The 118233-nt window shown below is 39.0% G+C and overlaps 2 protein-coding genes across 5 annotated transcripts; one reads left to right on the top strand and one right to left on the bottom strand.

The window, feature by feature from the left end:
• Positions 1-978: 978 nt before the first annotated feature.
• Positions 979-61484, bottom strand: atp2b2 (ATPase plasma membrane Ca2+ transporting 2). 4 transcript variants are annotated; one of them, XM_026307869.1, is made up of 24 exons: positions 61064-61484; positions 40707-40907; positions 37702-37959; positions 36287-36412; positions 34929-35054; positions 34483-34515; positions 32761-32853; positions 30394-30435; positions 27799-27963; positions 26091-26305; positions 25364-25606; positions 16918-17159; positions 15180-15414; positions 10580-10759; positions 10317-10404; positions 9986-10092; positions 9072-9263; positions 8058-8271; positions 7739-7950; positions 7505-7612; positions 7184-7366; positions 5376-5468; positions 4902-4951; positions 2560-2675 (listed from the first exon to the last, which is right to left on the bottom strand). In XM_026307869.1, exons 1-23 carry the CDS (start codon positions 61260-61262, stop codon positions 4910-4912), a joined length of 3597 nt encoding a protein of 1198 aa, XP_026163654.1. In that variant the 5' UTR covers positions 61263-61484; the 3' UTR covers positions 2560-2675; positions 4902-4909. The 4 variants fall into 4 exon arrangements, with proteins under 4 accessions (XP_026163656.1, XP_026163655.1, XP_026163654.1 ...); XM_026307868.1 differs by having other exon boundaries at positions 2614-2675; positions 5279-5468; XM_026307871.1 differs by lacking the exon at positions 4902-4951 and having other exon boundaries at positions 979-2675.
• A 43098-nt stretch (positions 61485-104582) lies between these two features.
• Positions 104583-106793, top strand: LOC113130015 (extensin-like). Its single transcript, XM_026306301.1, has 3 exons — positions 104583-105611; positions 105709-106105; positions 106237-106793. Exons 1-3 carry the CDS (start codon positions 104583-104585, stop codon positions 106791-106793), a joined length of 1983 nt encoding a protein of 660 aa, XP_026162086.1.
• Positions 106794-118233: the final 11440 nt, after the last annotated feature.

The raw sequence follows: 118233 nt of genomic DNA, 5'->3' as shown, positions 1-118233 counted from the left end.
AGAAAAGATAGAAATGCTCAGATAAATGATTGTATATATTGTAGGACTGTATAGGATTGATTTTTAAGTAGAAAACTTGTTAATTTTTTTTTCAAGTTGCATAATGAGCCTATCACGTCATGCTTGCCAATGACTTCGGTTAGTAATAGAAATAACAATAGTAGAGGCTAGTTAAGTGGCCTTGTCCTTCGGAGTGCAATAAGACTGGGTAAATGTGCCTTCTTGTATGTAACTTCTCTCTGGTAATGTCTGATTGGTCAAAGCACAATAAATAGTTTACAACTAGTGAGTACAGTTGAGATGCTAGAGTATCGTATATTCTGTGACGGCAGGAAGACAAGCTTGGTTAAAACACACAAAAGCACATCTAGAATTACACCACAGAAGTTTTCATTCATAACCAGATAGTGCAGAAAAGGATCGTCATTTTTTTTTATATATAGAAAAAGAGTCAAAGCAACATTCCGTTTTTGTTGTAATTTGCTTTTTTTTTTGTTTTGTTTTGTTTTTTGTTTAGTTTTTCTTTTTTTTGAGATTAAAAATGCCAACAGCTTAATGGGGCTGCGTGTGTCTCTCTGCTAGAGGAAAGAAACCCTTTTGAACTGAAGAGTAAATCAAAATTAAATAAAAAATAAAAAGCACAATATCTTCAAAGTTTTTGACAAAAACAAACAGAAAAGTTAGTCTGATTTCCATGCTGCACAGATAAGCCAAATATAACTGCAAATTTCTAATATGACTTGACTGCAACCGTTTGATGGTCACACATATATTTAAAACATCAAGTCCTCTGAACAGACAGGTTTATCTAGAGGAAAGTTCAGTGTAGAGATCCTGATATCAGCCTTTGACTTGAGCCCTGACCCCAGGCCAGCGGTGAAGCACATAAAATAAAACACAATAAAAAATAAAAAGAGAGAGAGAAGTAGTAGTAGTAGTAGTAGTAGAAGTGGAAAAAAATGAAATATTCCCCCTCTGTCAAAAAAAGGAGGCCTCTGTCTAGAAAAGCCAAAGGCAAGCCACTCCAACTTGATCCCAACAATCATACAGAGTAATACTAAGATTCCACATTTACTACGTATCCCGTTATATTTTGGTTTCTTTTTGCTCATTAATCCTCTAAAAATATCTACAATATTTGACAAGATAGCAGGCAAATACCAGCACATGGTTTTTCAGTAATAACAAACCCACACAGGTCTGGTCCTTCTGAGCTTCAGCTCCACCTCTCTCCTTGTAGAAACCAGGACGTTTATCTCTACGAGGTTGTAAACAAATTACATTCTCTTTAAGACATAAATAAGTCAAAGTATTTTGAGCCATTGAAGCAGGAACAAGGCAACATGCCAACAAACAAAGATAAACTCTCTCTAAATATATTTATAAGTATTTATATTTATAGAATATATCCCATAAATGCTATTATCATCATCATTATTTTGCGTTCCTCTTTTCCGACAGGTGCAAAACTACTGTGCAAGTTGAGCCCTACCACCTCGTTACACATTTCTGTTTATGGATGAAATTCATTTTTACAGTCGGGTATATGTTCATGCCACACAGAAGAGGGAACTTTGCAGGCCAGGAACTCAGAGAATCTGTCTTTGAAATAGTAGTCTGTTGTGAGGTCTAGCCCATCAGAACGAAAGAACTCCAATAAAATTAAAACCCTTTTAAATAAAACTTGGGTAATGTACATTCATGCAGGAGCAACAATAATAATAACAATAATAATCAGAATAATAATGTTTTTCAATTTAATTTAAACTATTATCAGTATTGACAATGTTAATGTTGAGGAAAGGGAGTGTAAGGTGAGTTTTAAAGTCTGTCCTGTTCTGTGGATTTTACTCCTCATCAATGTCTCCCTCCTCATCGTCCTCCCGGTGCCACTGAAGACACAGTTCATACATATGTGCAGTCAGTGGCACGCTTAGACAATGCATGATAACATGCCTATAGTCATACACACCACCACTACCGCCACCTTACACATACAACCACAAAAGCAGGATGGCTGTGTAGGTTTTGTGGCTTTGTTGCGCTTTTTTGATTGTATGTTAGTTTGTTTTTCTATTCACCTTGTCGTACCACTTTAGATTTTCTCCATTTAGAGATGAGTGGAGAGCTTTAAGAGCTCAAAGTGGGGGTGGGGGTCGGGGGAAAGATGGATATTTTGACACAGGACCTGTCCTGTGAATGTGATAAACTGGGGGTTTGAGGGAGTGGAAGATGAGAATTGAGCTGGATTGAAAATGACAAGGTGCATGGTTGCAGTTAAAGGTCTGGAGGAACTGGAACCCCCCCCCCCCCAGACTGCAAGGGACCGATGTTAGAGGTTAGCACTGAGGTTAGGATCAAGGTTAGAGGCTGGTCTCCAAGCTGTGCAGAGGGCTAGCGGGGCTGGAGGAGGCAGCTGATTTACTGGTGTCGATGGTGAGATTGATGCCACTGTCAATGGCGTTGTTGTTCTTGTTAGGGGACGAGGGCTGGCTGGAGTACTTCCTCCTCCTACGTGCAGAATCATCGTCCGTGTCATCGATAAGGGGGATGTTGGGCGTGGAGTCTTCTATTCTAAACTCAGGGTGTGTCATAAAGTTGTGGATGGATGTTCTGGAGTCTGGTTTTTCCAGGCCTTCATAGAGGGAGCTACGGAATGCATTCACAACCCGGATCTGTTGTAAAAAGGGAGGAAAGAGAAGAAAACTGATGAGAAATGGCACCAGAAATGAAACAAAGGGGTTGGAGGGACCCTCTGGATAAAAGAGAGGAGGAGAGAAGAGAGAAGGGAAGGAGGGAACCTCTCATTTGAGGATAAAGAGGTAGAGGAATGGCAGAAGGTAAAAGAGCAGCAAGAGAGAAGGCAACTGCAGTCTGTATTCTGCTTTCACAAGATGACTACAGTTCACAAGTCACTCAATTTTGACGTGCACTAAGGAAAACTGTGAGGAACACAATCATAAAAAACACAATAAAATCATACATTTCAAGAAAAATAAAGACCCAAGCAACACAAATGCTCGTTGTAAGTATACGCTTTAGTCCAATGTGCTGTATACCTAGAAACAAGCCACGTTAATAAATGGAATGCTCACAGAAAAAATTAAAGGAGAATATCACATGCAAGTTGGAAGAAATCTGGTGGACGAGGTCAGTAAGGAGGAAGGAGGTTAGATCTGAGAGATCCAATCAGGTGGTTTAAAACTTTCTGGAGGTACCAGAGCACTGTCTGGGACAGTATCCACACAGACTCTAAATGAGACACACAAACACACAAAGATAGCACAGAGTGGGTAAAGCGTGGTCCCAAACCGGGCGATGGAGAGAGCCAAGTCTGCACAATGAGGTTGGTTCAACACAAGCATTGCGGTGTAAAACTCAAAGAAAACAACAGGTACAAGAAAAAAAAAAATGAAAAAGTGGCATTTAGACAACGAGCAAATGCAGCCGCTTAACATATTATGTTTACACAGGTAAACAAGTGGTAAACACAAATTACATGCAACAACACAAGACAGTGACAAAATGACAAAAAACTGGCACACAGGCTGCTGACACGAAACACATGAAAGTGAAAAGTATCACTATGAGAAGTCTGACAGTCAAAGCATGTTCTTAACTCCATGCACATCTAAGTAAACACTCAAGTATAAGCCCAAAATGACTGTGTGTGTGTGTGCGTGTGTGTGCGTGTGTGTGAGGGTGTGTGTGTGTGTGTGTTTGTGTATCTGTTTTTTCAGTAGCAGATTATAGCAGGGTTTAATTTTAATCAAACTGTCATCAAACTTATAATCAAACTGTCTGTATGTGCAGTATCATCTACTATACAGGTTTACAGTTGAGAATGTTGGTGAATCATAAATTTAAAAAAAATATATTTTATGTTTTATCAGGAAACAGATCTGCAGTATATATAAAATATATAAAGTGGGTATCACATCATCATGTTGACATCACAGAATGATGATATGTGGAAAATGTCTCAAAGATATTACATGGGAGTACTGTATAAACTGTGTATATTGTCATAGTGTGTTAGAGTGGGGTATATAAAACATAAACACATAAAAAAAAATATAAGAGGGGCCTGCCTGGATGAGTGCATGTGACAGGATGTCCGACAAGTAACACTGATGGCGTGTCAGAAAAGGGTGGGAGGTTGAATTTACGTTGCTGGAACTGCAGAGGATCTATGTCTGTAACTATGGCAACATGACAGTCAACTGCACTGACAGTATGAAGCGACAAGACGGGATGAAGTTATCGGTACAGCACCTGCTTTGTGGTGTTAATCCTGCTCCCTCCATTCCTTTCCACACAACCAAATTTATTTTCATTAGGTACATAGAGATTAAATCGAGACAGGAAAAGCCTGAAAGTGTGTGTGTGTGTGTGTGTGTGAGGGTGTGTGTGTGTGTGTGTGTGTGTGTGTGAAAGATAGACTGGGGAAAGAAGATGAAGGTGAACAAAAGCATTATAGAGAGACAGTGCCCACTTGTGGGTAGATTTTAGTTGCACCCTTTGCGGTTCCCATTTAAACTGACACTTGAACACTTGGTTCAAGATTTACCAGATGACGTGGAGTTTTTATAAAGATGTCAGTGCCACACATACCGTAGCTTCCTTTATGTTTTCTAGTCAATGCAGATGATGTGGGAGCAGAAAATACATAAAATATCCTGTACATGTTTCTTTAGGTCAATTCAGTGTGATCTGACTCATCTGCAGCAAACTCACAGATGAAATAAGTCAATAATGGAACTTATACTTGAATGTTTACCCAGTCTCTTGATGAGCTGATTGGAATTAGTTCACATTAATGTCTGTCAAGACATAAAAATGGGAGAATTGTGGGATGGGATGATGGATGGGGGATGAGCAGAGGGAGACAAACTCACAACCTGAAATGTCACGCCGTGGGTATCACCCTTAGTCCTGCGCTCCTAGCACTCTGGGGAAACAAACACACATTCACCAATGAGAGGACAGTACAACAAGCATGGGAGGAGATATCAAGATGAATTTGAAATCCAGTATGAACAGCAAAAAGACAGAAGAAAGAGAGGAAATGAAAAAAAGCACAAAGCAAGAAAGAAAAACAAAGAAAGAAGACAAATCTTCAGAGATGCCAACCCCCTAAATGGAAACTGTCCATATAACTTGTTTTAGGAATAATAAGCCAAAGAATGTATAGAGAAAACAAACATTTTGTCCAAGATGGGATGGCATCCCTGAAGGATAGAGAGCAGAAAAGCAGACTGACAGAGTTCTGACTCACGGCCAGTAGTGGGAGGAGCAGTAGCAGCAGTAGTGCTTGTAGGAGAGGAAAGGGCATTGGACAAGGACACGTGACTAGGACTAGAAACATTGGTTACATCCTGGGTCTGGCTGGTGGTGGATGATTGGCGTCTCAGAGCTCCTGCCCCCTGAAAGGAGGTGCCACTCTTGAAGGTGTTGACTACTTCAATCTGTGGAAGGAGAGTAGGACAGGAGAGGACAAATGGCTGCTCAGAGTGACACAAACCAAATGGCAACACAGGTTGACTGGCAGGGTGACTTTGGTGATAAAGGGAGGACAAAGTGTCTCAAACATGACATGATGGGAGAAGAGCAAGGGTCAGGATGTAGTGTCCCCTCAGTGAAATGACAAATTTCTCTTAAAGCTTTGGTTCACCCAAATTACAAAAACATCCACGCTATTATCTGTAGTAGTGTCTAGTTTTTAGATTAATTTTTTCAAATATCTGCTCTCACCCTAATATGATTGAGGCACATGAAAACTGATTGGAGGTATCCACAGTACTGAAAATTTTACATTTTATTTTAAAATATGAACAGCAACATTTCTATCATCAAACATGTCTTGCTTATTTTGAATGATCAAAAAGCCCAATCATTAGAACCACTTTCTACTAAGTCCCCAGGGGGACTGCTTGCATTGCATTTGGTGGATTACACAGCGTAACAGAGACACTGTTTATGGAAAGAGATGTAGCTGTTGAATTATTTTAGTGTTATTTCTCAATAAGCAGAATTCTATTAACCTCAATTTGTCCTGAGTGTCCAGAGGTAGGAAACCCAGATACATACTGTATATCTTAAAACCTAAATGAGTATAACCAAAAATACTGTATCTAGCCATAAACTACTAGAGGTGAAATCAGCTTTTTGGTAATTTGGGTGATCTGATCCTTTTAACATCTGACATCTGGCTAGTTGATGTATGATTTTAGAATTTACAGATGCAGCCATGGGTTCTATTGTTTATGAAGTCAATATTGTCATTAAAACAAGTCTGAAGATATTGCAATTCAGTGACACTGCCCCCAAAAAAATGAATCAATGAAACAACTTGATTACTGCAAGTTCTAATCATCTAGCTAGCTAAAAATATTATAAAAATGTTTTCACACTGTAGCTTTAAAAGTAACACTGAGTGCAGCTAATGTATACTAGGATCTTCACAGTGTTAACAGACTTTGCTGTAAAAGTTGAAATTAAACACCTTTATTTTAACAAACAAAATATGTATTTCAACTCTCAACCCTGTTTGGCTGCCTCTGTAGGTCCCTCCATCATATAGTGGGATAGCTTCACCCTGGACCAGAAGTGACATATCAGTGAGATGAATATTAAACACTAAAATCCAACACATAGCAAAAACTATCTTGAATATCACAGTGAGAACGGTCTGCAGAGTCCATCATCACAGTGAGAACAGATAAGTGACCAGTTGTATTTAGCTCCGAAGTTGGATCATCATTCTCCTATGGGTCCACAGATGTATTTACCTCCACGGGGTCCACTGAGAGAAATCCATATCCTCATGCACCTAAATAAGTCATCTCAAAATCAAACAACCTTATGGTTGGTATGGTAAAAGACTAAGATAAGTCTATTATTTCTTCTTGGTGGTAACCTTCTAAGGTAATGGGTAAGGTGGTGTGACTTCTGGCTAGAAACTGATTATATGACACAAGCAGTAAAACAAAAAGGCATGTCAGAAAACATTACAGGCAAATATTTAATAACTTGGTTTATTTATCTTTAACTGGACAAATAAAATCATGAATGTTATTATAAAGTAATGATATGAGGGTCTTTTATAGAATCATCCTGTTTAAATAATTTTTTAAAAATTGCAGCATGGGGACTGAACATGTTTTCTTTTTTGTGTTCTCACCTGAGTCTGAATGCGGTTTAGTCCTCTAAACCAAAGAATCTGTCCTCTCCTCAACTCCCTCTCTGCATGGTCGATCTCCTCATTTTCTTCATTTACGTCCTCTTCTGGTAACTCATCTTTCTGGGTTAACTGGCCTGCCCTCCGCAGGAAGCGCAACCTGCTATTGGGGATGGTGGCTATCACCTAACCACAGAGAAGAAGGCGCATTTGGTCAAAAGAAAAAGTGACAAACTAATGTTAAACTAGAAGGGAAGAGAGTAATGAGGCAGAAAGTAAAGAAAACAATAAAAACACAAAGAAATAAAGGAGTTTGGATGTTACCTGTCCCCAGACAAGCTCTCCCAGCCCGAGGAAAACACACCACATCCACTTCTCCAGGTCCAGAGGTTGACAGCTGAATGGTTTCCCTCCGAACTGCACAATCACAATCTACACATAGCAAAGCACAAGTCAAACTCAAACACCATGAAATATATAGACAGAAAAAGTATAAATTCATAAATAATTACCTTTCAATTGCTTTGATATACAATCACAGACTTTGCATCAGCTTACCTGAACAGCAAAGGTGCCAAAAACAATAGAGCAGAAGATGGGGTTCCTGAATATACCGTCGAAGACGTTCCTCTCTCCGTGGATTTTTCGAGCATTTATCTCATTAAAGAGCTGCATCATGACAAAGGTGTTGAAGATGATGGTGTAGTGCTCAGATGGGGGGGAGTGGAGAGGTGCGTTACGGCCGCTATCAATGTCAAAGATCTGTTCACCTACAGGGGAAAAAAAATCAGCAATTAGTGTGTTTATTTTTGTCCTTAACTTTTAACCCATATGGTGTCCCCACTGGTATGATGGGGAGCAAAACTACAGTGCGTACCAACAAAGAGAAGTGTGAAGATGATGATGAGCTGATAGGCTCCATGTCCCAAGATGTTCTTTGTCATAGTGCTGGAGATGAGAGGCTTGTTGCGACCATATGGCTTTCTCTTCAGCAGAGACTCTGTAGGAGGCTCTGTCGCCAGAGCCAGGGAAGCAAACGTATCCATTATCAGGTTCACCCACAACATCTGCACTGCCTTCAGTGGAGAGTCCTGGGGAAATGCAGTGGAAATTGCAATTAAGAACCAGTGACTTCAACACAATCTGGGGTAGAAAGTAACTAATAAAACAGCCCTAAAACAGCTATGCTAATACAACCCAATGTAGTATCAGGTGGTGAAGTTCTTGCAGAGGTCAGCTTTTGATTTATATGAGCCACTGGAAAAACTTCAAAAATATGCAGGGAAGTGAAGCCTGATCCTTTGGTCATGTGGATAATTGTGATGCATGAAAATATGTCCCTAAATATATCACACTGCTTCTGTTAGCAAAAGGACCTCTGTGGCTCTGTCAGCAAAAACATGTGCAACACAACACACAAAGACTGCTTGTACTGCAGACCAGAAAGAGAGTCTAGCCCTGGGAAATTTCACAGATGAATATGTTGATGGTTTATAAATAAAAAAAAAAAAAAATTCTAATAATTACATTGTTTTAAGACACTGTTCTTTCCCTGGTTACACAATTGCTCAGAAGGCTTATGAGTAGAGGATCTCTTTACTTGCACCTGTGTAGATTTTTAGCAAAATCAATTTAATTTTACTTTTTTACTTTCTGATACAATACTATTACTATTACTTGCTGATTGAAATAAAACATCACATTATCTTAGGAAATATCAAACATTAGCTAAAGCATCCATATGTATTTGTGATTATGCGCTTCCATGACTTGCCATAGTGTTTACATATTCACCTACAGGAATGTGATGTTGCATAATTGTTAATGTAAAGTTGTTCATCTCCCCCATCCCAACATGTAGATACAATCATATGTCCACACACTCGCACACCTGTGTGATGCAAGCGCCGGTGAATGCCACTATGACGGCCACAACATTGACAGTCAGCTGGAACTGAAGAAATTTGGAGATGCTGTCATAGACGTTTCGGCCCCACATCACTGCTTTGACAATGCTGCTGAAGTTATCGTCGGTCAGAATGATATCCGACGCCTCCTTGGCCACATCAGTACCAGCAATACCCTGGAAGAACACAGACAAGGTGCAGTCAGAAGGAAAACATGGTTCCCTAACAGTGCTACGCAGTTAGGATGATTCCTTAATGCTTATCACCTATGTCACTATAGTGTATTACTCCACAATGGAATAAACAAAAAGTCAAAAATCTGTCATAATCAGTTCTGCTATCACTTCTACCGCATCTAGCTGCTGTTACATTTATTGAAACAATAACCAATTAGCTTCAACCACACAGGACACAGAGTCATTTGTAACATCACATGCAATGATTTCTATGCATTCAAAGTGTGCTTAAGTCAAAATAGCTAAAAGTTCAAGTGCTTCTGCCACTTTAGGCAGTAGCAGCTGTACAAATGTAAACTTGATCAAACCTCTTGAAACAAAGAAAAGAAACCTTGCCCAACCATCAACAATTCCAGGACCCATATGTCCCACAGAGAAAATATTGTAGCAATGTCTACATTTATAAGCTGATAGTCTTAAATTACATTTAAATCTTCATAAAGTTGCAAGTAATCGACTGCAGGGAAACTATTATGAGCTCAGAAATCCACTAGGGGGAGCTCCTAATCTACACAGCCAGAGGCAGAGTGCTTGTGAAGAAACCCATAAATATTTCTGTGGTGAAGAAGACATCTGCAGATGTTGACTGAGCTCAGGCTCATAAGAAAGCAATCGAGAAAGAAAAATACACAGCAGAAATAAACAAAAGAGGAGCTGTTTACCATGGCGAAGCCGACATCAGCTTTCTTCAGAGCAGGTCCATCATTGGTCCCATCTCCTGTCACAGCCACCACCTGCCTCTGGTCTGCCATTGTGCTGTCAATAATTCCTGTCAAAAACACAGACACACATACAACAATGCATATACACTGAATACAGAATTTGAAATGAGAAAAGGCAACACAATAAATGTGATGTTTGTATGTGCTGTATGTATGACAGACTTGATCATAATTATATCAGTTTTGTATCGCTTTTGCAAACATTTAATGGTTAAAAAAAGAAAGTGTGTTTGGCACTAAATCAGAATATGAAATAGTGCTCCCAGTTCACCTTTGACAAGTGTGTGTTTATCGGTTGGGGAGGATCTGGCTAGAACTCGGAGTTTAGGCCAAACCTTGTCAATACGCTCCTGCTCCACCTGGACAAGCACACGTGTCCACCCACACACAAGCACACCAATAAACAAATGGAAAAAGAAGGACAAGTGGTTGCAGTTTAGGTTTTTTTTCTCTTTCTCATTTCTTTTCTCCTGTCTCCTCCTTCTGTGTCTGTCACGCTCTGCCTCAGTCTAACTCTGACAGCAGTTACTGTACCTCTCCTTTCTCGTTACGGATCCTCCTGTTGAACTCCTTGCCGTCAATGCAGAGAAAGTCCTCTCCAGGGTGGATGATACCACACTTGATGGCTATGGCCCGGGCTGTGTTTATATTGTCTCCTGTCACCATGCGCACAGTGATACCTGCACGCTGGCACTTCTGGATGGCATCAGGCACCTAAAAAGTGAACAACATACATTTTTGGACACTTGCGGACAGAACAAACAAGCTATGATTACACCGACATACAGTACTAGCATTTCTGAATTGCATATAGCAAATTTTAAGCACTTAAACACTTTAAACACACCCTGTTTATTTCCCTTTGGGGATTAGTGAAATTTATTATATCATATCTTATCTCCACACCAAGCAGATACAGTATAGAGTTTTATTTGTGGTTTTGTGGTCTTCACTAACTCTTAAGGTTAATGTGCGGCTCTTTAGCTGCAAAATGCTCCATTTTTTTCACCAGACACCAGAACTGGACAATAACGATAGTTGTCTTCGTCACCTTGAGCAAGCGCTTCCATGTAAATGTAGTTATGTGATCCGCTTATCACAGGCACATACTATCCGGTCTTGACACACACATATACTGTACACATATAGAAAAAATGTAGGTTCATTATACTTTATATCTGCGCTCTCTTCCCTTCAGACAGCAGTGTAGTAGATTAACAGGGAGATATAACTGCGTCGAGGCCGATCTGTGGTAGAACCAGCTAGCGAAAGCAGAGCATTAATTCAGATCACACCTTCTACCCGACAAAGGTCAGTGTGGGCAAGCACTGCTCTCCAAACCCACACAAAAACAAACAAGCACATACAGTAACAGCAACTCTCATCGATGTGCACATACTGTATATGGCTGGAATGTGCACACTTTCCACTTCACATGCACAAACACTTGTTACATATACACAAAGAAGCATGTTTATGCTTACAGTACAAAGTACAGGATAGGATGGGAGACCAGATAAATCATCTGTACAGTATGTGTATGCATCATAACAATGCATACACATACTGTGCTGCACATGAAACTGTCCATTCATGTACATGCAAAAGATTTAGCCATAAGTAAAGCCATAAGAAAAAGCTTGAGATTAAACAAATGGAAGCAGATATGACTTCATCCTTTTTGTAAATACATACTTTATAGTGTTAAAGCAAAACTGTGAACCTCCTCAACAGCAGCCATAGGTGAAAATTTGCAATACAAGACTAAATAATAAAACCTACTATCTAAAACATTAAAATAGCTTTTTATTTGATCTCTTACACAAAAATAAAATGTCTTTAATTTCCAACTGACAAAAAGGTCAAGAAGGTTCAAATGACAATAATATTATTCACAAATGTGCACTAAGAAGTTTATTAGCATCACTATCCATACATATGCTGAGTTAGTTCTGTATTACAGTAAACTGACAGATGGAATAAAAAAAATGCACAAACCAAATTAATTCATCAGTAATGTATGAACAGCAGGATCTGACAAGGTAAAGAAGCTCATACTGTAAATACTGTGGCAAGTTATTAAGCTCTGCTGTCTCTGCTCCGACCTAACCATTGTTATCAAGATATCAAGTTCCCGTCTGCCTATATGTCATGCCTGCTGTCTGTTTTACTCTCCACTTCCTTTAAATTTCCACTGTTGCAGCTGACTGGTCACCCGAAAGAGGAGGTGGAGAGAAGAGGAGAGGAGAAGAGTGGATGCTTATTAAAAATACAATCTGACCCGCCAGAGTAAAAGGTTAGGAGGCTAGTAGTTGAGACTGAAAAACAAGCCTCTCATATGGGTCTGGTTACGTTCTCGTTTTTCTCTGTTTCTCTCCTTACCTGCCTTCCTTCCCCTACAATTCGTCATCTCTCTGGCATGAATCTGATTTTGAACCTGTCTATCTTTTAAACTCGCTGGGTGTCTTGATCTTTTCCTTTTTTCTCTTTCGTTCCCTCCTCTCTTCTGTCCTGTTTCTCTGGGGGCAAGCCTGCAGAGCAGTCAGTTATTAAAAGAACATCACATTCTGGAGGAAGAAATTAGAGACTAATAAACAAACCAAAAACATGTTTATCACTCTGTGTGACCTTTTTAGCAGAGGGGAAAGTCACCACAGTTCCAGTATTAGCCAGTCTTACCAAAAGGCCTGGAGAGATGTTACTGGAATGCAATAATGCACTACTTGTTCACATCGGTTACTGAAAAATATCAGATATTAAGAGACTTCTTTGGTGAAAGAAAGGGGAACTAGCAATTTAAGGGAACATACTGATATCTAAAGTCTCAAATATTACAGAATAGCTGTCATAGTATCCGCAGAAACTGCCTTTATTGCATGTGTATTATGTAATATTTGTCATTTTTTTCCAGCACATTTCTTGCTATTTGGAAGTTACCTTTCAGTTTTGTTAGAATAACTCTGCAGTTTGCTTTAAAAAGTGTTAACTTTAAATAACATTTTGATATGACACTGGATTCTCTTTACCGCTTCTGGTTCTTTAAAAGATTGTTTGCTTATTCATTTTGAGTATGATAGTTTCCCTTTTGGCTTTTTCTCTCCAGATTTTTTTTTTTCCAGGTCGGTTGAGATGCTTACATAACTCGGATTGAGATGAAAAATGTGAGAGAGACGAAGAAAGATCGAGTTCGAGAAAGGTAAACTTGAAACCTTGCAATATAGGAAGTGATGGAAAGGAGAAAATGTGATAGGGAGAGGTTGACCTTGTTAGTGTGAGGAGGGGGCTGGAAAAAATGATGAAAGAAGGCAGTTAAATAATGTAGTAGTAAGTTAGTTTCCTGCTTACTAGCACCTGCATCAACTCAGGTCAGTTTTCCTATTGTATACAGACGCTTTTTTTATCCCTACTACAACCCTGCTTTCCTTTAACCAAAAGCTTTCCAGCACGAATAAATAATTTGCTGATAAATAACCTAGTGCATCATTCACTTCATTGTTTTGCCTTCAGCAATAAATATGAAATGAGACAAGGGAAGATGCAACCAAAAGTTACTAAAAATGCTGCAATCAATAAATTGTTTCAAGATTTCAGCAGATACATACGCCTGTTAAAAATACTAGCAATGCATGAAAACTGAGCAGTCAGATATCCCTAGCAGGTTAAAGCTTTCTGTCCCAGTCTGAAGTGTGCATTTCATGAATCAATAATCATTTTGTGAAGCACTCATCAGTGAAGCAACTGATCACACACACCCTAATGTCAAGCCTTTGAAATGACATGCGATCCCTTTCTGTCAGCTCATTGTACGGGCCGCTGCTGTCACCAGGGTCCTGCAGCTTTATTCACTCTCTCTGCTCCACGTGCTTAGATCTGACATCGTAATCAATACAGAAATATTGTGCTTCCTCAAGCAAATCAACAGAAAAGAACAAGTAATAAATGGCTGACCATAAAAGAGTGAGCATTCCTCACTCAAATAACATCATACTCAAATATTTCAGTTCCATCTGATGTTAATAAAAGTGGTTTTATGCGACTGAAGAAAGGAGCAAGTCTGGTGTAACTGAAATCCATAGAAATGTGCCTGGACAAGAACAGAAGCTTAATAACAACCGCAGGCTTTGAAATCCAAGAAAACATCAGGGAAACAGCACAGGGGTAGAAGTAAATAATAAATAAATAAATCTCCAAAATCACATACAGAATTTTTCAAGAAGCTTGCATAATTAGGGGTCTACATTACTCCCCTTTTAAAAATACTTCTATCAAACCGAACTGTAATAAAAAAGCTGAAGTGCACTCTTCTTCCAGCCTCATGCCTTCTCTGAATTCATTTTTGTTCATGTTTACTTATTTCCATAAATCTGTCACCCTATGAAAACATGTCATTAATACACTTAATTAATAAGCAAGAAAATATTCTTTTTAACTACAATGTTCCTATAAGCTGTCTCTATACCTATTCTATGACCCAGAATTCTTTATGTAATATTGGACAACTGTACATTGTCCTTTAGCAACAGGACATCTTTTATGCCCTTAAACAAAACCTATGAGTCCATATGAAAACATATGCTGTTTCCAAGCTTTACACTGGCTTCCACCATCATTTCTCAGCATTGGACAAGGAATACACATGTGATCGGGCTGGACAGTGTACATTACAGAACCTTAGTAACCCTAACATTAACCCAAAGCTGTTTCTTCTGTCTTTTTTTTTTTTTTGCACATGGTGTTGACATACACTATGTGACTGACTGACTATCATTTCTAGGGTGTCTCTTGATCAGCTGTGTCAGATTTTGCACAGCTGTATGCAGAAAAGTACCGAGTACCGACACAAAAATAGCTATGACAACTGTACGTGTAGAACAGATAGCTCATAATTCCTGAGGGAGATTACATTGTTACAGCAGCCTACACAGGTAGCACCGAAGAGATAGTCACAAGGTAGACAAGGTCGAAGATATTAAAAAATGCCATACTGTATCTAAAAAAAAATAGCAAGAGGCACTGCTTCAACGTTGTGGCCAGGACACACATGTGACAAAGCTGCTGATAGCTGGTAAAGCAGACTATTTGCTCAACATCCACTTCTCTCAGTGTATCACCAAAATAGCTCACACTCTCCTACCTCTGGCCTGACAGGGTCCTCTATCCCGACGACACAGATGGCCGTGAGGTCACTGAGGATGTTGTTCTCATCTTCCCAATTAGGCTCAGGATTGCTGGAGAAGTCACGGTATGCCACACAGATGGTTCTCAGGCCATCACACGCCATGGGCTCAATCACCTTCTTCACCATCTCGTCCTTGTCCCGTGGACGGAAAACCCTTGCTTCACCCACTTCGCTCAGAATATGGCTGCATCTGCAGTTAAAGATGGGTTGCAGAGAGATGGGAATCAGTGTTTTCTGTGCTATGCCAGTTTGACCCAAACTGAAAATCACAAAACACAAATTCTGGACTCTGGATCACAATTTTGTGTAAATAAATATTAATATTAAATAATAAGTAATAATTGCCAAACTATTAGCAAATAAGGATTATGTGATATGACCAAAAGCCCCAAAACAACAACAAAATGAACTCTAGTGAAACTGTTTTATCAGCTATTTACAACTGATTTTGTAATACACAACAACATACTGCAATCTCCCTGGGCATTAAATGCTATTAAAAAAAAAAGAAAATTTCTTTTCTAATATCACTTTTCCAAGCATGGGGGAGAATGCATTCAAGTTCATTGCCACCACAGTGTCAACACATGTAAGCGTTTACGGATGCGTGACCTTTCACGCTGTGGTCAAAAGGCTCATGTGTACCTGGTGAACCCAGAACATGAGAGTGCTGCTGCCACCTTATTACTGCAGCCAAAAGATGTTAATGTGAGCTACAGTACGTAGATTTCTCATTAGCAGAATAGATGAACATTGAAATGGAAAACAAATAGGTGTGCTGGTATACAGCTGAATACAGCTACTGAAAAGTATATCAATTAAAAATGCAGAACAAAGAGTAATTGTTGCAAGTGTCATTTCAGGACCTTTATCAGTTTGGACAAAAATGTATATTTTACCTTAAAATTACCCTCAAATTAAGTAATTAGTAGGTTCATGTGTATTAATATTAAATGTGTTTAATCAAACACAAAGTGTAGTAGTCAAGAAATCTCCATGCAGTGCCAACATGCTGTCACTGTCTTATTATAAATGTTCGATTTAAATATAATTCATTCACAACATCTTGTCATGTTTTTCTCAGTTAGCCGTATATTCCTGTACTATTATTTTTATGTCTCAGGTGTGAGACCTTCTAAGTGAACACTCAGCCCATTTTCTCCACCTTGAAGGTTAGGATTAGGGGGTTAGGGTTATGGTTAGTGTTGAGAATATCCAACAGGTTATGCTCTTGCATAAATATGGCTTGGATATACTAAATGGCTTTGATATAGTAATTTAGGGTGGCGGGGGTGAGGCTGGAACCAATCCCAGCGGACATTGGGTGAGAGGCGGGGTACACCCTGGACAGATCTTCAGTCTATCACAGGGCTGAAACTCAGCCCCAGAGAAACACTCACATTTACATTCACACCTACAGAAAATTTAGAGTCACCACTTAGCCTAACCCCAACCTCTATGTCTTTGGACTGTGGGAGGAAACCAGAGTATCTAGAGAAAACCCACAGATATGGGGGGAACATGCAAAGTCCACACAGAAAGACACCAGGATCAAACAGGATTTGAAACCGGTACCCTTTTGCTGTGAGCCAACATTGCTAACCACTATAATGCCCTGATTATATCATATGCCTGTTAAACAAACTACATTATTATCAGAATGATCTTATTTTAATCACAAAATCAGACTCACTTTTTGAGGACAATCTCAGAGGCTCCTTTGCTGTACATGCGGAAGCTCCCATCAGGCAATTTGATGACAGTGCTCATGGACTTCCTGACAGAGTTGAAGGTGTAGACTTTGTAAAGCTTCTCCTCTGGGATCTGGTTTCTTATTGGCTGGTAATCCCGCTTCAGGTCCAACACTAATCCCAGCAGGCCACACTCCGTCTTGTTGCCCACCTGCTTCGGCAGACCGCCTTCCTTATCTGGGGGCTGGGGAGAGCCAGAAGAAGAGATTGTTGGATGAGTTCACATCAATATATGGACCAAAATTTTCAGCAATAGTGATGAATTTGTGCCTCTTCTATCTAACTATCATTATTTCAACTTTGATATTATTATCACCTATGCATCATCATCAATCTCTATAATGTTTTTCTACCATCTGTATAGCTGTTTTCTCATACTGAAAGTAAAAATCAACAATCAACAATCCTTAAATCCTTGAACTTGAGTCTTCTATTGGGCTCATTCAAGGAACAGTCATTACTGTTTGTTCGGAGAAACATTTCATTGAATGACACTTTCTTTTCATGAGTGCAATGTGACAAATGCACGGCTTGAAATAGTTGCTAGTGATAATTAACCAGCTAGCCGGTGAAAGGGTTGCTCTGTGTGGGAGATGAAATAGATGGAATCACATTTAGACGTTCTTATTTCAGGCATGCAGCTCAAACCTCAATCTGTAATTGTGCATTTGGGACTGTGTTTTTCTCTGGCTCAGTAAACATCTTAGTATCCACATCTCTACATGGCTATATGCACTGTGAACGATAAAGACAGCATGCGATGTGTTTTCAAAGAAAGCGTATGTGTGATGTAAAATGTAGTGCTGGGCATTAGTGCTTTGTGTTCTAGGGCAGAATATTTTCTGCATTAAGTGATTATTTAGTTTGAGAAATTAGAAGCTTGTTCTTTCATTAAAGCCCAAAACTCAAAGTTATTAAATCAGGAAACAAAAACATTGACTCTTTGCTTTTGAAACGCTGGACCCAGAGTATATTTATCATTTTTGCTTGAAAAACAATCACTGGGTTATAAAAACCATTGCTGATCAATTGGAAAAAACAATCAATTTATGTAGTGACTAGCAGAGACGATGTCAGAGGAGCGATTTCTCTGGCTCTCAGAGCTGGAGTGTGTTTATCAGTAGCCAACAGTAGAGCCTTTTATTGTAGGTTAGGTGTGAGTGTGATATCTGCTCAAATCTGTGCATGTGCCTGCTCAGTATGTGTGTGCAGTTGCGTACACACATACTGTATGGTGCAAGTGCGTGCATGTGGTCAGCTTGTGGAAGACTAAGTGTTGCCATGGCAACGTTGGGCAAAGCACACTTGAAAGGAGAGACTTGGGAAAAGAGAGGGTGCACTTCCCACCACTTGGGGATTCTCACTCTTTGGCTCTGATTCTCTTACAGGACTCTCACTCATCTCACTTCACACATGTCCTCAAATCTTTCTGTGTATCCATTTTCATCTTTTTCCAGTTCACATTTATTAGTATTTACCAAGCCACACTCCATTTACTCACTCTCACCCCTCTAATGTCAAAAAGAAATACAAGCAGCATACAGCATGACTGTCCAGCTTTATTTGAAAATTTGTTTTCTTTTTCATTCATTGTGACCGAACAAATCTCCTTTTTGTCAATATCCTATGCACACACACACACACACGCACACACACACACACCGTCACACACACATATACTGAACAGTGTAGCGACACTGATGCTCATGAGTCTGGACACATCTGAGAGTGTGCAATCCTTACTGTCATTATTCATAACATGCCTCCTCATATAATCACACATTCTTGAGTTGGTATTCATTTGAGCTTTACAAGAGGTGAGTGCAGTTAAAAAGAAGGAAATGGCAATCAAGGAAATTACAGCAGCGAATGATTATTTTCATTATTTGTTAATCCGCCAATTACTTTCTTAATGAATGAATTGAAAATATCAGAAATGAACAAAAATGCACAGTATAATTTCCCAGAGTCCAAGGTAGCTGCATCAAATTCTTTATCATGTCCAAGCATCAGTCCATAGCCTACACATACTCTAAGTACCTTCATACAGTATGTACAATCCTAGGTCATATGTATATTACAATTATAGGGGAAAAAATGGATTTAAACTAAAGTGAGTGCTCTATTTTGATCACTATAAAAAAAACACATACCACATGTTAAATGTGGTTCATCTGGAGCCCTATTAGCTACCACTGCAGTGACAGCTAATCTCCCTGGGGTCTTGCTATATAGTACCTACTGTACGCTTGACACCTACACTCAGCGGCTTGTCAGGTACATTCTCTTTCTCTAACACACACACATACACACACATACACAAAACAACACAGTATGTCAAAAGCACACTGAACATAATACCTCTGACTTGCTGCTAAGCAGACACCTTCAGTTTGTGCTATTTGCCCCTAAAATAGACTGACTGCAGGTTCGCTGCTCTGTGTCTAAACAAGCCTCCAACCAAGATTAGATGTAAAAGAACAGCTTTACATTTCAAGGCTCTGAAATTTACGTTCTTGCTGTTGTTCTTTTTCCACTCAGTACTTGCTGCAGCGTGGTGAGAAAGATTCGGGCTCGGCAGTGTAGTTAATCACATTAATGACTTGTTGGAATTGGTGCACTCACATTCTCCATCTAATGACCGCTCCACCTGCTAACGAGGCTTTGATAGAGAATGCCATTAAACTGTGCTAACATATGCAATCTATTTATTCAATATTGCCATTTTACTGCATATCTCCATAGTTACCCTTTCCCTATTGGACTTAAGTTGACTGAACAACAGTATTAAGGTTAGACTTTTCCCTGTGATTTATGCAAATCCTACATCAAATGAAGCAGAGGCAGAATACCCAGGAATCATTTCTGTGGATCATCCATCTAGTGAGTCATATACACGCTTTCAATGTTTGCTCGTGTAGCTCAATATTTTTAAAAATCACAATTTCTTAAGAAACAATGAATATTGATTCATTTAGGCTCAGTCATTTTGTACATGTCCCCTTAGCTGACACTGCTGTGAGCCAGAGGTTCCAGCTCACAGGGTTAGAGAGAAAACCCGTCTGAAATCTCATTAATCATTAAAACTCAATCAGAATACCAGCCCATGTTCACCTAGTAATTGGACATATCTGCTTTATGTTAGCTGTGTGTTTCACAGACACAGACAAGAGTATAAATACTTTATACCTAGTTTGTGGTAAATAACAGAATTAATGCCTTTTCCTAATGACCGATGATTACATCAGGAAGACACTGCCTGTCATTGGCTAATGAGGGCATTGGAACAAATGGCTTCATCTGCTAAGTGCCTGGGACAATAGGCTCCCAGCAACAGAACAACATGAAGCTACACCAGGATGAATGGCTGCCTAAAAAAAAACAAACAGAATGTGCTGTATTTTAAGTGATCATTTCTACATAAAGTTTAAATTTCTGCCTTTATTAAATAGTTTTGATGTTAACTGATGTTTATTATAAGTTAATTTCATGGTATAGTCAAGGGGAAGGCAATATCTGCAATGATTAAAGGAAAACACATGTAAATATGCAAAATGCATTTGATACATTTGAAGATTTGATCCTGCTGTGAAAATGAAACCTTTGTTTAGACATGAATACTCTCTGTGATGACAGGGTTGTGCTAATAGCTCGGCTGAAGGATGCAAGGCTAAATGGAAATAAATACAGAGCTAAAATATTTGGGGAATGAAAATTATTTTGTAGATGTTTCATATATTTTCACCCACTGTTTTTGACACTACATGAAACCTCAAAAATTTTGTCTTGATGATCAGATCTTAGAAATTACATTTCGCAAAACCTGCACACACTATCCCAGTGTGAAAGAGCAATGCATAAACAGAAAAAAAACAAAAGGCAAATAGCAACACCACTGCCTTTTATTTTCTGAGATTCCTCAGACGATCAACTTGACATAGGTTTCTACATGCAAAGACAGTTTGCTGGCATGGGATGCCCAACATTGGCATGACTCGGCTACTGTTGGCATGTCCTGGCCTGGATGTGGCTAAGGACCAGCTGCCCTCTCCCTGGTCCTTGGGTGCACCCACAGGCAAGGACATATGCCAGAGGGAGAGTTGGCAATTTTACTTCCTATTCCACCTGGGGCTCTCCTTAATCCTTACCTCCTGTTCCTTCCCTTTCTCTTCTCTGACAATTCATATTCTTTCATTTTCACGCTCCACCTCACCCTTTCACCACTATTGTTCCTCATTTTACATTTTACTCCTGATTTACACTCTCTCTCATTCTACTCTTTTCATATCCTTTGCCTTCCTCACTCTGGATGAATTTCTCCTCTTCCTCACTGTCCATTTCCCTGGTCTCTTACATGGCGTCCCACCCCCTTGCCTCCTCCCTCTTTGCATGTAGGAGTGGATGATATTCTAGCTCTCCACATGACTGTACCAGCCAACTGGGCTAAAGCCTGGAGGCGTGCTGGAGGACAGTAATACAGTCTTTCAGTCCCTGATGAGGACACTTGTCACGCGAGTGTGGTTTCTCTCTCCCCTTCTTATATAATTTTCCCATTTTCTCTCATCCTTTTTTTTTTGTGCAAATCCTTGCTTTCCTTCCCTCTACCCCATTTTGCCCTTCTATTGCAGACATTAGATTATTCCCAAAACAATATTACAAAATGTATCTGAAGTTTCCACCAAATCTTAGGTCAAAGCCTGTAGTATCCAATCTTTGAATGCTTGTGTCTTGAGAAGGTCAAGTGTCTGTGTTTCTTCCGTTTCTCTATTTTCTCCTTTTTCTTCACACTCCACTTCACCCCAAATCAATTAAAACACTGTCAATGAAAGCATGAAATCCTTAATGTCATGTGCCTTTGAAACATCAAAGCAGTGTCACTGTAATGTGACGCACTTTTTAACTGCTATCTCAGCAACACTGTCAACACGATAAGCAAGTGCAGAATACAGAGGAGAGGAGAGGAGAGGAGAGGAGAGGAGAGGAGAGAGGAAGCACACAACATCCAGATGATAAAAGTGCTAGTTAGCCAAAGCCAATTATAAACATTTCGACTCACTGCTGAATAAAAATTCAATTTAAATACAAACCATGAACTGCTCAGTGTGGAGCAAAAAATCTTTTCGTATTTAACAATAAAAGAATCTTGTTTTTCTATTGTCTATATTCTGATGTTACTTTTATTATATTGATTAGATTATTAGATTTTTTTTTTTTGAACGCTCACGTACTTCCTAAGTGTAGCCATTTACTTAAGTGTGTGTATGGATGTGTTTGTTATGTGTTTGTTATCTACCTCTCTTGTCCCCGACCGGAATAATGACCTGAGCAGGTGGTTGAAGCAACATGAGAGTGAGCTCCCAGGACACTCACACAGCCATGCTAAACACACACTGTGCTGCGAGAACACGCACCTGTGATCTGAATACCTCCTATAGAGTCATCAGGCCGAATGTGACAGATGTGATAACATTTATCTGCATCTGCACTTTTCACACTACACAAGCACACACACGTGCACACACACGCACACACACACACACAGACATATGCACACACATATGCACACACATGCACACCCAGGGTTCTTTGGACTTTTAATAGCTGACAAAGAAATAACTAACAATGTGAAGTGAAAGCTGAAAGAAAAGAAGAGAAGAGAACTGCTAATGTGATTCTGTGAGGCTGCTGTATGTTACGGAGCACTTGCCACTGGGTATGACGCACATTCCTATGAAATGACAGCAGTATTCTGACATCACTGAATGGTCTTTAGAAATTGCTATGTAGCATACATGATTTGCCTGCAAGTGATATCCAATGCAACCCTTCCAGTTTTTTTTTTTCCAGTATATGAATGTCTTACAGCAAGTATGCATATACTGTCGAATAACTGTGCGTGGTTTTACTGTGTAAAAATGTTTGAATGCAGTATGCTACCTGGTGTGTTCTTATACAAAGGTTTCCCCTCTATATAGTCTGCATGTGCTGACAGAAGAAGGTGAGCTATACTAGTGGCTGTATTATGAAGCCAGAGGGGGACTGATATACGTATCAAAGGCTGCCTCTTTGCTTTTGTGCCTTTGTGTGGCAGTCATCAAAGACTTCCATAGCCATCCTGGCATCCCACAGGATTGGCCGCTTATATAAGAACACACCAGCTAGCATACTGCAGGGCTGGAGTGGCGCTGAGACAGTGGGGGTGGCTGAGATGGAGAAAGGGATATACTAAACCTTTCTGAGAAATGTCCTTTTTGCCTTCTGCTTTCTCAGTTCACTTCATTCCTTATCTGTCCTTCTCCATCTTGTTTTCCCTTCGCTTCTTTCCTTTATTCTAATAAGAGCCCTCAGTAAATAAATACATTCATGTGTTGAACTATTTCTGTTCTAGATTTTATATTTATTCATGTAATGTGCCTTTATGCATATACGCCCACTGAACTAATGTATGTACCGGTATATGAAAGCCAGTGGGTTAGCTACCAGAAATGGTTAGCAGGTATCGTTGATGCTGCAGGTAATTACTGTAAATGGTATTATAAGCCATAGTAAAAGTATGTAAGCTGATATCATTTGATGTTTACCCTAAGTTTAACTTCTACTCTTGTATGAATGAAGAGATTAAAGAACACACTAAATGTGCCATTTAATCCACCAACTCTAAGCTGCACTCTGTTGGTGCTTAATTCCGTTGAGCTAAGCAGCTATGATGGTACAATCGGCTGACGTAATGTTGCAGAGCATTCCTCCAGGTTTTTCAAAAAGGGATAACAGTGGTAAGTTTTGGTAAAGAAATGTAGGAAAGGGGAACTGAGGAGGCATCAGTTGCAACAACAGAAGGGATTGAAATTTTTTAACTATGAGAAAATAAAGATATGAAAGACATTTTAAACTGAGACAGGAGATCTTTTTCCATCACATTTTCATTCTGAATGTTCCACTTTGTGCACAGATATGTGAAACTGAAAAAGCATGCAACAATATGTCATAAATGTCATAAATCATGCATCTTTTCAGAGTGGGAATCACAAAATTATGCAAAGTTTGGATTCTTGGACCAGAATAAATACACCATGCACATTGTTGAGGAATGAAAATGAATTTATAACTGAACTTAAAAAATAAAAAGCACTGCACTGACTGGAATAAAGCCTGGGAGACACACAGTTATGCCACCAGCATGTCAGAAGTAACTGCACTGTGCATATCAAAGGAACCAGAGTTAAAACTACAGAGGACTTAAATCGGAAGCGCTCCATCTTAGAAACCCAGTGACCAACCCTGTTTTTATCAAGATTGCAATCGTACCCTAAGGGGTAGGAAGTGAAATCTGTGGGATCCTTCTATCACAGATGTCCTGCCTGCTGAACTCATTTCCCATGCAAGTTCCATAAGGCCATTTGTCAGTTGGTCAGCCATCAATGAATAGGCTCTACAGGGGTTTACAAGATAGTGACACACAGACAGCCACAAATGGTGTTTGTGTGTGTGTGTGTGTGTGTGTGTGTACAGGTGAGAAAACATGGTCATGCCAGAAAAAAAGATTACTCAGGCATGTTGCTCTAACAGTCTGAAGCTTGCTGATTTTGGCAAGCTTTGCTTTTAGAATATGATTGCCAAATGCTTTATTAGGAGAAGTGTTTCAGACCTTTGGCCTGAAGGAATATCCATGCAAACAGGTTTCAGAGTCTGTGATTCCAACATATAACAAAATAATATGGCATTTTGGAGTTCCCCACAGGAACTTGAGTGTACCTTGGCATTGATTGGTAAGTCTGCTGGAGCAATTAGCACCATTATCCAAAAAAAATATCATTTTTATTTTATAATATAAAAGTATGGGTCTAAAGGTCAGGCATGTTGTTTCTCCACTCCACTAAAGGTTTTTCCATTAATTTTGTCACCTTTCAGTGTATGTACATACTGTATATGTCTATATGGGTGTATGTACACACAGTATGTATATATGTATATTTATTTATCTAGAGTTATTATTCATATTATACATTTTATGTTGCATGCAGGTCTACAGTAATCCGCTCAAGGAAAATCTCTCTACGCTGCATTCACTGTAAACAAGAGACCTTCTTGAGCACTTAGACAGATTGGATTCAATTACAGTCTGCCACACTCTGAATATCAGATAAAACAAAATTACACAACTGTTCTCAAGGTGATAAGTTGAGTGAGTGCCTGATGAATCTAAAGCAGAAGCCAAGGACGCCAACATTCTGCTGTGCCAAGTAGAAAGCACTGCAGAACTGTGTCACCGCTCTCATCATATGGCTTCACCATTCACACGGTGGGAGCTGACATCTTAGTCTTTACTAAAAGGCTTTAGTACTGTAAAATATCTTAAATAAATATTGTGACCCATTATATGTGGCTTACCAGTATCTTGGTGGTATAGGCACTGTTGATGGCGATTGCGTTGACCACTAACTCCAGTGATTTGGGTGGCAGAACTCCGGGGTCTGGGATTTCTTTGTAGTGCACATCTCCAATATAACACTGCACAGCCGTCATGCGGTTGGTGGTTAACGTGCCTGTCTTGTCAGAGCAGATGGCTGTAGCGTTGCCCATTGTTTCACATGCATCCAGGTGACGCACCAAATTGTTGTCTTTCATCATTTTCTGTTGGTAGGGAACAATATGATAAGAATAAAATCCCCATTTGAAAATGCTTAAGAATTTAATTTATTATATTATACTATAATATGTGTATTCCTGAATTATTCTCACACACTTACACTGCTTAAACATCAGTGGTTATAATGACAAAAAAGGTATGCAGGTATATGTTTATTTTACATGTTTAAAGGCTTACTTTATTCCCAGCATTGGTAATAAACAAAAAACAAAAAACAACTGCTTTCTGTACTTAGCCTTCATCAGAAACCGTTTTTCTGTTTTTAGCTGTATATCATATACGCTTAGTGTGTTAGTACAGTGCAGAAACTAAGGTGCATCTTTCAGTAGCAGGTGATAGTTAAGCTATGCTTTATATTGTACAGTAGGTCAGAAAATCAACTTTCAATGTAAACATAAACTAACTAAATACAATGTTTAAATGGACAGTAGATACAGCAGTATATTTTTGTATATACAGTATGTTCACCTTGACAGAATAAGCCAGGGAGATGGTGACAGCCAGCGGCAGCCCCTCCGGCACAGCCACTACCAACACAGTCACACCGATGATGAAGAACTTGACGAAGTACTGGATGTAGATGGGAGTGCACTCTGGCATCCATGGGCGCTTCTGCATCACAAAGTTGTCAATGGCAAAGTATAGGACCAAGATGATGACTGTGATGGCTGACATGAGCAAACCTGAAAGAGTTACAGAGGGTATCGGTTGAGCAAAGGAATAAGATTAAAGTCAAACTTTAATTTATAAAACTAAATGTTCTCTGTGAAATTGCCAAGGAGATAGAGGGGTAGTGTACGATACACGAGAGACAGAGTCTGAGTGGGGTGTCACTTTTTGTTACACTTCACTCTTCCAAGTGGGAAAATGTGTCTGCAGATTTGCCCCATCAGTGTAGCACCTGAGGAGCAATTCTAGTTGTTTCCAGTGCTTTAGCCCAGGGCCATGGCAGATGATTGCCAACCCCTACAGCAACATGAATGTGCTTTAGTATGGGAGAAAACCAGAGCACCTAAAGAAAACAAGTGCAAAAAAAGTCACTGACCCAGTATGATCACCATGGTGCTCATCTTGTCAGTGTGTCCAGAATTTAAAAAATAATCATGGTTGCTTTACCATACAGGCAGATTTGGAAGGCCTAAATTAAAACCTAAATTAAACACGGACAGTTATTATCTTATTGATTACACTGTGGCTATACTGTACGGTTATTTATTTATAATGTATATAATGTGAAATTAAACAGGTGAAAGGAGCATGGTCTGCATAGTTTCATGTCAGCTTTGTTTTTATAAAAAAATGTTCCATGAGAAGTGTATATGCATGTTCCAAGCAGCGGTTTGTGCATACATAACAGTTATAAATGAGACCCTAGGTGTGGCTTATTGGGAGTGTATAGAAATCAGCCAAGACACGTTCAAATATGCTCTGCCAGATCTGCAGTAAGACCATATGATCTTACAGTGCCGCTTGTATGCTAATCCATCCACAGTATTTCATTGTTCTGACACCATGTCCTCATTCCATCAGTCAGGCCAACAGTGTAGTGTAAAAATGAGGTCTACTTTTAAGAGAGTCTCTTAAAAATGAGAAAACTTCCAACTCCATATCTAGAAAAACTTTAAAAGAATTCTGGGACTTCTTCTTTTAAGAATCCTAAATTCTCCAGACTGATCCAGAAACCTTAGCTTTTAATGGGTATCATTTGCTCAAAGTAATCCTAATATGTTGATATATGAGGACACCCACTATGTGGGCACAATGGCATGTGGGCATTTGTTACTAAATATGCTTGCTGGTACAGACTGACTGCACTGTGTTAGACATCAGCTTCTTGGTGCCATATATTGCTTTAAATGAAATTATAAACAACTGATTATAATACGGGTGGTAAAATTGCAAAAGTGAAGAAGCTGCATAGTGGGGTCTCAGTTGTTCCCAGACTCAACAAGTCCAAAGGGGACAGGACATTTAGAAAAATAAAGTACTTAAGCCCTTCTACAGCTCCATAATTCAGATGTGCCCAATCTGCCTCAATTGCTCTAAGCAACAAAGACATGAGTCTTATCAGTGCAACATCTTGCTGCGCTGGACAGGATGATGATTCAGTACCTTGTTGTTCCTGATTTAACTGTCTGACTGAGTGATGGACTTGACCACAAGCAATTTGCTGTACCTGCTTTGCCAATCTGGACGGCCAATTTGGTCAGTTTCCCTTGAAGCACAGACTTCTCTTTTTTTGGAACGGACACCTTCTTCCTCTCTTTCTCATCAGCCTCTCCGCCTTCAGCACTCTTTAGAGGCTGCATCTCCATGGCAGCTGCTCCATCCTGCTTCTTTACTGTAAACACCACAGAGAAAAAAAAACAAAAAAAAAAAAACAGACAACAGTGGTGTTAGAAATGGAGATTAGACCAAGGAAACGAGAGGGAATGGTGAGCCAGGCTTTAACACCAACGTGTTGCACTAGTTCCAGGACAGAACCAGAACAGGTCATAAGGACACCCCATGACAAAATGCAAATTAATAGGTATGTCAAAACCTTTCATAGAAAAAAAACAGGATTGTTTATGTGTGTTTCTGCATAGTCTCTAACTTATTGGGAGAATAAAAGGGACTGTGAATTTTACAGTGAGTCATGAATAATTCAATGGGCCTACAACCAAAGTCCAAGCCATGTTCATAGATGATTAAGAAGACTTCAAAGTATTTGCAGAAAGTGAGAAAAAGGAAACCTATGCACATTTCAAACACAAAACACGGACTGTGTTTCACATAAAAAATACAAAACAGGTAGAAAAAACCCCCCAAAATATTAAGAGGAGGTAGTGGTTCTGGTGTTTTTGCCCTGAGAGAACAGAAATATATCATAGCCAAGCTGCTACCTTTACATGATGTATAACAGTTTTACACTATTCTGGAAGACAGTCGGAGATCTCAGTTAAAGATGATGATACAGTATCTCAACATATAGTGGCAGTAAGATGCTAATTTTAATACATAAAAAATTTGAATGTTGATGAAAAATGGTTGAAGCCATTTCTCTTATCAGTAAAGTAATCCCCATATTGTAAAACCACATATATGAAAGTGATCACATATTTGGCTGAAATAAACCATCTCATTAGGGACTGGATTCAAACACACACAACACAATTACCCTATAGACTGTTACTATGCATTTGAGATGACTTCAACTCAATAAAATACAACAGAATATAATTGATTTTACTAATCAAAAAGTAAAAATCAATATTCTAGATAAATATCATTTTCAAAAACACATATACATTGCATACATCTGATTGCTCCTGTCAGAGAGTCACAGATTTTATCTACTTTATACTCTTGGAAGTGTAGAAACAAAGTTTTCTGTAAAAAAAAAATACTGTTCAGTCGATAAAACCAGTCCTCAGTGACATTGCTCTGTCTCCAGCTCCCCCTCACACACACTCACTCTCACACACATGCACACACACACGCACACACGGTGCAATGCTTCACTGTAAATATAAGCTATTACCACGAATAACTTCTTCCCGACTTTCACAATGAGGCATGTTTGATGCTTACATAAAACATGTTAAATGTTAAACATCTGTCATACTCTCTGATGGTGCATTCTGTTTTTCCACCCCCATAGCCACCAGATAGGACAGGAGCAAGATCACTTGAAATTGAATAGACTCAAGACAAAAGGTTCATCTTCTGGAATCTGTATTTACTCTATATTCTAAGCAATGCTGAGCTAGACTGTAATCATTATCTTGCACAACTAGTACGGACAAATGTACATGATGCTAAAGAACGTCCTCATTTACCCTTTTGACCCTTTGCTTTGGGGGATACTTTGACTTTTTTTAGTTTGTGTCTGTTACTCCATTGCAACATGCTTTTGTTTTAAGAAAGGAAACATATTGTGACATGACATGACCCTTGTGGATAGCCCTGCAGTCTAGGTAATTAAACCAAATTAGGAGTGGTAAGTATATCAATGATTTTGAAATGTACACTTTTAGATGACTGAGAAAAATAATGGTGTCGTCATGTACATTAACAAGGGGCTGTTATTAAAGCGTGAGTCAATTAATTAATTTGTTGATTTAAAGAAAATGTTGTTTATATTATTGAGAATTTAATTGCCTTAGACTTAACTTATCCCTTAAATCTTAAGCCATATTGAATTTACAATGTGTGGACAAGAATTCATGAAACAGTGGAAACCAGATGTGATATATGACTTGGGTTTTGGGTGTTTTTGGTTGATAACAATAGCCCAGGTGAGGCACATCCACTAGTTGTGGGACAGGTTGCTGTATTCTCATAGAGAGCAAGACAAGTCAACAACACAAGAATAACAACAAAACAACAGACCAAGGACAAAACATCAAGACACAGAGTGGAGAGGAGGGATTTTCTAACTAATATGACTGTGGGTAAAACCTGGGTCAAATAAAAGGTCTAATCCCTTCCAACACTTACAGTATCTGGGATAGACTTAGTCAGTGACTGGCTGACTAGATTATCAGAGTCCGCTGGAATCCTTTCTGAATTCTGCACATAATATGTTGAAAGACTTTTAACGTGCACTTTTTAAAACCTAGGCTGAAATAAGTAAAGTATTAGAGAATTTTCCAGTTGCATTTGACCCAGAGCTTCACTACGCTCCACAGAAAAGTAAAGATGAGAAGAAAAAGGAGGAGGAGGAGGAGGAGGAGGAGGGAGGAAAAAAATGCAGGGAAGGAGAGAGTGAAAGATATGGTTTGGTTACCTTTAATCTGGTTGCTCTCCATATTGCCATCTTGCATTTTACCTATGATGGAGACATACAAGACAATAACAACAAAAATAACCAAGGCAGACAAGTAAACAAATTATCATCACAGAGACAACACAAACAGTGAGAACCAGAAATTACAAACAGAGAGACAGGAAAATGACTTTTAATACAACGTCTCTGTGAAAGTCACATAGAAAGGCTTGTGATATGTATGTGATGCACTGTGACTAGCAGCTACACCAACTGGCATGGGGTTAATAAAACAAAATTTAATTGAGTTATTTTAACACTAATCAGAGACACGTGTGCAGATTCTTGTGTAATGAAGTAGGAGAACATTAGATTTTAATAGACTATCTTATTATAAACAGCGTGATGTGATGCTGAACATAAGAAAAACTGCACATTTTCTGCTGAATTTTTCTGTCTTTAAGTATTTTTTTGAGCGACATATTCACACTGTGAGCTCAAGTAAATCCACACACATTATCAAATATATGAGTCACATTGTCAGGGTATCAAATGAGATATCAAGACATACGATAGATACGGCATTTACATTGAACGCACGCACCACACACATGTACGATACACACAAACAAGAAAGCATGCATTAGGGGAAAATTCAGACAGCACATGCAAGATCACACACTTGGAGGGAAGCAGACTAGAGATGTGAACAGTACAGAGTAAGGGAAAGATTGAGAGAGAGAGCCTGAAGAAAAAGCCTCCCACATGGTGAAGTTATGTAAGTACAACTGGAGGAAAATCGAAATCTAAGTTCGGGGACTGTGAATTTATTATGCCGTTTGGATTTTGCTTACGCAAGGAGTGAACTTAAATGTGTGTTTCAATCAGACAACGCTGTTTTAAAATACTGAAGCAACAGAACTGCTAAGACACTTCTATTAAGGACACATAGAGTATACATCATTCACCAAGCTGATAAAACAAAATTAAAAGATAGAGGTCCTCTTTCAAAATAAATCTAAGACAATATAATTAAGTAAGCATGTATTACCTTCTGCAGTGTTGATCCCATTATCTGCCCAGGCCATAATTATAAAGATATACACTGTTTGTGTCAGTGGTTATTAGGGTAGAAACTGCACAAAATTTGACTTTCACTGCTTTATACCAATATGTCAGCGCAATCAGAGCCAGAAGTCCATATTTTCTCAAAATAATCGTCAGGTTCAGAACAAATGGCTCATTTCACCTTAACGTCCACATTAGCCAGCTCCCTGAAGTTACATAAATGACGATGACAAATTGCTCTGTTGCAGCCCAAAACAGCACAAGGTCACCATTACAGCCCTTCCTGCCCTGAGTACAAATATTTTTCCTCTCCGAGGAAGTGGAGATAGGAGAGAACCCAATGCAACAAGTAATGAAGTTAATCTTTTTGCATCTTGTCCAGCCTACACAAGATTTTCGCTAAGCTATCTCAGAGGACCCCTAATTAAAAGGAGATGCCCCCTCAGAAGAATTGAGCTACCACATTTCAACTGGTGTCTTGTTTCCTGTCAGAAATCTGAATTAATTAAACAAACCATTTATTAAAAGGCAAAAAAAAAAATCCCACAAAAAAACAAAGAAATAGCCCAACAGTAGAATTTAAAAGAACAGATCTACAGCATATTTTGGGAAATACACTTATTCACTTTCTTGCCAAGGTAAATCAGAAAATCAATACCACTCTTGTATTTATTTTTTCAGTATGAAGCAGCCAGTTAGCTTAGCTTAACATAAAGAGTTGAAACAGGGGGAAACAGTTAGTCTGAATGTTCAGCAGTAACAAAATCCATCTACCACCACCTCTAAAGCTTGTTAATTAGCTCATTATATCTCATTTGTTCTGGTTTGATTTTAGGAAAAACAGCACATGGGCGTTTCTTGGTGGTACTAATATTCTCATCTCTGACGATGAAAGAAAATAAGTTTATTTCCCCAAAACATTTTAAAGACACCTTAATTCAAATCTTTATGCTTCACAATTTTTATTATGAATGAAAAATAAATAGGCTCAAAGGGTTCTTAGCACTGTAGAGCCTTAATGGAGGAGGCATTTTACATTTAAAGTCATTAAAGATTTTTCTCGCACATTATAAGCATTAGAAGACAAAAGATACCGTAAAGAGAAGAAAAGGAAAGATGAGATCCATTTCTATGACTAAAGAGCACATGCACTGACAGTATGGATACAAAGGTGAAAGGTGTCCAACACAACTGAGAGAGAAAGTAGAGCAGAACAGAAAGTGAGCACCCATGGCAGGAGCACTTGGAGAATGGAGGAGTTAGATGGAGCCGAAAGTCACAATGGAGAGAGGTCAGAGATCAGAGGTTTTGTCAACCTACCATTAATTAGGCTGGCACTGCCAGGGGCATTAATGCTTGCAGCCCCATCCGTGGCTATTGTTGCGATGGGGTGGATAGGGGGATGGGAGCAGTCTAGCCAGTAACAATGAGGGCCAAACATGAATGAACAAAAACACACACACACACGCACCCACAAACAAACACACACGCGCGTACACAAGACAGTGAACAGAAATAACATGGTTATAGCACATTAAAGAGATTCAGCATATGCAGGCTATATGTGAAAACTGAAGTGTATAATTCCATTGATTAATTAAATAATTAATTATTATTATATGTGTCTAACTACTGTGATTTAAGATAGAAGATATTCAGGAAAATGCCAGTAAACAAACAAGTGTAACATTGGACATACATGAAACATGAAGTCTGAACATAATGTGGAAAACAATATAACAAAAGTGAAACCAGAACTAAATAAAGATAAACCTACTCTGCGATGATTTTACAAAGCACCTATTTATTTCAAAATACTATATGCGTTGTATGTAATCTTGTAAAAAATATTGTATTTTACTGCTGTCATATTAGGTTTTGACTGCATATGTAATAGTTTTTATTTCATTTCAGGTAGTGTGAAGCTCATTCAAACTGTGTTATTCATGTAATATCTTTTAGGATCTAAATAACCCTGAAACAAATAAGCTAAAAAGGAGTTGTATAACTAGCCTGAAATTAATGCAAACTCAGCAAAAATGTGGCCTTAATTTAATTTAAGTAAGGTGACAAGTTGCGTCCAATATTTTGTGCACGATGTGTTTTTTTTGTTTTTTTTTTGTAAGATATTAATAATAATTTCTGCCTGAGAAAGTTTAAATTTAAACACAGTTAAACTTTAAATTAGGGATCTAGAATGGTCAGGAATAATAAAACACTCAGAGTTTTACAGTGTAAAGTGAATTTAATGACAGCTTCCTTGGGCCTAGTTTGAATGTTACACTGCAAAATTAGCTGTTGGTTATTCCCTAAACTAATTAATTGTATCAAATTGATGAAACAATGGGACAATATCAATCTTACCATTATATGATATGTTTACAGTTTCCTTAAATAATGTGGCAACTCTGAGACAGCACTGGAACAAAATACTTCAAAACATAGAGTATGCTAGCCATGCAAGATACCGGGCTTCCTGCTTATTGAAACTACAGAGCTGTCCAAAGAGGCAATGATAATCACTAGTGATGTAAAATATGGATATATGCATATGTAAAATGTAAAAATATCTCAGAAAAGTCCAAAATAAATAAACACAAATTTATTCTAGAAAAGCTTTCACTTTACTCTTTACTGCTGGTACATCAGCTGTACACCAGAAGGCTCTCACTCTCATGTCATTGTTGTGTAACACAGCAATGAGATGAGTCCGACAGCCATTTTTATCCATTGGCATTAAACATGTCTTTGAAACAGGACTGATGCTGAATGGTAGCTAGTTAGTTCAATGAGTACAGAGCCTGTTATAGGAGGAGAGAATTATACATTATGAAATGTGTCATCGGTCAGCACTTAAAAAGATGCAGTGTTGTAACGATGAGGCTTCTCTTTTTAAGTGACAAATTAAACGAAGGCAAATGTGCTTAGCTACAGAAAAGGGGTAAAAATTATCACTGGTTTAATAGGGGAGGGGTCATTAGGGGTTAAGGGTCAAAAGGATCAAGTGCCACTCCCAGGGGTCAGAGAAAGGTGATACTCTACCTGTGTTCTGGTGTCCGTCTTCCACTGCACCTCCTTTAAGGCAAATTTGGAACGATAAGAAAGTAAGCACAATAATGCACCTGAACCCACACAACCTGGTTGCTGCCACTTACAGCACTCATTTCATACAGTTTCTTTACAGATTCATCTTACTGTCAGGTACTACACTACAAATACCTACAAAAGTTAATACAGTTCTCACGAGTTAAACAGGCGCTTTTTATTGGGAGTTTATTGTTTATAACCCCTCTGATACCGAGGACTGTTAAAAACACTAGCACACATAGACTTTCAGCATATAAGTACATGAAAGAAGCTTTTTCAAGAGTCCTTTGCTGAACAACACTGACAAAAAAAAAAAAAAAAATTACCTCAGTACTCCCGAAGCAACTGCAGAAAAATCTTAATAGACATGTAGACATAAATTATCAAACTAATGATTTTACCTTTCTTTTCTTTCTTCTCTTCTTCCTCTGTGCCGGCCCCCAGCAGGGTGAAGATAATTCCAGTCTGAGAATTGACACCAACGGCAGTCACCACCATGCGCCCTGACCCCTCCATCACATGGGTCCCTGGAGAAGGGGCAGCAGGATATTAAATTACAGTTAGATTAGAAATATTGCGTAAAAGGTGGTACTTTTGTATTCCTGCCATAATTGTTTGCATTTGTGGTAATGAAAGAGACTCTTAGATAGATTAGAATAGCACCATATTCTATATTCACACTGCAGGTTCAACATTACAAATTTAATATTGAGAATTTCTGTAACTGAACATTATTAAAGTTGAAGGTCAGCACTTTAACCTCATTGACTTTTATATTTTAAAACCAATGTGCTGTTGTTAGAGAACCAGAATCAGTGCAAACTGTACCAGCGTGCACATACTGCACATGTGTATAAGTATAGTACACAGACAAAAAAAAAAAAAAAACGATTAACCTTTCAAGAAAATAAGTCATTGTGAATGAATATAAGGTTAATTGAAGAAGGCAGCAAAAGGGCACATAGCTAATTATCCACAGGAATAAAACACCAAGATGTGAGAACAAACTGACCCATGTTTCTTCTGATGTTCTTCAATTCAAAAATCTTTCAGCTCTAAATGTTGGTGTCTCTACTGTAGCAAATGCTAAACCAATAATGAGAAAAAACAGTGTCCTCCAGGCTTTTGCCAATGATTTCTGCATTGACATTCAGAAATGAACAACCTTTTGTCTTTTGTCTGAGTTAATGAATAAGACTGTGACTTCAAATTCATTTAAGTGTATCCACAATAGCTTGTGTAAATGAAGCATTGCAGACCAAACCAAAGCATGATAAATAATGGAAGGCAAAACTCACAATACTGTAGGCAATAAAAATACATCTCTGACTTGATTGTCAGCCAAAATTATTATACCATAGTCATGAAAATGATGTACTATGAAAAACAATTAGAACTTTTTATTTCTGTACTTTATCTGAAGGCAGTGAATGGATATAAAAGTAGGTGTAGGCTAGAAGGAGTAAAAATCAACCCATTTTATTTACTAATTCAGTTCCGTTCTGGTGGAGGACAACAAATATGCACCAGCCCACTGGGTGAGAATTGGTAATAATGTAACTGTAGGCTTGTTTTAGAAATTAATTAATTTAAAAATATGTTTTGTAAAGATGAAAAAAAAAACTAATAACATTTATTACTGAAGATTTTAAAAAAAGTCCCTTTCTGCTTTACACAGCAACATCACATGCAGAAAAACATGACTGTGACATACAGTATATGCCCATCCATCCTCAGAGTGCACCAGCTGGCAACATACCAGACAATAGCATGGGGTCTTTGTCTGCAGACTTCCTGACGTGGTCTGACTCTCCAGTCAGCGATGATTCATCAATCTTCAGGTCGTTTCCCTGGATCAACACTCCATCAGCAGGAAGCAGATCACCTGCAGCAACAGACAAGCCAATGATGCTATCTGACGTGCTATCAGACTGATGAAGCTACTTGGGTGAGTAGTGAAACGTTTCAACCTAAAAACTAGAAGTCCAGTTGCCATTATCAAACTCTAGATATCTGCCATGGCTATATTTACATTGCAGGAATTGATAAAGAATTTGCTTACACAAAAAAATATTTCAGAAACTCCAATATAATCTGATGCAGGGCAGATCGTAACCACTGTAGCATATTTATAGTAATCAAAATGATGGCATTGGGAAAGGATGTGGGCATGTCACTCAGTGCATGGGTCTATCTGAAGCTAATTAATTGCTCAACTGTATCTTAAATTTATTTAATTGCTTATAGTGAACCTCATAACTTTAATCCCCTCCTGGAAATGAGGTGAACTCTATTTTCAGCTGCTGAACCATGAAAATGACTTTAGACAAAACCATCGAGAAGCCAGTCGAGGCAGTCAGTGGGCATGTCAGAGCACACCAAACTTATTAACGTGCTGGGAAGTTTGGTCAGTTTTGGTCCCACTGTTTTAATCAAGGCAATAAATGAATGAGTTGACACATTAGTTTATGATGAATAAAAAATAAGAAATATATCCAATGAACAATATGAACAGATAACATAAAACAAGCATGAATGAATACTTTGCACATTGCTTTAAATATCCATTTTCCATTTAAGCTGCCACATAAAATCTTATATCAACTGTAAAATGTAGGTAAAATGTTGGAAAAATTACTGAACCTTACTTCATTGCCTGTGTTTGGAGGGATATCTTCCAAAACCAAGAGGCCACAAAAATGTAGGCCCTTAAAAGGTAGGCCCACAATGTTTTAAATCTATTGTAAAACAATAGTTGGCCCATGTGAAAAGTGAAATTGATTAGACTTGCTGTAAACATTCACACTGTTCATAATGGACATTAAAAGTTCTGTCCCTAGAGGATGTCCACAAAGTAAGTGATTCGGGACAAAATCCATAGTCATTGTTCTGTACAAAAATGCATTAAGAAGATTATCTAAAGCTTAAATGTGTCTGAGGTGGTCAAATCAAGAGGATATACTGTGTTGCTATAGTTTTCCTTAATGTAAAATTCCCTAGCTTCGTCCTGCTGCAACAGCTCAACAACCCTATCTGCTTTTGGCGTTATTGTATAATTGTGCAAAAACAATTGCGAACTTGTCCTTAAAAGCTCATATCTGAACAATGTACTTTGCATCACACATCCCCCGTGTCATAAAGTGAGTAAAGTTAGTGAAATCTCTGCACACCTACCGTATTTGATCTGTGCAATATCCCCCACCACTATGTCTGCCACAGGCAGCTGTATGACCTGGCTTCCGCGGACCACTTGGAATTTCTGCTCCTGCTCGATTCGGCTTTGCAGCCCACGGAACTGCTTCTCCTTCGACCAGTCATTGAAGGCTGTAACCAGCACCACGCACACCACAGACAACAGGATGGCAGCTCCCTCGATCCAGCCAGCGTCTGCCTCGCCTTCATCTTCTGCCCCACCTGCCGCTGAGCCACAGGCTGACAAGAAGGAGAAGAGAAAAATTATATGGAGGGACATTTACAGGAGATATCAGTTTACTACTTTTATATACATGAGTCTGCATTATCACTTTTGTAGACTATAAACACTGTAGTCAAACCTCACACTCGCACTGGACTAAAAAGCTGTTAGACGAAAGACAGCTGTCACTGTGTAATATGATAGAGTATGTACAGTGTAAATAAATGCATATATGTGATTTCTCTGTCCCTGTGGTCCACTGACTGTGCAGCAACAGACTGAGGGATGTTTAGAAATGAAACAATGCCTGTTCCCAGTCTTCCTATTGCTGCATCATGTTATACTCTGGGACCCATTGTGCTCTACAATCGTGACTAGCTGACTTCAAAAACCCTCACTGGAGTGATTTGCTTTAGACAAAGTAACTACTGCACAGCCTAAATTACATACATTAAACATGCAGGGTCTAATTTAACCCAGAACTAAACTCCAATTTGCATGTATTGGTACAGTACAGAAGAATTCCAATAAATATGATGCCAATTTAGAGGATATACTGCATACTGAATGTTAACAAAACATATTCTACCATTGCCATCATACTGTAGGTAGTCACACATTTCTGGAGATTTTGTCAAAAAAGAGAAATATTTTGAAATAAAGCTTCACATTTCATGATTTATTTCAGTTTTTTTTTTTTTTACATTGTCCCTTGCTGACATTCTCTTCACTTAATTGTGTGAGGAGTTCCTCATTTCAAGAAGTGACAGTGCAGTCAGAGATTCTGAACTAGATACTAAATTTACTAAATAATGCATTCAGACCGATAAAGGCTCTTAAAAAAATAATGGAAAATAAATAATTATTTATTTTGCTGAAGGAAGTGAAAACTGGTAAACACAATAAAATACTGCCAGTGGATTCTTTAAAAAAAAAAAAAAAAAAGCTGAACGAGTTCGACCTATTCTGCTCTGTCAACGCAGGACAGTAACAGTGGTGTGAGTGAGTACAGTGAGTACAGTAGCTGTCCATGGTTCTGATTGTACAGCTCTTAGTACCCAGATACACAAATTCAACCTGTACAAAATGTGACCCTGTTTCTGTCATAGAAAGCCACTCACACACTATCATGTTGCTAACTAAAACTATTTCAGCTGACTTGGAGACATGAATGGAAGTCCATCACTCAATAAATAAAAGTCTGTAAGCTTCAAATGCAGTTTGGATACATTGTTGATACAATGTTGGTATTGTCTACTGCTGGTATTTTTCAGTGCTGTTCCCGTGCATTTAGTGTGTTTTATACAGACGCAATTAAGAACCTCCTCATTCAACTGCAGCCAAGCTGTTTCATACGTAAATGAGAATTAAGTCGTCCCACCACCTTCTATTCCTGGACTTTTAAGTGTTTTTTTGTCCTATTAATAGACACAATGGTAAACCAGCAGTGAGAGATGTGTGCATGTGTGTGTGGAGGGTCAATGAGTTTATTGTGTTAAGCCAATATTTGCTCAACACATCTGTACATCCCCACAGCCTTAGACCCATTAATCTGTAACTTTTTTGTCAACAGTTAAAGAGAAGTTTGATTATGTATCTGCAGTTAATATCATAATGTATCTTTTGGCATTTCTCTGCTTTATTTGGATGGGGTGAGAGCTCATTCAGAAAGTTACGCAGCTCAAAAGATGTAGAGAAAAAAGCAGGGCTGCCAACACAACGTTAATGAGTCCATGCATTGGGAGATTAGACATCAAGTCAACACACATTTTGTCAGTCAACCCACTAAAAGGGAGGGCACCTTAACTGTTGGAGGCATTGGAGATTAACCTGTGTGTCTGCTGGACAACCTCTTCTGCTGCTGAGTCAGTGCAGTCAGCTCGCCTACTGGCAGGAGCACTAGGATTTTATAACTGAGCACTGAACATCGATGTTTTCACATAACATATGTTGAACAAAGACATTGAAATGTGGCTCATGTGCAGGAGGTTAGCAGTTGGCAGGGAAGTGAACTGACACAGACTGGGCAGAGGAGTGTATTTGGCCAAATGATTTATTTATTTGCTCAATTGTTAATCCCCTCTTAATCATAACACACCAACTATAAAATGAATTTACACAAAAATTATTGGATGAACTAATCCCTAGAAGTAAAACTCTGGTAACTATTTTCATCTCTTTCTGATATTTCTACCCCTAAAAGAGTTTTTAAACCTCTCAAAATGATGACTGGTCTCTTTGGCAGGGTAACTGAATTCCATTACTGTGATAATGCTGGGGGTGGGCAATGACTGATGTTGCTGACTCAGCACCTCGTTATGGGCTCTGTCTTCATTTCCTGTTTCACGGCTCACAGGGCTGATGTATGGGCACCGGGAGCTCAAGGTTATTTCTCTAACTCAACACTTCATTAACCTTCTTGGTACCTATCGTATGAACATCTAACACATTCATAATGTGCATGCAGGCCTGCACACATACACACACACGCGCGCACACACACACACACGTACCCTGTGCTCATTGGTGTCTGTTGACCTCCCAGACACAGTGTGACCTGCCTCACCAATTAAAAGGTGTGTGTGTCGGTGCCAGTGATGTCAGACGAAGTGAAGTCAGTTGGCCAGCGCTATTATGAGCCTTTGTTCTCATGTGCAATAATGGCAATACCAGAGATAATTGTGTGTTTTGGTTTTCGTTCTAATCTTGAATGACAAAGACAAAATTCTTTTAGAAGTGATGTCACTGGGGCTGTTTCACTTACACTCTCCACCGCTCTCTCCGGGAGGTTTGTAGAAGGAGAGGCCCAAGGAGATTAGGGCAGCGATCTCCAGGATGATGAGGGTGACATCCTGCAAGGCCTCCCATACCAGCTGCAGGAAGGTTTTTGGCTTCTTTGGAGGTATCAGGTTTCTCCCAAATACTTCTTTTCTCTTGTCCAGGTCAGTTTGGGCACCTGCAAGACCTGAGAGAGGAAGACACAGAAAGAGAAGGAGAGGGAGGAAAACAATGAGAAACATGTACGGTACATCACTGTGCAATCAATGATGTACATTAGTATTTCAGATGTATTACAGTTTTATATTGCATATACTCCAGTGACAAACACAAAACACAAATGGTTTTTCATAAATATTATTTTTATCCTCGCACACAACAATCGGCAGTTCTAATAACATTTTTACAGTCAGAAGCACCGATCTGAAGCCAGCATTGTAATCAGTCTTTCTTTGTGCTTTCTTTTTATTTCTGCCTTTATTCTCTCACTCTCAGACCACAAAAAACCATCTCTAATTACCAGTTTGAGTCATGGTGGGGCATGGCTGTGCGTTCCTTATATAATTCTGTTCAAGAGATGAGAGCCCTGTGCTTTGACCTCATCCACCTCCTCATAGAGTGAACTACTGTACTGTATATAAATATCTTTTGCTCTTTTAACTGAAGAACTTCATGCTGGCTTGAGGTACAATTTAATTTTAGAATAATGTTCAGAACATTATTCTTACACAGCTGAAATGGCAGAAGGGTCCATTACATCACGTGCAGAGCTTTGGCGAGAGCAGCACCTCAACTTCATAATCCACGAATAATTAACAGAATTGTGTAGTTTTTGTGTGCCAGTGTATTTTTATCCGCTCAGATGCATTATGTATGCATTTCTTTTGCTCTACAAGATGTTACTGTGTGATTTAAAAGCATTAAAGAAAGCTACAGAAAGTTATCTTCTGAAATCTATCTATCTGAAATCTATAGAATATATATAAATATAGTGCATTATATTTAACATTATGTTCAAGTGAAACAACTTGTGCTTCATCCTATAATTTATCTGCATTACAGTCTTGTCTGGATTCAAATCAAATACTACAATAAGAACCTGCACCACTGGTGCATCAAAAACTGGAGGATGACCAGAAATGCCAATTATATTTACATCAAACCTTTACCGAACTATTTAGGCATTAGATGTTCTAACTGCAAATCTGCAAAACTGGAAATTTATTATGTTAAAATAATTTTGTGTGCATTATTTTACAATTATTTACAAAATATTTCTATGCAGTTACATTATTGTTTGTATTTGACTGTTTTTCTGTGTAGTTCCATTATCCGGTTGCTGAGCACAGACACAGGCACAGTGTGTATTCACCGTCTCTCTCTGTGTCTCTCTTTCCCTCACAACCACAGACATTACCACAGCATTATGTCATGCATGGTGCGTCACTGGGTCTCCCAGGAGTGGCCCTGGATTGCACCTGATAACATCACTGCTGCATGACACCGTTTTACATGTGAATGCATTTTACTGTGAGATGACTTATTGACATCTGCAGAAATTAACTGATCATCCATCCGCAACTGACTCCAGAGAAAAAGGCACAAAAATACATGATAACAAAGTTGTTGTGTGGAAAAACAAATTTTTACACACCGAAAAAAATGGGAGAAAAAAAAGATCACTTGCTTGAAAAAGAACAGGGGAAGAGGGAGAGGACAGACTGGAAAGAGAACAATTCCCAGTTCCTACACAGGAGAATGCCCTGGTTACAAATAGATCAGTCTATAAATAGCCGCATTACCCATTCTCTTTTTATTGTCTATGTGTGAAGACCTAGCATGCTCTGCCATTGATCTCCACAGCACCCTGTCTCACAACACACATGTACACACATGCCTGTGCTCGTGTGTGTGTGTGTGTGTGTGTGTGTGTGTGTGTGTGTGTGCATGACTCTCTGAGTCGTGACCGCCTTTTCACGTGCTTGTGTGTGTGTAATAGGGTTGGCCAAGCATGGGTTGCACTTGCTTGCAGTATCACATAATAAAACTAGAGCTCAAATAATCAGGGTTTAGAGAGTTCCAGTATGGAAGATACACAAACCCATGTACATACATGCAAGCGGAGATACATCCAACCATCCAAGCTCAAATATTACATTTACTCATATTTCTTACATCAATGCTGCATTTACATGATTGTATGATTTTTTTTCTATTGTGGTACATGTGCTAATCCACCTACTCCACATTTCTTGCATCACTCCAGACAATGTACACCCATCCTGATGAGAACAAGAGCTTGTTAAAGCAAGCACCTGCATAAGAGCAGCAATCACTTCTCATTAAAATACAACATACTGCATATTCTTAGTTATTTCTGCTACACGACAGGTACTACTGCATGAGATGTTGTATTAGTTCAGAGTGACATTTAACCTTGTTAAATATTTTAACCGTGTTCTCCTTAAATGCCCTTGAGATGTGATCGATGCTGTAACCAGTCTCCCTAATCATTAAATACTCATTGCTTCCTGGAAAACCCTCTTCTACATTATCATTCCTTCCTGGACTGCTGATTGCATTGCTGCTTACTGCAAAAGCTTCAATTGCCTGATTATGAAATATTGCAAGCTAAATACTGTCAGCCCACCAAACTGCTCTGGCAGTAGATTTTGAGGAGGCAGTGAGAGGGCAGAAAAATGTGGCGATACACAGATGAGTCACAACATTCTCAGAAAGGATTAAAGCTGATTACAAAGGAGTATCTGTGCTAGAGTTTATTATCAAGCACTGAAACATGAATGCATGATAATATACTAACAAGACTGCTGCATATACATTAAATATACATGAAGAATCAATGGCAAAAGATAACAAACCCCTGGTATAAAGAGTAATTTATCTAACTAAAGGTTCAAACAGAGAGGGTCTTTAAGAAAGGAAGTCTGGATCCAGGCATGAAAAAAAGGGTGAGGAAAAATACTTATAGGTTAATAAAACCGATTTATCATTAGCACTAGATGGGAGTGGCTTTTCAGATTGTCAACTGGTGAACCTTAAAAAAAAAAACCAGTGAGCATCTGCGACACTCAGCAGATTGAGGAAAAAAGCAATTTACTGGATCCTGTGTTTTATTCTTATTTATGAATCTGCTTCCATGCCATCAAATCACTCTCCCATCAGTCACTGAATAGTTGCTAATTAACCAGTCATTCCTAATAATAAACCACATTTAGCCATACTTGATTGTATGCATTAGAGGACTACTGTTGCAATTTTTTAACACTGATGGGAAAACATTTGAATATGGCAGTAATTATGAAAATTACTGCTCCATAATTTCAGTATGGCCTTGTTTGAGGCTCTGGGTTCAGGGCCAGGAAAAACAACCCATGTTTCTGTAATTTAAGTTTCTTTCCGCATTTAAGAAATACTGAGCATGAAGTTTGGCACAGCGACAGAGCTAATGTGTTATTAATAATAAAATAACTACATGTGGGCCATAATTTATAATTGTTTTTGTGATTTGTAAGCCGAATGATTTACAGTATTATATTGTCATAAAATGTAAAAAAAAAAAAAAAAAAAAAAAAAAAAGACACCTTTAAATTCTTTGTGTTGTATGACTGTAAAGGTGGACTGTATGAAAAACTGTAATGCATGATGATATAAAAGCAATCAAAAGCTGTAATCTAGCTGTAATCTACTAATAGATTACAACTGCTGATATAATCTGCTGACAAATTGATTCAGTAGATTACACAACTATTATTTAGCACTAAGACAATAGACCTAATTCAATAAAGATGAAATTAGAACACTCTTCTTCACTTATCTTAGTCTGTAATTTATGGCCAACAATGTGCTGATCTGTCAAATGCAGCAGGAATCAAATCCACTTTGACAAATGGCATCTTCATATCATCCTGTTTCCAAATCGATGACAGGGAAGTGAAAAAAAAACAAACAAAAAAAACACTATCCTTTCTGCATGAGAGGTAATGGAATTTTTTGCAGTCAGAGGGAACATGATGGCATATTTTAACAGTTGGCCCTTTTTTGTCAATGGCTAAAAATAGATCTCCATGGAAACACTATGCATCCCACTCGTTCTGTGGTAATACCCGCAACTCTGAACCTTGAAGAATCTGTGAGTATGTAAGTAAGCGCATGTATGTAAGTATGTGTGTGTGTTTTGTGTCTATCAGCATGCATGAGTGGGCGTGTGTTTCCACAGGGGTGTTCAAACAAAAAGAACACAGTAAAAAAATGAAGAAAAAATGTGATGACCTCCAAATGACCTTGTAAAGTAAGCACGTCACAGGAGAGCACCAAACAAAAAAAAGTATTAAAAACATAAATGAACATCTATACATGATGGTTTGGCCAACATCATATCTAATTTGTAATGCAATGCAGCATACATGTTTTTATCCAGTTCTATGTGTTTTATGCCTTCCTGCCTGTCTGTCTCAACTTTTTCCCCCTTCACAATACTCTGTGCCAAAACAAATCACCATGGCAACAGGGTTCTACAATGATAATGATCATCATCGTAACAACGAGAAATATTGATGCTTTTTCTTCTGCAGCAAATCAGCAGCTCAGCTTTCCTGATTTTAAAAAGCGCGAGAGGGGAGCGAAGAGGAGAGACGGAGAGTGCTAGAGTGTGACTCACGGAGCACAAGAGAGTGAGGAGGAAGAGACAGAGACGGGGACTGAAACAGAGAATGAGAGAGAGTAGGCTGCATGTAGAGTAACTCTATGAATAATAACCCATCAGTGGCTAAAAGGTGCATAATTATCATGCTCTTATTAGAAGATGGAGTGCTGCAGAAATGTGTCACAGTGTCCTTGAGAATGACCTCTATAAAAGTGACACCATTTTATGCTAAAAAAGAGGGGAGGTTTGTCACTGGGCAGAATACAGCAGAGACGTCAAAGGGCATTCTTAATTTCATCTAAAGGATGACATTAGAAAAACAAAGTAGCATGCCACGGTATGTGTTAGTAAATTACATAGGAAGACGGAACAGAAAAGAAACTGAGAAGATTCATATATACAGAAGCAAAATGAAACAACATAAACTTTGGTCATATTAGGAAGGTGGTGGGGTTGCGTGCCTTATGCAGGACAAGCAGGAAGATATTACAGCATTGCATATACATTATAATTGTTGTAGTTCAGATGAGTATTGATGCTTCTGCTTCTTGTCCTTTTGTGCATTTTGTCTCTGTATATCTTCCCCATGATTTTTCTTGCCAGTTTAAATTCACGATGTACAATAAGACCTTTTGAAAACTAGAGTAAAATTCCTTGTATTCTTAAAAATGCTTAGCAAATAACAGTCATTGTGATTCTTTCTCTAAAAATACTGTAGATGTTATGTTTGTTTAATATATACTTCCATAAAATGTGGTTTCCATTTCCCATAGCATATACAAAGCTTTTTAGAAATACAGAAATCAAAGTAACAATGCAACAAATTCTAACCAATTACTGTAAAGAGCACAGCAAAAATAATATGAGAAGCTTAATCGTACCTGAGTATGCACAATCTTGTAAACTGCAAAAAATCTTGGCAAGACACCAGGCATTTCATCTAAATAATGTGTTTGGCTGAAGACTAAAGTGGGGAATATAACTGAATTAAACTAATTATTCACTAGTCATTAATAGCACAGCAGGTCCACCCACTGTTAAATGAAGACACAATTTAAAAAAGGAAACTTACTTAAACGTGATAGGGCTGGATGTTTTTGGAGAAACATCAGGGGACTGATGTTAGTGCGTCATTTGAAACAGCAGGAAAGGGGTATCTCTACCCACTGTTTCTCTACTTTGAAGAACTATTTTATCTTAGTTTTGACTTGTTAGGGGTCTACTAAGCTTCGCAGACTGGCGTCATTGCTCAACACAAATGTGGTTTTGTGTGCACTGATTCTCTGAACACACAATCCTGTCAGGATTGAGAGCGCATGAGGGCACGGCAGGAGGCGAGCTCTCTCTGTGAGGATGAGTTGATGTGACAGGTCTTCAGTGTAGCAACACACATGCAATCTTGAACTTTTATGCACAGACCATTGAGCAGGCATATTCTCACAAGCCAAACATGCAAGAAGACATACTACACTCTATATGTCAACAAACAGCTGAGAAAATACATTCTCTCTTTTCATGCAGAGTCACAGGGTTACATGAACACACACATACACACACACACACACACACATAGATCTATCATCCATTCCCTACGGACAGCCTCATCTAAAAGGTAATGTACTGGAAAGTTACAGTGAGCAATTTCTGACACCATGCCTTTCCCGTCATGACTGTATTCTAAGTACGTGTGCCTATTTTCAAAGCTGTGTGGGTCTTAAGACGCAATACTATAAGCTATTGTTGTGTTTCTGCTTGTGTGGACAAATTGTTGCATCGGTCTAACATGGTGGATTTCCTGTGCTACAACTAACTTCAAATAGGATCAGTGCCAAAACAGATCATGTTTATCAGACAGGAGAGAACTCAAAGGACTGGTCAAACTACTGATTTGAGACTTTTTTAAACTGTACCTCCACACAGCATATGTTTGTTTGATTATGACAACTAAAACTAAAAACACATTTTTGGAGTGGTTATAGGATTTAATGAGACATCTGTACATATTCTTTAATGCCACATTTATTTGTCTTGTCTAAAACAAAAAGAGGGAGGCTCAAATAGCAGACTAAATAGATACCAAACAACCCAAATTAAATTTATGTTGCAATACTGAAAATAAAATATGCAACTGTGAGTGTGTGTGAGTGTCTGTGGGGGCAGCTGTACAAGTGGGTGAGTTTTGCTGTCAGGCACTGTGCTCCATGAGTCTGACTCATGCGAGAGATGGCAGAGTGGAGTGAGAGGACACAGCTCACAGCCCTCTCTCTCTCTCTCTCTCAAACACGCACACAAATATACACAACCCTTTTTCTACAAGATAAGTAATTATTAATTAGCATGAGTATTATAAAGACACTTGTATAGTAGCAATTAAATGTTGACAGAACCAAATCTTCAGGTCTTAAAGACTGAATAATGTATTTTACAGTTATCTGACCCAAAGAGCACGAGCTCCTTTGTTTCTATGACAATACTTTTTTTTTCCCATTTTAAAATGTTTTCTAAAATTATGTAATGTTATGCAAGAAAATCAGGCGTAGAAAAAAAAAACAGACTGCAATTTAAAATCAACAGCAAAAACTGATATGGTTGGTGTATGCTGCTCATACGACAGTATTTGAATACCCAGTGGTTTAATTTACACCTCTTAGAAAATCTTTTTTGCAGATAAATAAATAGCACATCAAGAGCAGCACTGAGGGGAAAGAAAACAGAAACAAGCAGATAGTGCCTCATGCGGGATCAAGGTTTTAGTGAATATGGTCATTTTTAAAATTCTGAAACACAAAATTATCACGGTGTGAAAATTCTGTGCATGGGTGAGGTCCCATCCGTATCATAGATGTGTGGGGTCTGTGTGAACCCATCGTGCATGTAACCCACGTAAAAAAAAAAATATGTACACAGCACTGCACAAGTAGTTGCATTAAGATCACACCTCTTTGCAACCTTGTTCTTATGTGGCTACAAGTCTGCATCAACTACATCAAATTATGTGCTTCTAATTTCTCTTGACACTTTACCAACAAATGATATTTTATTATATTTTTTAAATACAAATGGTGTTCCTAAAAAAAACTGTGAGAATCGTGACGTCAATTCTAAGTGGAAAACATTGGGAGTCATACTTTAACTAATGCGCAGACCTAGTGTGTATGTACCGTATGGATGTGTGTGTGAACAAACATCCTTATTTTAAAAACTGCAAAAACTGAAAAACTATAAACATAAAAAACTGAGTCTCCTACTGAATTTATCTGTCACTGACTGTATGTGTTCCCCTATTTACGTGTGAAACACAGCAATGTTAGCTGGCTTGACTGCCCAAGATGTTGACACAACATTAATGAGACATCTGCTTACAGCCTCTGTGTGTGTGGGGAGGTATATGTGTGTGTGTTTGTCTGTGGGGGTTGGGGATGGAAGGGAAAGAGATACTGAGAGTGTGCAAGCGTGTTAAGACACTGCTTAGTGATAAAGGCAAAGTGTAATGGGGTCAGTAACTTCATCCTGTAATTCCAGACTGTTCAACCAGGCAGTGAATCTACCTATCCATCCCTGAATTGTTCCTTCCATCCATCCATATTTTTCAGCTGTCATCAAAACATTAATTCAGTAAGTTTCCAGATTTCCTTTTTTTAAAGTCAGTCCCCCTGTCTATTGACAAAATACCATTGAATTCTTATTTCTATTAGAGATACTGTAATGAATAATAATTGCTGTCCAGTAGTTTCAACAACCGAGGCTCTATTGTGTACATCTGTCTCTCACTACCCATTTGCACACACAGACATACACACACTCACACAGATGGAAGTGACACATTTGTCATTAGTCCTCTCATGTGTGACCAGGTTGCCAGTGCAGTTATATACAGTAGGAGGTGCTGTATGCATGATTACAGATTTGACGGCATTAATAATATGAAAGATTCAGAGCTTATAGATTACTGCGCATTCTCATTTACAAATAATGCAGTCTGAATCTTTAAATCATTTTAGACTATTTCCCAGTTAACTAAGAAGATGGTAATGGTTTTCTATTGCACTACATTGAAAAAAATTAAGAGTTGAAGATTGCTATTTAAAATTACCCTGGCTCTGTAATTCCAACTCTGTGGCTTTATCCAACCATGCTGATTAGGAGCTGTTTATATCCCCTTATGCCACCGCCACTAACCCCCGCTCCGACACACACGCCAACCTTTCCAGCTGCACACAAACAGTGCATGCACACCGACACAAATAAGCAACCCTCCCCCCCTTAGGAGTGAAAAGGGAGAGCATCCAGGGCCAAGAGACTGAAAGGCAGAGTGACAGTTTTCTATCTGCTGTCTCCCATCTGGGTGTCAGTCTCTGGTTTCGCCCAAGGGCTCAGATAAGCTTCGGACACAATAAGGACAGCTATTAAAATTCAAACTACCAGAGAAAGTCATGAAATAGTCATGACAGGTAAGGTAAAATCTACACACTTTAATGCGCCCCTATTGTCTGTCTGCTTGGAACTACAGGGAAAACACACAAATGCCAAATGAATATTATATTGTAATTCAATAATTAAAATAAAAATAATCTGGTAGTATTTGGTATAATATATCAGCATATATACAACATATTTAAAAATATTTGAATGGAAATGAAATAAAATAATATAATTCAACACACTTGTAACAGAAGTTTACAAACACTGCAGCAACATTAAAGAGAGGAGCTGGAAGAGAATTGATCTTTGCTTGCGCTTTGCTGTGATGTGTTCAATCAAAAACATTCTGATTGAACCGTAATGTGACTGAGGCCATGAAACCCCATCGAAAAGGTTCCATCTGATGCACAAATGAATGCATCACCCTTAATATTCCTGATATGAAAGAGATGTACTTACACTGTATTCAACACAATTGATTTTTCCATAAGCCACTAATGTAAGGGAAGTAATCTGGTGTTGGCATAGCTGTATTTTATGTAATGTAAAGAAGTGCTACAGCTGTAGTGCTAATTGTAACAGCTGAATATTTGTCAAAAGCTCTGCAACTTCTGTTGATCATTTCTAAATAGCAAGAAATGCTCAACACAAGTTCCCCAAGTTCAATGTTAATTAAATTATTTTGTGTCCTACCAAAAGTCCAAAATGTAAAGGTATTTTAAGGTGATATTAACAAACAAAAGCAATACTTTTTTTTACAATTTGAGAAGGTAGAACCAATAAACATTTGGACTTTCATTTGATTAATGACCTAGATAGTTCCTCAATAATCAAACTGATTGACAGTTTGCAAAATTGTTATAACTGTTATATGTCTCTATATATTCAGAAGTATTTGCATTCAAAAATATAGGGCTTGGAGTGGTGGAAAGTGAGTGTAAACAGTATATTTACTCTTTATACATGACTATTTTCCATGCTACACAGCTTTATATTTTCGAATGTACTACACTTCAGAGGCAAAAATATACTTTTTTTTAGTTCCCACCATTTATATGATAATGTCATTACTCCACTTTGCAGTTTAGGATTTTAAATATATGCACTGGTATAGATAAAACTACTAGTAGTAAAAAAAATGTATATTCTGACTCAGCTTAACCAGCTCCAGCAATAAAATGCAACTGATTGAATCTATACAGTATTAACAATTAAACGTCATATATGCTGTAACAATAAATCTCTCACAGGAAACATTTCTCTGTACAATCAGTAGTTTTATTTTGATATGTCAGACTGGTAATGAAATATTTCACATGTTGTATTGTTATTTTTTTACTAAATAAATAAAGGATCTGGATATATAAGTTTCTATATCTATAAGTTTCTTATAGAATTAAACAAACAAGTATTCCTTCAAAGCCTAACCTTCAGTACAATGTGCAGTATACAGTATATTGGATAAAACTGCAATAGCAGAATATCACTCACAGGAAAAGGGGCAGATTAGTACACTGTGGAAGCTGAAATGATGCGTTGATGCATATTACTCAGTGTCTGATTTTGTTGCTTTGAGCATGTGCCTTTGGGTAAGTGTGACTATCTGTGCAGCAGTATCCCTGTGTCCCTGGGCAGGACTAAACAGGCTTAGGTTCTGCCTTTCTTTATGCCAATGGGCAGGGCACAGAAGGATAAACTTAAAGGTTCAAAAAATTTTTAACTTACTACAAGTTAAAATCTCTGCTTCCATTACTCTTTTCTGCTGCTGGGATGTTATGGATTATTCTCCACTACAGTAGGAGTGAACTCAAAGTTGAGAGACAGCAGCTCTGTGCCCTTGAGCAAGGCAGAGCTGGATGTGGTCCAAGACTGTATTAGTTCATGTGTCCTTGAGAAGAAAATGCTGTCTGTCTGTGTTGGCAGCAGTGGTACCACCCTTGTTCTGCCCCACAGCGGGGGAAGAGAGAGGAGAGAGGTCAGCTCAGGAAAAGAGCTGACATGGAGAGAAACAAGCCTGTTATAGCCCGAGACGTTGCATATCCAGCTAAAGGCAGCGCCATGCCTGTCAACTCAGTATTCCCACTCAGTTCGGATTCAGGACACTTCAGAGGACAAGAAATGGATCTATGACAGCAGCCTAAGACAGAGAAGCATTTGGCGATGTCAGTTTTTGACATTTTATGTATACTCACTGAAACTTTGGGGGTCAAAGGTTCAACATTTATAATTAAATCACTTTACAATTATAGACCAGTGTTAACCCAATTTTACAATGTGTAGACATGATAATCTGTTGTCTTATGAGGTGTTAACTGGTTTATAGAATAACTTTCATGTTGAGGTGCACTGTGCTGCACCGGTTAGCACTGCTGACTCACAGCGAGAAGGTTCCAGATATGAGATGTGTTCGACCTTGTCACTTTTTGTGTGGAGTTTGCATGTCCTCCCTGTGTCTGTGTGGGTTTTCTCTGGATACTCCAGCTTCCTCCCACAGTCCAAAGACATGCTGGTTAGATTAACTGGTGACTCTAAATTGCCCATAGGTGTGAATGTGAGTGTGAGTGCTTGTGTGTCTGTTTCAGCCCTGTGACAGACTGGAGATCTGTCCAGTGCTTTTGCTAGGAACAGCTCCAGCCTCCGCCTTGTGACTCTTGATAGTCATATAGATAACTGATGGATAATTTCCACATAAAGTATTAGAGAAAACTTAAATTTTAAGAATAGCCTAAAGACATATACAGTTCACAGGAATTCAAATGAATTTGGGATAGCTACTTCTTTAAAATTTGTTTCTCACTGAAATATATTGTTTTTTCTGCCTTGGAATGTTTCACAGTAAGTTTCATCTTCACAATTTACCAACATAACCACACTTCCCTCCTGTAAACCAATCGGTATACTACAGTATAGACAGCGAGTCATACTGTATACTGTTGTAAGCCAGCACCAGACTCCATGAGAGGAGGCCAATAGAGTCTGGTTATTGGCATCTGTCCTCTTAATTTAGTCAGTCCTCTCTTGGGACAGCTAACTTCACTGCTGGCCTTGTCCAGCATCTGTGTGTGTGTCCACATATCTGTATGTCTTACAATCCCTCTGACAAGCTGGGATATAATAGGAAAGAAAGTTTTTACTACCTTACTAACTCCTTTAAATGGTATACAGTATATAGGCAGTATGTATATAAGCATATACAAATTATTATTACATGTAAGTCTGAGCATTTACAAAGTGATTGCCCTTCACAACAAGTCCCTGAAGAAATTAGAACAAGCCATATTTTTCTCCCAGACCTGCTCATCTTTTTGCCTTATGACACCGAAAAAAAACTTGGCTCCACTTTGCAACTAGGCATCTTTTAAATAAAGCATGCAAATTTTTATTAAAGCCTAACAGATGAAAACAGAACAACAACAAAATCACTTTTTGGTTTCTCGGGTTGGAAAAACTTTCATAGCTTCCTGTATTAGGTCAACCCATTTGCAGTTATAATTGTTAGTGAGTGCAGGATGAAAGGTAAGGGGCTTTTGAGTACATTATAGTAAATTATTCTTGTAAAGGTTATTGGCCCTGACTTTTGTTTGGCAATTTTCAGCACGGTAACAAGTACAAGCAGTTTGGCGGTTGGGTCCTTCTTAATTAGTTACAACAGAAATCTGTAATGCATATAGTGCAGATCAAATTTTAAGCAGGTTCTGTGTGACTTTCATTTCTTTTCATTAACTGCAAGTAACATGTCACTAATACTAATGTGGCACTTCGTGCTTTGTTGGCTTTGCTATAGTTTGGACCTGCAGAAAGTTTGGGTTTGCATCTGTAAAATAGATAAAAATACATTTGGCAGAGGATATATAGCCATCAGAGATGATTATTTTACATTACAGTGTACAGAATGTATTGATCGAGTAAAAACTAATAAAACATAACCATAAATAAAAAAATCTAATTTTTTAAAAGACGAAATTAGATGAAACACTCCCGTGGGCCTGCAGCACATTCCTTTCCCTGGTAAATCTTCTTAGTATAGCACATACAGTAGAGTGCTAATGAAGAGTGACTGACCACTGTGCCACCTTACTGCTTCAGCCTACCTCAAGGTCAGTACTACTACACTGCAAAAGAACACCTGTGTGAGTTGTGGTGTGTCTTTGTGTGTCTGCCTACAACAAGAGCAAAATGGCCATGTATCATTTAAAATCTGTCCTCTGAGAGCTATCTCTTTCTCTTCTCTCTTCACTGCCTCCTATTTTTCTCTTTCTACCTCTTCTATCCTTTTTACAGAGCCACTAGAGGATGGGAGGGCACGAAGGGGAGGGGAGGAGAACGGAGAGTTGCAGAGCAGGAGAAATTGTCCTTATTAAAGAGACGACGGCTCCATGTGAGAGATCCCTTGTGGGATAGAGATTAAATAGACTGCGTCAGAGGGGAACATGCTCATGGTGCTTGGATTGGAGTACGCAATTAGTATGATCATGAGGGAGGAACGGATGGAGGGAGGGTGGAAAAGAAAAATAATAAGGAGAAGAGGTGGGATGAGGGACAAACAGATAGGAAGATGGAAGACAAAGAACAACAGGGTTAAGAATAGAAGGAGGAGAACATGATGAAGTGTAGAAGCAGGGGACAAGAAAACAGGGGAGAAATGGGTGTGAATGATGGAAAATAAAGCCAGAAGGAAAAATGGGAGAGGAGAAAAAACTGTAGTCAGACGGAAAAGAGGGTGAAGCAAAAGACAGAGAAAACAAACGGAAAGAGGCAGGTGAGAGATCGGTGGGGAAAATAGTTTCCTGAGTTACATACAAACGTCATAAGGGCCTTGTCATAGGAACAGAGCATAGTGGGTGAGATACAGTACAGTATGTACTATAGCATGAATAAAAAGGGTAACAGAAACACAGCACAGTTTTGATATTACACAGAGAAACTATACTTGTAGAAGTATGCATGACACTAGATGAACAACTTGTGACTGTGACAGAAGACATCAGGTAACAGCAGAACTAAGAAAAGGGAAAGATAGTTACAGTAGAAAAATTACTGTTAGTATTTTGTTGTACACCTAACTCCTGGCAGTGTCAAATGATCATAGAGAAGAATGTTTCTTGACTACTCTCCCTCTATTTCGTTACCTTCCTGTATTTCATCTTTTGTTGGTTACACCTCCAATTTTTCTTTTTTAATCTCTCTCCACATTTTCTGTCAATCACAAGCATCATTATATCTGTCTTCTGACACCAAGGCAATGTCATTTAAGGAAAACAGATGCAAATATAAAAATGATTGATTGAAGAACAAGTCGACAAGTCAAGTTCTGTGGATGAACTGTCTACACGAGAACCAGCGACAACCTCCTATACAGGTATCCTGTATGATGTATCATCTGGCAGCGAGCCACTACCGTCATTACAGCCACAAAAAAGGGGGAGAGACAATACAAACAACTGTCCTCAATCAGCTGGTAGTCATCTGCATTTACAAGCCTTTTTTTTTTCTATGTCAAAACTGAGGGCGTTCCATGACTCAAGAATGCAAAATCCTCGTCCTGCAAAAATTTCACATCAAAACTGTTCATAATGGCTGCATGCAAATTTGTGACAGGTGCTCAGAAATGAATTTGCTCTTGCTCACGCTTCACTCTAGACAACTGAGAACAGCAGTTGGAGTGGGTGCATGCAGAAAATGCTACACCGTGTCTCCCACATTTGATTAGCTGAACATGCTATGACGCTGGTGCTTTGGTACTCTAAATCTAAAACTAAACTCCACAAGCTACTCACTGTGCTAACAGCTTGGTTGTGCCAGCAAAAACTCTCCACACAATGTCCTTCTTTATAGTCTTTGTGTCTTTTGTAACATACGGTGGTGAGAAACACAAACAGGTCTGCCATTATAATTATGATGTTGTTGTGACGTGATGTCTGTTGTGATGTGACGTCTGTTCTGCACAATCTTACAGTCAATGCATTTATTCCCAAAACATTCACCTTGTTATGAAAAAAAAAAAAGTTGCTTTATCGCAGTACAATATTCACATTTGGTGTAATTCATTACAAAGATCATCATGAAACAATATATTGACATGCAAAATGATTGCACAAAAAGAAAAGAAAAAACACCCCTGGTGTGTAAAGGCTCTATCTTATTAAAAGTGTAGCAGCTCAAACACATCTTTAAAATCATTTAAGATTTTCCAGTACATCAGGTGCAAATTCAAGTTTAAACTAGCTTCAGAATGGTGTGCTACTTTTCCAGTACTAACAAAATGTTACCAATTCAGTTGAAGAAGTGAGAGTGGAAGAGAGTAATGATGAAGGTTAGAGATGTAGAGCAGGTCTATTTAGGCTACGCTGTACACTGGCCCACTGGGATTCCAACAACCAACCAGCACATCAAAATAGAAATGGGAGCAGAGAAGAGAGAGAAAGGAGGAGAGGTAAGGTCTGGTAAAACAGAGTAAAGGGAAGAAGAGACAAAGGCCAGGTGGAATGGGCTGAAGTAAGAAGCTGTTTTAATTATGACATCCACCACAGAGCTGCGAAGTGGCCAGAAATATTTGGTGGATCAGTCTGAAATATTTTTCTACCCATGTTTATTTTTAAAGGAAGCTACCAGCCAGTTAACTTAGCTTAGCATAAGGACTGGATGCTGCAGGATACAGTTAGCATAGCTCTGTCCAATGGTACTGAAATCCACATGTTAGCCTATGTAAAACTTATTAGTTAACACCTTATATCTTATTTATTAACCCCCTACAAAATGTGAAAAAAACCCCAATAATTTTGCATTATTTATTTTCCAAGAGCAACTGGGCAACAAGTGAAGACTCCAAAAAAAGACAGGAAATAGTGTCTGTCTCCTCATATATGAAATAAATCAATAAATACAAAGTGTACAAATACTTCAGTCATGACCAACCACTTCCATTTTAGTCAAGTTGGAATCATTTTGCGTATAATCTTTGTGTGGTTATTGAAGAGGGGAAAAAAAAAAATCTGCAATTGAGAGCTCTTGGTTGGTTGGAAATAAAATGGCTTATTCCCACGTTAGTTATATTCTGAGTTATTAAAAAGGAAAATTATTGAATTTTATTCGTAGATTGAATTTCATTTTCCCATTCAAGGCATCTGGTACATTAATTGGTATTTAATACTATCTCCCCTCAGCATACATCAGCCAGCACCGCATCCCATCACCTTGGTCTGCAAGTAAGTCATACTAATGTAGAGCTCTGCAGACAGTGAACTAGAGGTTATGAAAAAAGTAGCAGTTAGAATCAACTACAACAGTGAGGTAGCATTCCTCAAAGATTTCCACTAAAATGTTATTTCATGCATCTTTTCAGTCATATCCAATTTGCTTGAAATGCTTACCACTGTAGTTTCATGAGATGGACAGACTCCTTGTATCTCCACAAGTATCTATTTTTACTTTTCCTTTCCCGCAAGGCCTGGCTAAGTACAGTACAGTCTTATCCTGTCTTGCACACATCAAAGGCTATCACTGCCCTGAACACCTCTTCATCCTTCCAACCCTTGAGGTACATCTACACCCTTAGCACTCATAGAATTCCCTGCTCCCCACTCAAAAGGGTCTAGTGATGTGCTGCAGCTCTCTAGAATCTCTTGAGAAAATAGTTGTACTGTGAGCACACAGCAATTGTCTTTTTTTCTGTCTCATAAAAAACAGGTCGTGCCCTGAGCAGCTTCCTGCCATCCCTTCTCGGAAACTAAGCTGCAGCCTGACGTCCCATCTGGCCCCTGAATGACTCATGTTGGCAGCCTGAGGGAAATGCTAGCTACTGCACATAGGTAACTACATCCTGGTTGCAGGTATACAGTACATGGAAGCAGGCTTCTGAAAACACTAAAGGATAAGAACCATAGCAGCCAAGCAATTAGACATCCTACTGTATTAGCAGTCATTTAATCACCATCGACATCATTATGTATCAAGGTACTGTATCTTACACAATTTTGTGTTTTAACAGAAATTATATAACAATATTCCTCTGTGGGTTCAGGAATTTATATATGCATTGGAATTATTAAACCTTTAAAACAAAATAATGAGTAAAAATAGCCATGGTTTGCTGATCCCATACCTTGGCCATTGTGTTATATGTTTTTAGCTGTTTTCTTAATACATCTCCTAAGAAATGCAGTGAACCCTGTGTACTCTAACCAAAAGACATACAAAACTTAAAATTCCTTATTCTGATAAATACAATAAATAAATAGTTCTCCCTATTTTTTGGCTGGACCTATATTTGTGCCTTTTTTCTAGATATCATAGCCTCATGGACTGTGACAACAATGCAGCAGTAGCTTAGTGCCTGTTCTGTCTAAACACATGTGGTTAAGAGTCCAAACCTCAACTGTTGCATTTCTATACTTGCAAACACATTATGCATTCATGCCACATACAGGACAATAGTTACTCAAGACCTGTTAATGTCATGAAATGACTAGTATAGGCTACAGCATGTGGGGCTAACAGTTCAACTGCGCTCAGGGCCTCTTACCATTAAAAGCAAAGAATACCAAATACCATCAAGGATAATTACCATGATCATATTTCTGAGGTAACATATGTTCTGTGGAGCAACCAGACAGTACACAAGTCGGCCCACACAGCATATACACAGACACAACTGGGATCACTAATGCAAATAGCACCAGATACTGTTATTCAGTTTCCAGTCAGTGAATGTTCCAACAAGAGATTAAATATATAATCATAATAGGTAATGATAACCAGGGATCATCAAAGATCTATCTTGTTAGCGATTGGACAATATTTTAACCAAAGCATACAGACTTGTTCAATGGAATTAGGCACTGCAAATGAAAAATATGATATTGAAATACCTCATTTATCAAACGGGATACTGCACAAGATGTATTTCTTGTAAATCCAATAAACACAACATTCTAAAACAATTAAAAGGCACATACACATTTGAGATTATAGTGTTTGAATAATTCAGATGACAGAGCACTTCATTTATGTATGGTTTGAACAGCTCTTTAAACAAATTTTATTTATTTTTTTATGATTAATATTGCACCAATTACAACATTTACACAAGGAAAAACTAAAATTTTACACTGCTCCAAAGTGATATGAGCATTGAAGTCTTAAACATTTCATAAGATCATTTTCAATTTGCAAAATTAAATTGTATCATCAATGACTCAGACTTCTTGAAAAACCTGGGATAAAGATTATTGTTAGACTCTTGCTTTTGTATCATTTTTCCCCATTGGTGGCAGAAGTATGCCAATCTTTGAAGTAAAAGTACCAGTGTCACAGTGTAAAAATACTCTATTACAAGTAAATGTCATGAATTCAAAGTTTCAAGTGAAGGTAAAATACAAAGGTATAAGCATCAAAATATACTTCAAGTACCAAAGTAAAACCACTCATTATACAGAATGGAATATTTCACAATTATTATATTATTAGATATATTATTAGATTATATTTATTTTTATAGCTGCATTGAACATCACTTTAATGTAAATTTTGACAAAGTTGTGTATTGCTTTGATAATCATATATTTTGAGTTGAATACTTACAAGTTGGATGACTAAAGTCTGCATATTACATATTTTGTAATCTTAATCTGATTCTGGTATCAAATGTTGTAGAGAAAAAATACGATATCTGCCTTGGACAAGTAGTCAAGTTGAAGTATGAAGTAGCCCAAAACAGAAATAAAATAACTTTACTTTAGTAAATGTATTTAGTTTCTTTCCACCACTTTTCCCTGTCAGTGTCTGTGATAGTGTTTTAGACAGCACTACTGAAATGTTAGGTTCAACAAATCAGATTACTTTTAACAGCATGCATGTTGATAATTACAATATTCCTCTTTCTGTTTGAGAAGTTTAATTACATTTGGTTTTATTGGTATTAGTATTAGCTGTTACCCTGGTTAGCATTTAATCTAACTAATCAGAATACTGATGTGAATGGAAAATTGAAATTATAATTTTATGTCTTATAATGATTTTATTTCTAGTTCAAATTCAGTTTAATTTCACTAATGTGTTACCACTGCAGGCATTATTTCACTAATGATGTAAATATGGTGATGAACAGTAAAACACAGTTTTCCTTATCTAAGTCTGTTCATCAGCACCTTTATTCAACTATGTCTTGCTGCAGATATTACCACCAGCCAACCTCGAAGCGGTGCTATTGGATGAGCAGACCAGGAAACACTAGCCTCTCTGACTCTCAGCCTATAAGGTTGCAGATTTTCTCTGATGTCACACAAGTGACACTACATGAATACTGATCAATGATCCTGGTGTCAGAGGAGCTGGATGATTTTGATACTATGTTATATACTAGATAGATATTTGTGTATTCTTGGTGCACTTCTGATTTCACTTCAAGCCAAGGATCAAAGAGCAAAAATTCCTACTTTAGTGCAAGATGTATACAGTGATACATAGACAGTACAGATATTGTATAATATTGCATAATATTTGAATAGCTCTGTAATGTGAAAGCGAAACTAAAGGGATTCTGCGGTTTTTGAATGGGCTTACATCACCACATACTATGGTGTAATTCATTTCTTGTATCTTTCTTACAGTCTCAAAAAAACCTGCACCCATCAAAAAAAAAAAAAAGTAAATATAAGTATTTGGGATTTATAAGAAGGAAGAAATTAATAAATTCTGCAGTTACTAATTAGAAAATGAGTACACAGAAAAAAAACATATGGAGCTGGGGGTTTTTGCATTCTCACTCCACTTATGTCAAGTCCATATCTCTCATAGTGCATCCCACATGGCCAAAACCTCTACCGTGTTGCTCCACACACCTGCTGACAGGATCGGAGAATGACAAGGGAAGGTGGGCAAGGGAAAGGGAAGGGAAGGCATACTAAATAGGTCTAACACTAGCTGTCTGACAACAACTCATTTTCATTAGTCCCTTGAAATGGGACTCCCTCTGTTTGCTATTTTGATGCTGTGCTTACGCATTTCTCTAGTTGCTTTATGAGATTTCTGTGTCTGTGCTTATACCAGTAATCTTTAGAGGAGATAAAGCAGTAGTCCAGAGTAAAAGACGATCAATATCCCAGTAACAGTAAATCTACTGTTAATCGCATGACTGGCTCAATATATTGTACAGTAGTAGAACACATTCCTCAAGATAAGGTCCTTCGTATAATACATAACCGTGCACACATATTCTCTTGCACACCCACACATATAGACAGACAAGCACTGGGACTCACCTTCTGTGGGTGAGGTTTTCAGTCGTTTGCACAGTCCCTCTACACCCCCGTAGTCCTCCTGGAGCTTGACCACCGCCTCTGTGCCACGCAGCTCCATCAACAAGCGCAGATCCATGAGCGAACAGCCGAAGCCCGCTGCATGGTTGCCCTCGTTTCTTTGGTTCTTGGCATAAAAATCGCTGTTGGACATGTCCCCCATGATGTCAGCTAGTCAAGTCAGTTAGATTAGTGTTTGTTATTGCTTATAGATCAATCAAAAAGCTTGCACAACAGAGAGATGAGGTCACTCTCATCCAAAAAAAAAAAAAATCCAAAATAGATTTCAAGCAGGCAACAAGAACCAAAAAGGGAAAAAAAGAATGCCCCTTGTAAGTGAAGTAGGCAATAGAGCGATTAAAAACAAGGGGATAATTTGATGAGCAACTCGTCTTGGGGAGAGACTGTCAGATGTCTGCAGACAAAAAAAAAACGTCAAAGAGAAGAAACAGAAGAAGAGGAGAAAGAGCAGCAGAGAACAAGGAGAGGAGGGGATGACGAAACACAAGTTGGGAGCATCCAGGTGAGCGTTGGACAGCCCCAGTGGTCAGGTCCTGAGAAGGGCAATGATGGTGGTCACAAGTCCTGTAGGTCTCAGGCTCACCACGGCTGCAGTCCAGACCCGCTCCATGTGTGGCTTCCCATTGCTGCTATTCTGCTGTTGCCTCCGCTGCCTCTCTGTCTCTACATGGTGGTCTTCCCCATCACTGCTACAGAGAGAGAGAGAGTGAAGGAGAAAGAGGGAGGGAGGGAAGGAAGGAAGGAGAGAGAGAGAGAGAGTTGAATTTGAGAGATGAATTCAAAGAGAACAGAAGGTGAGGGAGGAGGAGAGAGAGACACCGAAATAGAGCACAAGTGTGAGCGTTCTGTTCTCAGGGTAGGGGTGAATGCAGCGGTAGATGGTGTATGGCTGAAGGACAGCCTCTCCTGGCTGCTGCAGTAACTGTGGCTCTGCTGTATCTATACACTGCTGTTGCTGCTGCTGCTGCTGCTACTGGTGCTGCTAACCTCATTCTGAGGACACACCGACCGACAGACAGAGAGAAAGAGAGAGGGAGAGAGGATATGAAAGAGAGGGAGGGCGGAGAGAAGAGGATGCTCCTTTCTGGTGCAGAGTGGAGAGGAGCTGTGCACGGGTGGGAGGCTGGGGCTGCTCTGACGACAAAGCGGAGAGGCAGCACGTAACGCTGCGTTGTCACAGGGAGGATGGGCTGAGCTGTGAAGCTGCTGCTGCTGTCTCACCACTAGTTTTCTCTCAGTCTACAGTAAGTGACCTGTCCTATGCAGTTGCTCTATAGTGATACTCTCCTCTGCCTGTTGTCTTCTAAAGCCTTGCAATAATGTTTTCACTCCTCGTCTTCTGCGCTCTTTCCTTAAAACTACTGCGCAGTTTAGTAAAGTAATTAAAGTTTGTAACTAGGTCACATATGCACATATCTATTGGTGTTGGGCAGATGTTATTTGCATTTTTTATTATATAAGTTCCATGAAAAGAATAAAAACCGAGGGTTGGTTTGGCTATCTTTTAAGTCCTTACAGGTGTGGCCACAAGCACGTTTGTCCCTACTGAAATGTAAATATTATTTTAAAAAAAAAAATTTAAAAATCAATAGATCACATATATGGTGTCATTCAGAAAAGTTGAGATCATTTCCTAAAACCACTGGGCACTCTATTTACTAGAGCAGTTATTCTTTAACAGACATTTGCTCCTCTGGTGTGTACTTAAAATAAACACCAGTGACCAGGTGTATTGCAATGACAAGTAACACATCACTTAGCGCAATGGTGTGGGTCTCCGTTGTGTTTAAATGGTGTCTGGACAACATTAGAGATCTATGGCACAGAGGAATAAGTAAGTTACAGCCGCTAAAAGCATCTATTACTAGTTTTAGTCTTTCCATGAGATTTGTTAAAGATAGGGCAGAACACAGCATTGGCAGCCTTATGCTCACCCACATTTCTCACAGTCTATCGACCTTCATGCAATCACATAATACCCCAACAATGCACAAAACACTATTGATCTCTCAACAGTGATTTACATGTGCCTACATTTGTAATCAATGCCATCTTCTCACTAGATGGAACAAAGCTCACCATTAATATTATTATCCAAAAGTAAATCTCTGGCTTCAGGAAAAATCAGACAAATGAGCAAAGTCAGCCAAAACGACTACACTTATAGCATGGCTGATCGCTCCACTTATTCATAAACTACAAAATTATAGAGTGAGTGACTTTGTCAGTCACTCTTTTAAGGTCATTAGAGTTTGAGTGTACAGTCTGCCTGAGAGGAGGAGAGGAGATGAGATGAGATAAACTTTATTAATGCCCAAAATTCAAGTGGTTCCCTTATGCTTTACATCACACGTCGAACTCATATCTGCCTTACAGACCAAAAATAACCAAAACCGAGCAATATTCAATTCATCTACATGGTGTGAGGTGTAGTAAATCACCATTGAACTCAGCCAAGCGCAAGCAGCTACACTGTTGTACATTGTTTAAGTTAAATTAAAACATGTTGCATGACTGCTAGTGTGACTGTTAGTCCAATCCACACCTTTCTACACATTGAAACCATGGAAAAGAAAATAGAGTTGACTAAAGTCTCAGATTTCTCAAGTTGTTTCACTTTGTTGTTGGTATGCAGTAAAAATCCTCAATCATAGAACAGCCAGGTAATGAACATGAATACATTATTCATGCTTTTCGAGACTAGTAGGCATTTCATTCTAAACCCATTCCAAGAACTTAAAAGACACCTTGACTTTTGAACAGTTGGCCTGACTGAAAGATGCATTAACAATACAGGGTAGCATGTTACAAGTTGCAGTTTGTCTATTTGTTGCCTGTTTGAAAGTAGCACTAGGAATTAACAATAAGTTGACTGGTTAATAATAAACTCAACAACACAAAGGGTAGTGAGCACATTTAGATGCTTAGTACTGGTTGCATATACTGCAGCATAATGCTGCAGATGAGAGTTGTACCAGACACAGCTGTGCACTCGGGAACAGCGGGGCAGTGACTTGTCACAGCAGGGTAGTGAGAAACCCTGCCAACTGCCAACATATGAATACACATCTGTAAATCCACAGGAACACATCCTGTCTGTTAATGAGTGCCAGCCTTTACTGACACGACAAAGTTAGACCAAATTTGCAATGTCACCTGTACCGACGTGTTCTAACAAAGCTGATAAACATTTCAAAATAAAGCAAATGCTCAGATTTTTCCACACCTACAGATGTATATACTGGTACTGGTACATTAAATAAGATGAAAATTGTGTAATTCAGCTTGGACAGTCAACTAGGTTTTGGAAAGTGTTTCCATTTCTTAAATAAAAATCATCAGGCAGGACTACACCTTCAACTCCTTTTTTTCTCCACCCTTTATTTGCTCTTCTCTTCCTTCATCCAATTAATGTTGGCGGTACTCTCTGCATGCCAAGGCAGACATCTGTGCTGGCCAGATCCTCCAAAACAGTCAAATGAAAGCAAACAAATGCTCTACCAGGAAATTATATGTGTATTTGTTTGTGTATTTGTGTGCCTGAATGGTTAATCAAGTGACTGGCTGAGGAGAGAAACTACATCACACAGGTAATTCTCTTTTGCACCAGATGGACCACCTGCAAGATAGAGACACAGCCACCATAACTCACTCCCACTGTACCTGTAGTATACTTCAGAGCAATGCTGGTTTCTGTCCTGCTAGCTTATCTTTTGCAGCTCATCAGTTAATGAGTGGGATAACTAGGAGGAATGGAAATGAACAGGGCTTGCAGGTACTAGACTGAAAAAAAAAAAAACACTGACCAGATATTTGTGGCTGTTGTTTGAAAATGTGAGCTAGCATGACGGAGAAGCACCGTCAGCATACCTGCAAACCTATAAAGATGATGATCACAAAGACAAAATCAAATAGATGGATTACTTGATAAAGACTCCTTAACTGTGTATTCATCACCATCATTCTAAACACAGGGAAAGCTAAATCTGCCCATTCCTTAGCTATGCATGCTTACATGCTCCTTTGTAGCATTGCCGGGGGCATGCTGAAACAGTCGACAATGGGCAGGAAGAAGGACATAACCTGAACAGATGTGTCAGTCTGTCACAGGGTTGACACACAAATACAAACATTCACGCTCACTTTACCACCTATGGGCAACTTAGAGTCACCAATTAAACCTAATTTGCATGTCTTGTGACGGTGGGAGGAAGGTGGAGTACCCAGAGAAAACCTAAATAGACTTGGTAAGAACACTTAAACTCCACAAAGAAAGCCTCCAGCTGCCCTGGGCTCAAACAGAGCAACCGGTGACAGGAAGACTTCTGATCAGTCACAATACAGTTGTTGGAACATTACTTAAAAACATGGTGGACCATCTTATTACCATTGTTTCAACTAATAGAGTTCTTATGGTAAAAAGGACAGAACTCATAGTTGCATATTCGCCTCACATTTGATGTGAATATCTGTGGTGCTTTTAATATGCCTCAGAATTTTTCACTTTTTTGTGACATTTATTTGTGTCGTTCCTGGTGTGTAAAGGCCCTAATTCAACACAAAATGTCACTAAAGGTCCCTCCGTAACATCTGGGTATCATCCGTCATGCAAGGTGTGTATTCCCAGGTTCTCATTATCACATTAGTGATGTAAGTGACTGGTAGTGGCAGGGCGATATTCTGCTGGCATGCAACTTCCTGTCTTTAAATTAGGATGGCATGTGCAGGAGTGTGACAAATTGAGATGTGAGAGGGAGGGAAATGAGGAGAAAATAGAAAGGAAGGATGAAACTTACAAAAAAGGCATAATAAGAGCAATGGAGAGGGAAAGATGGAGGTGAAGTACACTGCTAATGTCAAAGTAATTTCAAAGAAATGTTCTCCTTTCTAAAAAATGTAGACACGAACACACACAGTTACACTACTGGCTTTCTTGGAAAAAAAGGGCAGCTGTAATTTGAGCAATTGTTGGTCTTTTTTATGCATCCAGAAATGAAACCACAACGAAGGCAACGTGTCAAACTTCTTCTTCACTGTCAAATTCTTTCAAAGGGTGCTACAGATGTGGAGATTTTCATAATTTTGTTAGCACCTTTCAAAAATCTTCTATTCTTTCCACCACTACTGCCAATTCTGTCTGTCTATAAACTGTCCTGCTTATCTCTATGATGGATTTTTTTTCTACTGGACTAGACACTTTAATATTCTTCGATCTAAAGTACAAGAACATTTCATTGGACCACAAATGGGTCACATGAAAACGTGAACCTCCACTACCAGATGCATAGTTAACTACTGAAATATCACTTAAGTTAGCCTTTAAATTGACGTATTTAACAATCTGTTACTTTGTCAGATTTCCAAATTAGTGCCTCTTTTCATATAAATGTCATATATTTAATAAAACAAAAAAAATATGCTAAAGTCCCATTACAGTACTTATTGTTTTACAGTGTTGTTGAAGAGGAAATGTATTTTCTTAAGTGCATCACAAACTGGCAAACATAAGAATATAAACTAATCTGTGACAAAATGATCTTGTGCTATCCAATCAATGGCATCTGAGGCTTTAAAGACTTGTTTTTTTTTTTAATTGAACTTACTGTAAGAGTCACCTCTGGATACGTTTTATAATGATGTTAAGCAAATCAAGTCTTGATCATCATCACAGTCACACGTGCAGTGTAAAACTGGGCGTTCTATTTTGGAATTTGGTATTGTGTCTAGCAATGTGTCTGCTGAGACTTTGTTATGCTCTGTGACATGAAGATCAAATGTTAATCATACAGTGGTGTGCTAGAATTATCACTGCTTTATCTTTAATCTTTAAAACTTCCTAGTGGGACAAGCAGTGGTTTAGTTTGTGATTCTCCACAGTAAAGCCATGTGCATTCTCAGTGTGTCTGTGTCAAAATGTCCTTGAGCACAGTGAGACATAGCTGAGGAATGAGCTGCACCATCCCCAGCAGCCAGCAACACTGGCATACAGCCCCCCCTGCCTGTGACAAAAAATAGTGCAGGAGATGGTGACACAGCTGCTCTGCACATTTGTAAAGATAATAGAATTTCAGATGACAGAATTAACATTCTCATGGATTTGTACCAAGACCTATGTTGGAAAGCAGTGGTCAGATTCTTTATGTTTGGGAGGGACCAAATTACATAAACATCTTACGACGTGATGCCGTCACTATAATACCACCAGCAAACCGCGGCCACAGAATGAACTACACCAATAGCTCAATGCCACGGTTTATGTTTATGCTTTAAGAAGGTGGTATTTATTGGATTATACTGCATTAGATTTCAGAAGTGTGTGATGGTGTTTCAGCTTCCTGAAAATGAAAACAAAGATAGTATAGAGGAAGAGAGTTTCTGATTGAGTTTGCTTATTGATTCTTGGTCTCAATGCAAAAGGTTTTGTAGCTGACAGCATGAAACTGCAGGTACTTGTAACAGTCCTACTTGAGTAGTCAAACAATGAACTCTATACAAAGTAGATTCACTGTGTAAACATACAGTGTGTATGATTTGAAACACACTGACAGTATTTGCTGTCAGTCATTTTTGATGTTGTTCAGGGAATCTCCACATACACGTACCTGTGCACATTAGATAGCAGCTGTGCTGCAATCTGCAAAGTCCAAGCTCACCCACACACACATAAATATACCAACCATAGAAAGAAAGACACATTAACTGACACTGTTTCTGTGGTGAACTGTTATATAACAACGGAACAGAAAGCCTCCTTTCTGCCACCATCAGTGCTCTCTAATTGGGTTGAAAGCAGCTGTCATGCTAACTAAGCTCTGCAAAGTCTGATGAACAAGGTAATTTTGGAAACCAAGGCAGGAGCTTGAAAATGACTGCGGCTCTAACTTATATCAGAAGAGATGATACTGCAGGGGGGAAAAAAAAAACAGGAAGGACATGTTCAGTGTCAAGGAAAAGCACATGAATCCTTTTATTCCACAGAATCTATTGGTTTATAATCTGGCTCCAACTTGGCCCCTCCAAGAGGTGAATTTCTGTTTAGCACTGTTTAGGATCATATTCCTGCTGTATAACCTAGCCTCTACTTTGCTTCAGCTGAGGAACTGACACCAAGATATTATCCAGTAAGAAACCTTGATGACCTTGGTAATAAGTATTCCCCTAATGTTTCATCAGCCCACAAAATACTTTGCGTTATGGAGTGTCAAGGGCCTCTTTAGCAAGCTTGGAAAGCTTGCTTTTTGCAGAGCAGTGGCTTCATACATGGTGTTCCGCCACTGACACCATACACCATGATTTCTGCATGGTAGGTTAACCGGCTCCAATGATTTAAGCCTTTACCTATTACTCTGGAGTCTTTTTATTACTCTGTGCTGTGCCTTTGGAGCCATTTCAGCTGAACATCCACTTCTAGCGTGACTAGCCACAAAACAAAATCATCTGCATTTATTTGGAATTTGTCTAACTGTGCACTATGACTATCTAAGCTCTTTGCACACACCACACCACCTATCTGAGTTAAACTGACTGGACTACAGGTTTGCTAACTGTTGATGCCAATTAACTTTTGCTGATGTATTTAACCAATTGGTTCACTTTGTTTTTCCAACCTATACTAAATGCTTGAGCCTATGTCTGCTTATACACGGTGAGAGGGATTTGAAGAAAAGTAGTTGGCCAGACAACCCTGAAAACTGAAAAGGTTGATGTGAGTCACTGCAGAGTGAGAATGCAAGAAAGAGTAAGATGGTGATGATATGCTGAAGCTGTGACATGACTGGTGAGAGGACAGAGGATGAGGCATTGAATAAAACAACAACGGACCCAGTCATTAAGGATCTATAAGGAAAAGGAAAAGGCACATTCAATAATATGTAAACGTGTACCAATGTAGACGAAATCTCCACCTGACTCATTTTGCACACACCATTTCTGACTGATGTACAGATGTCACCTTTCCTCTTGCCTTGATCCCATGCTTTTATATATAAATGCCTGCTCACTGTCTTATTTCACTGGAACATCATTTCATTAACACTAATTCATTCTTTGAGTAATTTCCTTTTTCCTGTCCTTGCTTCTGTTTTAAAGGGGTTCTGCTGTAATTTTCATGGCCACCTGAATACGTTGTCTTGAGTGTACCTAATAGTGCAAGGGATTATACAATGTCAGCAAATTTGTCAGGCTGTAGAGGGGGATACAAACAAGTGTTGATGGACAGTAACAACTGTAACCAAATCAATAATTGCATTATATTGCATGGCAAACTGAAATATGACAAGCAAATGTAGTATAAAAAGTTATTACTTATATTTTTTTTGAAAATTATATAACCTAAATGTTATCAGTATACAATGATTTAATAATAAAAAGTGGTACTGTATGGTGTCACCCTCATGTTACGGTTTTGCCTCCGTAGGAGATCATCCAGAGCATGACATCTAGTTATCAATCACCTTGTACAGGAAGTGGGACCCTGGTACACTATAAGATAGAGGATATGAAGTGAACACTGACTTTTTAATAGTTATCTCTAATGCTTTGCTAACATTATTTTGAAATTATTCTGAAACCTCACAGAGCCTATGGCTGTAGACTGCAAGTCTTAATTACAGTTTAAATTAAGATGTGTCTACAATACCTGTGGTACATTTTTATCATATTAGACAGCTTTCATGAACTTCCCAAGAAAAACATGTTATCAACTCAATCTCAATCAACACAAAGAACATTGAAAAAAAATATATGCTAGAGTTAAACTTCTCACTTAATGTCATTTATGATTACAGCTTCCATGCCCTTTGATATTATAACCTTCCCCAGCTGAACCTAGTCAAAACTAGAATGACTCTGTTTTAATCTGTCTCACCACCACATTTCACTACCTTCAGAGAATAATGCATCAAACAGTGGATAACAAATGTGCTCATGGGGATTTAACTAATCCACACACAGCATGACACATGGTGCAGTCCACATGTAATATGTCTCACAGACCAGCAATGGCTCTGAGTCTGACACTTGCTTCAGAGGGTTTCTAACCAAGAATCATCCTGCTAAACATACTGAGTCATTGACATTTTGAGGGTTGAATGCTTAAAGCTTGTGTGTAATGAGGCATAAACTGTGAATTGAAACTTGTGCGATTTCTGGTTAAATCTTTCAAAATGGTACCTAAGGCTCTGACTACTCATATGAGCATGTGCAAATGCAGAAATATTCTTAATAGTTTAACAATTTCTTAATTTCTTAATCATTTATACCACCAGTATGTAGGTATTTGTTTATATGAAATGTGGTGTATGCCAGAATTCTTTTTTTTTTTTCTGTATTGCTGGATTGGCCATTTGCTGTGCACCTGAAAAAAGCAGCAGTATTTCAGGAATTTTTCATAGCACTTTTTGACAAAAGGAGATGTATCAACGCCTATGTTCTTGTCTCTGTAAATATCACGGAAAATGAAATCTGCACAGTCATATGTAGTAGCATCAGTATCAAAAAACAATACCCAGTTGCTAAAAACTAAATGAGTTTAACCCTGCCTCCTTCCATTTGTTTTCCTGTGGACCAGGAGCCTGACCTCAGATTATTCATTTGTTCCTAGATTTTTTTAAGCCTTTTTCACGGAAGCACTCTTGCTCTTCAGTATGACAAGCCGCTTAGTCCTAACCGCAAAACACCCAGGGATCAAAAAGCATGATACAGCTTCTTACAGGAGTCCTTTCTGAGCAACTACATAGGACGCATGGTTCAACAGCATCTGAGGTAAACAGGAAGGCACGGGACTGTTTTCAAGGAATAAAATATGTTTGAGATTTTCTTTGTTTCAAAGTACCAGTAGATGACACGCTTAGAATTTCACACTTTTTGACTGGCACTGACAAACCATTTCAGCTGTCACACAGCTGAACAGATACTGCACACACTTGAGAATAAGTTTGATGTGCGGAGCATGCATGTGATGGCAGTGTGAAGATGGAGATCGCACACTCTTTGAGTTCTAATACCTTCAACATCTACTAACGCTCAAAAGAAAAAAAAAAAAGCTGTGGTGCAGCTACAAAACGTATTAAAGTGACATCTGTTATATTCATCTTCACCTGTCTCACAATCAACTCTCCTCGACTATTACCAGTCTGTCTCCATTTGGATTGGATCATCATTATATCATTATATACTTGAATACTTTCTCAGAGTCAAGTTGTAAAATGCAAATTTACTAAGATTAATTTGTTCTAGCAGTTCATCAATGCAGGCAGGGTTTGATGCTGAGCATAACCAAAATGTGGTTAGCGTTGCTTGTACAAGTCAGATTTACATTATCTGCTTTGTGTTTTATTGTCAATCCCTTTAAAGGGAAGGCCACTAAATCAGCAAGAAATTTTCATTATTTTTGCTTCATGCTTTTGAAGCATTTTGCCCACTGATCTGTTTATTTCTCCCTCTCGCTTAATATCCGTCTACAACTGCTCTACAAATGTTTATTTCTAACACCCGCTCTACATGCATTTAAATAGACCCTGCTTGTCTGCCTAATCTCCTCTTCTTGCTTGCCTTTGTGCCCACCATTATGTAATTCTGGAGTCTTCCTAGAGGGGGACATTTAGAGTCTGCTTGGATTCTATGCGGCATGTGCTTGTGAGGAATAGGTATCAGTAAGCATCTGGTTTTATGGTGTCACTGAGCATGCAGGGCTAATATCTACAACAAATCAAAATGTATTATGTCATTATTTAAAGAGAACTGCTATTGGTTCGGGTAAAAAAGAAAAGTACTAATACATGTGTTCCAGGTTTCACTAAATATAGCACAAGAGAAATAGGACCTACAAATATAGACTAGAAACAGGAGGATGTAGAGGGATGTTATTCTAGCGTTAAACTCAGCGGTCCTCAGGAAAAAAAGAAGAGAGTGAACTAGTCTTTTATTGGCTGCAGTATGCATGCAGTAGAGCATGTCTATCTGTTAATAGAACAAAGGAGAAGGCTTACAAAAGATTTACCAGCAGCTATTTTAGACAACAAGAATACATTTATCTAATTTTTCTCTCAAAATAGCACCAGTTGCACTCAGATCAGAAATGAATAAGCATATTACAATGTGACACACATCATATGTAGATCATCATCAAGATCACATCTTATGCATTCTGAAGACTGAAAGACAGAAAAACTTTTCTTTTTCTTTTTGGGGAAAATGAGATATATGGATGAAGAATATAAATTACAGTATAGTGACAATTTTAGCCATACATGCAATCATGCACTTACGTGTATGTATATTCATGCATTCACTAAATGAGATCACATACCTCATGCCTTACAATACACACTGTATGCACATTTCTATGCATGCAACACACACACATCCTGTTGCAAGGTCACTGAAAGACAGACTCCTGTGGTCGTCTCCTTTCTCTAGATAAGTCTGTAGAAATCATGAGGGAGTTATTGGTCTAATTAAATTCAACACATGCAGTCTAGGTGTGCTATAAGAGGACAGAGGGAGTTAAAGGAGAGAGGAAAGGCAGAAAAAAAATAAAAGAAACGGAATAACAGAAATAATTCAAATCTATACATAGACTGAAGCCAATTGTATTTCAAGTGAAAATATTTCTATTTCTCACAATATACTAAAGTCTAACAAATAACTAAAAAGAAAAGGTCTAACAAATAACTAAAAAGAAAAGGTCTAACAAATAACTAAAAAGAACAAACATTTGTTAAAAGATTTGTGTTTTCATATTGCCACTCAGTAGCATGAGAAGTACTAAGATGGGCACAGTTTAACTGACCTGTATAACTGTGGCATTACAAGTGTGGCTATAAAGCGTTTAATGTGATTTGTCAGTGTGAGCTGGTGATGATACATGCTGATATCACCACTTTTACTGGATTTATCACTTTACTATAGCTACCTGCACCTTTATTAAATCATCTAAACAGTGAGGAAAAGGGACGAGAGTGAAACAGGCTCATAGTAGCAAAGTCAAATACAAATAATTACAATACCACACATTAGATATACACAAATTATGCTGTAGATGTAAACACACAGCCTTGGCAATTAAAATCCACTAAGGAAAGTGGTTAAACATTTTTGACTATGGTGTCTTCAGTGGTAGGCTTGTAAAACACTGAAGCAAAAAACAGGGGCTGCTTCTAATTCCCAAACCATTAATCTAATTAAAACTGTATTCTGATGTGCATTTAAAGCTTTGGAGATGGGGAAAAAATGAATATGTGAACCTTCAACCACTAAGTAAAGCCAAGAAAACCAAGATGAGATGTTGTCTAAGCCAGCACAACCACAAGTGCATTTTCATAATGAAGGAGTATCATTGTTATTTGAGCTATATAAACATGACCATAGCTGTACTGTTCCCCAGACACTTGAGTGAGTTTATCTAATGAAATAAAATTGTCACACATGCCAAATGGCACCTCCCTACAAAATAGCATGTCTCCAGTTACTTTTCAGCAACACGTGACCAAAAAGGTTAACATGATTTTTCACCATACTGATGTAAAAAAAAAAAAAAAAAAAAAAGAAGCTAAATTTCTCAATTATCAGCACAACCTGAATAGTTTGTAAAAAAAACAAAAAAAAAAACAAACAAAACAAAAAAAAACAACTTTGTCATCCAATCAACATGCAATACACCAAAACATTAACAAGCAACACGTCAGGAATAAAGACAAGATAAAAGCCATTATTCACAGTCTCACTATGCTATACACATGTACAAGCACAAGCGCAGTCTGTGCTGTCAAATTCTCAAACAACAGGTGACTAGAATGCCAAGTGTTCTTCTTCGTCTGGATAAGATCATTTATAAAAAAGCATGATATGATACCAGACACTATATTCTATGGAGTGAAATACTTTTATATTATTTTTATAATATTTTTAGTTTTTCAGAAAAAGTTGAAACTTGAAACTTGGTTATCTCTTTTTTCACCAAATGGCTTAAGAGTTAGCTGATAATTACTTAAAGTTTTAATTAATATAACTCTACACATATAGCCCAGTAAAATTAACATTGTCACAATTGGCTGAACAAAGCATAGCAATCCATTGTAGCTGACTGGTGAGATATTTACATAATACTGCAATGTAATGAAAAGCAATTTAAAAAATAAAAATCAGGTTTTAAAGCAAATAATTTTATTTCCAACATCTAAAATTAATTTTTTTTTCCTCAAAGAGCATTACGATGGAAACAGTGTAAAACACTGTAATACAGCGTACTGTAGGACCTCTCTCTAGATCCTCAGTTATTACAAAATGAAGGCAGCTTTTCATTCACTCACTCAGGCTGAATTAGGAGTAAGAACTGAATTTATTCTGTCCTTAAATCATCTGACAGCCTTCTCCCTCTCATGTGCTACACTCACCCCACCTTTCCTTTTCTCTCCTCTGTACTGACAGAAAGCCTTCCAAACTCAAAATGAGCTATTTATAAAAAAACATATCAAGCGTCATCTATTATTCCCTGTCATTTCTTATTACCAACAAGACAAGAACAACTAAATGCAATACTTACAGTACTTGTCCTTGGCTCAAATGTCCTATTAAAGATTGTTTTGTTTTGTTTTTTTCGTAGAAAAATGGCTGTGAAGTCAGCTTCACCACTGTGTTTGTTGCAACACAGAGGTGATGATGACACAGCAAAATTTAATGCACTGCAACGCAGATTCGCTCCTGACTACATGAGATGTGACAGAGCAGAGCAAGGTATGTATTTTCTGGCTGTTTGTTTTTCTTGTACTTGTGCTGTCAATGATTAGATAGATAGATAGATAGATAGATAGATAGATAGATAGATAGATAGATAGATAGATAGATAGATAGATAGATAGATAGATAGATAGATAGATAGATAGATAGATAGATAGATAGATAGATAGGTGCCTTAAAACTGAAAAGTGAGCCTTGGTGAGGATTTGAGGTTCATTATACAGTATATTTTCAGATTCAGACAACTTTGTTGATCCCAGAGGGAAACTTAGCTTTTACAGTTGCTCTTAAATAATGGAAAAAAGAAAAAGCAATTCAGAGTTTATTCCTACACTGATGTTGAAATGGAAACCACACATGGTGACTACTTGACATCTTTCTAGATTTGTTCTACCTAGTTAAAAAAATTCTTTACCATCATCAGTTGTGTTTGAGACAGCCGGTATGTAAGTGATTCATTTCTTATTTGTTCTTCTATTTTCAGTCTGGTTGTACGTACATGTATGCTGTCATGTGAATTTCACATCACTACTGTGTTTTGTATGTTTCAGAAGGTTTAAATACAGAGAGAGAGAAAAAGACTAGGGGTAGACAAAGAACTGATACCGCTTCTGCGCTAATAACTGTCTTGGTGCAATAGAGCTGATGGCTAATGTCACACATTCATACCAGCCCCAACAGAGGGACAGTCATTGTCCTATGATAACATGTCTAACAACACGGCTGACTAACTGAATGACTGAACAATGAACTTGCTGGCTGAATGAATGCATGAAAAACTGAATGAGGTAGCTAGGCAACTGGCTGGTTGTTAGACAGCATTAAATGACCACCTAGCTGTCCTGTTCTTTAAGTCTTCACTCACTAAGGTCAGCCAACTGGACATTAAGTTGACCACCAATTGCTTGGTGGACTAATCAAATGAATAAAAAGTATGAAAACTGAACTCCAAATAACCAGCCAGTGAATCTGCTCATTCATTGGCCAATGACAATAGTCAGCAACAGAGCCAACCAGACAATCGATCAGCCAGAAAAAGAAGACAGCCAACAGGTCAAGGAGCAGAGGTGATAATGTCCCATATTAATTCAGTCACCATGCCAAAACAGTCAGTTAGCTAATGCAGAGAAGACAGCTAGCCAGCCAACACACATGATCAGTTACGGCAGCAAAGCCTGCTGCTATGACAAAACCAGTAAGTAAGTGTGACAGAGAAGAGCGACTACAGACTTCATGCTGCCAACAGATGGCTTGGCTAAGAGAAGAGGAGAGCAAGACCTGTACAGTAAATATGTACATACAAATATATATGTACACAAATGTGTATATATATATATGTGTGTGCGTATATATATATATATATATATATATATATATAAACACATACAGATAGATCAGATACATACATAACTACATACATGATTGCCAAATATGACTGCTTTTGCAGAATTACTTCTACCACAGAGCACCCGTCATTCTTCTCCTCTCCATCTCTTACAGATCACCTGCTATAGAGCACAGTATTGTCCATGTTCTGCATGCCCACAGATTGACATTGAACAACATGTGCAGATTTGTTTCACAGCCACCCCACATGCAGATGATCTAGCAATTAATTAAACTAGCAGACACATATAAGCTGTTCTTCCATTCACATTTTACACTAGGACAATGTATACTTACATTGCAGCAAGGTAATCACCATCACCATGACATGAAAATCCTCCCACCTAAATATGTTTTTGCAACAGCACATGCAGCACCAGACTAATCACCACAACAATGTGCAGTATGTGTGTGTGAATGTGTGTGTGGGTGAGTGTAGGTGTGCGTGTGTGTGTGGAGATTCGCTAAGCTGCATTCTCACTGCTACAGCCTCAGCTGGGGCTGTCTCAATGCACAGCCTGTACCATGTCGGCAGGCGGCGGGGGTGGGCGTGTGTGTGTGTCCAAATGCGTCTGTGTGTGTAGCAGAGAGGCTCTTCACTTGATAAGGCTTTTCTCTGACTGGATAGAGGGATCAAGATACATAGATGCATCTACGATCCCTTATGAGCAGAAGGAGAGGGAGAAGGGGGGATAGAGAGACAGAGCAGGAAGTTTTGAAGAAGGCAATAAATATGACAGCCCTTCCTCTACATGTCTTATTCTCCGTAACTCCCTCTTACTCCCTCTTTTAAAATTTTGCCCCCAGAGCAAAACAGGAGGTCCACTGTAGACATACATGCCAGCTCGTTACAGAAATGACTGGAGAAGATATTAATAAAATGATGGAGAGAGGGGTGGAGGAATAGAGGAATATCATTGATGTAGAAGGGGAGAACAGGATGAGAAGCACTCAAGCAAAAGAAAAATGAAAGAATGACAAAAGAAAACTAGGAAGGCAATGTAAAGAAGAAAGTGCATGAACAGCTAAGGGGGAGGAAACAGGAACAGGGGAGGGTAATGTTCAAGGACATACATCGTTAGCCGGCTCATTCTTGTAGTCTATAGATGGGGAATCCCATACAACACCCACACATTTGCATAGATTTTACCCAAATAGACTTGATGGCTGCAGGACATAATGCTTGTGTCTGCCTATCCACATGTGTATGTGTCTGGCTCATTCTCCACTTACACATACAAACACACCTGTTCTGCCCCAGCCAGTCATCTGGCTGTCCAACAATCCAGGCACGACATGAGAGGATAACAGCTTTGTGTCATGTTGCCATCACGTCACTATCCCACATTTCATCCTGTCACAGCTTGGAGGGTGAGAAAGGGAGGAGGGTGTTAGCGAGAGCCTTGCTGTTTCAAATTCAAACTAACCCCGTCCCCCCCATCTCTCTTATTTGTCTACATCTGTTCTTTTTTTCTCATTTTTATCAGTGTCCATCTATTCATCTCTCTCTCTCTCACACTGTGTAACACACTCTCCCCCTGTTTTATTATGTAAACACCTGATGTTGCCAACGTCGGCAACACTAGCAGCACTCACCCACTTTAGGTTTTTCCCACTAGGATGATTACATGTTAAACTGAATACATATTGTGTACTGACATACCTACAGTTACAGTACATTAAATTGTGTTTTTGTTTTGATGTGGTTTACTGTACAGTAATGCTACTGCTGCACAATTGTGCCACTTGAGGAGAAGTGTGTCAGTTAACTGACGGGTTTTGTTTCAAAAAACAAATCTCTCAGCACAATGTTTGCCACACAGAGAAAAGGGGACTACTGAGGCAGTTCAATAGCTGGATTTCAGTCATTCTCAATGTCAGAGTACACTATTGGGTTTTGCTTGCTTTGCAAGCCTTAACTACTGCAAACGTCACACTATGGCTGGCACTGATCTGAGACAACTGGTGTCCACTGTGAAAAAACCTGCCCTTCCAACACACTAACTACAGGCTATTTAGATAATCAAGCTCTGAAAGAGCCTATACATGTTACTTACTGTGGGGACTCAATAGATTTTATTCTTAGTTTTAATGATTAGAAGTATTAGTTGCTAGGACCATTTGTCTTAAACAAGGGGAAAACAGAAGACTTTCTGAAGGAGAGAGTAAGAAAGAGAGAGAGAAAGAGAGAGAGAGAGAGAGAGAGAGAGACAGATCAGAAACAGTCCCTGAATATCAATGCAGCACATCTCAGAGAATTCAGGGCTGCAGTGCACCAAAACCTGGGAGAGAAAAGAACAGGACAAAAGCATCACAGACTGTCACAGCTGAAAGTAGGAGTCCTACTTAGCAGGACCACCCATACAAACTCTCATCACTCTACTCCAGGCACATGAACCAAGAAAATGATAAAAATCCACTCATTTGGATTTCCTCCTAGGCTTCACTTTTGAATTTGTGTGATAAAGTTTAAATAAAAAATAGGAACTCAGATATTCAGAGAGACACTGCTTACAACTTAAAAATACAATGCCACACCTCTTTATTTTGAGGAAACTATAGCACTTGCCTTATTAATATGAAAACCATCTTCTTCCTATTCAAATTCTGCAGGTGTACCAATTTTGAATAGATGCTGCAAGCACGCCTTGTCACTAAAAAGGCTCCTAGATGAATTTAGCTTAAGCTAAATTTATGTCATCGATCTCAATTAAATGACCGCCATTCAAAAACCCTACTAGACATATTAGTATATTGCTCCTCATGCTCTTTGTCCCTTGCATAAATGGTCTCTCTCTGCCTCTAAAATAAAAAGGTCAATTTCCTTCCAGGAAGAATCTGTAACCCATAAAGTACCATGGGTATCTCTGGTCAATCACATATCTCAAATCCTTATTAACTGTGAAAGCCTTAGACCATTGCCTGAGTGCTGTAGTAAAATAAGGCCATGCACTGTCTGTGTGTGGGCACGCACATGAGCATGTGGTTAATGAGCTGACTCCCAGAGGTCTGTAACCTTTCTCTATGAGAGGTCACCATCTCACACACACGTCCTCTTATCTAATATAGTACTCGCATGCTGCATGTCTGCACTTCCTTCTAGCAATAATTTCCAACAGTTACGAAAAGTCTAGTGCCAGTTCTACGACTGTGCTAAGAGTCTGGGATCTCTTTCTGCAATTTTTGCATGAACCTGCAAAAGCCCTTAAGAATACATACAGTATTTATTGTCAGACCCTACAACACAATAATATAGCAACAAAAATATGACAACCTAAAAATCAAAACAGGTATTTTTGAAAGAGGACCAAAATTATGTGAGCCTTACAGAGATTTAAAAAATCTTTAAATACCGTCCTCTTATGATGGAAAAGCCACCAATTAGCATATTCCCACAAAACATAAAGCTGATCATTATCTTCATCGCAAAGACTTTCCACCACCTAAAGTTCAAGATGTAAACTACACACTATATGTTTGTGATTGCATCTCCACTATTTTAATCATTTATGCAATCATAGTTCTAATGACATTAGTTTGATTTGTTCTCCACATTACCCACTTAAACTGGATTGAGCTTAGAGATGGGCCCGATCTGATCCTACATAGGTATCGGGTCCGGTAATGACGTCATTTGCTCATCAGATATCGGAAGGACAAAGCCAATCCCCTCCTTACTGATCCATATTTACAGTCCGTAGCTTACATTGGACCATAAACCCACTGTAACCTAATGTAACTTCACATTTGACGGGTCACTGAGCCAGGTTCCATTCCATATCTTACCAGCAGCAACCTCAGTCTGTAACCGAGTGAGCAAATCAGTGGAGGAGCTAGTATTTTTAGTATGGGATGGAAAAGGTGCGGCAAAAGGTTTCAGTAGGGTGGCATAGGAAGGTGGGAACTGTGAGTGCTTATACACAGTAATAATACAATTTTACTACCATAAATACATGGAACAAAAGTTTGACAAATATACTTTTACAATATATTTATTCCTACATTATATTCATTATATTAATAAACACCAAAGAAACAAAACCTGTGTGGGGGATGATATGGGGTTGGGCAACAGCTGAGGGGCAAAACCTACATCTGCCCCCATTGCCCCCCCTGTCGATCCACTCCTGGAGCAAATGTTGGTTTGACTGAAATGTCATTTGTTTGGAGGTATTTTAGTCTCAATACACTGACAAGATTACTGATTAATCTGCCAATTATTCACTTGATCTATAAACTATGAGAAAATAATGAAAAATGCTCATCAAAAGATCCCAAATCCCAAGAAGACCTCAGAAAATTGCTTGTTTTGCCGACCACAGCCAAATCCAATCACTTTACTGTAACTGTAATAAAATAAAAGCAGCGAATCCTCACATTAGAAACTGAGGCCTGAACTATATAAATGATTAGTCAGTTATCTCTAGAATGGCCAAATGAATTGCTTTTGATTGACTAAACTATGACACCCAGAGATTCATGATAAGACTCCTGTGTCTTACCATTGTTACAATTCAGACAAAACATCAGGGTATTTAAGATGTGGGTAATCATGCTGTTATAACAATTACAACCAGCATGGGAGGCAATAGGGCCTCATCATCCTACCCAGTACCAAGTTTTCCTCTTATACCTCTCTCAATATTGCTGTGTCCTTTTCTCTCCTTTAAGTCCTTGTTCCAAGAGTGATGGAGAGCTTCAGCTAGCTCCTCAAGGACAGCCATAAGCCATAAGTCTAATGGAAATACACACACACACACACACACACACACACCTGATAGTCACACAAAAACTGAAGACACCTCCATCCATGTACACATACCCACATACAGAGCCTACAGATACTGTAATGAGACATTGACTGACAATTAGGGTGAATTCAGTTAAATTCTCTTATGTCAAGCTTCCAACATACCAATCCCAGAGAGTAAAGGGTACACAGAGAGGAAAGGTGCTTTGCTAAATAACAGATAGTGCAGTATATAAAAGATCAGCAAACACTCAAACAACTGGGGTGCTATCCTTGATGTCAAATATAGAAGCTTTGTCAGAATGACAAAGTTGGAAATTGTCTCTACATGTGAGCTAGCACTCAGTGACTTCTGCCATGTAAGCACCGCATCTCTGCTTCAAGTCCCATTATTTTCTCTTCACATTTCTGGTTTTTCTCTTTTGTAATAGTATCTAAATCATCATCCTCACAAATGGTCAGGAAATAGGGAAGACAGAAATAAATAAGGGGAACACCTAAACCAAATGTCGGCAGCTTGCGTCATGCATGCCCCAATTCAATTCAAATTTAATTGTATAGTGTGACGTAACGAAGCTTGAAATTCTGAATGACAGTGAGTTAAACGTCACAGGTTAGATTGTTCAGGAATAATCTTTGCAGTTTATTTTATTACACATGCATTCTTATCTGTTACTGACTACTTATTACTTTTGCTATAAGACTAGTTAAATTTCCCTTCAGGGATTAATAAAGTTTATCTGATCTTATTTTATCTCATTCCCAGCGCAAACATGCCGCAATGCCAGAAATGAAAGCCATCACAACTCAGATATTTGGCAACTGGGAAAACTCAACAATACAGCAATGATGGCTCGGGTCCATAGCAATCTTCTATCAGCAGATTGATCATTCAAACAATTAATACAGCAAACCCAGAGCCTCATATCATCACAGGCTCACAAAAAGCCATTGACTTTCCTGTTATTGTTGGAATAATTAATAGATTGTACCATCAGAAAATTAAGAGGTTTATGCAAATAGAAAGAGGTCCCAGATAATCAATGCTCAAGATTATAGAGACTATAAACAGCAGGACCATTTTTCTCAAGTAACTTTTAAAAAGATTAAGTGTGTGTGTGTGTGTGTGTGTGTGTGTGTCTGTTTGATTTATTCAAGTATAGAAAAACCGTGCTGTTTTTTTAAAGTAAACTCATTCTTTTTGACAACCAATCCCAATTTTGGGATTTAGGTTACCTAGCAAGAGGGGTCAGCCCCACCTCCTCACTGAGATAAGAGGTTTTTTTTTCTTTTCCTTGCTCAGAGTTGCTCTAAGATCAGTCCTAAATCACTCTTTAGTTAAGACTCCTGGCTAAAAGTTTGTAAGCTGGATAGAAGCTCTCTGAGAGGATTCTTAGAATTTTTATTAACACAGCCCCTGATCTTTAGTTCACTAGATTTAGTGAGGGTACTTTATCTTGCCTTGCCAGTATGTCCCTTGTTTAATCTAAACAATTCATTCACAGGGTGAATTGCAGAGCAGTAACCTGTGCAGACTGCTTGGTGGCTCAGCATGTGTGATGGTGCTGAAATATTAATGAATGGCTGCCCGGCTCATTCTTAACACATAAGTGCAAACACAGAGTTTTGAGAAAGCTGTAGAGTCTCTGAGAGGTCTAAGGCTCACTGTTGAGACATTCACATCAACAAGGATCGTTACTTTTCCTTGTCCCATGTTGTTAACTGCCTTTCTACAAAGAGTGCAGTAACGTCTTGGTTGCACTTAGATATTGTGACTGGATTAGGTAGCTCTCTATGTACACCTAGCATTTAAATCCAAAAAGTGTAAAAAAAAAAAAAGAAAAGACTGACAGAAAAACACAACACTATTTCCTAGCTTCTGGACTGGTTAAGCACACACAACACTGCACTGATAACCTAACAAAGCTGCCTCATTCTAAAATCTCTTCAGCTGGTATGCAATTCAGTGAGGTACAGATGAGAAAAGCTGGGTGTCCAAAGCCATTAATCTACCCTAGCTCCTTCATTTTTTCTTTCTTCATTTATCTCTTCTTCCTCATTGACTCTCACTCACTGTCTGAACAGTTATACTCCCTCCTAAATAGCCATATATTAAGTTCATATTCTCCCATTTCCAGGGGAAATTAATGCCTGGTTCAAGTGAGGTCTTAGCATTAAGATGTGGTAGAGGATTAATCCGTCTTGCATGTCTGTATGGACAAGTCCAGATAATTAATAAAGAGAATGGAACATAAACAGATTCAGTCAATTGTCATGAAATACGCTTCAACAGTCTTCCAGCAGTATTTATCAAAACGCATTAGACTTGTTTTTAGCTATTTTTGTTGCAGGCTTTTGTCCCAGGCTTTTTTTCCATAAGAACATTAAATACATAAATAAATTATTTATTTTCTTGAATTCATATTAAATGAATATGGCAGCTAAGCATATCAACACTCTCACTTTTTTAAGTAAAAGAGATTATAACTCTCTTAAAAAACCTTAATGCTGCTTTTTCTTATAAATAAACAATAATTCCTCTATAATTCCTCTGATTTCTCTAAAATGTGGTCAAAGGTACTACATATCCATGTACATCACGTAAAACAGCTCTGTTCTGTTGAGGTCAGCAGTAAGAGGTTTTCTGAGCCAGTGCAGAAGGGCAAATGAGTCGTGTCCAATCACACCGCGGCTAAGAGCCAGTATAGTTAGTCAGTTTAATCGGCAAAAAGGGAGATTCAATTAAAAAAATTAGCAAATTGTAAGCAGCAAATTGATCATAGGAGAAATAAGCCCATGCTAACATAACGTAACTCACTAAAAATAAAACAAACACTGGTGTTGAGTGAGAGCAGCCTACACAATACAACATTCTTAGAGCTTTACATTCATCTTTCATCTTTTGGAAAACGCTATAGGGTCTTTCAACTGCCAACCAGGATTCAACCCCTATAATTACATTATAACTGCCTTAAATATCCGGCGTCTCCTGTGAGACAACCAATGTGACTTCCTTTATCTGAGAAAGGACAAAAAACACCATTTCCTACAAAGAAACATTTTTTTCTATTATGATACCACATCTAGGCTGGATTACTAGGATATACTGTAAGCAACCATGTACTTTGTGAACATTAGGAAAGACTTTCAGTGAACTGTTTTTATTAACTTATAATTCTCTCTGCCACTTTGTTCCAGACTGAAACAGTTGCAATGAAATTTAGTTTAGATAACAATGGATACAGCCTAGAGACATTGGTGATCTTCTGACTTTTGAAATGTCTCAACATCAAGTAGACTGACTGGCACAAACATGTGCACTGATATTTATAGTTCCCAGACAATGTGTCCTAATGACTTCCCTTACTCACCAACAGGCAATAAACATGTAGTGATTTGATACTACTGGTGTTATGACATTTGGAGAAAACATTCATGGACACGCATGTGATGATTTGTAATTCATCTAGTACTATCATCAGGTCAAATTGTCCAATACTTTGGATTATGAAAAAAACTAACCACAAAACTATAAAATCAGTAGGCTAAGTTGAGCTGAGCAATCACATGAAAAGTACATAGAAAAGTACAACCTGGACACTACTGGCATTAAAATGCAAAGATAGATGAATCTGCTTGCCAGTGTTAAATGCTGAATGCATGTCTATTCTGTCTGTGGAGAAGAGTACCTTGTTAACCTTGAGGTGCTTGAGGTTTGTTAAAATAGGGAACAGCATTCGTTAACTAGAGAGTTCTAGTTCAAACACTGCACACAGCTGCTTTCAATAGAGAACTTTTCTTTTCTTTTTTTAACAGCCAACTACTCAGAGCTATATAGTTATATATTTAATGAATGCCAGCTCTCTTCTTTGCAGGACAGGACAACATAAACAGGGAGAAGGAGGGAAAGGAGAGAAGAGAAAACAAGAGAAGAGTGCTGACAAGTCAACACTCTCCTTCTAAAGAGCATCTCTGACCTTGAATGGGGAAAGAAGCTGGGGACAGATTATCAGACTGCATGGAGAAGACAAGCCCCACAGATTCAATGTCTGTCTGTGCTGCCTACAGTATCATCCATTCACTATTAGATTAGATTTTTAAATTAATTAATTAAGTAATTAAAATTCCCTGGGTTTTTATTGGACCTATTTAAAAACTTTTTTTTCAAAAAAGTGACTAGAGACAAATCTGCCAGCTTTTTTGGATAGAGCTACCTACTTTCTCCAAAGCAGAGTTGCCAAGGCTGGCTGTGAAGGCGCAGACTTACTGTCCAGACCTAACACCCCTCTTTGCTTTTACTGCAGCCAGTGAGTGGGGAGAGAGGAGCAGCACATTCAGTTGACTGCACCGCCACTGGCAAAGACATGAATGAACCAGCAAAATACTCACTGTAAAAAGTTCTCTAAAATTTCACTTTGTGAACAGCTTGTATGTCATTTAATTTCCCATACAAACCTAACCTTTCATATAACTCCGTATTGCATTTGGAATAGCAGTCACAGCGCAGGGCAGTGAAATGCATATAATACAAGCTTGCTTTGTGCTTTTTTTTTTTTTTTGAGAGCAAGAGGTTGTGTTTCCACCCCACCAAATAAATGGTAGAGAAAACACTAGCAATGAAAAAATATTTCACTATGTGTTCAAATTTATACAGGGTAAAATATACAGTGAAATATGTAAAACAAAAATGAACAAATGAAGACCTGCCACACTTGAAAATGGAATCAGAACGTCGGGATCTAAGATACTGGGCATAAAATACAGCCTGGACAATTAAACAAGTTTTGCGGTGCCCTGTAGGCCAATCATTGTAATTTAGAAAATGCCAGAAATGAATAATGACAAGCATTATACCCTGTAGGTGCCTTAAAATTTGATTATTGGCATGCAAGCTTCATGTATGACAGATTGATGGGTGGACGAATCGATCTATAGTCCCAGGCTCTATTGCTATATCAGTAAAGTGCTGTGCCTTGGTAATAAATTTTACTTGAAAACCTCTAGTTAAAATATACAGATGGGAAAGACAAACAGCAAATTTATAGCCATATAAAAAACCACTGTGCACTACAGTTGTGCCACACATATTCATTATTCAGATGACTACTAGGTGAAACTATGTTACTGCATCAGCGTTTGTTTTTACGGTGTATATCCTGATTATATTCTTTGCAGTATTTTAACTGTTCCTATCACTGCGCTCTGGTGTTGTTCCTGGAATCTGTTGGAGCCACTCTCCCAGTTTGGGGGTCACAGCCCCGAGGGTGTCGATTACCACAGGGACCACTGTTGCCTTCACCTTACACATCTTTTCTAGTTCTTCTTTCAGCCCTTGGTATTTTTCAAGCTTCTCATGTTCTTTCTGATGTTGCTATCACTTGGGATTGCTACATCTACCACTATGGCCTTCTTCTGTTGTTTGTCCACCACTACTATGACCGGTTGGTTAGCCATCACCTGTTTGTCAGTCTGTATCTGGAAGTCCCACAGGATCTTAGCTTGGTGATTCTCCACCACCTTTGGAGGTGTATCTCATTTTGACCTTGGGACCTCCAGCCCATACTCGGCCCAGATGTTCCTGTATACTACGCCAACCACTTGGTTATGGTGTTCCATGTATGCCCAGCCTGCTAGCATCTTACAACCTGCTGTTATGTGCTGGATTGTCTCAGGGGCATCTTTGCACAGCCTGCACCTGGGGTTCTGCCTGGGGTGGTAGACCCCAGCCTCTATTGATCTTGTGCTCAGGGCCTGTTCTTGTGCTGCTATGATTAGTGCCTCTGTGCTGTCTTTCAATTCAGCCTATTCCAGCCACTGGTAGGACCTTAAGATATCAGCCACTTCTTCTATCTGTCGGTGTTACATACCATGCAGGGGTTTGTCCTGCCATGATGGTTCTTGCTCCTCTCCCTCATATTCGGGCTTTTGTTGCCTGAGATATTCACTAAGTACTCCATCACTAGGGGCCGTCTTCCTGATGTACTAATGGATCTTTGCTGTTTCATCTCGGATGGTCTCTCTGATGATCACCAGTCCTCCACTTCCTTCTTTCCTCTTAGTGTAGTCTCTGGATGCTGGACTTTTGGATGAAACCCTCACTGCATTGTGAGGAGCTTCCTTGTCTTGACATCGGTGGCCTCTATTTCCTCTTTTGGCCAGCTTATTATGCCAGTGGGGTATCTGATGACCGGCAGGGCATACGTGATGATGGCTTGAACCTTGTTCTTCCCATTTAGCAGATTTCTTAGAACTTGCCTCTCTGTAGGTAATTGGCAGTGGCTGCTTCCTTGCAGCTTCTTCTTGGTTCCCATTTGCCTGTGGGATTTCAAGGTACTTGCAGCTTCCCTCAACATCCACTATGCAGCCTTCTGGTAGTTCAATTCCTTCAGTCCTGACAACCTTCCCTCTCTTTGTTATCATCTGACAACACTTATCCAGTTCGAATGACATTCCAATGTCGTTGCTGTATATCCTGGTGGTGTGGATCAGTGAGTAGTTGTCTCGCTCACTCCTGGCATACATCTTGATGTCATCCATGTACAGGAGATTACTGATGGTTGCTCCATTTTGTAGTCGGTATCTGAAGTCAGCCTTGGTGATGAAGAAGAAGAAGCAGTATCCTCCATGGAGGAGAGAAGTTAGCCAACTACTGAAGAAATGTGTGACGAGCTGTCCATACCTGAGGCCTTGGAAACTGCCAAGCAAAGACTCACAGCTATGGCCACCCACACCAAGAGGTACACCAGAGAAATAGAAGGCAAGAGAATGAACCAGCGAGCCATCCAAAGTGTACTCTCACTGACAGGCTAACAACTTGAAAGCAGACCCACCAAGGCTGGAGACTGAACAATACTGAAAGAACATATGGGAGAAGGAAGCATCATGTAATAACAATGTTCAGTGGCTGGTGGACCTAAGAACAGACCACAGCAACCTCCCTGAACATGATCCAGTATCCATCACAGTGGCAGACATCACAGAAAGAGTCTCAAACTTGAAGAACTGGACAGAAGTAAGCCCAGTCATGATCCACGGCTAAAGAAGCTAACCTCACTCCATGAATGCTTAGCTGCACAAATGAACCAGCTGCAAGAGGATAGGTCCCATCCTGAATGGTTAAATGAAGGCCGGACAGTTCCAATCCTGAAGAACCCCCAGAAGTAAGCAATCCCACCTAACTACAGCCCAACCAGCCTCTGCACAACATGGAAACTCCATCCAGGCATCATAGCAGATAAGATGAGTAAGCAGATGGATCAACACATCAATATTACCAAGAAGCAAAAATGCAAACGCATAATGACTTACATAAAAAAATAGGCCTACTTTTAACAAAAATATAGCAGCCATGAAAAAGTAGGGCTGGGTATTGCTACCAATTTCATGAATCGATTCGATTCCGATTTATATGGTCTTGGTTTGATTTGATGCAAAATTTACTGATTTACATCATTAAATATTTCAAAACCAATTCTGCTTGGTTATAAAGGAAATTGATGTTGAATGATGTCTGTTCCAATAGTTTCAGAGATTTATGGTATTACCAGAACATTTTACAGCAAGAAAGAAAAACATTTGGATGACCAATTCCAAACTAAGTTACCTTAACTGTGCACTCACACACAGTTTGACTAACTCTTAGTTAGCTAGCAAAGTAATCAATGTTTGTTTGAAAATTTCAGCTAAAGTACAATAAATTTAGATTCAGTAATTTATATGTATTAAGGGGTAAAATATAAATCGCATGAAATTTATTGTCACAAACTTTAAATCCAAAACACCCATGTTAAGGATCTCCAAAGGCAGTGTTGGAAGATAGCCTCTAGTGACACGTCATGTTTAATGTAACTGCACAATATATGCAAAGAAATGCTCTTTTTGCACCCTGATAAAAGCCCCAAGGCATGCAATTCGAGTTAAACACAGGACAAAGTGTGAGAAACCCTGTAATGTCATTTAGTGTATCATCACTAGTTACAGCTGGTCCATCTCACTAATGAACAGTATAGCAGCCAGAATAGGATATAAGATATACAGTAGGAAGGAGGAGGGAGCTGATCTTCGGCAAGAAGCAAGCTTGTTTAAAATCTGCTCTGAACTCTGGCATCATTCAAAACACATAGGCATGCACGTACACCCACACACAAGTCCTGCTGGGTAAGCACTCTACAGGATCATTAATACTTCTCCCCGCATCCACTTCTGCAGCTTTAAGAACTTCACTTTAATGTGGCCTGAAAGAGTGTGATCACACTAATAGGTGCAAACCTATATTTTCTAATAGCCTACCATATAGGCCACATTATTACAATTATTTCCCATAAAATTCTTGCGTACATGGCAATATTAATACAACAATTTTTCACCTACAGAATGTCAGAAGTGATGTCAAAAACTGTTGCCATCTGACAGTAGTTTGCTGTATCACCTTGTCCAACCAGTCTGCAAGCATGCTAATCTGTAAGTCTGGCCAGCTGTACATTTTAAATAACTTCCCCCTTAGTTAATATTAAAACTATACTTATTTCTCTCAGAGCCTTTATGATATTTTAGAGGAAAGTGTAAAGTGTATTAATAATGTAAATTTTATGTATGCCAAGAATGCTTGCTTATAGTGCAGCAAATGTGACATTTATGCAAACACTGGTGCAATGCTGACTGCATGCTTTTCCTACCCTCTGCTAGAGTTAGGGGAATTTTAAAGCTGCAACAAACATCATTCGGACAGTAAAATCTTTAGTTACTGCGCAACGGAATGCTTATTATTCTTCTGTGAGATATTTATGTTGTCCACTGTTAAGTGATGTTCTGATTTAAGATACTTAAAGAAGACCCCTATTGTATTGTATTATAGTTTATGTCCAGAAATGATCAGCATGTTATAATTTATTCAAGCCTTGCAAACATGCCGTGCTTTTTAAAAAAATTTTCTAACCTAAATATGGGAATGTTAGAATACGTACAGTATGGATCTCTTTCCATTTTTACTGTTCTTGTGCTTGACACATTCCACTAGTGAAAGATTTCCTGCCCTCAAAAAGTTCTTGTTGCTATGCAACTGATCTGCCTGGCAATGAGAATAATGCTAGATCACATAGGCTACACAGAGTACAACCCTGTACACACACACACACACACACACACACACACACACACACACACATCAAGCAGCTCTTAGTCTACAGCGTTTGCTTGTTAAAAAAGATTGGGCTATTAAGCTACCATGAACAAAACATTTTAAATCTGCATTGTTTTTGACTAAGTGCTCTAACATTAGGATGGGACAGAGCAAAACTGAATTCATAGATGTTCAAACTTGTACATTATAAAATTGAAAGTACGTGCTGGCATTCATTTATAATCATGAACTAAAATTAATTTTAAGTTTGATGTCAAAAATGATTGCTTTTTTTATTTGTTACTTACCAAACCTAAGTTGCATTATCCTTCAAAATGGAGGAAAGTTTTAAAAAAATGTATGTAAACTTCCTCACAGCCCAACAATCACCTGGTAACAATACAATCCTGGACGTAGTAGGGGCAGTCAGAAAGAGATGGGGTTAAATAGTCAGCAGTAGAGAGACAGAGGGGAAGACAGGGAAAGAGAGAGACTCATCTTGAATGACACCTTCAAGGAAATTAGGCAAGAACCCCAATCCATTTAAGTAATAAAATGTATCACCCTGTCTTTTAACATTTTTATTCAAAAGGAAGACCTTCGTATGAGACTTAAATACTTACTCCTAGCTAAAGACTGCAGGTGAATAGAACCGTCCGTGATATACCACCTTAATACAATATGTGTATTGATATCGCTGTTACTTTATGAGGTAAAACTGGCCTTAAAACCTTCCAGTGGACATGTGCTGTTTGTGAGCAACATAAAGTGGCAGTAAATGTGGGGCAAGAGGAGTTTCTAACTACTTTAAAGGAAAGCGAGATTAGGTGAGCAGGAAGCCTGTGATCAAGAGTGATGGCAGAAAATGAAGAGGCAAGGCTGGTTTGGGAATGGCAGGCTTCACAGGGCAGACAGCATGGGCCTGAATGTTAACCAGAGCTGTCTGGTTGGGTTGCATTATGCAAATAACATACACTGGAGCTGCCCAGGAGACACACAGACTGTTTCTTTCACTCTTATTATATGAGAATACACACACCTACACAGTGAAAACATCTTGCTTGCTCACTTGCTTGCTACTGCAGAGCTTTAGCCAATCTCTCTCACGGTCACACCAAGGGCATCCATTCCAGTAGAGCACAGCTCGTCACAGGAGAGGAGCAGAGGCAGTTCATTTAATTATGATGATCAGATGCAAACAGTATGAAAAAAAGGACAGTGAATACTATGAAAACATAGAGTTGAAGTGGTAGGTGTAAAAAATATTGGATACTTTGTAATAACAAATATGGAAACAATGAAAACTTGAAGTACTATGAAAATTAAAGGTAGAGGTAGGGGAAGAAGGGACTCTGCTGCGTAATGAAGATGAGATGTTAATGTGCCTGCTAGTGATGCACTGCAGCAAACCAAGGGAAGAAGAAGACAGAGAAGCGGGAGGAGGAGGAGGAGGAGGTGGTAGAGGATGTGAGAAGATATGGGGAGATTTGAGGAAGAGAGAAATAAAAAAAAAAAGAGGACAGAGAGGGAGGAGAAATAAGAAAGAGAGATGATGAGGAGATAAGCAGGGGAAAGGAGGGAAGATGAAAGGGAGAGGTAAGACAAAGGAAAGAAGAAAGGTGTTTGGATCTGAACTTTAAAGAGGCTGATGATGCTGCAAGATAATGCTTGAATAAACTCATGCTGATGTCTGATGAATCTATAATGATGCTATTAGGACTAGGTTTCAATGCCAGGGCTATATATTCCTAACTTAAGCAACTTTGATTATCACACATTGCTAAATTACATACTTACTCAGTTCACTATACTTAAACTTAGACCTTACAAGAACTTAAAACTTTTATGTGGGGTAACATTCACATATTTATCTGCTGAAAAATGTCCATAATTCACTGGAATTTAAGGATCTTGTTCAAATAGTCTGCTTCAATGCCAGATGACATGTATGTGCAACACTGTCAGCATGATTCCAACTAGTAAACTAGTCCTTCTCCCATCAAAACTGCTTGCTGTCCAATTATACAAAAATGCTTAGTCTTCACAAAAAGCTGAACACAGAGCTTTCCACATGAATGCATCTTTGATGTTACAGTTAGGCTACTTCTGAACCTGCAAATAATGATCTTACTGTCCATGTGGTTGTCTTCTAAAGACACAAAACAGAAACAGAAAAAAATAACAGCAATTTCATTAAAACAGTGGCCTTTGAAAAAATATGCACATCACAGGGATACATGGAAAACAACCATTACCATAGTGCAAAACATGTCTATAGAAGCCACCAAGTGCCACCTACACGCTGATACAGAGACAGAAACAGACACAATACACATATATGACAATCCCAGCATCACAATATTTGAGTATAAACAATCAGAAGACAGCAACCCAGTATCATAAATAGGCACTTAAAGGTCACCATGCAGCCAGTGTGAATGTTCAGTGTGTATGTTCTTTGTGTATTAAAAAAGTATTCTTGAAACTAGAATAAAGCCACCACACATAAAAGCTAAGCAGACTACTTTGTTAGGGAAAAATAATCCTGACAGTTTTACACTGAGACATCAGTAAAGACAAAGTCTTAAAGTTTTTCAAAATCCACCTTTTACAGGAAATCGTGAAATGATGTCCTCATTGATATTTAGCTTCTTGTCAGGTATTTTATGGCTATATACCTGTACACATGCACACACACTTGATCTTCAGCTAGATCTATTACAAGAAAAATTATCGTATTGATGATATATGACAATTGAATGATGATATTTATATGACAATACCACAACCACCAACCGGCTCCACAAAATAAAAAAAAAAGACCATTACCTTTAATAACAACAAAATCAGCATTTTAAAAGCAGTCACATACAAGGAAGGACCTAAAATCCACATCTAAACACTCTGTGTTGCTTGGATTTAAAAAAGTCCTTGTTAAAGCTTAGAATTCCAGCATAATGAAGGCAGCACTATCAAAAACATAAATTATTTAAATGGCTTGAGTGTCCCATTGCGTGACACATCTTCCATCACCTCATAAAACCAGAACATTATTTCATACCTCAATGAACAGCTCCCGTCTAATGCCAATACTTAAAAAAAAAATGCACCCGAGCCTCTAAAACCAAGACTATATTTATGTTTGGCATTGTAAGTAAGTACAGTGCAGAAGATATGCGGCACATTTATCATATAGGATGAAAGTGTGGCTGGAAGCAAAACCAGCCTTCATTCACAACTTCTGTATGACTATGACATAAGAATTCTTTGTAAGAATTCACATAAAATAGCTGAACATCACCTGGGGTATTAGGTTTTCTTTAAATGTGGAATGCTACCTTTCCACAGGATTAGTTAGGGTAAAACTTGAAAACAAGTCATTCAATACATTTTTTATGTTTGTTTTGTTTTAGTTTTTTTTGTTTTTTTTTTTTTTTTGTGAAAAATAAGACAGCTAAATGACCAAAGTTTAAAGAAATGGCCCTGTTGCCCAGGAGTACACTGGAGAATGCTGCATTCATCAACCAGCACCAATTATGAGGTTCCCATTTAGCATGAAGAGTGCAGATACAAATTGTATTAAAGGGCAAAATGCATGAAAAAACACCATTATAATCTACAGATAAAGAATGAGAAGGAGAAAATGAATTCACTCTACTGTGGCAGAACCAGAGGCAGAGAGTTTCAAAGCAGACAGCAAACCTGTTAAATGCTGCATTGCAAAGATCTATGTTCAACCACACAACAGGCTGTTTCTTTTTGGACTGTGGGCTAAGCTGACAGACCAGCATATTTCTAAAGTATGTTAAAGTATTTAATTAATATGATAAATTTCACTATTCCTATTGAGAACTAGCTACATGCAAACAGGGATATCATAAGTAAACATTTCACGCTGTATTAGGTCTGGCAATGCCTTTTGTCAATAACACAAATTTCATCTTTGTGTGTATGTGTTATACTTGCTCTTCAACTCGATGTCATATACACCTACGGCATGCTTCAGGTGATTCATAAGGGAGAAAAGGTTCAAAAACAAAATGGAAAACTGGAAGGAACAGGGAAATGGCGCAAGATATCTGGTGATAAACCTAAAGTAAGAAGATAAAACGGACTATGTGTTGCTTTTATATCAAGAGAGGACTGCTGTAATTCTGGCAAAATTCTGTTCACGGTAGCAGACTTCTTTTTGGTAGTATTATTTTGTTTTGTTTTGCTCTAACCAATTGTAGCAAGGAGGTATCCATCAAATCACAATCAATTTATGTTGATACTGAAACCGGACAGCAACAAGAGTTCATGATAGTCATAGTAAAATAGATGTTGTATTTCTTTCAAATGGCGTTCAATAACCTTTGCAGCTATATAAATCTCTTTTCACCATTTCTCTGCCAATTTCCTGTCATGTCTGTCATGGATGTAGCTAGCTCTTCAGCAATGTTGAAACATGACATCAACATTCTCAACATGGCTCACAGAGCTGTGACTGAGAGGCGATTTTATTGAAATTTTAACACAACACCAGACCTATTATGGTAATGTTCTAGTGTTCTGTGACTCATCGCTATATTCTTAGAACACCACCGCAGACTAACACTTTAACATCATGCACGAAAAAATTATTAATTAATTAGTTGAATTTTCTAATTTAATAAGAAAATGAACAGTGAGAGAAAATTTGTCAACATTAATTGGATGAAAACCTGCTATCGATAAGTAGGTGGTGGAGGTTCTAATTCCCTCCACTAAAGAGGTCCAACAGTGGTGCATGAAGAAACTGGGCAAGCGTCCAGTATAGGCTCTGCAGCACTACTGAGTGATAACAATCTCTCTCTATCTCTCATTCTCTCGCTTGTGCACATACACATCAAGCACATGCTATAACACACAATGCATATCCATATTTCGTAACGTTGTGACGATGGCTGCAGAACAGTTGGAATTAGGTGAAATATATTATCAGTATGTGCAGCTGATAGTATCACTATTGAAATCACTTCTTTTTGTTTACATTCTACTATGAGGGCCTACTAATGTGACACTAGAGCGGCCCACCAGTAAAACTTCTCAAAGAAGGAAACTGATGTGCTTGGGACACACAGGGCGGAATCACTGCCATGAAGTATACAGCACCATAAATAAGCTGCTGAGTGCAAATGGTGTTTCATTTTCCTCAGTGGCAACAGCACACTGAGTGAAAATGTGTTGCTTTTCAGGGTCCAGGTTGATCTTGCGCATGTCACCAGACCTTGTAATATATGGATAGGACTGAATAAAAAAAAAAAAAAGCATGAAATTAACTAAGCTAACAAATGTATCTAGAAACAAGTAGTTCATTTCACATTGTTCACTGTTTTAGTGTCGCCTTAAAATTTATTTTTGTGAAGCAGAATTTTCCTCAGGGGCATGGTCCAATTCATTCACACTCAATATTCAAACGTTGTTAGGTTCCAATTAATTGCAAGGTGCATTTGGGAATATGGACCTGTATTATCTCTGAAAGGCCCTTTCTTTTGCATTGAATTTTTCTGTACTACTGGTGTGGGCACAGACATTCTTCATTGCCACCATGCCAACAAACTATACACTACACTTTCAGTGTAAAGTCAAATCTTTGGCATTAAATTCATCTACTGTCTGAAGAAATTAGACTATGAAGATTGTAATGTTTGTGAGGCAGGAATGAGGACAGTCTTACATTAGATTTCTTTTAAGCTGATGTGTTATCTTGTTAATTATTTCTAAATTTATGTATATCACCTCACAAAAAATGTGGTTTACTCAATGTCTCCAAGCAGAGGATTTTGCAGAAGCAGGCAAACTTTCACTGTTTAACAAGACAAATTAATTGGATTCTCAAGCTTTACAGGTAGGTCTTAGATATAACCATTTTCTGTATACAAACTATTAATCTGAATACATTTTAATGTCAATTAAAGTTCATTTCTTTTGGACTACAAATTGATACAGTCAGTTCATAGAAACAATGTTGTCTTCTAATAATTGATTCCTGATCATTCTGTATTGTATAATACTACACAACCAGATGACAGACTGGAGCATTGCTAAAGACCCTTTGTGAAAGTGGTCATATTATCAGGTTTATTGTAGTTCATTTTCTAAGTAATGTTTTTGAGGCATTCATCCACCTGCCACAGTTCAATCAGATCTTCCTAACACTACAGTCCTCATCATTCATGAATCTTTAATTCTATATTTTATTTATTTATGTTATGTGTGCACACAGGACATTGTCTTCTGCAGGTATGTGTTTCTCTGTTGATTGTATTATTCTGCCATTCATTCATGTTTTGTCACCTAGTCTCATTTAACTTGGTGGGTGACAGGGTACAGTTTGGCCACATGACCAGTTTATCACAGGGCTGACACATAGAAACAGGCAATTATTTATATATATGGGCTATTGAGAGTCACCAGATAACTTAACCTGTGTGTCTCTGGATGCACATGAAGCAGAAGGTCAAAGAGGGGTCAAACCCAGAAAGCTTTTACTGTGAGGAAACACAGGCTATAAAAAGATGAAAAAATGCTATCGCTTGAGAAGGATTTATGCCAGCAAATAATTGTAAAGAGAAGCCCACATCCAGGTCATGAAGGTTAGACAAAATACACGTTGAGATAACTGGATTGTTTCAATAGGTGTGCTTACACTGTTAGTCCTGATTAGGTAACTGTTTAACCCTCAGGCTATAGTAAAAAGCAAGAGCAAGGTTGTCCCCTGAGGATGCTTTATATGTAGTACTGATACAAACCTTAAACCTTATAATAAGAGAGATATTGTTGGAATGTTAGAGGAAAAAAAAATACTGTAGATTACAGTAGTAGTAGATTCACTGTAGTTACAGCTGAAATTAGTCATGCCAAAAATATGAATTTATTTTATGCCAGCAGACAAAGTAATTTTGGTTTTTTTGGACAGTTTTTTGCAATCTTCTTAAATTTTACAGACTAAATTGAATCAATTATTTCACTTATTAGAAACTTTTACAAAACTAATAAATGGCCTACATTTGGATTTGGAAATTAATTTTAAAACTAATTTTCAAAGTTGGGGTCACACACAGACCCATTGCAGCAAGTGACTTAAAGAATACACAAATAAGCTAGGGACTTCTTTGGTGGATGCTACTCTATGTGGTAGGTAAATGAACCCCCAAAAAATATATCATAACAGGACTACATAATCATTAATTGTAGGCCATTATAGTGATGTCCATTTAAATCATTAAAAAACTGAAGGACAATCAATTATTTTATGAAGAGTTCAAATATACAGACTTAAAGCCTCTAATATCAGATTTAAAGTCCAAATGGCCATGCATCTCCCTCCTGTGTTGATGTGTGTTGATGTGTATTTGAAATAAACAAAAGGAAACATCTCATTGATTTAGTGTGCAAACCCTCCTTTTGTGCTTTTAATTAAACCTGGCTGTACACACCCCAGCTCCCCATTTTTTCTTGCCTTTGGTTGAGTGTGCAGTTTGCAACATTTATCTTGTGGAAGAGTTACAATATATTTATGTTAGGAAATATTGTTGCACACCAAAATTTCACATCCTTGCACCTCCTTCTCTTCTCCCTAACATTCTCTTCCTCCGACAGACCCTTATATGGTTCATCCATCCATCCATTCTTTCTACATAGTTCCTCTTTCTCCTTTTATGCTGCAATCAGTACAAGAAGCTAATTAACTAAGACCATGCCTGAACTGACTAACCCCACAAGCATGCTCAGGCAGCTGGCTATTTTAAGAATAGTTTTGTGGCTAGGCAGTGAAGAGGTTTTCTCCTTAGAATGGACCCAATTCCTGAGTCCCATAAGAAACAGAGCTTTGCATGCTTTGCATGCGTTCTTGTATTTATGTGGAGTAGAAACTCTGTGTGAGCATGGGCATACAGGTAGCTCCTCACTATGCTCCATCCTGCGATGTTCTTTGGTGCACTGAGTGCGTGGGTTCATTGATTGTATCTCTCTCCCAGCACTTTAATGGTCGTAGTACACTCGTCTCTGAACCCAGCATTAGCATGGTCAAGTTATTTCCTCTCAGGGGCTATTTCCACTGACCGAACAGGATTTTTCCGTTCACTTGTTCAAACTTGTGTAAGAAAATGGCAAGCTGTGTTTTTCCATTTTTCCTCTACAGTGCCTAGTCATACATGGAGCAAGAAATTACTGTGCTTTGATGTAATGTAGCAAACTGTGGTGCTTTAATTCTTGTAGAAGTAGGTTCTTCCAATTTTTTTTAACATTTAAGTAGTAAACCCTCTGACTTGATTCCAACTGATTCTCCTTATCTGAGGACAGCTCAGCCCCCCAAAAACCTACACACAAACTTAAACAAACTGTATTGCAGATGACACACAATATATGTTCCAGAGAGTAAAATTAGTAAAGACTAACATGTCACTCTAGATTTGTTTCCTAAATGCATCAAATATAAACTGGTCTCCTGTGAACTCTACTTCCAGACCCAGACTGTGATGGTATTACAGTACAGTAAAATGGAAAAAGATAGAAAAATATGGAGACAGAAAATCCAGTGCAAATGTTCCATTAAGAAGCTTTTGCCCCTATAGGACAGGAGGAAGATTACTGAAGGTAATGCTACACACACACAAAAGTACACACACCCATCACTTCTGGTAATTGGTGTCATGAAAACTGGCCTGCTGGTCCACAAGAAGGTAGTAGTGCTCTCCTACACCCTAACCCCATACCTCACCCCATCATCTCCCTGCCCTCCAGCCCCATCCCTCGGGTGCAGTTGGTGCTGCACTTTTGGAGTTCCCTTAGTCCTTACACTGCACCTTTTTTTGTTAACCAATGAGTCTTCATGGCACTCTGTAAGGCAGGATAGAGGAATCCTAAAAATAAAACTTGACTGCCTACTGGTAAAGAATGACATGTGTTACAAATGGCTTTCTTGATACTGATGTTTATTAGTTCCTGCTACTTAAAGTGTCTCAGCTGAAACACACAACACATGCATTAATTCATTAATTACATTTTGATTAAAGGTAACTCCTGTTGTCTTTCAGGAGCCCCCACGCAGTATACCACTGGATTACCATACAAAACTACAGTAATCCACTGGATTACAAAGCCTTTAAATAGAACATATAGCCACATGATGTCTCCTTAAAGGCCACAGTAGAACACAGCAGGTTGTGGAGAACACAGTTATAGGGTCCCATTTTGCTAGTCATACTGTAACTTTTTGGTATGTCCACCTTGTGTTACATTTAAAACCCTAAATACTGGCAAAGTATAAATTAAAGGTAATTGATATAAAGTTAATTTTTTATATTTAAATAATCACCATAGGGCTCGGCTCATTGTCATTAGCCAATGTATTCATACTATCATCAATGTGCACTTCAACATGTATGCATAAATGTATGACTATGTGAGTATGTGTATGTTCAACTTCTCTCAGGGGACTTTCCAGTCCCTTCATACTGTCATAGGGTTTGGCTCTGCTCTTGTTTCTCCAGATGTTCCCACCATCCTGTCTCTCTTTAGCTCCCTTTTTTTTTTTTTTGTGTCTGCCTACTCTCTGAATTTCCATTTTCAGGGATGAGAAACTCACTTTTTAAACTTTCCATGTCTTGCTGTCTGCTTCCTCAGTCAAGTGCAAGCACAGCTATAGCCCACATCCTACCCACTCCCTTTCCTCTGTAACTGATAAGTAAAAATGTATTCCCTGCAGACAAATATATATCTAGTTGGTGCATTTCCCAATATGAACATGTTGCAAATCTGGTGTGTTGGGGAAAAAAAGAAAAACATCTGTCAAGAATAAGGATTAGAAAGACAGGAGGACTAAAATAAAAAAAATGCCGTAACGGAGAATTTTCCATCACAGTCCTATTTAAGTCTGTTGCTAACGTGTCATTGTCCTTTAAAGAAAGCCTACTAAGGGCATACTTGATGAGTCTGTATAGACTTAATCTTGACTTCAACACATTCCAGTTAATTGTAGCACTACTCTGCCACAGAGTCACTTACAAGTCTCATTCTTCTTACTGCTTGGAAAAACAAATATAAAACTAAGGTACTATTCAGTAGCATATTTTATTTTACTGCATGGTCTACAGCAATGCTGATTATCGGGTCCATTTCAAAGGCAGTCAGATACACTGAGACCTATAGTGAAGTTGGCTGTTACTACAGCAGTTAGAGAAATTTCGAGTGGTACCATGCTAAAGGGTTGCAAAAAGTATAGTACTTCATTACATGTCAAGTACAACGTAACTGCTTTCAACTAATCCCTTTGTGCTCTCTCCATAGTGCCAAAACCTCAAATTCAACAGAAATGCCATTGTTTTAAAAGGATTTACTTACAGTGAAACAGCAGAGAGGAAAATGTGGTGGTGGTACTAGGTACAGTTTCCCCAGATATCCTTTTTGGTGCTGATGATAGTTGTAGTAGCAGGACAGCCTGTCCAAGACTAAATATAAACTAAAGAGTTTGAAGCAGGAGGAGACAGCAGGCTGAATTGGGCTTTTTTACATTGAATAGCCAGTGTATTTACCATAAGTAAACTCATTCTGAATGGCTGAAAAGCTGCACACCACAGAAAACTACAAGAACAAGGAGCTTCACACAAGGGCTCTGTCCCTAGAACAAATGAAGGGAGGGAGGGAGGGAGGGAGGATGGAGGAAGAGAGCAATGCAGGAAGGGAGAAAGTTGGTGCTGTGTATATATAGGACCTGCTAGCATGACCTCTTGTAATGAGAGCACACACTGACATGCACACACAGCCGAAGTCTTCAGACAACCTTGAAAATAACTTTTCTGAAGTGAGGTGGCAGTCACCAACTTTAAATTCAGGATATGTATACATTATAGGGTTTAATGCTCATTCTAATGGTTCCTAATGGTTCAGGCTTGGAGGTCACATGTATCCAGCTCTTGTGTGACCACCATTCATGTGTAGATTTAATTAAATGTGAGCAAGCATGTGCCAATAACAATGTCAATAAAATTAATGGAATAAAGTGTGCTCCGTAATTATCACAGTGCTCCTGCTTCTTTGTACATTTCCTTGCTTACTGTTTGCATACAATTACATTGTAATCGTACTAGTGTTGAGCTTACCAGCTCTTTAGAAACTTTAATACGTTTTTGGACAAACTATTTTGAGAAATCCCAAAATGTTAATTTCTTCAAGGACTTCAAGGAGGAGGACCATAGTTGTGACTGGTGAACTATATCTGGTTGAAGTTGCTGGCTGTGAAATATAAGTAAGGGAAATTAATGTTCTCAGATCTCTAACACTACAGCTGCTTAGGCTCCCTTGGAGCATAACAGGTAAACCACAACTATCTCCATGAGGAAGCCTAGTGGTCAACAGCAGAAGAGTGCTGTTGTGCTGGGCAGTTAGTGTTGCATGTTGACACTATAAGAGCCTTAAGCAGATCCTTGAGCAGATTTTTATTAGCTCTACTGCCTGGTGAGAAGTCCCATGCATTTAGAGTGAAACGGCAGTAAGAGCATCTTCAGCTTTTAGGTTAATGAGAGTGTGTGTCTGTGACTGGTTAAAACCTAAGTGTCGTCACATCTCAACATTAGAATAAGAGGCACAATATGTGAACATACACTGATATTGATTGAGAGGTGAAATGGGGACTTAACTCATACTGGTTTAGAGGTAAAGGGAATTCAGTGAGTGCACCACTGGCAAAGTGGAGAAGACATTACACTTCTGCAAGGTTGTGCTCTACCTTTTCAATAACTGCTTAATAAACTGTTGATACTGTCTCCAATACTGGCAGGTTGTAGTTGTTGTGGTTGACAGCCTCTACTCAGTTGTGTGTATGAGGAGTGCAGTGCAGCCTCGTGTAAACAGTGACCAACAGAAAAATACACTGGAAAACAGAACCGACCGCATCAGCCTTTTAAGTTCTGTCAGATTACAGGTATGGAAATCTCCAGGTTATGGCTAATGAAATTCACTTTGTGGAAAAACCCTATTACAGTTAAGTGTGAAAGTTCATTTTTAGTAATACTGACACAAGCTATTCTTAACTCTGTGTTTACTTACTAGCTAGCTAGAGGTTTCAACCACTTCATCATACATTATTAAGACATCTCTTGACAACTGAGCAAACTACATCTTCTGATGAAATCTGTGAAATCTTTGGTTGTGGAAAAGAAACTGTCAAAAGATTATTGATTGGGCCTTTTAAGGATCAGATGTCTGATATTTTGGATGTATTTATTCTCATTAAGCAAAGAGCGTTGAAACTCTCATTTAACTCCTCAATTAAAAGTAAAACTAAGTTAAACAAAAACTTGTTTCTCCATCATTCTTTTCTATTTTTCTATAGCTCTTTGTCTCTCCCGCTCTAAAAATAATGAATTACTATCAGTGGAAGAGAAAGGATCTGGCCTTGTAAACAACCAGCTGTGGGGGGAGCCACAAGAAAAATTCAGATCTTATTAGACAATTCCCCCTGAACAATTGTGTGTGTGTGCACATGCATGCAAGAGTGTCATATTCTTTTAGTTATGCACTGAGACTATTTTTCAACAACCTTGACACAACACACTGTGTGCATGCACCCGTGAACACACAACTACATGCACACACACAGCGCTTGAAGTCTTAACAGAAAGGGATGACACATGAGGCAGAGTGGAGGTCTTCCCATGCCCCCCTGACCTTTCTGTTGGACTTGGACATCTCCCACAGGCTGAGCTGTAAATAGACAGTACCCCCAAAACCTTCACACACACAGATACATTCACAAACACATATGTGCGCACACACACAGAACTATACTTAGATGCCATCGCTGCCCTACCAAAATGTACTAAAATTGTCTACCCCCACAGTCAGATGTGGCATCTTACAGTCATATCTTCCCTCTCGCTATGGGCAGATTAAATTTGTAAATTGTCTAAAGTGAAACAGTTTAAAAGTACAACTTCTGAAAAATCAGCAAAGAGTGACCTGCTTTGCTTAATAAAGAAATTTAGCATAGAACTTCACCACATGCAGCAGCCAGCCTCCATAGAAAACTGATAGAAAATCTGTAACCAATAATATCCAAAAAGACACCAGTATTTGTTCATGTTATGTCAAGATGGGTTTAATAGCCATATTACAAAATAGAAACAAAGTTTTAATGAACTGTTATGAGTAAGCCATTTCAAAGATTGGACATTAAATGACTGTTTAAACACATGATGGCCAACCAATAATAAAGTAACTAAATGCAGTCTCAGATATTGCTTTTCAGAAGGACAATACTAGTAGCTGTTACTAGGCAATAGTGCAAAGTAGGCCTGAATTAAAGCAATCACGATTGTCAGGATCCATTTCACTGGACTTCTGTTTTCTTTTATTTGGGAGGATCCTGACAGGAACTGGTTTTTTGGTTATTTCTGTTTTCTTTACGTTGATCTAATTTGTTTGCTTGTTTTCACCTGGTTCTTGTTTTGTGCCCGGTCCTTATATACCTTGGTGGTTCTTTGTTTGAGTTGCTGGGTTGTCTGCTATGTATGGTTTTGCGTACTGCCAAGACAGCGTTTTGAGCTTTTGTTAGACTCATTTTGATTATGGACTGCCTTTTGTTCCTCCAGATTTAAGTTAAGTATTTTGTCTCCTTTTGGTCTTAATTTCCTGGTTCTTTTCCCCTGTCTCCTGTTTATGTGTCTCTGCCTCCTGCCATGTTTCCTGCCCTTGTGTTTCATGCCTTGTTTTCCCTGGTTTACGTGTTCATGTTCCCTGTGTGGTCTGGTGCGTCTCCTTAGCTGTGTGTGACCCAGATCCCTTCATGCCTTGATTCCCTGTTCTTGTTCGTGTTCCCTATCTGGTCTGGTGCGTCTCCCTCGAAGTGTGTGTGACCCAGGCCTTCATGCTTTGTCTCCTCGTGTTCTGATCTTTGTGTCCATATTCATGTTCTCTTGTGGTCTGGTGCGTCTCCCAAAGTGCGTGTGTGACCCAGACCTTCATGCCCCGACCCCTGTCTTTCATGTTCAAGTGTTTGTGTGATCTGGTGCGTCTCCCTAAGTGTGTGTGTGACCCAGATCCCTCCGACCTTGTCCCCTTATGTCCTTGTCCCATGTTCATGTTTTATGTGGACCCTCTTGCCTTGTTTTCTTATTTTACGTCCTTGAGTTTCCCTGCCTAGTCCTGTCCCCTTTGCCTTACGTTCTGTTTTGCTTGCCAAGTCTATGCAATGAAGCCTTGTGATGAGTATTAAAGTACCAGTGTGGGCGCATCCTTGGTCCAAAATTTATAATAGTTCCCCGAGTCCTGACAGTACAACCCGGCCACTAAACTAATCGGACCACGCCCTTTTTCCCACCTTCCTGGTACTTGTTCAGCTTAGTAGTTTCTTTTTGATCTCCACGTTCCCAGTTTTGAGTTTTTCAGTCACATAGGCAGAACCAGGAGTTTTTTTTCCCTCGCTCTTTTTCCTTTCCCCCATTGCTGCCATGTACTCTCCAGGCCACAGTCAGACTCACCGACAGACCATGCAGCAACTCCGTTCTTGTCCTCCTTTATCCAGAGCCGTGGACTGTTTGAGGACGGGAACGTATCTCGTCAGTCCCGTTCCCACCTCACCACCACGTCACGCCCGAGACCCTGACCAAATAGACATCCTCACCTGGTTTACCAGACAGGCCCAGAAGTACGACCCAAGGTACTCGGTGGGGTCGTTTTTGGACGATCCGCTTGACAGCGAGTACTCCTCCGACAACTTCTTGGATGACCTCGTCATATACAATCCCACAGTGCATTTTGGAGGGCACTATTCAGACTATCCAGGCCATTGGGGTTCACCAGCTCCACATCCCCCGTCCAGACACCGAAATCGCCGACGTTCCAGGCAGCCAGTTCCGGTGCTTCCTGCTAGACGCCAACTGCAGTCTTCAGTCCCGCAGTCTTCAGTCCCGCAGTCTTCGCCTGTTTTCCGGGGAGCCGTCGGGTCAGAACCTGTCTCTAGCGATTCAGATTGGGAGACCCTCGACGGGGAGTCCTTGGACGAGGACGATGTCGTCTGGGATTCCCACCGTAGTTCCTACCATGGAACCCATCTGGCAGTCAGGTCTGGGGTTCTACCTCGCAGGAACTGGATTCACGAACAGCATCCAGCGCCGTCTCATCCAGCGCCGTCTCATCCAGCGCCATTGCAGCTACCAGAACCCTCAGTGCCTCCAGTGCCGCCCCGCCGGTCACCGCCATCAGTGCCGCCTCGCCGGTCACCACCTCCAGGGCCGTCTCACCAGTCATCGCCTCTGGAACCCCTACAGCACCTAGCACCGGCAACATCCACAAGTTCCGGAGCTGTCCGAGCTACTGGAATGGCCGGATCCGCCACATTGGTCCGAACCACCAGGACCACCGCTGAAGCCACAGCTACTCCAGGACACCGATTTGCAACCTCCAGAGTCTCCACCACACCCACAGCCACCAGAAGATCCAAACCTACAGCTACCAAAGAGTTCACAGCCCGCACAGCCGTCGGAACCTCTGCAGTCCCTATGGCATCCCAACCTTCCAGAGTTTCCTGGATTGTCCAAGTTTCTCTGGCCTCCAGGACCATCTGAATTCTCGCAGCCGCCTCAGCTTCCAGAGCTCCCAGAATTCTCAGGTCTGTCTGAGTCACTCGAGTCGCCACTGCCGTCGACTGTGCCAATAGAAGACCCCGGTCCATCACCACCGGAATTGGAACCACAACCACCTCAGCTACCAGTGTATTCACGGATACCACACCTGCCAGAGCTTCCGCAACAGCGGCCCCAGCCGTCTCACCTGCCAGAACTTCCCTTGCAGCAGCCAGATCCTCCACAGCTTCCTAAGCCATCTCTGCAGTCACCAGAGCTTTCCCAGCCGTCTCAGCTGCCAGAACCACCGAACTGGTTCGAACCATCAGGGCCACCAGAATGGCCAGAGCCACCTGAATGGTCCGAATCACCAGGGCCGTTAGAAGGGCTGGATCAGCTTCAGCTTCCAGGTCTGCCTCAGCTTCAGCTTCCAGGTCTGCCTCAGCTTCAGCTTCCAGATCTGCCTCGGCTTCAGCTTCCAGATCAGCTGCCACAGTATCCTCAGTATCCTGAGTATCCTCAGTATCCTGAGCCGCGGCAGCTAACAGTTCCCTGAGCCGCCGTCGTCGCCGCAGCTACCGGAGCCTCCTGAGCCGCAGCAGCAGCTACCAGAGCCTTCAGAGCCTTCAGAGCCTTCACCACAGCCATCTAGACCAGTACCACCGGAATCCCCAGGGCAGGAGGCCCCGGGGCTGTCTAGACAACAGTATCCTGAGCATCCAGAGTATCCTGGGTCACAGCAGCGACCAGGGTGTCCCGAGCCACGGTCGCCACGGTCGCCACGGTCTCCAGAGCATTCAGTCAGTTCGGCTCCTAGATCTTCCTGGGTTTCCAGAGATGCCTCACGGTCCCCAGCTGCCGCAATTACCAGGGTTGCCACGACGTCCACCAGAACGGCCACGAGTCCACACCCGCCGGAGAGGCCGCCCGCCAGAGCAGTCTAGGACCTTCGCCCGCCTGAGAGGCCGTCCACCAGAGCTGTCTCAGAACTTCGCCCTCCGGAGAGGCCGCCCTCCAGAGCAGTCTCGGACCTTCAGCTGCCTGAGAGGTCGCCCGCCAGAACAATTCCAGACCTTTGTCCACCGGAGCAACTCCTGATACCATGTTTGTTTTGCCATGCCCGCCCGCCCTCTGGAGCCCACCTCCTAGGACCCCCACCGCCCACCCAGTTGGTGTGATCGGACGGTATTTGAAGGCCGTCAGGGGCCGGCCTTTGAGGGGGGGGTACTGTCAGGATCCATTTCACTGGACTTCTGTTTTCTTTTATTTGGGAGGATCCTGACAGGAACTGGTTTTTTGGTTATTTCTGTTTTCTTTACGTTGATCTAATTTGTTTGCTTGTTTTCACCTGGTTCTTGTTTTGTGCCCGGTCCTTATATACCTTGGTGGTTCTTTGTTTGAGTTGCCGGGTTGTCTGCTATGTATGGTTTTGCGTACTGCCAAGACAGCGTTTTGAGCTTTTGTTAGACTCATTTTGATTATGGACTGCCTTATGTTCCTCCAGATTTAAGTTAAGTATTTTGTCTCCTTTTGGTCTTAATTTCCTGGTTCTTTTCCCCTGTCTCCTGTTTATGTGTCTCTGCCTCCTGCCATGTTTCCTGCCCTTGTTTCATGCCTTGTTTTCTCTGGTTTACGTGTTCATGTTCCCTGTGTGGTCTGGTGCGTCTCCTTAGCTGTGTGTGACCCAGATCCCTTCATGCCTTGATTCCCTGTTCTTGTTCGTGTTCCCTATCTGGTCTGGTGCGTCTCCCTCGAAGTGTGTGTGACCCAGGCCTTCATGCTTTGTCTCTTCGTGTTCTGATCTTTGTGTCCATATTCATGTTCTCTTGTGGTCTGGTGCGTCTCCCGAAGTGCGTGTGTGACCCAGACCTTCATGCCCCGACCCCTGTCTTTCATGTTCAAGTGTTTGTGTGATCTGGTGCGTCTCCCTAAGTGTGTGTGTGACCCAGATCCCTCCGACCTTGTCCCCTTGTGTCCTTGTCTCATGTTTTATGTGGACCCTCTTGCCTTGTTTTCTTATTTTACGTCCTTGAGTTTCCCTGCCTAGTCCTGTCCCCTTTGCCTTAGGTTCTGTTTTGTTTGCCGAGTCTATGCAATAAAGCCTTGTGATGAGTATTAAAGTACCAGTGTGGGCGCATCCTTGGTCCAAAATTTATAATAGTTCCCCGAGTCCTGACATGTACATCTGCACCAAATGTTACATGTAGGGCTTTGTAAATGGTTCAGTTAGGGTTACATGATGCATAAAATGTTTACTTAAAGGAAGTCACGTTATTACAACGTGCACTAAAAGCTTATAAGTTAGTAGATGATGAAAACTGTTGTAAATTGCTATGTGTAGCAATTGAAGTTTAAGGGACTGTTATGGTTAGCAGACTGACTATCTTGCAGCCAATCTAGACTGTATCTACAAGACGGAGAAACTAAAAAAGGCTTTGCACCTTGATCTGAGCCCTGAGGACATATTTTGAACTATGAAGCCCTGGATGCCAACTTAACAGTATGTGGTTTCTAGAACCTAAACAGTGCAGACGAATTAGTGACCAGACTTTTCAGTTTCTGCCTTGTCTGTGATAATTTAAGTGGAGGGTTGTTTTTTTACTCGAAGCATCTTCTGACAGTCCAGTCACAGCTGGATAGGATTTTTTTTTTTTTAAATGACAATGTCCTTGTAAAGTGGTGCAGGTTTTATATTTCGTGTTGTGCACAGTTAGTCCCAAAATATATATGTATCATGTATTAGTCATATAGCATATGTCCAAGAAAATAAATGCTTTGTCCAGAGTTTAATAACCAGGAAATGTATTTGCAATTTACCCTAGAATTTGACAGTTTTATATTCAGGGGAATAACTGGTGCTCACTTGTTCAATGTAGAAGAAATTTAAATTTCTAGAATAAATTCTGAGAAGCACTTTATGTAACGTTGGTGTTTATCTGATGTAACTGAATCATCAAGAATTGAACTGTAATTTATTAGTTCTTGACTTTGTGAATCCAAATCAAACTGGGAGATCAGTGTGACTATCCAGGGCCAGTGGCAAGATGTGTGCACATGCAAACACATCAACTCACAGACACTAAAAGGTCTTGACATATGATCAGATCCCTGCAGCCAAAGAGCAGTCCAAAATGTTTAGTTCATTAGTTTATGAGGACAGAACATCAGCAAAACAGAGGCAGAAGTTAAATAACAGCATGTTGCCTACAGGAGATCAAGAGGCAGTGAAGAAAATAATGTAGTTGCTCAAAGTTGGGAATTGATGTTACAGTAAACTGCTTAAAGTGACACACATGGCCATGCAGCTATTTTCTAATATTCCTGCAGCAGCCAGAGCTTCAGTGAGCTTAAGTAGAACTGAATAAGTACAGTGGGTACGGAAAGTATTCAGACCCCTTTATATTTTTCACTCTTTGTGTCATTGCAGCCATTTGCCAAAATCAAAAAAGTTCATTTTATTTCTCATTAATGTACACTCAGCACCCCATCTTGACAGAAAAAAAAACAGAAATGTAGAAATTTTTGCAAATTTATTAAAAAAGAAAAACTGAAATATCACATGGTCATAAGTATTCAGACCCTGTGCTCAGTATTGAGTAGAAGCACCCTTTTGAGCTAGTACAGCCATGAGTCTTCTTGGGAATGATGCAACAAGTTTTTCATGCCTGGATTTGGGGATCCTCTGCCATTCTTCCTTGTAGATCCTCTCCAGTTCTGTCAGGTTGGATGGTGAACGTTGGTGGACAGCCATTTTCAGGTCTCTCCAGAGATGCACAATTGGGTTTAGGTTGGGGCTCTGGCTGGGCCAGTCAAGAACGGTCACAGAGTTGTTCTGAAGCCACTCCTTTGTTATTTTAGCTGTGTGCTTAGGGTCATTGTCCTGTTGAAAGGTGAACCTTCGGCCCAGTCTGAGGTCCTGAGCACTCTGGAAGAGGTTTTCTTCCAGGATATCTCTGTACTTGGCCACATTCATCTTTCCTTCAATTGCAACCAGTCGTCCTGTCCCTGCAGCTGAAAAACACCCCTACAACATGATGCTCCCACCACCATGTTTCACTGTAGGGATTGTATTGGGCAGGTGATGAGCAGTGCCTGGTTTTCTCCCCACATACCGCTTAGAATTAACGCCAAAAAGTTCAATCTTGGTCTCATCAGACCAGAGAATCTTATTTCTCATAGTCTGGGAGTCCTTCATGTGTTTTTTGGCAAACTCTATGCGGGCTTTCATGTGTCTTGCACCGAGGAGAGGCTTCCGTCGGGCCACTCTGCCATAAAGCCCCGACTGGTGGAGGGCTGCAGTGATAGTTGACTTTGTGGAACTTTCTCCCATCTCCCTACTGCATCTCTGGAGCTCAGCCACAGTGATCTTTGGGTTCTTCTTTACCTCTCTCACCAAGGCTCTTCTCCCATGATTGCTCAGTTTGGCTGGACGGCCAGGTCTAGGAAGAGTTCTGGTCGTCCCAAACTTTTTCCATTTGAGGATTATGGAGGCCACTGTGCTCTAGGAACCTTGAGTGCTGCAGAAATTCTTTTGTAACCTTGGCCAGATCTGTGCCTTGCCACAATTCTGTCTCTGAGCTCCTTGGGCAGTTCCTTCGACCTCATGATTCTCATTTGCTCTGACATGCACTGTGGGCTGTAAGGTCTTATATAGACAGGTGTGTGCCTTTCCTAATCAAGTCCAATCAGTTTAATTAAACACAGCTGGACTCCAATGAAGGAGCAGAACCATCTCAAGGAGGATCAGAAGAAATGGACAGCATGTGAGTTAAATATGAGTGTCACTGCAAAGGGTCTGAATACTTATGACCAGGTGATATTTCAGTTTTTCTTTTTTAATAAATTTGCAAAAATTTCTACATTTCTGGTTTTTGCTGTCAAGATGGGGCGCTGAGTGTACATTAATGAGAAATAAAATGAACTTTTTTGATTTTGGCAAATGGCTGCAATGACACAAAGAGTGAAAAATTTAAAGGGGTCTGAATACTTTCCGTACCCACTGTATCTTACAACCACAAAGCTAATCAAATGATTGACAAATACTGAGATCACTTGGTATATAGAAAGACTGTGAGGCCTCCTAAACATTTTCTCAAAACAAAAGCACTTTCTGACAGCTCAGATGGCTGATGATCATACTGCTAATGTACCTGAGTAATTTATGTTTCATTTTAATTCACATGCTATTCAAAATTAGGATAAGTGCATTTAGTATTGAAACAGCCATAACACACACCGTTTTGGTGTGTGGCAACTTTTCACATATCCACTCTCGGAAAGTTTATATACCTGCAAAGTGCTATCAGAAAACATTAGGCCAGTGACACATTGCTACTGTGTTGACTCTGTACTCCAGCACAGTGCAGCTTACATAAAAGAATAACTACTGTAGGTTTGAGGTACTGACTCAATTCTATGGTGATGAAATCCACATTGCCAGTAGAGAAATTTAAATCCTTTGTCTTCTATAGGCTATATACGTCTGGTCGACTGACTAATTATACATGCTCAGCTGGATTGAGGTCAGGTGACTGATCAAGCACTTTCATTGGATTGTTACAGCTATTGATTTTTATATATGTCAGTATTAATGAAGAGGATGACAAAAAAGGATTATTAATTATTATTTTTCAATGATTCGCTGACCAGCTAAAACTTTTATCTGATGATAGAAACTGAGAAAACCTGTTTTCTTTGTTAACAAGACTGACTAGAGTGTCATTTGTCAGATATCGAACAATGAAAATAGGCTACATGGTCATTCTACACTTATGCGGTGCATCTATGTCATTTGATTGGATAACAGGCATGTGCAGATGGAATCTCAGGGCGTTGACAGCTACCATTAACAACAGAGCTGAATCAGGATTCTATATAACTAAAATACAAAAAATGTCAGACACTTCATAGGCAGGATAGCTACACAAGCTCAAAAACTAAACAGTAAATGCACTGACGAATTGACTGATTACAGAAAAAGGAATTCTGTTTCACAGCTTCAGTAAGCAGCCATACTTATTTTATATTGCTGAATGTTTGGTTCTTATGGACAAAATCCATGGCTCAAAACCGGAACTACAGCTAACTGTACATTTTATTTATTGTACAATTTATTTTTTTACACTGCATGTCCTTGCACTCTGCATTCCTGGTAAATACGTTTTTAATTCAATTATTAACAGTATTACTTGATAATCAATTAATCAGTAACATCCTTAGAGAATACAAGAGATATATACTGAAGTTCTTTGCAACCTGCATTGGTTGTGCATTAGCACTACACAATTTCAAAAGCATTAACAGAACAGGAGCTGTAGATCAAATACTGCCATGATGGCTATATTTTGTGTGCTTCTAACAGCTTGTTCTGGAAAATAAGTGACAAAGACTACAACACAAGGACACCTTTAATGACACAATATCCTGCAATGACAAACGACTGCGACTCCTCAATGACCTTACTGTTGTACATTACTGTATATGTCAATGCACCCCCTGCCCCACCGCTCCCGAATAGTGTTGTTTCAATCTGGACTACTCCTGATATCTTTGCAAGAGGTCAAGGTTCTCCAGACCTCCAGACCTAATAAACCCCATTTAATATAGTAACCCCAAGTACTGCAGCATAACAGTGGCCCAAATGCATTTCATATATCTTTATTACCAATGTCAGCACCACATAAACCTCACATTTTTCCATCACAGTTTATTTTAGAGGTATAAATGACCTCCATTTATGGCCACCAATAACAGCATCAAAAACTCTTCATAACGTATGAACCTTACGTGGAGACAAATGACTCTGATCAAACAGACTGGGTAACAGACAATATATCCTCCAACCCTTCAACGCATTAAGACTGAAAAATACCAGGGCATGCGCATAAACACAACATCCATTGTTGCTGTATGTCTCCCATTTGATTTTGTTTTTTGTTCTGCCAAATCCCTCTGTGGATGGCTCTATAACAAAATTACACTACTTCGTCTTTTGCTCCTATTGAACAAGAGTTATAATTTCTATGACACTGGTAGTTTTTGTTACTTAAACATATGTTGTTTTGTGGCATTTGTGGAAATTAATCACAGTGTTGTCTTTCTTGAGGGGATAGTTTCACAATTTACAAGACACTATTTGCATAACATTACAAACACAACAAATATACACTTCACAAATTAAAAACACAACACTTCCGTTTGGCTCATCTGCCAGAAGGCCAGATGCATTCCATAACACAGAATTTTGTCATTGAGGAAACTGGAGCAGCATTGAATAATTTTCAGGAAACTTACAGAGGGAACTGCATTTTTCTAAAAGCAGAGACTGAGCATATACAGAATAAGGTTATACAGTGCAACTCTAGTTGTTTTTAATCAACAGGGTAGGTTACTATCTGGCTCTTGTCTTACTTTAGTTCAATCTATTACCTTCTTTTCAGGGCATACATTATTATTATTATTATTATTAATTATTATAATTATTATTAATAATAATGAAATATGAGATTTTATTTTGCAGATTTTCTCTTTTGATCAATTTGAAACCTTCCTACCATTGAACATTTATAAAACTATCACTTACACAAACATGATGTGCATTACCACTATGCGACAAAAAAACTTAAGCACTCTTTTCTAATGTCACATAGATATGCACAGTGAATTTTGTTTCAGGGGGAGAGTAGAACAGCATGTCAGCAGGAAGGAACTTAGGTGACCACTCAGGAGGTACCTGCTGTGCCTCATACATGGCAGGAATTTTAAGCCCACAAGGTAGGAGTATGAAAAAAAATAAAAAATAAAAACAGTTCTTGTAAGAAACATACACAAAGACATACAAAACTAAGACTACAAAAGGTTTCTAAAAGCATTATGCAAACCAAATTCTATCCCATTACAGGTAGTTATCTACAGGTTTTCCACTTAATATGTTAGAATGTGTAATTCCTCAATAATGAAAAGCTGAAAGTTGTGTTAGTCTCACTGAAGGCTTTGTTGAGCAAATGGTTTTGCTTCCAATACCCAGTAACAGCCCACTCTAAGCCCACTAATGTGTGGTTTACCCTGGAGTCTAGATTATTTAACTGCAAGTGCTGAAAATCAACTTCTGCCAACACTGAAATCATTCAATTTGACACAGCATGGTTTACACAAGAGCGTAATATAACATTCCTTGCATAATAAGGTAAACAACAGCACATAGCTGAATTGAGCAATAAAAACAAAAAAAATTATCTGATTATTTAAAGGTTTAGTGCAATCGGGGAGCTACCATTGGCACAGTTAAACACACTGCAAGGAGCTGAAGGGTACTGCTGCCAAGAAAGGATAAAACTCTTTCTAGATACCTATTATGAAGCAGCAGTTCACTATTCAAAGGTCAAGTCAAGTACTGTAAAGCAAAGATGTACAGGTAGGTAGGTAGGTAGGTAGGTAGGTAGGTAGGTAGGTAGGTAGGTAGGTAGGTAGGTAGATAGATAGATAGATAGATAGATAGATAGATAGATAGATAGATAGATAGATAGATAGATGTGAAATAGCTCTGATGACAAGTTTTGCCATATCTGGTCAGTCAAAACAACAGTCCACATGCATTCCACAGGTACTGAATGAGACTCAGTGTAGGAAGGAGGGGAAAGAAAACAGAAATGAAATGCAGAAGAAACAATCAGAGGCAGATTTTTTTTCAACCATCTGTCCAGAGATTCTGTATTTGTGTTTCTGATTGTTGTAGCGAGAATTTGCCATTAAATTAATTCACTTTTCCATGATATGCAAATGATACAAACTCTCAATCTGCAACAATAAGAAATAGTTCTAAATAGCTCATAAGAATTATTTCATTAAGTATTCAAATATTTTATGTGTGAATATTTGTGTAAACATAATGAATTATTTTTTTGGTTTTTTCAGATTTACCTAAATATTGTGTATACTGCGCAGTATGAGAATGACTATACAGTTTATACTGTTTGGGGCAACAATTCACAGCTGGCTCAACCATTCAACCATCATTTACAGTAATAAGCACACTACCATTATAAGACATTCAAAATTGTTGCCAGAGGCAGACTGGCCATTTGTAAAATCTGCAGAATCACAGAATGGCTGATAGTCAAGTGTGGCTGGCAGTCACTATGCATGTATTTTTAAGTTTTCTTTATTATAATTTATCATCATCTTTTAAGATAGTTACACACTCTAAGCTGAAAGATTGGACAGAGAGGATAGATGGTTTGAAAATCGCGGTCAGAGAAGCAATACATGTTCAAGTGGAAAAACCCTCTCGGGGGGGGGGGGCTCAGATTGTTTTTGATCTAACAGGCTGCCCTTTCATCTATTCCCAGGAAGTTAACACCTCACAAGTCCCTCAGGGAGGACACACTCTACAACCAGTTTGTGGATCAGAGAGTCAACCATTAGATCCTAATGACCCTCATCTGTGCTCACTTCCATTGTTCATCTAATGAGCCTATTCAAGCCAGGTGTGAAGTTAAAACAGCCCAGAGGTGTGGGTGTAACGACTCTCGACCATTTACATAGTCCACCTTTTCAGGCTAGTAGTAAAGTAAAACCAACCTGGAGGATAAACTTAAGATCACTAACCAATTATCCCTTAGACTGAAGAAGTGACTTGGATGAGTGGTGAAACGTTTTGGATCAAGAAGAAGTCTAGTTGCCTTGACTTAGCTTCTAGATAGCTTCACTGGGATGGCTGACAATCTTGACAGGCATACAAAATCCACACAGAAAGCACTTGGTCGGCTGGCAGATCTGAACCCAGAACGTTCTTGCTGTGGCTATATCCACCATACTACCATGCCACCCATAGGAGGCAGACTAAAGAAAATGATCATTTATCTTTAAAGCAACCACAAAATGTAGGTATAACCCTACCATATACTTTGTTAAACAGACTGGCTGTCCTGACTTGGAAACTGTACTATACACCTATTTGGTTTCATTTAGATTGAAGGTGAGATCAAAATGACCTGGTGTATCTGAGTGTCTTCAAGTTTTGTTAGCTTTGAATAAATTTCAAGACTCAAACATACAGACCTAAAGATGTATCTCTAACAGGGACTCTAGATATTTGAAAATGGGAAAGTGAAGTGCAACAATATAAAATAAAAGCGGACTCAGTGAAACACCCTAAAAATGAAATATGAAATGCAGAACTAGAAGGTATAGAGAATATATCTCATATATTTGCTATATAAATTATATTTTATATGAACATGTGCTTTATGTGTAAGCAGTTTTTTTGGTGTCATTGATGAGGAGTGTCATATTGATTTTCACTGGATCACCATGGACAATATGACTATTGATTGATGTAACAGTTAACTTTTCAATTAAAACACACACAGGATTTACAGATTATATAAATATGACCAGTCCAGTAAAGAAATATTAGCCTTGAAGGCAAGCGTCTAAACTTCCACATTATTCCCGACTTCATCTTTTGGTGGCCTACTCTGAATTTAGCCATATTTTATCAGTTACCATTACAGAGAATTATGAAACCACTTTTTAATGAAAATTAAACAGGTGAAATCACTTAACAAAACCTCAAGAGGTATTTTACCATCACCTACTTCCAGAATCCTCAGACTCCTCTAACATCTGGATGAAAAAAGTGTCTATCTTTAATTACATACATCCTTGCTCAAAAGCAAAACATTTGTTTTACCTTTCTATGCATTGCTAAACTATTGGAAATAAACTAACTATACACTCAGCTGAGACTTTATTAAGGACACAAAGCTAAAACTACTGCAAATCTAATACAACATTCCTACAATTAGACTTAGCTTCATCAACACAACTGAGTGATTACCAATTGATAACGTTGACAAAATTTTAATTGCTGGTTCACACTGCAAATTGAGCAATGGCATAAGTCATTTCAAGCTACCATCTTTGTCTGGAGAGAAGGAAAAATAACTGCAGGTTGTGTGACATTTAAATATACTTTTAATCATAAAATAAACCTTTTTTTTTAATCCTGACAATTACTTCAGAAGAGTTTTTTAGGATTCTGGAACTACCTTCAAAACAGAAGTAAGTGTTAAGAGTGTAAGTGGGACAAACTGGCGCTACAATGATAAAAAAAAAAGGTTTCCATATTAGATCAACGAATCTCTAGGTTTTCCTACTGCACAATATGGCGAAAGATGAAGCATACATCCACAAAAATAGAAGTGGAATATAGGAAACTAATAGGTTGGATCTATTCGCTCTGTTCCACCGCATTCCTGCGGCAAAATGCGAGTCTCTGTGGAAACGACAGCAGACAAATTAGGTAGCTACAGCGTGTCATTCCTGCCGGCCCATCTCACTACGGATGCTGGGGCATCTCCCATTACCAGTTCCTGATCTGACAGCGGTCTCTTCGCAACCACAACATGAACAAACTAAAGAGACCACAAAAAGTAGGACGTTAAAGGACCAGCTCCCACCTCCACCCCCATTAACTGGATACGTGGGTGCTATTTTCCGGATCGGATATATGTCCTACCTGTTTCTGCTTATCCAGGAGGGAGAGGAGGAGGAGGAGGGGGAGCAGGCACATCAGGATGAAGACAGATGCCGCATTTAGAAGATCATGAGATGACGGAAACTGAGCTGTAGCAGCGGTCTGGCGCTCCTTCGTGCAGTCACGACGCACGACTCGAATGCGTTGATCCACTTTGCAGCTTGTCAAATATGCACGCAGATTAGGCTCTCATTTATTATCCGAACCTAATGTGAGTGTTTACTGGAGACTGTGGGTTAGCCCTGGAGTCAGGTTGTTATGTTGGTAAACAACAGCTAAAATTAACTGCACTTAATATTAAACTTACCTTGGTACCGACTGTAACGTGAAACATGTCAAACTGTCTAATTATAAATGGAGCTGAGTCAGGCTCATAAACTGTCTAATTTCAAATGGAGCTGCAGGATTTCATCTACATATTACTTTCCTTATTAATTGCATTTATGTTAATGAATTTTTTTGACGTCTTGTCAATAAAATTACAGACATTTTTCCCACTGACCAGAATTATAGCATTATGTTTAAATACCTCGTCTTTTCTGTCCAATAGTTCATCATGTGACAAAGCTAGCTATAACTGCCGTTAGCTTAACTTTAGCTGTTTAAAAGTTATAAAGTACAATAAAACTTATTTATCAAAACAGTTGCAGATTAATTTTCTATCTAGCCTTATCTGACATTATTAATCAGAAACACCCTATAATGTTACTTCATAAGCTAGCTAACTTAGCCCAACATTAACCTAACGTTACCTGCTCAGCCTCCTAAGTAAAGTTTCTAATGACAGCCATAACCCAAATAACTTTATTCTTATATAACGTTAACCCCGCTTGTCCCGGTTTCTCTCAGACTAAGCACATTTAACGTTAGCCAGCACGGTTAGCGAACTTACCTACCGTTAATGACGTCACACGGTTTAAAACGGTATTTAAGAGCAGCATAATGGGAAAAACCTTTCTCCTTAGGGTGCAACAATCGGGACTTCTGACGCAAACGTCA

This window comes from Mastacembelus armatus, chromosome 5, assembly GCF_900324485.2.
Source record: "Mastacembelus armatus chromosome 5, fMasArm1.2, whole genome shotgun sequence".
In the NCBI taxonomy this organism is placed as follows: domain Eukaryota; kingdom Metazoa; phylum Chordata; class Actinopteri; order Synbranchiformes; family Mastacembelidae; genus Mastacembelus; species Mastacembelus armatus.
Note: the sequence above shows the minus strand (reverse complement) of the source record. Positions and strands in the feature narration are given on the sequence as shown.

Excerpts from the sequence above, each read along its gene's own strand:
- atp2b2 (XM_026307871.1), bottom strand. The coding sequence starts at position 61,262 with ATGGGGGACATGTCCAACAGCGATTTTTATGCCAAGAACCAAAGAAAC. Across the intron at positions 36,413-37,701 it reads TATTGCACAGATCAAATACG|GTGATCTGCTTCCTGCTGAT; the intron begins GTAGGTGTGCAG and ends CTGTTGCTGCAG. Across the intron at positions 2,676-5,375 it reads CCACCAGCCAGACCCAGGAT|ATCCGGGTTGTGAATGCATT; the intron begins GTAACCAATGTT and ends TTTTTACAACAG.
- LOC113130015 (XM_026306301.1), top strand. The coding sequence starts at position 104,583 with ATGTACTCTCCAGGCCACAGTCAGACTCACCGACAGACCATGCAGCAA. Across the intron at positions 105,612-105,708 it reads AGTTCACAGCCCGCACAGCC|CCGCCTCAGCTTCCAGAGCT; the intron begins GTCGGAACCTCT and ends GAATTCTCGCAG. Across the intron at positions 106,106-106,236 it reads GGATCAGCTTCAGCTTCCAG|CTAACAGTTCCCTGAGCCGC; the intron begins GTCTGCCTCAGC and ends GAGCCGCGGCAG.